Source organism: Bos indicus x Bos taurus, chromosome 23 (genome assembly GCF_003369695.1).
Source record: "Bos indicus x Bos taurus breed Angus x Brahman F1 hybrid chromosome 23, Bos_hybrid_MaternalHap_v2.0, whole genome shotgun sequence".
Taxonomy (NCBI): domain Eukaryota; kingdom Metazoa; phylum Chordata; class Mammalia; order Artiodactyla; family Bovidae; genus Bos; species Bos indicus x Bos taurus.
In genome coordinates, this window is record NC_040098.1 from 17,896,729 (window position 1) to 18,021,601 (window position 124,873).

General features: G+C 48.2%; 4 protein-coding genes, 2 long non-coding RNA genes, 1 other non-coding gene and 2 pseudogenes across 14 annotated transcripts; 4 read left to right on the plus strand and 5 right to left on the minus strand.

The window, feature by feature from the left end:
* The first annotated feature begins 4,074 nt into the window (after positions 1-4,074).
* Positions 4,075-45,950, plus strand: TTBK1 (tau tubulin kinase 1). 2 transcript variants are annotated; one of them, XM_027524402.1, is made up of 16 exons: positions 4,075-4,338; positions 7,279-7,436; positions 12,460-12,607; positions 12,846-12,919; positions 13,117-13,257; positions 14,201-14,305; positions 14,740-14,805; positions 15,225-15,317; positions 15,403-15,528; positions 16,846-17,000; positions 18,140-18,371; positions 18,609-18,787; positions 21,441-22,002; positions 27,632-27,901; positions 40,175-41,727; positions 42,609-45,950. In XM_027524402.1, the coding sequence occupies exons 2-16, from the start codon at positions 7,329-7,331 to the stop codon at positions 42,997-42,999; spliced, it is 4,203 nt and encodes a 1,400-aa protein (XP_027380203.1). In that variant the 5' UTR covers positions 4,075-4,338; positions 7,279-7,328; the 3' UTR covers positions 43,000-45,950. The 2 variants fall into 2 exon arrangements, with proteins under 2 accessions (XP_027380203.1, XP_027380204.1); XM_027524403.1 differs by lacking the exon at positions 27,632-27,901 and having other exon boundaries at positions 4,076-4,338; positions 7,275-7,436.
* LOC113881379 lies at positions 10,745-12,424 on the minus strand (annotated as a pseudogene).
* LOC113881380 lies at positions 26,957-27,823 on the minus strand. The gene is made up of 2 exons (XR_003508012.1): positions 27,743-27,823; positions 26,957-27,265 (listed from the first exon to the last, which is right to left on the minus strand). It is a non-coding gene; the product is annotated as an uncharacterized LOC113881380 (long non-coding RNA).
* A 3,751-nt stretch (positions 45,951-49,701) lies between the features above and the next one.
* SLC22A7 (solute carrier family 22 member 7) lies at positions 49,702-56,226 on the plus strand. 2 transcript variants are annotated; one of them, XM_027525242.1, is made up of 10 exons: positions 49,703-50,209; positions 50,859-50,962; positions 51,075-51,229; positions 51,353-51,521; positions 52,539-52,662; positions 52,991-53,100; positions 53,573-53,787; positions 53,969-54,077; positions 54,807-55,013; positions 55,410-56,226. In XM_027525242.1, exons 1-10 carry the CDS (start codon positions 49,814-49,816, stop codon positions 55,462-55,464), a joined length of 1,644 nt encoding a protein of 547 aa, XP_027381043.1. In that variant the 5' UTR covers positions 49,703-49,813; the 3' UTR covers positions 55,465-56,226. The 2 variants fall into 2 exon arrangements, with proteins under 2 accessions (XP_027381044.1, XP_027381043.1); XM_027525243.1 differs by lacking the exon at positions 54,807-55,013 and having other exon boundaries at positions 49,702-50,209.
* Positions 56,174-59,408, minus strand: CRIP3 (cysteine rich protein 3). Of its 3 annotated transcripts, XM_027525244.1 has the most exons (8): positions 58,978-59,408; positions 58,622-58,716; positions 58,143-58,200; positions 57,915-58,046; positions 57,063-57,134; positions 56,875-56,969; positions 56,730-56,787; positions 56,174-56,563 (listed from the first exon to the last, which is right to left on the minus strand). In XM_027525244.1, the coding sequence occupies exons 1-8, from the start codon at positions 59,018-59,020 to the stop codon at positions 56,502-56,504; spliced, it is 615 nt and encodes a 204-aa protein (XP_027381045.1). In that variant the 5' UTR covers positions 59,021-59,408; the 3' UTR covers positions 56,174-56,501. The 3 variants fall into 3 exon arrangements, with proteins under 3 accessions (XP_027381045.1, XP_027381046.1, XP_027381047.1); XM_027525245.1 differs by lacking the exon at positions 57,063-57,134; XM_027525246.1 differs by lacking the exon at positions 56,730-56,787.
* Positions 59,409-60,074: 666 nt separating this feature from the next.
* On the minus strand, positions 60,075-60,181 carry LOC113882344. The gene has a single exon (XR_003508353.1). It is a non-coding gene; the product is annotated as a U6 spliceosomal RNA (small nuclear RNA).
* A 7,661-nt stretch (positions 60,182-67,842) lies between these two features.
* On the minus strand, positions 67,843-111,676 carry ZNF318 (zinc finger protein 318). Of its 4 annotated transcripts, none has more exons than XR_003508277.1 (13): positions 111,141-111,676; positions 108,396-108,547; positions 102,324-102,963; positions 99,657-101,102; positions 97,924-98,023; positions 95,492-95,796; positions 90,812-91,012; positions 90,256-90,355; positions 89,210-89,328; positions 85,059-88,924; positions 80,049-80,194; positions 68,872-68,989; positions 67,843-68,133 (listed from the first exon to the last, which is right to left on the minus strand). XR_003508277.1 is itself a non-coding variant. In XM_027525241.1 (10 exons), the coding sequence occupies exons 1-10, from the start codon at positions 111,594-111,596 to the stop codon at positions 85,616-85,618; spliced, it is 6,828 nt and encodes a 2,275-aa protein (XP_027381042.1). In that variant the 5' UTR covers positions 111,597-111,676; the 3' UTR covers positions 84,525-85,615. The 4 variants fall into 4 exon arrangements, 1 of the variants encoding a protein (XP_027381042.1); XR_003508276.1 differs by having other exon boundaries at positions 68,872-68,984; positions 84,884-88,924; XR_003508275.1 differs by having other exon boundaries at positions 84,884-88,924.
* An 84-nt stretch (positions 111,677-111,760) lies between these two features.
* On the plus strand, positions 111,761-113,052 carry LOC113881514. The gene is made up of 2 exons (XR_003508048.1): positions 111,761-112,193; positions 112,335-113,052. It is a non-coding gene; the product is annotated as an uncharacterized LOC113881514 (long non-coding RNA).
* Positions 113,053-120,878: 7,826 nt separating this feature from the next.
* LOC113881418 lies at positions 120,879-121,532 on the plus strand (annotated as a pseudogene).
* Positions 121,533-124,873: the final 3,341 nt, after the last annotated feature.

Here is a 124,873-nt window from a genome sequence, read left to right on the forward strand (position 1 = left end):
TCTATTCAAATCCTCTGCCCACTTTTAAAAAATATTTTCAATTCAATTCAATTAAGTAATTAATTCGCTGCACTGGGTCTTCATTACTGTACACGGGCTTTCTTTAGTTGCGGGGCACTGGGGCTATTCTTCCTTGCAGGACAGGGGCTCCTTGCTGTGGCTTCTTTTGTTGCAGAGCAGAGGCTCTAGGGCACTTGGGCATAGTAGTTGTGGCACATGGGTTTAGCTGTCCCGCAGCATGTGGAATCTTCTGGGACCAGGGATCGAACCTGTGTACCCTGCATTGGCCGGTGGATTTTTAACCACTGGACCACCAGGAAAGTCTCCTCTACCCATTTTTAAATTGGACTTTTAAAAGTTGTATGAATTCTGTGTATTTTTTAGATATTAGCCCCCCATCAGATATATAATTTGCAATATTTTCTCTCACTTTGTAGACTGCTTTTCATCTTGTTGATGGTTTCCTTTGCAGTATGTTCAAAAGTGAAAGTGTTAGCTGCTCAGTTGTGTCTGACTCTTTGCAACCCCATGGACTTCTGTAGCCCAGCAGGCTCTTCTGTTCATGGTATTCTCCAGGCAAGAATACTGCAGTGGGTAGCCATTTCCTTCTCCAGGGGCTCTTCCTGACCCAGGGATCAAACCCTGGTCTCTCGCATTGCAGGCAAATTCTTTACCATCTGACCCATCAGTGAAGCAAGCCAAAAAAACCTGAGGGGATACATAAAACAACGATGTGAACATTGGCCACCAGGCAGCCTAGGACAGTGATTCCTGAAAGACGGAAACAAGCCAGGTGGAGGACTGCCTGCAAGGTTTCTAGGGACTGAACAAAGCTCAACAATATTTACTGAAGTGCAAAAATATCCAGGACCCCACAAGGTAAAATTAGCAATATTTGGCACCCCAAAAAATTATGGAATGAAAAGGATCAGAAAAATATGACCTATGGTGCAGAGAAACATCAACTGAAATGGATTCATAAATTTATCAGATAATAAATTCATACACAAGTACATTAAAAGAGTTATTATAACTATTCTATATGTTTAATAAGTTAGAAGGAAAATTAAACATGGGGAAAAAATTTAAAAGGCCCAGATGGAACTTCTAGAGATATAAACTACAGTTAAAAAAATACATTGGATGGGATTCAAACCAGATTAGATGCCGCAGAAGCACAGATTAAGAAACTTGAGTAAATAATGATGGAAGCTATCCAAAATGAAACACAGTGAGAAAAAAGACTGAGAAAAAGTGAACAAAGCATCAGTGAGCTGCAGGACAACTTCAAGCAGCCTAGTAGACAGGGTATTGCAGTCCCTGAAGGAAAGAAAAGAGCAGAAAAAATATTTGATGGCCAAAAATTTTCCAAACTTGATGAAAACTATAAATCCATATTTACAAGAAGCTCAACAAACTCCAAGTGCAAGAAACTACACCAAGGTACATCATCAAATAGCTTAAAACCAGTGATCAAGAGAAACTTGTACAAGTAGCCAGGGTAGAAAACATTACACACAGAACAGCAAAGATAAGGACAGCTGCAGATCTTTTATCAGAAGCAGTGCAAGCTAGAAGACAGCACAGCAACACTTCTAAAATACTAATAAAGCTCGGACTTCCCTGGTGGCCCAGTGATTAAGACTTCACACCCCCACTGCAGGGGCCACAGGTTCGATCCCTGGGCAGGGAACTAAGATCTTACATGCAGTGCAGCAAAAAAAAAAAAAAAAAACATTTATAAAAAATTTAAAAACCTTAAAAAGAAAAAAATGTCAACCTAGAGTTCTAACCTAATACTCTGATCAAACTGTGTCTTATTTCTGCTTAAAATTCTTCAGTGATTTCTTCTCAAAAGGTCTGGGTCTCCTGGACACTGAGTCTGGGACAGGGATGCTCATGCAGCAGGCTTATGGGAAGTGCTCTGAGATCAACATCTGAGGAGGGGTGAAGGAAGAAGAACTGGACAGAGGAGACGCTGAGCTTTGATGCAGCCTCAGCAGATGCCTTGCCTCATCCTATGGGGGGTTTATAAATGGGATGTCCCTTCAGAGCTGCCCTGAGGTGGGGTGACGGGGCCAGGCCTTTGTACTCACAGCTCTATCATTGACTGGCTATGGGATGTCCCCCAGAAGGGCACGTGATCTTGGGCATGGCAACTCTCTTGGTCAAGGGCAGTTCTAAAGAGGGAGTGAGCTGTGAGAGATGGTCTTCAGCATCCCAGGCAGCCAGGGAAGTGAGTCCCTGGATTCTGAAGGGGGATCTGGATGGCTCATCACATTATCCAGCTTTCAAAAACTAAATGTAGAGGAAGCAATCTCCTTAGCCCAGCACACAAAGCCCTTCATTCATGACCTGGCACAAGGTCACCCCCAGCTCACCACATACTGTCTTCTCAGCCTGGAAGTCCCTCCCACCCTTTGCCCTGGCCCCATTCATCAATTGAAAAATTCCTACATATTCTTCAAATTACAGTTGAGTGCATCTCCTCCAAGAAGCCTCCTATGACTACTCTTGCAGATTCAGTGACCCTTCTTCCCAGCATGGAGGTTAGGAGCACAGACCCTGTGACCAGGGTTTGAATTTCAGCTCTGCCACTTGTTAGCTATGTGTGTGTAACTTAAGGCAAATTACTCCACCTCTCCGCATCTTAGTTTCCTCATCTATAAAATGGGCATAATGACACAGACCTAGAGAACACAGGTGGGAAAGGATGAACTGGGAGGTTGAAATTGACACATATACACCATTGACACTATGTATAAAATAATTAACTCGTGAGAACCTACTGTACAACACAGGAAATTCTACTCAGTGCTCTGTGGTGACCTAAGTGGGAAGGAAATCCAGAAAAGAGACCATATGTGTGTATATTAAGCTGATTCACTTTGCTATACAGAAGAAACTAACACATTATAAAGCAACTATACTCCAATAAAAAGTAATTTAAGGACTGCCCTAATGATCCTGTGGTGAAGAATCCTCCTGCCAATGTAGGGGACACTGGTTCAATCCCTAGTCAGGGAAGATTCCACATGCTAGGGAGCAACTAAATTCATGTGCCACAATTACTGAAGCCTGCTTGCTTTCGAGCCCATGCTCTGCAAACAAGAGAAGCCAGCAGTGAGAAGCCGGCATATCGCAACTAGAGAGTAGCCCCTGCTTGCTGCAACTAGAAAAAGCCCATGTAGCAACAAAGACCCAACACAGCCAAATTAATTAATTAAAGCTAATATGTAAAATAACATGGATATAACAATAGTATGCTACCTCAAAGGGTTGTTATGAAGGTTAAATGAATTAACACGTGAAAATTCAGGACAGTGTCTGGCACGAGTAAATCGTTACTGTTATTATTGTTGTCATCACGATTGTTGAAATTAGTGTGCATTTGTTGAGGACAAGAGGGATGGAAGGAAGAGAACTGAGAGAAACAAAATGCAAAGTATGTTCAGGGAATGTTGAGTAATCCAATATGTCCAGAAGGGTATTAATAGCTCCTCTGGGCTCATATTGAGAAGAATGTTTTATGTCACAGTAAGGAGTGTTCATCCCATTTGGTGAGAAAAACAAAGAGAGTTTGTCAACAGATAGGAGAAAGGGCCAAAGAAAGAAAGGTTCAGGCTGAGCCTGGGTAGGGAGGTGAGAGTTATAGTGAGGGATGGTGTTAGAAGAAAAGGGGAGGGGACTTATGAGAGAATGGGTACAGGTGAAGGGGAATGAATTTAGAGGAAAGGAATATGAATGTATGGAAGGTGTTGTGGGAGAATCAGTTGAGGCTGATGGAAACAAGTGAGGAGTGATAGGGACACTCTGGGAGTGGAGAAGATAAAGGGTGATGGAGACAGGTGAGGTTTGTGGGGACAGGTAAGGAGTGACAGGGCACTACTGGGGGATGGAGGTCAAGTGAATGCCAGAGACCAGTGAGAAGAACCTTAGGAGCCGGAGCAGTTCGATCCGAGAGAGAGTCGTAGAGTCGAAGTAGTGGAGAAAGGAGCAGAGTGGTATGTGATGTCAGAGCAAGGACGATGATGTAAGAGCCCGGGGCGGTGAGGAGGTGATGTCAGGGCTGGTGCTGATGCTGGCGGCGCAGTGCATTGTGGGCAGCTCCCCGCTCTGCTGCTGCCGCCGCTGTCGCCTGAGAAGGATCGGGGCCGGGCCGGACCGGGCCGGGATGGTCCCGGTCGGGAGGCCGCCGCCACCGCCGCCCGAGGGAGCGGGCCACCCAGCGCCGCACTGAGCCGCCCCCGTCCCCGCTCCGCCCCGGCCCCGGGGGATGCGCCGCCCCGAGCCGCTGCCTCCGCCGCCGCAGCCGCAGCCGCAGCGGGCACAGAGCAGGTGAGGCGAGGCGAGGCCAGGCGGGGCGGGGCGCGGCCGGCGGGCCGGGCGGGGGTCGGGGAGGGGGTTCCTTCTAGGGACCCATCGGGCCTCGGCCTGGCTCAGCTCCCAGTGCAGCCTTCTCCAGCTCCCCCTCCCTGTGCCGGCTCTGTCTCTGTCTCCACCCGAGCTGGGACGCTGGCCTACACAGCCTGGGCCGCATCCCGAGGCCTGGAACGGCGCCCCACCGCCCGCACTTACCCACACTCTCCAGCCTGTCCTCCCGGGGTGCTGCTCCCCGCCGCTGCGCCAGTCCCGGTCCCTGTGGCTTCACTCTCCTGGCATCCCTGACAGTCCTCTCCGCTGTCTCCATAACCCCTCTCCCTTGTCCTCAGTCCCTCCATTCCTCCCAGCAGCCTCCTTACCTACTTCCTCACCCCTCAACTGTGCCCAGGAGCACCTCTCCTGGTGCTCTCCCCTCCTCACCTGTCATGCTTCTCCTTCACCTGTCTCTATCCGATGTACCCCCTCCTTTGATCCTGTCTCCCCTTGTCCCTTCCGTTACCCTCTGCCCCCTTCCACACCTCTCTTCACCTGTTCCCATTACTCCTCACCGCTCTCCCACACTTTTCTTTACCTGGGCTCCCACATTCCTATACACACCTGGCTTACACCTTGCACAGGTGCACATCAACACCTATATGTGCATATGCCATGATGAGCTCCCAACCACCTGGGTACACCCCCCACCACACACACACACACATCATTGGTCCCACTCTCTCATACACACACAGTCGCTGACAGATACTCATAAAACCTCCTCCACAAGCCCGCTCTCACAACACACTTATGCCTCTACACACCAAAGGGTCCTGAGCGGGCGATCATGGGGCAGGCAAGTTCCTTATGTTGTGTCATCCCACCTTAGCCTGGGCTGAGTGCAGTTCTCTGAGGCAGAGCAGGGAGGCTGACGGGCAGGGAGAGGCAGGGAACCCTCATTTATCCACTTGCCTCCACTCCACCTTTCCCCACTTCACCTGTTCCTTCTTTGCTTGCCCATCTATAGAATGGGATCAGGACTCACATCGTCCTCTTCAGTCTGTAGAATCCACCATCACAGGACTCGGAGGGCCCACCAGAGGTCACCCTGCTTAATTCCTTAAGGCTCCCTTCCTCCTGGTTCAATTGCTTCTTCAATCTTGTCCTCTACCTGTCTCCTCCACCTTTATTCCAGATTGCCCCATCCCTCCCCCTCCTGCCATTGCCCCCATTGCCCTCTGAATACCTGATGCCCCATTTGCCACTTGGCAGAAGGAAGGCAGAAGCCTATTTGATATCCCCACAGTCCTGACACTCTGAAGTTGCGTGGATTGGAGGAAACAGTCAGCTGAGTCATTTGGCAGAAAAAGAGTGGCAATGTTCCTCCCGCTGTAGATCCCTCATGGCACACCATGACCTGTTGAAGGTGGTTTCCCCGCCTTCACTATCCCACGCTGCCTGGATGGCCAGACACAGGAGCCCTGGGCAATGAGTCCATCCCAAGTAAACTGAGACTCATGGAGTTCCTGCCCCGTCCATAGGTATTCTAGGCACTTTCCTCCTCTCCACATCCCCCACCATTCCCAGCCTGAGGAACTTCCTTCCATCTGTGACTGTCCAGGGTCACTGGGAGGGCAGAGCCATGTGCTTATAAAAAGTGTAGAGGGAAAGAAGAGAGGAAAAGATCCATTCCTGTACTGGGTTGGCAGAGATCTCAAAAAGCCATCTCTTTTGGCCCCTGTCTACACAGAGGCACCTCACCCACTGGCAGACACAAAAGCACATATAAGCACACATGGATACAGATGTACACAAAGACACATAGACACACACACACAGAAGGACACACAAAGACATAAACACGCTCACACAGAAGGTACACACACAGACACACGCATGCACACCAGTGACATTTCCCTGGGTAACACTGGCGGGCTTTCCCAGCCCTCACACTCCTCCTGATAACCAACTTCTACCTATCCAAAGGTAACAAGAGCTGTGTTCCTTCCTGAGCTGATACAGAAAAGCGTGGGCAGAGGCTCTCTCGTCCACTGTCCATCCAGACCCCCTGCCGCCCAGCATTTCTCCTGCCTTCTCTTAGACTGCTTCCACTTCCCCACTCTCCTCACTTCCCCCCCAGTTTAGCTCCCTCTCTCCCTCTGAGTGACCACAGGGCTGCCTTACCTCTAAAACCCACATCTTGAATCCATCGCCTGATGTCCACCCCATCGCTCACATCCTTGCTTCTCACCCCCCGTGGCCATGGCCGTGGTTTGGGCTCAGCTCTGAGAGTGGTGGCAGCCTCCTCACTCAGCACCATCCTCAAGGGCTGTTGGGTAGCACCTCATTTTCAGATGATCACTTCTCCCACGGTCGATTAGAGCGCCCTGTCATTGTGGGGTGGGTCTTCCCTGGGTCATCAAGTCTCCCCTTTCAAGGAGCCTCAGATGCACAGTTTCCCGGGCACTGCGTGGCATGGAAAATGTCTGGGTGTGGGGATCACAGACCGGATCCCCATGCTGGTCCTTCTTGGCCCCGGTCTCCCTGCTTAAGCACCCATCCGTCTTGTGTCCCCAGTTAGCAAGTCTTCCCCACATTCGTCAGCATCTGTCTCTGGGAAACGCTTTCCCTACAGCCTATTCACACACCATTTTCCTCTCCTTTTTCCAACGCATGTGTCCCCATTGCTGGCTTTCACATCTCCAGTTTACAGTTTGCATCTCTTTCCCCTTGAACGGCATTTGTGGATTTCTACCTGGGTTTTTACACAATGCTTCCCCCAGTGACCCCTGGAGCATCTACCCAGTGGGCCAGGGAAGGATGCCAGCCAGGAGAACGGAAGTCGCCTCTTCCATATCTGCAAGTGGGTCCCGGGTCCTAGCCCGCCTCCCTCACAGTCCCTCCCCACTCCCCAGGTAGATGGCCCCCTCAGGGCAGGCCCTGCGGACACCCCTCCCTCCGGCTGGCGAATGCAGTGCCTAGCGGCCGCTCTTAAGGACGAAACCAACATGAGTGGGGGAGGGGAGCAGGCCGACATCCTGCCGGCCAACTACGTGGTCAAGGATCGCTGGAAGGTGGTGAGTGAGTGACCCGGCGAGACAGCGGGAGGGGAGCGGGGAGGATGGAAAGGGAGGGCTTGGAGTCCTGTTAAAACAGGTGCCTGCGGCGGCCCTACCCTAAGAGGGAGGTGCCCCTAAGCTCATTTGCACAGGGCTTGCAGGTAGTTCTTTTGCCTACACTTGTGGACCATCGCTTTCTCCCGGTGCCCCCTCTCCAACCCCGCCGTCTCTCACCCCTTTCCCCGCTAGGTCATGTTGGTTGAAACAACTCTTGGTTGGATGTCGGAGCGGGAGCTGCAGAGCTCAGGGAGGGGAGGAGGGCGGGGGTGGGGGAGGGGGCTCTTTCTCTGTTGGACCTTGGAGAAGGGCAGCGAGTGAGCCCCTCCTCTTCCGCAGAGGACAGAAAAGCCTGGGTTCGGGGAAAGAGGCCCTGCAGGCGGCTCCCACCGCATCCGCACTCCATCTTCTCCATCCACCCTCCTCCCCTCACGGCTTTCTGCGGCAGGTGCAACATGCCGAGACTCCATCTCCCAGCGTGCCTTGCTCCTCCAGCCCAGGCCTTCAGGCTGCTCGGCCTGCTGGGAATTGTAGTCCGAGACTCCTCAGGGCTTTGGGCCTCGGATGGGAGGGAGAGGCGTGAGGGTCGAGGCAAAGGCAGTGCAGTGTATGCTGAACGAGACCTACTGTAGAAATACTGATTTGTTGGTGGTGGTGGTAACGCGGGAATCTTAGTTCCCCAACGAGGGATCGAACCTTGGTCCCGGGCAGTGGAAGCACAGTCCTAACCACTGGACAGACGGTGGGGGCTCAACTCACCAGAGGTGCACGGTTCAAAGGAGAGTGGGGCGGCCCGATTGCCCTGCAGGTTACCATGGCAACAACCACCCCGTGGGCTGGTTTGCCAGTGGCCCAGGGAGAGGGGCAAAAGCCACAACCATTTGTTAGAGATGTCCCTGGGACTGGGAGCAGGGGGCGAGAAAGGAGCTGGAGAAGCCAGAGAGCAAGGGAATGGGCTGTCTGTGTCCCAGACGGGGCTTCTTGAGAGGCAAAGGGAAAGAGAAATCAGGAGAGGAGGATCCAGGGCAGAAATCAAAGGAATGAGGGTCTGGCAAAGTGAGGAGTGTTCCTCCAAGGCCCCACCCCCACCAGGTCCTGCTCAGGGCAGTTTCTGGCAGATTGGGGGCAGGAGGACTTTTGCACTGAAGAGGTGAGAAAAAGAGGGTGTTCACCAGCATAATGAGTTTGGGTTAGAACTTTCCTGTGCTTTTTGAGGGAGGGGGTGGGAGATGAGTGGGGAGAGAAGTGGTAGAGGTCAGGTCGGGGGACAGGGAGCAAGCCCTTAGTCTTTGCCAGGGTGAACTCTCTTTCCCCTCACTCTCTCCCTGGATCCTGGAGAAATAGAGGGTGGGGTGCCAGATGCACCCCCGTCAGCCAGTCTCCACAAGGGCCAGGAGTGAGGCACAGCTCAGGAACCAAGAACAAGCCGCCCAGATGGTCTATGCCAGGAGAAAAGGAGGGTCCGTGGCACTAGATGGAGTATTTAAAAATGACAGCTTTCTTCTTGAGGGGTGCCTCTCAGAATCAGAATAAACAACTATAATAACAATAAAAACTTAGCATTTATTTTGAGCATGTACTGTGGCCAGGCAATGTGTAAAGTCCCTTACATGCCTGACCTCAACAACCTATGGGATAAATACCATTATTATTCCCATTTCACAGGTATGGAAACTGAGACACAAAGATGAGCTAACTTGCCAGGTTCCCATGACTGGCTGGTGAAACCAGGTCTATCTGATTGCTGGTGCAACAGTCACAGAGCTCTGCCATTCATTTCCCAAGAATTAGCCTCTCCAAGAATCAAGATCACAGAGCCAAGGGAGAATTGTGACCTATTGTAGTCCCACTCATTTTACAGAAGGAGAAAAGCAGAAACTCATCCTGGGTCACCCAGAGCTGGCCCAAGAAAACAGCTTTCCTTTTTCCTAAGTGAATGCTGGTCCTACTGTGTCCTATTGTATCGAGGTCCTTCAGCAGTGGAGGGGCTCCTGAAAAAATGTAGGAGGGAAGGAACAGGGTCTAGTTATGAGGATGTTCCTGTTACTGGGCGTGGGCAAAGCTGTTCTGTGACTTTTGTGGGGCTTGAGCAGTCAGTTTTGCCTCCACTGGCCTCTTCAAAAATAATAAAGTACTAAAAATTGCAATTGTGTGATTGCACTGCTATAATAAGGAATAAATTAATATTATATAATAAAAATTTTATCTAAAAGTTTATTTATTCCCTTCTGACTTTAAAAGAAATTAGAACATTTTCATGGCCTTCTAAAAGTATTATTAGGGAACTAGCCTCTGTGCCCGGTGTACTTTTCTGCCCCCAGAGGTTCTGTAATGGGTGGGTAGGGGTGAGTAGGTAACTAAGAGAGGAGAAACACTGTTTGGAAGTGGAGGTGGTAGAGAAATACCCTTTGGTGTCCTGGGAAATTCGGGAGTAGATGTCAGAAATGTCTTGGGTGCCCCAAGCCCTCCTTACCATCTCTAGCAAGGATTTTGGAACCTGGCAAATCTGGGCTTGAATCTCAGCACTCATACTGTTAATGCCAGTATGGTCAACAGTTCCTACAAAATTGCAGTTAAGAGCATGGGTTCTGCATTAGATTGCCTGTGCTAAGTCACTTCAGACGTGTCTAACTCTTAGTGATCCTATGGACTGTAGCCCGCCAGGCTCCTCTGTTCATGGGATTCTCCAGGCAAGAATACTGGAGTGGGTTGCCATGTCCTCCTCCATGGGACCTTCCCGACCCAGGGATCAAACCCGGGTCTCTTGCACTGGCAAGCGAGTTCCTTACCATTGCCTGGATTTAAATGAAACCTGGCTTTGCTACTTACTAGCAGTGTGAACTGGGGCAAGGTACTTAACTCTCTGCGCCTTAGTTTTCCTTTTGTGCAAAATGACAACTCCTGTGAGTTGTCGAGAGCCTCTGGGGATGAGCTGAGATGAAATCTGTGAGTCTGGAGCAGACAGAACCGAAGGGTGGTGGTTGTACCCTCTCCCTTGCCCTTTTCTCCATATTGCCACAAAGAAAACCATAAAGGTATCTAGAAGATACTAGAATCTCCCCTGAGTTTAATGTTCCCCAAAAGAAGACCTGCCATGGGTTCCCTTGAGCCTGCCTCTGTCTCCTCCTGTTCAAAATTCTTCTAGAAGCCTGACCTTACCTTTTATCTCAAGCAGAGAGGGACCCTGGTGTCTCCCTATTCTTCCTCCACCCTCTTTCTTGGGCACAAGAACCCAACCAGCCTTGTCTTCTCCATCTTGTCTTCTCCATCTTCCAGGCATCCTCCTCTCTCTTTCTAGAGCGTTTACCACTGTGACCCGCTGGGAACTCCCAGTCCTCAGCTCTGCCCTGCCCCCTTTCCTCCGCTGTTCCTATGTTTCAACCACCATTAAACATTTATTGGGCGTGTGAGTGCTGAGTAAATGCTACAGGAAGGGTTCGGAGATGCGCGAGGCTCAGAGTCAGGAAGCCCAGCTGCGGCTGGTGTGTTACAAGCCAGTTACAAGCCAACAGGACAGGAGTAAGGGCTCAGGAAGAGAGCAGGCTATTCATGATGGATGGGCTTCCTTGGGAGGTGAGAATGGAACTGTACAGCTTTCTTTCTTTCTTTTTTTTTTCCTAGTGAGGCATTTTATTTGCCCTGATTTGTTACAACCCTAGAAAAAGAATCTCAGGATTTTCCCTCCTGTGTTTTTTTGTCTTGCTTCCTCACATTTCATGATGCCAGCTGGGGCTATCAGTACAATGAAACCACGCTGACGGAGCGGGAACAGGTTATTCTGCCATTTTTCTAGATCTTTGAGTTGCTCCTCAAATCTGGGGCTGATCCCCTTACATTTGTCTAACCTACCTATGATGTTCACAACAATTTTGCCAGCTCTGTGAGCACTGATGATTTCAAGCTCACCAATGTAACCATGCTTCACCATCACAGTTAGAAACTGGATGGTGACTCTAGAGCATAGCCTGATAAGAACCTGGCATTTGCTTCTCTTTTTGTCATTGTTGATGCTCTTGAGAGCATCAGCCAGAACCTTCATGCACATTATTTTGGTGGAAAGATGGCAGAAACGTGTGTGCATCTTTCTTACACCAAAGAAGTCCCCACTTAGAACTCAGCACCTTCTCCCCTGTCCCCCCATCTTTGCCAGCAGCACCCTCACTCTCCAAGAGCCCTGGGCCCCTGACTTGAAATGACTTTTAATCCTGTCCTCTAACTCAGCTCTGCTCATCTCCCCTGGCCAATTCTTCCTCTCTCACAGTTCTCCCCTCTGTCTTTTCTCACTCCTTGCCTGAGGATGCTGGAGGAGGGGGGCCCAGAGGGTCAGAGATCCACTGCAGTGCTCCCTGGGAACACAGATTTTTCTCCAAACTTCCATCCCCTCCATGTTCCCTGGGATAGGAGACTCACCCTGGTTTTGGGCATCTGATCTCAGGCCTCAGGAGTGACGTGGGCAGAGAACACCCTTTGTTGAGTACCCGCCCCCCACCCCACAGACACTCTCCTCGAGATGCTCTCTGCCCCTGGTGTCATCTTTCAGGAGACTGCCAACCCCAGAAAGGGCCGGCCTCCCTGGGGGACCCACCTGAAACTGCGAGGTTCTGGAAATTAGTTTTGCTTCTGGATGGAGGCTGCTCAGTCTAGGTGGGGGATGGGGGAAGTGTGGTATTTATGTCCTTTAAATGGCTCACAACAGCCCATTATCTCTTCAGAACCCTGCATGGGTTTGTCTCCATGTCTCTGTGGAGTCTCAGGTCTCATAACTTCCCCCTCTGCCCACGTGACGTGTGGCCCTGTGTGTATGTTGGTGGGGGGGGGCGGTTGCTGAGCTGTCTCTAGCACTAGGAGAGGAGGTGGGAGCACTGGTGGGTGGGGGATCCTCTTCTCCAAGGACACTGAAGGATGTGAGCCAGCAGTGGGTTGGGTGGAGAGCTACTCAGCCTGATCCCCGTGCCCCCTCTTCCCCTCTCCCCTGTCTCTGTAGCTCAAAAAGATCGGGGGCGGGGGCTTTGGTGAGATCTACGAGGCCATGGACCTGCTGACCAGGGAGAATGTGGCTCTCAAGGTGGAGTCGGCCCAGCAACCCAAGCAGGTCCTCAAGATGGAGGTGGCTGTGCTCAAAAAGCTGCAAGGTATGGGTCCAGGGCAGGAGGGGAGGGGAAGGGTGATGGAGCCCAGGGCCGGTAGGTGATGGGTGAGGGGCTATGGTACCAAGAACCACGATCGGCTTAAGGTGGAGGGGGCGGTGGGAGAAGTGGCCAGGGCCCAGGGCTGGGGGACCAGGGATCAAGAGCACCCCAGGAGCCCACCTTAGGGCTGGAAGTAGGAAGAAGGAGTGGGAGTTGGGAGACCCCTGTCTGTGCCCCTCAGGGAAAGACCACGTGTGCAGGTTCATTGGCTGTGGCCGGAACGAGAAGTTCAACTACGTGGTGATGCAGCTCCAGGTGAGCCCCCACAGCCCACCCTCCCTCTCTCTCCCCCAAGAGATCTGGTGGGGACACCTGGGGTAGGATGTAGACTGTGGACTCCGGAGGAGCGGGGAGTGGGCATGAGTCTTGGCGGGGTGGCGAGGCTGGGCCAAGCGTCACGGTGGCGGTGGACTGCTGGACGGCAGCTGAGCAGGGCCCCACCCGCACTGCAGGGCCGGAACCTGGCTGACCTGCGCCGCAGTCAGCCGCGGGGCACCTTCACGCTGAGCACCACGCTGCGGCTGGGCAAGCAGATCCTGGAGTCCATCGAGGCCATCCACTCCGTGGGCTTCCTGCACCGCGACATCAAGCCGGTGAGGGTGGTCCCCTCCTCTGAAGCTCTCCCCACCTTCTCCCCTTCCCTGGGCCCCCTGTTTCTTCTCCAGAGCAGGGGTTGGGGTGGGGACAGCTTCTTCTGCCTGTCCCCTCCTCCTGCTCTCCCTCTCCAGCACCGCCTCCTCCTCCCTGCTGCCTCCCAGGAGCACCTCTGCCCACCCTGGCCATGCCCATGGCCTCCCTTATCTTCTGTCCTCTTCCCTTTTCTCACCCCTGACCTGAATAGTCCTTGAACCTGGAAAGGTGAAGGGGCTGGGGAAAGATGGAGGGATGGAGGAAGAGGACCTAGGGGCTGCGGTTTGGGAAGAGATTCTAAGTAGCTAATTTTGTGACATCTTGGGTCTTGGTGTTGGGGAAAAACCTCCGATTTAGAGTGGTGAGGAACTTGCCTGGTGGTCCAGTGGCTAAGACTCTCCACTCCCAATTCAGGGGGCCCGGGTTTGATCCCTGGGCAGGGAACTAGATTCCACATGCTGCAGCTAAGGCCCAAATAAATAAGTAACAAATTAAAAAAAAAAAAAAAGTGAAAACAGGCCCAGAAAGTTGGTTGAAGGGCCCAAAGTCACACAGCAAGGACAATGCTGGCCGCCTGGTGCCACAGAGCAGGACAGCTACACTGGGCCACGTGGTCCTGCCGGGAGTCCCGGGGATTCCGAGCCAGGCGGGCCCGGCTGGGTCACCTCCTGCTGTGTGATCTGGGAGAAGCCCCCAGCTGGCCTTCAGTTTCCTCCCCTCTGAAATGAGGATAAGCACACCTGCCCCTCAGACTAGGGTCCGTGTCCTGCTCACACGATGTTTTTCTCTCATGTGAATGTGAGGAGGGGTGGAGGGGCCCTCACCAGAGCTGTTTGTCTCCTGAGGTGGGCCAGGTGGGCTTGGAGCCCACAGGCGGCCTCCCTCACAGCTGCTGTCTTCCCCCAGTCAAACTTTGCCATGGGCAGGCTGCCCTCTACCTACCGAAAGTGCTACATGTTGGATTTCGGGCTGGCCCGGCAGTATACCAACACCACGGGGGACGTCCGGCCTGTGAGTACCGCCGCTCACCGGAATCCTGGCGTCCTCACCTCAGCCCCTGACCTGGGGAGCCTTCACCAGCCTTTGCTGAAGCTGCCTAGACGGGCCTGGCCTCAGTGTCACTCAGCGCTGAAGCCACATACAGCCCGTTCCCTCTCCCCCGTGGCCTGAGTGCAGGCCATTTCCACGCCCTGTGGTCTGTCTGCCCACTCCAGTCAAGGGCAGATGAGCAGGGGAATCAAGCAGGGGCAGGAGGCAGGTTTAAGGCTGGGCTTGTGGGTCAGGCTGCTCTTGACCCATGTGATCCGGAGCGGGCGTGGGGTTGGGGGCGGAGTGGGAGGCTGGCAGGGCTAGGGTAGGCTGAGGAGGCTTGGTAAGCAGGGTTGAGATGTGGCCCTGGTCAGGGGCGGCGGGTGACATTCCTGTTGGTGTCCTCCCCTCTGCAGCCTCGGAATGTGGCCGGGTTCCGGGGGACTGTACGCTATGCCTCGGTCAATGCCCACAAGAACCGGGTGAGTGGCTGGGCCGGGACTGGGGAAGGTAAGACAGTACGGGCACAGGTCAGGGGTGGGGTGTGCGGCTGTTGGTGGGGTGGAGAGGAGCCCAAGGCAGGGGCTGGAAGCTGCCCCTCCAGAGACCCTGGATGAGGGCTCCCCTGGTGTGTCCCCTTGACGTCACCTTCTTCCTTACTTGGAGGATCCCCTCCTCTCTGTGCCCACTACGAATCTCTGGAGGATGAGAAAACTCACACAGAACTTTTGACTGAGGGATCCTGTGTGTTGGTGGGTCAGGAGTGGAGCCATAGCTTCAGGGAGACCCTAGCTCTGCCTACAGGCACCCTGACTGGGGTCCCTCAGTGAAGGGTCAGCCCCCACTCCCAGGGAAGGACCTGAGAGCTGTGGGTGACCCCCCTCCGCACCCCCACCCCCAGGAGATGGGCCGCCACGATGACCTGTGGTCCCTTTTCTACATGCTGGTGGAGTTTGCAGTGGGTCAGCTGCCTTGGAGAAAGATCAAGGACAAGGTAAGGCCAGTACAGCTGGACCTGGGGGTGGCGAGGGCATGGAGGGCAGCCGGGGCTCCATCTCCCGGTGCCCTCCTGCCTCCAGGAGCAGGTAGGGATGATCAAGGAGAAGTATGAGCACCGAATGCTGCTGAAGCACATGCCCTCCGAGTTCCACCTCTTCCTGGACCACATTGCCAGCCTCGACTACTTCACGAAGCCCGATTACCAGGTGGGAGCCTGCCGCCCGCTCCTGCACCCCCTTCTCTGTGGGTTGCCGTCTCCAGCACCATCTCTCCTGCTGAGGCCCCACGCCCCTGCCGGCTTGGTCCTGAGCACCTCTCCTGCTCTTCCAACTGCACGAAAGAAACTGTTCTCTGCTGTTGTAAACACCAGTCGCAGCTCTGATTTATCAAGAGCTCACCCTGCTCTCAGCGCTTTTCCTCACTTAATTCATTTAAGCTTTAAAACAAGCCTTTGGTGATATTGCGTGTTCTTCATGTTATTATTCCAGCACTTAATCATTAATGAAACCAAGTGCTTTCAAGGACTTTACATCGAAACTCTGTAGGAGACCAAGTGGGATGATTGTCCCCATTTCACAGATGAGGAAACTGAGGCCTGGTAGCCTGGTGAGGAGCAGGGCAGGGCTCGGGCACACTTGCCTCCAAGTCCAGGGCTCTTTCCAAGGTGCCCTCACCACACTCCTATGGGACCTGCTGACCCTGATCAAAGAATGGGGAATACAGTGTTCTGCCAGGACCTGCTGTGTGCCAGGCATGGCCACACCCCTCGGGAACACGGATAGTGTCAGGCCCACAGTGGGCCCACAGTAAAGGCGGTCCCGCTAGCAGAGAGAACTGTCTGGAGAGAGAGCTAAGTCAAAGTGGGAACGTCTGGGGGACTGCCACCTCCTAAACCCAGAGACCCGGTTGTTGGCAGAGATCCCTTACTTGGGTAGTCAGGAGACCATGCCCCTTAGTCCTAACTGAGCCTCATGGGGTTCCCCCAGACCACACAGCTTCCAGCACACCCTGTACTGAGCCCTGTGGCTGGCTGCTAGAAATGTAGAGGCGGCAGGTAGGCCTGTGAACAGTTCAAACTGAGGCTGTGTGGGCGAGGGAATCAGGGAAGGCTTCAGATGGGAGAGAACGGTGGGCTGGGCACTGCAGGCAGACGAAGCATTCTGTGCAGAGGTATGACCCCAGGTGGCTGGTTGGGGAAACTGCTGCTGCTGCGGCGTCCGCTGCGCCGGTGGCGATGGCAGAGGAGGCTGGGGACAGGGATGAGCGGGACACATCTCCAAGGGCTTGTGTCCAGCCAGGGGGGGAGCTGAAGTCCAGACAATAATTTGCATGCTGATTTGCATATTGTGTGCATGTTTTCATTTAAAATCAATGTGCCCTTCTCCTTCCAATGCCCCCTCTTGGCCCCTCCCTGTCCTGGAAGGCCCCTGTCTTCCCCTCTGCGACCCCAGCACCTGCCCACCCCCTCCTGGCTAGCCCCCGGGGTCACCGCTCTGTCCTCCCGCCACCCCCGCCCCCTGCAGTTGATCATGTCAGTGTTTGAGAACAGCATGAAGGAGCGGGGCATTGCCGAGAACGAGGCCTTTGACTGGGAGAAGGCGGGCAATGACGCCCTCCTGTCCACGAGCACCTCCACCCCGCCCCAGCAGAACACCCGGCAGACGGCAGCCATGTTTGGGTGAGTCTCAGGAGGGGCGATGGCCCTGTCGGGGGGCAGACGACCCCTGCCCTGCGGTGTCACCTGGGAAGCCAACCCTCTCCTCCTCTTCCTACCCGGACGCCACCTGACTGTCTCTCCTGTTCTCGATGCTCAGAAGCGGGGCTCTTGAATCCCAGGAAGTCCTACCATGTCTCCACCTTCAATCTGGGGCTGCAATGGACATCCTTATTTGGAGTTCTTGACCTTTCTGGGGAGCAGGGATCCCTGAGTGAGGGTCCCCCGGGGCCCACAGTTTGGTGATCACACATGGCCAGGTCTTGAGCCCCAGCTCTGGGCCCTGTAGGGCTCAGAGAAGAAATTTAATAGCCCCTGACCTCAAAATGCTCTCAGTTGAGTGGAGGATGTTTATAATCGATGAGTCGGCGAACTCAGATCCAAGTGAAAAGCACAAAACTGAGTGGCCCAGGGAGGGGCCAGAGTGAGGAGGTCTCCCCCTGCTCCACCGTCCCAGGAGTGAGTCAGGGGACCCGCTGGGGAGACTCAGCAGGACTTGGCGGCACACGTGCTGCCAGTTCTGTGATGACATTGCTTGAGGAACTCCAAAGTGATTCTTTCTTTAGACCCATTTCCTAATCCCCAGGGCTTCCCAGGTGGTGCTAGTGGTAAAGAAACTCGCCTGCCCGCGGGTTTTATCCCTGGGTTGGGAAGATTCCCCTGGAGAAGGAAATGGCAACCCACTCCAGTATTCTTGCCTGGAGAATCCCATGGACAGAGGAGCCTGGCAGGCTACAGTCCATGGGGTCGTATGGAGTCAGACATGACTGACGCGCCTTAGCAGGCATGTACGCCTAGTCTCGAGGAATCAGGACAGCAAACTGCAGTAGGGAGCTGGCAGGGCCACGAAGCAGCGAATCTCCTAAATAAACAGAGCCAGGTGGTGCTGTAGCCCGCCTCCAAGCCTCTGCCCACCGGACCCACCTGAGGGTACTGTGGTCCCAGAGCGTCTACGAACCAGAGATGGAGCTGGGCCTATGGACGCCCCCAACCTGCCGGACCTCTCCTGTGCCCCCGCCCAAGGGTGATGGGTGGTCTCCAGGGCTAGAGGAGAGGGCAGCCCCCCACCAGCCTTGCCCACGGCCCCCTCCTGGCCTCCACAGGGTGGTCAACGTGACGCCAGTGCCCGGTGACCTGCTCCGGGAGAACACCGAGGACGTGTTGCAGGGCGAGCACCTGAGCGACCAGGAGAATGCACCCCCGATCCTGCCTGGTCGGCCCCCCGAGGGACTGGGTCCCAGCCCCCACCTTGTCCCCCACCCTGGGGGTCCTGAGGCTGAAGTCTGGGAGGAGACGGATGTCAACCGGAACAAACTCCGGATCAACATTGGAAAAGTAACTGCAGCCAGGGAGGGCGACATGGGTGGCCTTCTCCCCCTGCCCCCTTGCTCCCCACCCATGGGTCCCTCTCCCCAGCCACCTGCCTGGTCGCCCTGCCTCCTTGGCCTGACGCCCTCCTGGGATCACTGGCACCCAGTGCTCAGACCTCCTGCTCCCTCCTTTGCCCTGAGAAAACCACAGCCCCACAGCCGCCCCATCAGCCCCAGCTCATGGGACTCCCCTCTCCTGCAGACCCCCGCTGTGGTGGAGGAGGAGCAGACCCGTGGTGTGGGGGTCCCCAGCTCCCCGGTGCGGGCTCCCCCAGACTCACCGACAACCCCAGTTCGTTCTCTGCGCTACCGGAGGGTCAACAGCCCTGAGTCCGAGAGGCTGTCCACGGCAGACGGGCGGGTGGAGCTGCATGACAGGAGGTGGGTCTGGAGCCAGGGGTGTGGTCCAGGGCCCCTGGTCCCCCCCCCACCCCATCAGCTTCTCACAGCTGGTCTGGAGGAAGGGCAGTTTCCAGGCAGAGGTGGGGGACCCTGGAAGGGTTATGAGATTTACGCTTGGGACTGGGGACTCGGTTAGAATCACTGACCAGCCCTGGAGAGGGTGTGGGAGTGAAGAGGGCCCAGCTTAGGCCACGAAGGGGTGTGGGGTGGGGGTCAGGCATAGGAGGAGGTGAAGGCTGAGATGGTAGGTGGGTGTGCTTCCAGAACCTCTTTCCCTAGGGACTAATTACAGAGGCCTCAGAGCAACTGGGGAAGCTTCCTCCAGCTCCAGCGGAGGGCCTGGAGAAGATTCAACGGGTGTTGGGCGTGTTTGAGGAGGAGACAGACCAAGCTTTGGGGATCAGGGCTTGGGAGTCTGAATGTCAGGGAGAGAGGAGGGACCTGGTTGATGTGAGGGAGTGTTGGGAGAGTTGAGAGCCAAGGTGAGCCTTTAGGATGTGGGATGAGAGTGGCTGGTGGAGCTTGGTGCCCCATGGCTGCCAGGGACCAGGGCCGGATCCTCATCTGGTGGGTGGGACCACCTCGGGTGGAGAGAATACCCCACGTCCCTTGGTTTGGGGTGGGGCTTTACAGCAAGGTGGGGGCCTTCTCTGCACCAGGAAAGGAGTTGCTGCCCAAGGCCCAGCCCCGGGATAGGGGGTCTTGTCCACACCCCTGTCCCCTCCTGCCCCGCCTCAGCCACCATCCCCGCTCTGGATTCTGCCCCAAACTGCACTCCACCTCCGGGACTGGCACAGTGCCCCTCTGGGGTGCTCAAGACAGGGCAGCCCTGTGCCAGTCCCTCTGGTGACCCCAGGACGGAGGGATGCAGGCCCTGTCCTGAGGGAGCCGTCAGCCCTTACACACACACTCATATCCACAGATACTCACACTCTCACAGGTTGAATCCCAGGGACAGAAGACCACATTTTCCTCCCAGTCGCCCAGAGGGTTCAGGAAACAGGGAGGAGTGAGGAAGGGCAGTTTGGAAGGGAGATGAGTGGAAGAGGGAGGTGGGAAATGCCCTGAGCAAAGACAGTCCTGGAGAACACCTTGGTCTGGCTCAGAGTGAACGCTTGTTTAAGCGGAGGAGAGGGTCAAGGGGAGATTTTCTGGAAGGGAAGGGCCAGGATCTCAAGCAGGCTGGAGGGCTGGGGGGCTCTGGGGCACGAGGGAGCAGGAGAGTGTATGAAGCAGATGGGATCAGGGTGTGCCCCTCCCTGCTTGCTTCAACCACCCCCCACCCCATCTTCAGCCTCTCTCTCCTTCATGTCCATCAAAACAAGCCATGATCTTGGGAAAGCAAGTGACGTCAGCCACTTAAATGGGAGTGTGAATGTAAGACCCGGTGACCTTTCTTTGTTTTTTTTTTATGTTTATGAACAAATCGATAAAAATGCTGTGCAGATTAGTGTTGGCAGAACCCACATAGGCCAGGGTGGGAGGAGGCTGAGAAAGGCCGACAGGAGGCTTTGATCTGTACCACTCCCCTCACAGGCTCGATGCTAGGGGGAGGATGGCAGTCAGCCCCCTGCCCACAGCCTGAGTGTGAGTTCTCCGCGGTTCTCAGCAGGGCACCCTGGAATGTTGGGGAGGACAGTTCTTCCTTGTGTAGCATTCCTGAAGAATATCCTCACCTTGGGGCCGGTAAACCCCAGTTGAGAACCTCAGCAAGCCATGTGAGATTCACAGCACAGGTTAAGATAACAACAAAAGAGATGTCCCCAGGTAGAATCAGTGTCCCAGAGGCAAAAGTCAGAGGGGACCCAGCCCCTGTCTGGCAGAAGTCATCGCCTCCTGGGGCGGCAGACTCATAAACACACACATGCTCTGACGTGAGGGGACCGAGGCAGCCCTGGGAAGGCAAACTAGCCCCCCATCATGCAAGAGGGAACAGCTCCCTATAGGAGTTGACACCGAGCTGGGGTGGACAGCCCAAGGTGGAAGGGCAGGCCGTGTAGGGGGAGGTGCATTTATAAAGGCACAGAGGAAAAAGCAGGTGACTTTGAGATGGGTCTGGCTAGGGGAAATGGGAAACAGGGCCTCTGTCTGGCTGCCAGGCGCCTTGAATGCCAGACTAAAGCATGTGGACTTTGTCCTGGGCTGGTAGGGGGGCTGTCACTGGAGTTTATTGGAGGAGGTGAAACCAGCCAGGTAGGCCTGAAGGGTGGTGGTAGAAGAGGCCAGAAAACCATCAGCACACTCGAGGGCAGGTGGGTGTGTTTATCTTGGGCACATCGGGCGCAAGCCTGGGTCAGGTGGAAGCCCTGGTGGGGCAAGCATCAAGTTATCTTTAGGAAGATCCAAATTTCTGGGAGTGCTCTGGAGGGCAGTGTTCCTTGAGCCCAAGAATTTTACTTACTGCTTGTTTAGATTCCTGGAACATAGTAAGCATTCGAAAATGTGTGTTGAATGAATGCATGAGTTCTTTGCAAGGACTGAGGTTGGAGGGTGGCAACCCAGGAGGTGGCTGAGCCTGGCCCGGGGTGGGAGAAGGGCAGAGTCAGGAGGTCCCAGGCATAGGGCTCCACCTTGGGGTCCTTGGGGATCCAGAGAGGCCGGGCACTGAGCTCCACGTGGGGTGGCTTTGCAGGTCACGGATGGATCTGCCTGGCTCACCCTCGCGGCAAGCCTGCTCCTCGCAGCCAGCCCAGATGCTGTCAGTGGACACAGGCCACGCCGACCGGCAGGCCAGCGGCCGCATGGACGTGTCAGCCTCTGTGGAGCAGGAGGCCCTGAGCAATGCCTTCCGCTCGGTGCCACTGGCCGAGGAGGAGGATTTCGACAGCAAGGAGTGGGTCATCATCGACAAGGAGACGGAGCTGAAGGACTTCCCCCCGGGGGCTGAGCCTAGCACATCGGGCACCACGGACGAGGAGCCCGAGGAGCTGCGGCCGCTGCCCGAGGAGGCCGAGGAGCGGCGGCGGCCAGGGCCAGAGCCCGCCGTCCGGCCCCGGGGACGCGGCATGCACACGCTGGCCGAGGAGGACCTGCGGCTGACGCCTTCCCAGCCCCCGCCACCCCAGCTGAGCCAGGCCGATGGCCGGTCAGAGACATCACAGCCCCCGACGCCTGGCAGCCCTTCCCACTCGCCCCTGCACTCTGGACCCCGCCCCCGACGGAGAGAGTCGGATCCCACTGGCCCGCAGAGACAGGTAAGGCTGGGCTTGCACCCCACTCCCCACCCCTGATGCCCACAGTCCTGGCGTGCAGCTGAGAGTGCTCCCGTATGCTCCCTGGGGGCTGCCGGCTAGCACCCAATGGTTGCAGCCGTGATGAAGGGAGGCAGCTTTAAGGGTCTCCAAGCATGATTGTGGGGGGCAGGGTTCTGAGTTGAGTCTCGCCTTCGGGGCAGTGTCAGCCAGGTGACAAAATAGGAGAAAGACCTCCCAGAGCATGGGGACAGGGTGTGCAAAGGCCCAGAGGCGGCAATCAGAAACACTGATCGGCGGGTTGCAGCAGACGAGGCTGCGAGCTGGGTCCCAGGGCCCCGTCCAGGAGGGCCTTGGCCTTGGTGCTGGATTCTGAAGGCTTGGTGAGCCACTGAGAGGACAGAGGAGCCTGGCAGGCTGCAGTTCATGGCGTCGCACAGAGTTGAACACAGTGGAAGCGACTTAGCACGGCACGGCGTGGCAGGCTTTTAAGCAGGGGTGCGACATGATGCCATTGATACTTTTGAAGGGTCCCTCTGGCTACTGTGTGGAAAATGGATTGAAGGGGCACAAACCTATCAGTAGGAAGGCCACAGGGCAGACGCCAGCAGGAGAGCGCCCTGGGGGCGTGGAGCAGGGAGGGGACTCTGGATGTGGGGCAGGGTGGATGGAGTCTGGGGGTCTTGGGGAGAGGACCAAGGGAGTCGCTGCTGACACCGGGCGTTCTGGGTGGGCAGCGGAGCTGTCGCTGAATGGTTTCAAAGGGAGCATCAACTCAGATTTGGACGCAGTGACCTCATGGTACCTGGGGGATGTCCACTGTGGAGGCACTGGGGTTCAGGAGAGAGATCTCAGTGAGAGATATGAATCTGGGGATCTCGTAGTCCACAGGAGTGGGTGGTGTCACTCAAAAGAGGACTATGTGGAGTGGGGAGAGCCCAGGGTGAAGGCAAAGCTGGGATTCACACCTTGAAAAAGAGTGAGACGAAGGGGCGAGAACACCCAGGAAGAGGGCTCCCTGAGTCGAGAAGGAGCTTGCTGAAGAGGGGCGAGGGCAGCGGGGGGTGTGCTGGGTCAGAGCAGGCACTGTGCCGAGGGTGAGCTCTGAGAGCCAGGATGTTGGACAGTGATGGGGAGGGAAGGAGCCAGGGCAGGGGGGGACCGTAAACTGGACACAGGGGCCGGCATGTTGGCAGCCCTGGGAGGACCCGGTCAGGTTGCCGTGGTGCCTTCTCGTGTGGGAGGCCTAAGGGACGAGACAGGATGGGCACAGAGAGGCCTGGTGGTGGCTGCATCATAAATGCTGGGGTGAGGGGCTGCAGCCCGTCTCATGGTATTCTGGGGGTTTTTTTTGGCAAATATGGGGTGTCCGAACAGGCAGAAGGTCCCTGGCCTGCTTGGGTTTCCCTGTGTGGTGCAGAGACTGACTTCTGACCCAGGAAGTGGCTCCACCACTCACCCTGGGTGCTGACTGGGGTCCATGTCCCCTCAGAGGACTGGGGAGAGCCAAGGAAGTGATGCTAGAGAGCTCAGGGCCCACGTGCGTTCCCCTCGACTGTCCCGTGTGGGGGCCTGCACACGGGAGACTCTGGGAGATGCCGGGTGCAGGGCCGGTTCCACTGAGTGCTCAGGTCGGGAGGCCTGGCCAGGAGACCCCGGTGCCCCGGAGGAGGCGGCTCCAGACAGGACTGTCTTCAGGCCCCATCCCGGTGTGTAGAAGAGACAGTTTCTAACCTGAGATCCTGAGACTGTACATCCTGGCCTTGTCCTGGGCACTGGAAAACTGGAGGCTCAAAAAATGGGGACCATGAGCCCCCACCCTGAGAGGTCCTAGCCAGCCTGAGTTGGAGGCTCAGCCAGGGCAGGGCTTGGGCAGCATGGCTATGTTGCTGACCCGGGCTCTGTTCCCATCAGAACCAGCACTGGGTAAGCAGGAGGTGGAGCAGAATCCGTCTGGGCTCCCTTGATCCCCTCTCATTCATTCATCACCTCATCATTCCACACCTACTGCGCCTCTGTGTCAGAGACCAGAGGCATCAGAGATCAGACACACAACAGGCTGGGCCCTCGGGAGGTGCAGGGTCTAGGAAGGGGGACAGATGGTGGTGGTGCATGTGGGGTGGACAGAAAGCCCAGAATTAAAGTCAGGAGGCCGAGTACAGGACCTGGGCCCTTCTAGTCTCTTCCTGGTGCACTACTCTAGTCTCAGAGTTGTGCAGCTGAGCCATCTGGGAGGCTTTTCTCACCTTCAGATACCCCCCTGGTCCTGGGAGTCAGCCTCACTTTGGGGAATTCCAGCCAAGGGGGTGAGATTTGGAGGAGCAGACACAGGCCTGCTGTACAGTCAGTCTTGGGCTCAGGTCCTGCTGATGACAAGGATGGGTACTGCCCGTCTCAGCAAGCAATGGGGTCGTGTGAGTCTGGCCGGGGTGTTAGGTTGTGCAGGCCTTGGTTTCCCCACAGTGCACAGAAGTGAGCTTGGGCAGCATTTTACAGCCGCGTGTGTGCTCTTCTGTGTCAGTTTACCCAAGAGTGTGCAGTGGTGTGTGGGTGTGTCCATGTGTCCGCGCACACACATGTGGGTGCACTTTCAGAGTGTGTAGAGCATGTGGTGTGTGGAGAACCCCGGACATCTACAGTGTCCCCACTGGCGGGGTAGTCGCCACAGAGATGGTTCTAATGAGAATAAAGAGCAGCGCTGCTTACCTGAGCTTCTGTATTCTTCCCACGTAACCCTCACAGCGACACAGTGCAGAGGCCACCCCTGCTTACAGGGTGAGGAAGCTGAGGCTCAGAGGAGCTAAGTATGTAGCCCTGGGTCACCAGCTGCTAAGGGGTAGAAGTGGGATTTGAATCCAGCCAGCTGGCTCCAGGGCTGTGCTCGGAGCCACACAGTCTGAGGGCTGTGTGTTTAAGAGAGGATCAGGGGCTTCCCTGGCGGTCCAGTGGTTAGGCATGTTCACTGCCAAGGATGCAAGTTCGATCCCTGGTCGGGGAACTAAGATCCCACAAGCCATGCAGTGCAGACAAAAAAAAAAAAAAAACAAGGCTGAATCTGGGACTTCCCAGGTGGTCTAGTGGTTAAGACTCTGTGCTCCCACTTCAGGGGGCACTGTCTCTGATTGGGGAACTAAGAACCCACAAGCCACAGGACAAAAAAAGAAAGAGAGAGAGAGGAACAAACAGACCAGAGACAGCAGATGGTTTGTGCAGGGTCAAAAAGAGCCTTTGTGGTGTGTGGTGTCTGTGTTGCGTGTGCACACGTGTGTGCCTGCTGGCTGGGCCATGGCAGCAGGTGTGCCTGTGGGCATGTCGGTATCTCTGTGTGTGTCTGGGTGTGAGCACGTGGGGCAGGACATGTGTTTTCCAGGGTTTCAGTGCAGCAGAGTGAAGCCTAGCCCTTCCTTCGCCGAGGGCAGGGGAAGAGGGAGGGGTGGACTGGCATATTTTTTTCCTTCTTTTGGTCTGGAGAGAGTCTTGAGCCTGGGTGAGGTCTCCACACCTGACTGCACCTGGAATCACAGTTTGTGGACCTCCCTGCATCCTGTAACACAACTAGATTAAGTGGCTCAGGGCAGGCAGGAAGTCCCTGCAGGGACCCCACCCTACAACCTTTGTGCAAGGAAGCCCCTCCGAGTCCCAGCTCCGTCTGCTCGGGGTCTGATGTATGAACTTCCTCCTAAAAGCAACCTTTAAAGATAGGGACACTTGCACGTCTCCATGGGGAGTAAGGACAAGGACAGTGTGGAACCAGGCAGTCTTAGAGCATCTGTTGTTCTTTGGTGTGCGTACCATGACCCTTGAATGTTTTTTTTCTTACACACACCTTCATTTCTCCTCTCTGGAATTCACCGTGCAAATCAGAAGTGGCCGGGAAAGCTAGGCCAGAGGGGAGGGCAGTGGACAGAGTGTGGGGTCTAGGGGAGGGATGTTTACCCTCCTTCACCAGTTGTCTCTGGCTGATAACCCAGCGGGTCAACATTTCCTGAGGACATGGACATTTGTTTGGCAGCCCCTAGAGCATTTCCCTGCCACGTGTGCAAGAGGCTGGCGGACAAAGATGAATCAGGCTCACAGGCAAGGGGGTAGGGCGAGGATGCAAAGGTGGAGACGGTGTTTACACTCAAGGGGCTACAGGGACATAACGGCAGACTCTTGTCTGCTCGGAATGGAGCCAGCCTGCCAGGAAAGCTGGGGTGGCTTCACAGGTGTGACACTTCAGCTGGGCATGGAGGACAGGGAGGTGGCCACAAGTGGTGCCTGGCCTGAAAGGGCAGGACATGCTGGAACTAAGTCCCTTTGGCAGCTGACCAAACTCTGCCTGAGGTGCTGAACTGGAGCCGCCAACATGTGCTTTGAGAAGGGTGTGAACAATGGTGGGTGCCGCTGGCCCTTGGTATGGCCACGTGGGCCGATGGACACGTAACCCTCAGTGCAGACAGGACTAGCTCAGAAGGATACTAGACTTGGCCACAAAGAAGCAGGAGGGGAAACCATGGTGAGGCCAGTGAGTGTAAGGCAACCCACAGCATATCCTTTCTCCCCCTTTCCACGCCAGGCCCCTGGATACCCCCACTCAGTGGCCACGGGGCGCCCTCCTCCTCAGCCCTTTAGCAGCTGGCCCAGCCAGTCCTCACTGCGCCACCTAAAGCTTTGTAAACTGGCCTCGGTCCCAGGAAGAGCTTGGGGTCAGGATGGGCAAGGTCAGATGACAGCAAGTCATTGTTCCTGTCCCCACATGCCTGGGACAGAGCCCATTTTCTCTTTTCCCTCTGAGGGCATGAGAGCAGCGGGGCATGGGGTGGCCAGGTGAGGTGGCCAAGCCCTGCCGTGTCTCTCAACTTTAGACAGGGAAAAGCTGCCTGGGAGAAATGACTTCAACTGGCTCCTCCACCCCCCAATCCTCTAAACTCTTTCTTCATTCTTGAGAGTGATAAACAGCTCACATGACACAGCATTTACACCATGGCCAGTACCATTCTAAGGGCTTTGCATATTATAACACCTAATCCTCATAAGAAGAGTCTTAGGAAACCGTAGTTACTCCCATTTTACAGATGAGAAAGCTGAGGCATGAAGTAAAGTAACTTGCTTGAGGTCACCCAGGTATTAAGTGGTGGAGTTGGAATTCAAACATGTAGTTGGACTTCAGAGTCCTTCCCTTCTGCCACCTCGTCACTGAGACTCTGAGCATGGGGGCAGGGCTGTCATCGCAGAGGGCACTTAGCTGGTGTTCTCTCGACCTCATGAAGGGCGCAGAGTCCAGCTGGGGAGACAGATGGTGCACAAATGCCGATACATTTTAGAACGGTCTTTCCAGGGGGAGGGGGCAGGATTTCCCCAGCCCAGAGGGAACTCCAAACTATATAGAGCTAAGCCAGGAAGGCTTCCTGAAGAAGGTGAGTGAGCAAGGTCTCCGGGAGGAGACCATGGTGTGAGGAGGAGGCGGGGGAAGGGCGTTGGAGGCCGGAGCCTAGGTGGTGAGGCAGAACGGGAGGGTCCGGACCCTGCCCACCTGCCCGCGACGCCGGCGCCGCAGGGGCTGTCAGCGGTGGGTGGCCCCCGAGACGGAGCTGTCGATCGAGTCTGTGCCTGACACCTCTTTTCCCTCCACTCTTTTGGTCTCTTTCAGTTGGAGGAGGACAGACTCTCGGGGCACTCCCTCCCGCGGTACAGCCCCCTGCGACGACTGGCGTCCTCCGTGTTCTCCTCCTCCACGCTGGAGACCGAGCATTACCCTCACCCCGGCGGCGGCAGCTCCTCCGGTTCCCTCATTCAGCGCAGCCGCTCGGCGGAGAGCAGCCCCGTGCGGGCGCCCCACCGGCGCCACGCGCCCCTGGCCGCCGGCAACCACAGACTCGTGCCCTCGGTGCTCCGCATCTCGCGGTCACAGCTGCAGCAGGTGTGGGCCCGCTTCACCCACAAGACCTAGGCTGGGCCCCCCCCCTCCTGGAGGGGGCAGGTGGGGGGGGTCGGTGGGGAGCAGGCAGAGACGTGGTTCCTTCCCAGGACGCAATAATCACACACTCACACACCCCGACCCTCCCTGTCATGCAATACAGCCCCTATAACGTTGGCCCAAGGTACTGTAACCCCCCACCCCTCACCCCCTCCATCGACTCCCTCTGCTTGGTGCCAGCCAAATGGTGCAGGGAGGGGTGGGGCTGTTGGTGCAGTTTCTGGGACAGGACAGGGGCTCTGGGCTGGAGCCACCAGTGGGTCCAGAGTCCGGTGGAAACTAAGGTGTCAGGGAGAGGCGTGCTGGGTCAGAGTCAGTCTGGGAGGGCGCTTATTCTGTTTAATCTGTGATCTCTTGGCATGGCTGGGCATGGTCCACTCTTGGGGAGGGGATGCCGGGAGACGGTCCCTTTTGGTGCGCTGTGTGTCTGTCTCTCTGGGCAGGGCGAGGTGTGTGGCCCAGTGTATGGCCAGCCAGCTTTGGGGTTTGGTGGGAAAGTGCCTCTGTACTCAGTGACGTGGGAGGAAGTGGCCCTGTGACTCAGTGAGCCCTTCCCAGGCCACGGTCACGGAGGACAATGCCCTGCCCTCCTGCATCTCAACCCAGGAGTCCTGGAGCTCAGCCCACTGTAGGCTGCCCCTCCCCTGGGGCATATGTTGCCTGGCCCAGCTCCTTAGGAGCTGGGGAGGGACGCACAGGGAGGGGTCTGGGGTCTGCCCCTCAAAGCAAGCTGGGGCCTCGGGGTGATGGGCCCTGCCTAGTAGTAGTGGCAGAGAGGGTGGTTGTTAAGGATGTGAGAACTGTGAGCTCAGAACAAATTCCAGACAGCAGCAGTCCCACCAATGCCCCTCTTAGAGGGTGACTCCTTCCAGTGGGTGCTCAGCCAAGCTTTTTGGTCCCTAGGGGCTTTGGTGAAGACTGAACACTGGGTAGGCTGATCAGAGGGGGATCAGGAGATGGGAGGGGGATCAGGATGCCAGATTGCGCTTTCTGCCTGTTTCTCAGCACCCAGCCTGTCACTGCAGGGACCCCAAGGTCCTCTGTCTTCACTCCGGCTCATGTCATCCAGCACCTCTGTTCCCCTGGGGAGTGGGGCAGTGGTGAAGATGGATCTAGGAAGGGCAGGGCCAGTACAGGAAGGGAAGGAGAGGAGGAGGCCTGAAGGCCTGCAAAGTGTTTATTGCAGTAAGGTTGCCTCTGTGTGTGTGCTTTGTGCTGGTACACTTATGAGCATGAGTGTGGTTATGTATGAGAATGTGTGCATGTGGCAGGGTTGCCATGGATAGATGCTCAGGCTGTGCACTGCACAATTCTAGGGAGTGCCAGTTTCATAGCCCCTGATGTGAATGGCACCCACTGAAGTTGCCCAGTGCTGCAGTTCTGTGCAGGTGGGTGTGTATGAGTGTGAGTGTGTGTGTGTCTCTTAGGGAATCAGAAAGATGTTTGTGTAATCCTTGGTAGTTCCCTATGTACCTACTATCATCCTGGCTCCTGTTTCTCCTTCCTTCTTCACTTGATGTCTGCTTTCCTCCCAACTCATCTCCCTTCATCTCCTGTCTCTGGTTCCAGCAGAGGCCTCAGGGCCCCTGCCTCAACCTAAGGGTGCCACAGTCAGTGAACAGTGCCCTGAGCCAAACTGTTATCATAGGTGGCTCACCCATGTGAGCCAAGCCCATACCCACCTCACTCCTTTCTCCAAAAGGATAGCTTAAGGGTAGCTGGGCCACGAGCACCCTCCCCGTTTGGGAATGGAAGCCAAACTGGGACCCACCGCCATCCTGACTGCTCATTTTTGAACCTCCTCAGGTCCAAGACTCTGTTGCCCTCTGGGCTGTTTTGGGTGGCTCTGCGCCCTGTGATGGCAGAAGGCAGAGGAGGGGTCAGGGTAGACCCTTCAAGAAAAGAGAAAAATCAAAGCACAAAGTTGGGGGGTGGGATGGCCAGTAGCCCTACTCCCAGCCTTCTGGCACTGCCTGCCTCCCTCCTCGCTCTCCTCTGGCCCTCTTTCCATGCTCTCTTGCGGGCGGCAAGCAGCAGGGGCTAAAATGAAGGGGAGTCTGTCCACCAGCCACTCCACAATCAGCAGCAGTTGGGGGCAGGGCCCCCGCTGTCTGGGATGAGATGAAACCAAGCCCTCTGTTATCCGGCATTTCCTTCCAGAGGGTTCTACTACCTGACCCTGAGCACAGCTCCCACACCATGACCAGAGCCCTGCGGTACTCTAAGATCCCAAAGTGCCTTGTGACCTATCAAAGATGACGGCACTAGCTTCAGCCTTGATTTAGCATCAGACATGTATTAGGGCTTCCCTGGTGGCTCAGCTGGTAAAGAATCCGCCTGCAATGCAGGAGACCTAGGTTCAATCCCTGGGTTGGGAAGATCCCCTGGCGAAGGGAAAGGCTACCCACTCCAGTATTCTGGCTTGGAGAATTCCATGGACTGTACAGTCCATGGGGGCACAAAGAGTCGGACACAACTGAGCGACTTTCACTTTCACTTCTTCAGTGTTTCCAAAGGTTTTGGAGGTGGGGAATCCTGTTTAGCATTCCCAAAGTAGCTGAATTTTTCAAACACACACACCCCAGAACTGACTATTGTGGGAAAGAGTGTGTCCTTTAAAGATCATGACTCAAAACATTTTGTCCTCTGCGGGACATCTTTTTATATGCCCTCCGTAGTGGAGGAGAAACTGTCTTATAAGCCATAAAGCTCTGAGCTAACCAGAAGTGGTCTTAAGACCAGGAAGTGGTCTTGATATTATTACCTTTTGAGGGTAGCTCTGACTTTTGGAACATCTAAGGCTATTTGAAGCCACGTGTGCTGAAGTAAGTTCATGTGAAGCTCAGCAGACCCCCATGTGGTTTGGAATCCAGTTGCTTGTCTCTGGGTCCTGGGCTGGGCAGGGAAGCTGTGAGCCCAGAGTGTTGTCAAGCTTTTTTCTTAAGGGTTTCCCAAGGAAGATGCCAGAGTGTTTCAAGAAAAGATATCCTGCCTGGGGCAAACGCATAGCCTCCCTGAGGTCAGCTTTGAAAAGGAACAGCACTCTTTACGTATTAGAAGATGCTATTTTTGTACTTTAAAGCCACACCCTGCATGTAGTGGTGGCTTCCAATTATTAATTAATTTATTTTATTTAACAGTCACTGGCACACAGAGCTTATCATGTGCCAGGCAGTGATCTAAGCACTTTACAAAAATAACTCATTTAATCCTAATAGCCTAGGAAGTAGATCCCAGTATTATCTGCATTAAATGGATTAATCAGAATATCTAATTTACAAAAGCATATTAAAACCCCCCGCCAATGCCGAATAACTGAGGACTTGTTTGATAGGAGTTTTAAAGTGTTTCAGTCTGTGTTATGGTCTGTTTATTATTTACTGTCCTTACTGGTTGGCCCCTCCTTGCTCTATTGAGGAAGAAGGAAGTTATCTATGAATCAGACTCTCCTTCCTTCTCCATCCCACTGGGCATGGGATGGAGTTGGGGGTGGATGGGTGGTCACTCCAGAGTTCTGGGGTTGGTTGAAATGGCTGGACCCTGTCTCTCCAGAGACCCCCCAACCTCTCAGTCCCACATGGCCCCAAGCATGCCCATAGCAGCTCTGGGGATTAGGTGGGTGGAGTAAGAGTTCCAGCGAGAAAGCAGGTGCTTAAAACCCTGTCCTCAGTGGCATCGGTGGGATCCCTAGGGTCAAGCTCACAGGCAGGGCAGATACTGGCATCCATACCACTGACCATGGAGATTTGAGATGAGTGTCACCAACTCATCTCAACTCACATCAATAGGAGCCAAGCAGTGTCAGGGAGAGGGCACTTGTGGAGACTGTGGTAAACAAAGGGACCCCCACCATCCTCAGCTCAACCAACTGTTGCCAGTATCTTCCACCTTTAATGTGAAATCTATTTTTAAATATTGGCATCTAATTTTTTAAAAAACAACTTTTTAAAGAAAAACCACTGTGTGAACTAAACAAAATTGGTTTACAAGCAGAGACCCTGAACTCAGTTTGCAACCTCTCTGAGCAAACTCTCTGAGCCTGAGGATCCCCCTACCCCCGTCTATCCAAAACTGTAAGCATTCAAATGGGGACAGTGTTCTTCCCCAGGAACACAAACTGGGTGGCCTTCTTAAGAACAGGCAGCTCACGACCAGTGGGGATGTGTGGTGTGTGCTGTGTGTACATGTCAGTGAGCTCTTGGTGTGTATGCCTAAGTGTGTGTGTGGGCCAGTGGGTTTGTTCATGTTAAGTGGGGTCCTCCTCAAAGGACCAGTATTTTCTCTGTAAGACAGGATCCTAGGATCCTGTCACTGGAAAAATGCACTAGTAAATTCCCGGTAATGAATAGACACCCCCACCCACTTAAGGCAGCTTGGGTCACAGCAATAACCAGTCAATACTCACCACAACCTCTAGCATCCCAATCCCAGCCATCTCCTTTGCAATTCCAGTTGTGGGGAAAAAAGGAATGGCCCTGCCCAGCATAAGGAGGAAATGGTGGAATCTCTGAGCCATGCTGGTACATTAACCCTTGCTCCCCCAGCCAGGAGGGGCAGGTCCCTTCAATCCCAGGAAAACCTGTGTTCCTCTTTGTGGGGAGTCCCAGGACCCTCCTTTGCTATTTCTCCTCTGCCCTCTTTAGGTCCCCTTTTCTGGGGAGGGGTGGTGCTGTCTTCCCAGGCAGTGGTTGGGAGGTCTGGGCCACTGGGTGAGCAGAGGAGCCGTGGCAGTGTGTCTAATTGGGTGATCAGAGAGGACCATGCATAGGTAGGCTCTGGGGGTCACTGGCTATGGAAGCATAGAGAATGCGATATCCCCTGCTCGGGTTGATTTGGTACCTGAGGATGGAGGCATAGACCTCTAAGGAAAGCCTGAACACCACCCCACCCAACTCCCAAATTCCACTGGATTCCACCCCATAGGGCAGGAATCAGCCCACCCCCATGGGCAGTCCTTGGTAACAAGGAGCGTGGCAGATCACTCTCCTTAAGTTGGGGGGCATGTCCCCAAAGTTTGCATTATTCCTATTAGGGACAGAGGTGACCCCAGGACTGGTGGGGTCAGCCTCTGAAAATTTTAAAGCATCCTTCTCCCTAAGGGAGAGGCTCCTAGACTGAGGACAACAACCCTCAAACATCCCCAATGGTTTCCCCCACCACCCAGTGGGCTTCCCAGTTTAGGGAGCCCCTGGGCCTGAACGGCGACCCCAGCCCTCAAGGGAAGAGTTGAGAAGCCGTGGGGAGGAGGGTCAGTGAAGCCCAAAGGACTATGGAAACCTTCCGAGACCTCCGCTTCCACTTGGTTCCGCCGTGCGTCCCACCACCTACTCTCCCTTTTACCCGCACAGGCTGTCAGGGTGCGGGGTCTGGGGTTCACCTTGCCACGACTAACAGGCTCTCTCTCTGCTACACACACACACCCCCTACACACACACACACCCCCTACACATGAAGTAGCTGCGCGCACACTTCATGCACTCTCCGGACAGCAGACTAGCGGCCCGGCCCGGGAGAGCGCGAGGATCGTGTTTCCGGGCCCCTCTGGCAGGTTTATCACTGTATTGGGACCCCCATCCCCTACATTCCCTTTTGTCCCCGCCCCCGCGGCCGTTGCACCACGAATGTACGTTCCAGTCTTTTTAACTAGCTGCTACGCGGCGTCAACAGGCGACCGCCCGGCCTCCGAGTCCCCCAGCTCGAGCCACGCCGCTCACGTCGCCAGAGTAATCCTCCTGGGCGCCCCCGGGCGTCAGCCTCTGCTTCCCCTCCCCGCCGAGCTGCCTGCTGCTAAAGTCCTTCCCGGGTTCTCGCCCCACAGCCGCCCGCCGCCTCCCGCCCCGCCGCGCGCTAAGGTTGAGTTGGCTCCCCTCCGCCGGCTCTGGGCCGCCGGGTCCCCGGCCCGGGGTGGAGCGGGACGGGTGTGAAGGCTCGCCCTTCCGTGCTCCAGGGCAGGGTGCTGACTAGGGCTGGGAGAGGGAGCTGGCCAATTCCGGGCTTCAAAAGCCCGGGTCGCCCACACCGGATTCCTGTTACCTCACCGCCTACAGGGCTGCCCCTACCCCTCCCTGCCCCAAATAAATTGGCCTTGCAATTGGATGCCAAAGAGCCCAGAGTTGAGGGGGAGCCAAGCTTTGAGCCTAGGTCTCTCAGAGCCACCCAACACCCCCCCCCTTTTGGCCCCAGCCCCAGCCTCCGTGTCTCCTGCCCCACCCAACTTACACCACAGAGGGCCCTGGGGGTCCCCAAACATGCCCCCACTTCCAGCTCTTCTCTCTCCCCATCCCCGCAAATAAAACTCAGGGACCAACATCTGCTTCCTTTGCACTTGCTCCGTCGACTCCTTCCCCACCCCCACCCCCAGCCACTTGGAGGGGCTTCGGTGGGAGAGGAGTGGGGTTCTGGGCCCTTGTGGCCATCAGTATTGAATGAGGAGAGGGCTGGCCCCTGCCCCGCTGGGAGGTTTGTCTGGTGGGATGGGGAAGCTCGCCGAGGGCCCAGCGCAGCCTTTTCCCTCCAGGGGCCCGAGGAGCCCCCTCCCGGCATCGGGAGGCAGGGATGGGAAGGGGGTTGGCGAGAGGATCCTCCTGGAGGTCCCGAATCCCAGCCTGTTTATTCCTGGGCCTCCCCATCCCATCATAACTCCCCGCCCCCCATTTTGTACTGCAATAATACTGTACTATAAGCTTGCACTATTTCCCGACCCTGGCCAGCCATAAGCATGCACGAAAAACTTCAAAACCACACACGCGCGAAGATGGGACGCTTTTTTTTTTTCCTTTCTCTCTCTCCGGGGTGTGTCCTCAGTGTACAGAGTGGCGTCAGGGCCCCCCCACCCTCCAGGGCCCAGGTAGAAGAGCATGCACTGAGCCCCTGCCCCTAGACTGCGAGTACTGTACAAATCCAACACTTGAAACCGACACGCACACGCGCGGCGCCGCCGGGGTTGGGGGGAGGGGGTAGGACACGGACTCTGCACCCCCGCGCACACGGCCACGCAGGGCGGGGGTGGGGGGCGCCCCGCCGTCAGGTGTCGCTGTGCAAGGGATCTTGTGCCTTTTAAAGTCCCTGTATGTTAATGCAGACAATCCGGAGAGCTTGTGTACTACCAAATTCTGATTAAAGACGCCTTCCAGGAACCTGCGCCTCGCCTGCTTTCTTTCCTCCTCCTCCTTTCTAACCCACCACTTCTGGGGTCGCAGGACTGCGCAGAGGCCAGGGGCTAGTCTTTTGCTGAATCAGAGATGGGGTGGTGGATGGGGGATGGCAAATTTCAGATCAGTGGATCCAGCCCCACTCCTACGTTAGCCAGCAGCTAAGACAGGCCAAAGTGGGGAGAGGGAGGGGACCCTAGGAAGTTTCAACCTAGTTGGACTTGAGCAACACTTAACTGCTGTGGCTGGCTGGCGGTCTTCTTTCATCCCGAGGAGGGCTTTGCGGGTGGACTCTGGTCTCTGGCCTGACTGGAAATGGCCAGCTTGCTGGAGGGGGGATGGGGAGCCGGAAGGTGATAATCAGTTGTCGGTGGATCAGACAATTATGGCCAAGTGTGCGGTGGGGGTGGGAAGCCAGAATAGCAGAGAATCCTGTGAGGAGACCTCAGGGAGCCTTCTCCTGCTCCCTGTCCCCTGCCCTGATGGCGGGATCTGAAGGAACCCCGGCCTGGGGGAGAATGGTCTGTTGAGGGGAATCAGTGAGAGATTGGATTGTGCAGAACCCAGGGAACTCAGGGCTAGAATGCCTGTTGAGGGAGAACTAGGTCAAGGAGAGGGTGGACCCAAAGAAGAGGGTCGCAGAGACTGTAGAGATTGCAGAGAGAGGGAGTCAAAGGGGAAGGGGGCTCACCGTCTCACTGTCCCCCACCCCACCCCCACAGGCCTGCAGCCATAGCGCCAAAAGAGGAAGATACTAATATGTTTCCCCTTGGGGCCTAAAGCAAGTGTGGTGGTGAGAAAGGGCAAGCTACAGCTGCGTTTTTTGACCCCCCAGGGCACTGAGAGGTCTTTGCCCTGGGGCAGCCGGGGCGGGCACTGAGATCTGGGGTCAAGTGTATGAGGATCTGTAGAGACTTAGGGTAGCAGCTGTCTTCCCAGGTCATCTTACCCCTTTCACCCAGATGACTGCCATGGGCCAGGGTGCCAGGTGTGGGTGGCACCCCTGGATGGGGGGTGAAGAGCAGAGGGAGGGCTCTTGGCCTGGCAGATGTGGTTTGAGTGTAGAGACCCAGAGAGATGGGCAAAGACTCTGGGAAAGGTAGAGTCCAGCAGAGGAGGTACCCTGCTGACCTCTCATCTCTGTCAGTCTAGGCGGTTATGGCAATGGGAGTGGGGGTTCCTGTGGCGGGGGCGAGGAGGTATGTGCTGGGCAGCTGCTCTGGGGCTGGGGGGCACTGCTGTGAGAGGCACAAAGCCCTCCCCACTGGGCAGTGGCGGGGGTGTCGGAGCTCATAGTCCTCTTGTCCCCGGGCAGCCCGCCTTCTTTGACCTTGGGACTGTGGACTGATGAGTCTGGGCTTGGCCTGGGTCCAGGTCAGAGAGTTGCTCAATGGGTGCTGTGTGCGGATGGGGGTGTGGGGAGTAACCTGTCTCCAGTGTCAATAGTAGGGGAGTCAAGGCTGAGGAGAGCCTGGTTTTGCTGGCGGCAGGGTCAGTTTGGAGTCTGGTCCGTCTGCCTCTGTTCACTTTTCCGGCTGACTGGAGTAAACATGGACTTGGGCTGAGCTCTGAAGCTGACAAGGCCACATGCCTCTGCTCGGGGCTCAGCGGACAAAGGGGGAGGGCTGAGGCTTTCATTCTCTGCCTCCCCTCCTCCCACACCCTCACCACATCTGCCTTTGGCCCAACTCCATCCGAGTCACCAGGGAGCTGTGAAACAGATTTCTGGGCCTATCTCTGACCTAGCAGAATCTGCGGAGTAGGACTTAGGGCTCTGTATTTTTAAAAAGCATCCCCAAATACCGCTATGCCAAGCAGGCTGGAGAACCATAGAAAGCAAATTGAAGTCATACCATGTTCCTGCCCTGAGAAGGGAGCAGGAAGGTGTGGGCTGCCCCGGACGCTGGCTTCCCCTTGCTGACAGCCAGCACTGTCTCTTCCCTCTGAGGCAGAACAGGGGAGTGTCGCTGCTGTGCCCCTCCCGTGGTGTCCTCAGGCCTGGAGGGCCAAGCACACAGGGGCTGCCCAGGGATCGCTGGCTGATTGAAAGGGCACAGGATCACCCGGGTGAACAGGTGAATACTCACTGGACTTAGGCATCCAGGAGAGGCCAGAAAGGGTGAGGGAGGGCTTCCTGCTCTCGAGGAGGAGGAGGGGTGCCTCCAGGCCTGGTGCTCCCCAAGTTGGAGCCAGATGGGAAGGGGCTCTGAAACAGAAAACCAAGCATGCCCAGGCCAGGGTGACCCTTAGGGTAAATCTGTGTCTTCTCTGAGGTTCACGGCTCTGCTGAAGGGCAGAGGGTCCTGAGTTTCGCCACTTGGGATGGTGAGAGGCCACTAAGGCAGTGGAAAGAATTCTGAGTTCTGGGCTGGCCTGACTGGTGTGCCTCTGTGACTCAGGCCTATTGATGCCTCTCTCTAGGCCTCAGTTTCCTAGTCTGATATTATCAGTGATGCCTGATTTCCAGTGGGGATCCCTCATCCCTCCCATGTAATGGAAGGGGAGGGCTTTGAGACGGAAGGGGAGAGGATTCCACCTATGAGCATCTAACGTGGGCACTGTGAGCAGAGGATCCATCCTTTGGATGGGGCTTTTCCAGAGAGATCCAAGAACTGGCCAGATGGCAGGGGCAAAGATCGTTCTAACAGGGATGCCCAAAGAGTCAGAGATGGGCAGGAAAATAGGCTGAGATTCTGCTGAGAAAGAGTGGTTTGGTGGGGTTGAAGGGTACCCCTGCTGAGTAGGATGTATCTGATACTGGGTGGGTGGGTTCTGAGCCAGACAGGAGAAACACATAATCAGAACACACTCTGGAGTGTGCTGGGGTCCTGTCTGATGTCTGACACTATCTTGTCTTGCACGAGGAAGGTTATGACAGTTAAGGAGGGGAGAAGTCACAGCCTTGAGCAAAATCTTGGCCTTGTGGATTCCTTCTCCTCCACCTGCCTATGGGTTGAGCAAAGAGACCTCAGCTGGAGAGCCTCTTCTTTCCCTGCCTCCATAGGTATGGCATCCAGGAGTTTCTGGGATTGAGGAGGGAGGTAATGATCTTCAAACTAGGGTAAGCCAGAGCAGGGGGTAGGAGGCGGCGGTGGGATGGGGTTGAGAGGGAGCTAACATTTATCAATCCACTGCTATAAGCCAGATCCACTGCTTATATGACCTTGTTTCTGGTCACAGCCTTTGTGGAGTATGTATTATCCCCATCTCACTTCCTAATCTAGAGACTGCACACTCCATGAAAACAAGGACCAGGTCTGTCTTGTTGATCCACAAATTTACAGCCTCTAACACAGTGACCAAGACAATAGACATTCAAGGACTTTACACATGTATGCATGAATGCAAAACCCTTAGGAGGCTCACCATTTATCAGGAGAGAGAACCATGTAAAGGTGTGCCTGTGAAATAGAGGGTGGAAAGTTCTGTGAAGGAGGGATGTGGGAAAATAAGGAGAGTGGTGAAGTCTGCTTGGTGGGTGGACAAAAGGATTTTGGGCAAATGAGCTGTTTGAGCTGGGTGCTGGAAGAAGACGAGGAATTTGTTATGTCAGTAGAGAGAGAGGGATGGACCCCTGGGCAGAGGAAGCTGCCTAGGGAAGGATCAGAAGTACGAGAAAACTGCATTTTGAGAGCTGCTGGAATGTAAGCAGGGGAGCAAAGTGAGGTTGGAGCAGAAGGTAGGAGCCAGATCATGGGCTGGGCTGGGGTGGGGTGAGGTAGGGAGAGGTGGGGAGGAGTGAGGATGCTCATATGCCAAGCCAAGGATTGGGACTATCTCCAGAGGGCTGTGGGGCCCACCATAGGTTTCTGCAGGTTTGAAACAAGGGGAAATGAGATCCGATTTAAGTTTCAGGAAGATCACTTGGGCAGCTGTAGGAAGAACGGATGAGCAATGTAGAATGGAAAAAAAAAAAAAAATCAGGCCCGTGGCTGGGGAACCACCAGGCAGGACAGGGCTGTGCCCATGGGGATAGGACAGCAGACACAGATGTTCAAGAGGAATGCCTGGCAGGACTCCCTGAGAGTCTGGATGGCCCCTGAAGGTGTTGGAGCCCATCCAGGGCTTTGGGTCTGCAAGGGCTGTGTTTCAGAAAACAGAAGCCCTGTGTGTTCAAAAGGCTAACAATGTCAGTACCATCCCCCCAGGAACAAAGCCATGTCAGCCCTGATGGGGCCTGGTGCTGTGTGGGTGCCCAGGGATGTGTGTGATTGACAAGGGTGGAGCTAGAGAAGACATAGCAGTGGAGGCCCTGGTAAGATGCTCAGGTCTTTTGAGTCTGGAAGGAAGAAGGCTCAGGGGAGATGTGGTAAGAGTCTAGAAAACCAAGAACATGCCATCGCATGGCCAAGGACTCTGCCCAAAACTTCCAAGGGACACAAGTAATCAAGTGAAAAGGAACTGTCTTTCATAGGCTGGCTGTGACTTTCTGGAGAAGTGTAGACTCAAAATGCACCTACAGAGGGCTGAAAACTTCCTGGCTGACAGGCAGGTGGGAACAGAGCTGGAGCTCCAGGGACCCAGCCTGTACTTCACAGGGTGGAGGATGGCCCAAACTTTGCCCGGACAGGTTCTGGTGGCCCTGCAGCCAACTCCCTGGCTACAGAGGAACTATACTCTGTGAGGAGGCAGTGAGGGCAACCCAGACATTTGCTGCTCCTCTCTGGACTTAAGGAAGGGTTGATCTATATGGTGGCTATGATAGCTTGCAGTTGTCATTTTCTTCTGTTGACTTAACTACAGTTGGCTCTGGGTTTCAGGGTACACGTAGGATACAGGAGAGGAGTAGGGGTAAAGGGGAGACTGGGAGATGGAAAAGCCACCGGGATAAAGGCCTGGGACTTCCAGGGGACCTGGAGCATGGAAACAATCATCAGAGATTTATTGAGCAGCTACTAGGTCCCAGGGACCAGCCTAGGCTCCGGGGATGGAACAATGAACAAAACAAGCCTCCGTGCCTGCTCTAGTGGAACTCACACTCTGGTGGGCCTCCAAGACTGGGGGTGCAGTCAGGCCCAGGAGCAGGGCAGTGACCTCAGTGGGTCCCTGTGTATGCCCCTTGCAGGTATTCTCTGTGGCACCCCCGTTTGAGGTGAACGGTCTCCCACGAGCTGTGCCCCTGAGCCTGCCCTACCAGGACTTCAAGAAGGATCTCTCCGATTACCGAGAACGGGCTCGGCTGCTCAACAGGGTCCGGAGGGTGGGCTTCTCGCACATGCTACTCACACCCCCCCAGGTCCCACTGGCTCCTGCTCAGCCTCAAACAAATGGGAAGGAGGAAGAGGAGGAGGAGGAGGAGGAGGAAGAGGAAGAAGAGGAGGAAGAGGAGGAGGAAGAAGAGGATGAGGAGGAGGAAGATGAGGAGGAGGAGGAGGAGGAGGAGGAGGAGGCAGTGGCCCTGGGGGAGGTTCTGGGGCCACACAGCGGCTCCAGCAGTGAGGGCAGCGAGAGGAGCACAGACCGGAGCCAGGAGGGTGCGCCTTCCACGCTGCTGGCTGACGACCAGAAAGAGTCCAGGGGCCGGGCCTCGATGGCTGACGGGGACCTAGAGCCTGAGGAGGGCTCCAAAACGCTGGTGCTCGTCTCCCCTGGTGACATGAAGAAGTCGCCCGTCACTGCCGACCTGGCCCCCGACCCCGACCTGGGCACTATGGCCGTCCTCACCCCACAGCAGGAGCGGCCCCAGCCCACTGGCAGCCAGCTGGATGTGTCAGAGCCAGGCACCCTGTCCTCCGTCCTCAAGTCCGAGCCCAAGCCCCCCGGGCCTGGGGCAGGGCCAGGGACAGGAGCAGTGGCCATGGGGGCAGGGGGAGCGGCAGTCACCTCCTCACCCTTCACCAAAGTTGAGAGGACCTTTGTGCACATTGCGGAGAAAACCCACCTCAATGTCATGTCTTCCGGTGGACAAGCCTCCCGGTCTGAGGAGCTCAGCTCTGGGGGTGAGCTGGGCCTGGAGGTGACCTCTGATGGGAGGGTGGCGGAGGAAGGGGCCTCCGCACACCTAGAGAACGGCATTGCCCTGTCAGGGCTGGAGAGCTGTGTCCCGTCAGCACCCCCGGGGAGTGGCCCCTTGGAGGTGACCGCAGACTCACTGCCCAACGGCCCAGCCCTGGCTGATGGGCCTGCCCCCGTGTCCCTGCTGGAGCCAGGCCCCGAAAAACTGGCCACCATCTCTCCTAGTCGCCACGCTGTGCCAGGCCCTCGCCCCAGGAGCCGAATCCCTGTCCTGCTGTCTGAGGAGGACACAGGCTCGGAGCCCTCCGGCTCACTGTCGGCCAAAGAGCGGTGGGGCAAGAGGGCCCGACCGCAGCAAGACCTGGCGCGGCTGGTGATGGAAAAGAGGCAGGGCCGCCTGCTACTGCGCCTGGCCTCTGGGGCCTCGTCTTCTTCCAGCGAGGAGCAACGCCGTGCCTCTGAGACTCTCTCAGGCACAGGCTCCGAGGAGGACACGCCTGCCTCCGAGCCTGCAGTGCCCAAGAAAGCCGGGCGGGCAGCTGCCACCCGGAGCCGGATCCCCCGCCCCATTAGCGTCCGCATGCCCACGCCTGCCACAGCCCAGCAGCCCCCCGACAGACCCCAAGATGCGGCCCCAGCATCTGACACAGCCATCACCAGCAGGTGAGAAACCGCTGCCAGTCCCCGGGGCGGGGGTGGGGGGGGTGGAGGGCGGTGGGGGGGGTGGAGGGCGGTGGGGGGGGTGGAGGGCGGTGGGGGGGTGGAGGGCGGTGGGGGGGGTGGAGGGCGGTGGGGGGGGTGGAGGGCGGTGGGGGGGGGTGGGGGGGTGGAGGGCGGTGGGGGGGGTGGGGGGGTGGAGGGCGGTGGGGGGGGGTGGGGGGTGGAGGGCGGTGGGGGGGGGGTGGGGGGGTGGAGGGCGGTGGGGGGGGTGGGGGGTGGAGGGCGGTGGGGGGGTGGGGGGTGGCAGAGGCTTTCTCCAGGGGAGGCTTTTCTGGAGGCAAGGGATACTGATAATTCAGCGACACCTCCCCAACCAAGTCTCTCTTCTGACTTGGGTCCCAGCCCTGGCACTGGGCTCAAAGGAGTGTCTGGAGGGATGTCAAGGAGGCAGGCTTGGGAAAGGTTGATGGGGGATATTGGGGTCCACATACAGTCTCTGGTGTGCCACCGGGCATTTGAGGCTCAAAGATAAAGGCTAGAATAGTTGGGAGAAAACATGACCCGTATTAATATAAGCACGAGTATATAATACAGTAGAATGTAAAGATGAAACATCAGAGAAAGCATGCAGCAAGCTCTTTTGTTAGCAGCCCGGGTCGGGGGTGGGGGGGATGGGGTGGGGGAGGGTGACCCTTAGAGGCCCCGTCCTGGAGGACGGGGCACCACGCCTCAGTTTGTTTGCCTCGGTTTGATCGTCTTTGCTAAGGTCTCATCCTCAGGCTCATCCACCTCTGAGGATGCACGACTCCGGGGCTCAGTGCCCAGGGAGATTCTGAAACTGTCTCTCCTTTTGTTTCTTTGCCCTCCTCTCGCATCTTCCACAGGCTCCAGCTGCAGAAGCCCCCAGGGACGGCCATTGCTGCTGACCTCCGTCCCAAACAGCCCTCCGGCCGAGGCCCGGGCCCCGGGCGAGCCCCAGCCGGCACCAGGCCCCCAGCTCCGCGTAGTCCGGGCCTCCCTGCCTCCTCCGCGCACCATCCCAGCGCGTCCCCACGGAGCCGGTCCTTGTCCCGAAAAGAGAGCCCCTCCCCTTCGCACCAGGCCCGCCCTGGGCCCGCCCCACTCCGGGGCGCCCCGCAGGCCCGGGCGCAGCCTGAAGGCACCCCCTCCCCTTTGGGGGGCCCCAAGAAAGGACCCAGAGGGAAAGTCCAGACTCAGCGCGCAGCAACCAAAGGCCGGGCGGGGGTCGCGGAGAGTCGGGCGGGGGCCAGATAATGATGCGCGCGGCTCTCTGCGGCCCCCCACCCTCACCCCGGCCCCCCACCCGCAGCCGGCCACACTGAAACAGCTCCCAGCACAGCCTTAGGCGCCTCACGCGCGCCACCCGTGCACCCAGCTTCCCGCCTGCACCCGCGAGGACGCGCGCCAGCACACGCAGCGACCACCCGCCAGCCCTGCCAATCGGGGCACCGGGCCCGGGGGAGCGCCCGCCTCCCCATCCTTCCCCTTCTCCGCCTCTCCTCCTGCTGCCCTTCAGGTGGGACAGGCTCACCCTCCGCCCCGGGGAAGGCTCAGCGACTTTTCACCAAGGACTCCACTAATGGGGACCCCTGCTCACCCACCAGGCCTCTGCTGTCCCCCATGCCCCACTAGGGAACTCTGCTTACACATCCTGCGGCGTCTTTCCCTCCTCCTGACCCTCTTCCAGCCAAAGTCCCCCCTCCTACTGCCCCCCTTTTTGGAAAGGCAGCCTCAAATTCCAGAAATGGAGGCTCCAGCCTCCCACTAGGGGCTAATCCCACCATCCCCTGGGAGCTCAGGTGGTTGGAAAGACCTCTTCTCAGCTGCCAGACTGGAGTTGGAGAGGTGAGACCTAGGAGCCATTGGTCTACTCAGGTGTGAGGGGGCAGATCTGACCTGCCCCAGAGTCAGCACTGTCCTTGACACCCCTGTGGGAAGTAGTGGGCAGGTGATGGGAGAAGGGTGCTCCCTCGCACCTCTAGGGTACAATGACCCCCTTCCCCTAAGTTTGTGTGGGAACCATCAAGTGTGCGGGGGCTGCTTTCCTGGGCAAGTGTTTCCCAGTGGGAAGTTGCGGGGTGGGGCAGGGGGAGCAGGGCTTTAAAAAATGTTTCACCCCTTCCCGTGGTCCCCTGATCTAGTGCTCAGGACCCCTCACCATCAGGAATTCCTTCTTGCCATCTAACCTCAATCTTGCCTACTGCAGTTTCAGCCAACTTCTCTCTCTCCTGAATTCAATGGGGGTGGAGAATGACTGGTTATCATCTTCTCTGCCCTGGCCCTTTGGAGATTCAGGAACCCAGTTCTGGCTGCATCACCCTCTCTGTCCTCCTGGCTCTGGAGAGTGGACTGGATCAGACCATCATCTCCCCCGCCGGAGAGAGAGCAGAAATAGGCAGACAGACTGACAGCTGGCCCCTGGACTCGAGGCAGAAAGGCCCTTCTCACTTCTGGACTGTACGTTTCTATGATGGGTCCAGCCCCAGTGCCCTCCACCTCCAGCTCACCCTTCAGCCTGTCCCCTCTTATCCTAATCCAGCCCATGCAGCTGAGCAGTCCCTGCAGAGGGCGAGGCCTACGCTGCTCCATGAATGGATATGGGGCCTCCTCCTGGGTCTGGCTCCTGCATAGCTCATCCCCACTCATCATCAGCCTCAACTGCCTACATATGGGCCAAGGGGCTGCAGAGGGGATAGTCAACCCTGCCCATTTGGGACAGGTCCCCTGCGTTCTTCCTCCATCCTCGGCACCCACAGCTTCTGTCCTCTGGCATGGCCCCTCTGTTCTTCCCTGGGTCACAGAGAGCAGGGCAAGACAACCCGGGGAAGAGGAATAAAGGCCCCAGCCTGCCCTAGTGGTCTGGCAGCATCCAGCCTCCATCACTTAGAAGGATGCCCGTGAGGAAATCGGCCCCGAGAGAAGCCTGGTGGCACCAGCTGAAGCCCCTGATGGAGTGTTGGCAGGCTTGGGCTGCTGCTTCTATGCCAAGGTGGTGGCTTCTCTGCAGACCAGCCCAGGGGAGGACTCCAGGGTGAATGGCCTTCAAGGTTCACCCTTCACTGACGCAGAAGCTCCCAGAACACTCAGGAAACCTCTCCAGACAGAGCCCTCTTTGTCAACCCGAGACCCATCCCAAGGCCTCTACTGCCCTCTGGGTCCAGCAGAGGGGGTGGAGGAGGGGCCACGCCTTCCCACCTAGAGCTTCTTCGAATGACAATCAGCTCGTGCCAGGTGGGGACCAGGGCATGACCCCTGGTGCCCAGGTCCTGGGCCTGCTCCTTGCCACCAACCGAACCGTGAATGTAGGGCCCCCCAGCCTCACCCCTGCCCCAGGACCAACAACACCCTGGTTTGGTGTTGGGAGGAAAAAGGGGGCGGCCTGAGAGAGCCCCAAACCCATCCCACACTCTAGCTTCACCCAGCACTCGAGCTGGGCAGAGACACAAAACCCTGTCTGCCCTTGGGATTCCGGACCTCCCTAGGGCTCCCAACTGACCTCAGGCCTCTGCGTCATTGAATGTCACCGAGGTAGGGGAGGAGGGGATGGGGCAAGTGTGTGGGGGAGCTAGGGTACTGACTCTGCCCCTCCCCGCCCCCCTCGGAAGGGTCTAGGGCAGAGGAAAACACACCTTCCAGTGCCCCCACCTCCCACTGCAGTCTCCTCCCGCTTGGGCACCCATTCCTGCCCACCAAGCCCTCCCAGTCCTGAGCCCCTTCTCTATAAAAGAGTGTCACACCACCACCACACCCTCCAGCATTTCCCCATCGCCACAGCCTGTGTCACTGGCTCAGATGCAGGTCTGCTCACCCCAGAACATGCCTCCCCTCCCCAGCGCACTGTGCACGAAGAGGGTGCAGGTGAGGAGCTGTGCCCCCAATATGTGGGCTGCCCCCTTCCCAGCTCCTCGCAGGGGCCTGGCTTGCACAGTCTTCTCAGCTGGGGTGGGGTCAGGGGGAATCAGCCCTGGTGAGCATGGGGTGAGGGGCAGGGAGTTGCCCTTCCCCTCCCTGGGGAAGCTACTGAAGAATGTTTACATGCCAAACAGAATGTAACACCCTCTCCACCCCTCCTAGTCACTGCATGGCCTCTGCCCACCTTGCACCTGTCCATCCCCACCCCAGCACCCTGGAAGCCGCTGTCATGATTAGATCGGGTCTCGGAAGGGAAGTAGCCATCACACCATTAAAAAGCCTGTGGACCTTTCTTTCTGTTGGCTTGGACTCTTTTTCCTTTGGGGGATAGGACAAAGCCCAGGCCTTGGGGCTGGGAGTAGGCAGAGGGGAGAGAGCAGACTGGTGGGAATGTGAGGAGGGACTGTCCTGGAGGTTGGTTGTCTACAGAAGAGGACACGGAAGCTCAGGGTGCATACAGGTGATTTGGGCAGGGTCACACGGGTGGAAGGGAATGGCCCTGCTGTCTCTGATAGCAAAGCTCGGGCTCTCTCTGCTCCCCTGGCTCCAAGAGACTTTTAAGTCTAGCTTTGTGCAGAGAGGGAGGGGGGAAGAATTTTCATTGCCCCCAAGTTAACAGACAAAAGCACAAGTGTTTGGAAAACCAGAAAGTACAGCAGCTTATAGGCAAAGAAGAATAATGGTCATTATTCTAGCAAAATCTATGAAAATCACAAATGAACAGAGCCTCTGACCCAGCATCTCCACTCCTATAAATGTATCTTTAAGGATATACCTGTAAACTCACAAAATTATATATATGTCCTAAGTAATTCATGGCAGCATCCTTTGAGCTCCACAAAGCCTCATCTGCAATTCCAAAAGCCAGAAAGTTCTGAAAACTGACATCCCATTAGATCAGCATCAACTCATTTGATATAGAAACCTGATAAGACCATTTATAGTCTTTATTAATTCCACTTTACCATACATATTTGCAGTGAAGTATTAATGTGTTTGATTATGGGATGCAGCTTTAGGTCCTATTGGGGTGTTTCCCAACATATGGACTATACATTGAGTTGCCTTTCTAACTCTAAATGTATTCTGAATTCTAAAAGATTTTCAATTGTTTGGATCAGAGACTGTAAACCTGTAAAAAGCAAGCGCTGAGAAACAATCTAAATGTCCCTTTTATTGGGGCCTGTTAGTAGAGCGTGATGTCATGGGGTGCTGTGAAGCTCTGCCATGAATGAGGGGGCTTTTTGTATCTAGTAAAAGGACTGTGTGTGTAATGTCCACCTATTTAGATGAGTTACAGGCCTCTGGTTGCTTTGGGAGGCCAGGGGGGTGGGGGGAGGGAGGCTGCAGTGGAGTGTACTTGCTATATTTTCTGCATTTTGGACCCGAGGTTCAGTATGTGTGAATCTTTCACCTAGACAATACATAAACAACTTCTGTCCCAGGGCAGACTCCCAGCACTGCCTGGGATCCGAGGGAAAAGGACGCAGGCTTTGATGTCCTGCTCTCCCTCTGAGAAGACCACCCCACCACAGCTCTGACATCCCAGAGCCTGTGTAACCATCTCCTGTTTCTTTCTTTTGACATGATCTAAGGGAGCTCTAGGGCCTGATTCACCCCCACATGCTTTTACCTTCCTTCTTGTTCAAAAATGTCAAAAGCAGGTCATGTTTGTAATAAACAGGCAAGTGCTAAAAGCACGTAAAATAAAACACAAAAGGCTCCCATCCACAAACATGACCATCTAGAGGCAATCCTTGTGAATCCCTTGGTGTGTACCATCTCAGACCTTCTAGGTTTATAATAACAGCACTCTTTCCATATGTATTTCTTATAAATGGAGGAGTATATTATACCTACTATTCTGAAACACGATTTTTACACCCAACATCTTAAAACACAGATCTTCCTTGTTTTTAGTATATCATAGAATTGCACAACCAGTCATCACAATCAAAGTTAGAATATTTCCATCAGCCCCAGAAAGAAACGCCATACTTCTCAACAGTCACTCCCATTTCTCCCCAGCCCCTCAAGCCCGAGGCAACCACTAGTCTATCTTCTGTGTCTGTATCATTTGCCTATTTTGGACATTGCATATCATTGGAATTTCACCATATGTGGCTCTTTGTGACTGCCTTCCTTACACAGCACATTTCCAGGGTTCTCACCCGTGTTTAGATCTTATCAGTACTTCATTCCTTTTTAAGGCTGAATGATAGTCTGTTGTAGGGATAGACCACATTTTGTTTATCCATTCATCAACTGATACACTTTGGGCTGCCTCTACCTTTTGGCTACTGTGATTATTTCCTTAATATTTGTTTATTTATTTATGTCAGGTCTTAGTTGTAACACACAGGATCTTTAAGCTGTGGCGTGTGAGCCCTTAGTTGCATGTTGTGGGATCTTAGCTGTAGCATATGGAATCTAGTTCCCTGACCAGGGATCAAACTCGGACTCCCTTCATTGGGAACATGGAGTCTTAGCCATTGGACCACCAGGGAAGTCTCTGATAAAGGGTTTTAAACAGACATTACCCTGTCCGATCTGTGTTTTAAAATGTTCATTCCAGTGGGTGTGTCGGGGCAGGGGAGGGGGTGGGTTGGGGTAGGGGGTGGGGGCGGTTTGAGAGGGGTGAGACTGGAGCCAGTGGGAGGGGCTTGTATCACTTGTTTTAACCCTCCTGCCAGATTGCATGTTCACTGAGGGCAGGGACTGTGGCAGAGGCATCTTTCTACCTTACAAAATGCTGAGGTTGCATTAGAGACTCAACAGCTCTTGTTAATACTACTATCACTTCCCATCATCACCACCAAATCACTCCCAAGTCTACTAGCATCACCAGTAACACACACCATATCAACAATGTACCTCTTTCCCCAGAGCTTTCTCAGGAAGTCCAGCCTAGCTCAGACTGGACCATTTCCAGCTCAGCAGCTTGGGTTAAAGACTGGGGCCAGAGTCAGGGGTCCAGGTCTTCTCTCTGCTGCTGAGTCAGTGGCTGGTGACCCCAGCCAGAGGTGTTCTCAGCCTCCCAAATTGTTTTCCCTATCTATTCAAAGTGGGGGCTAGATTAAATGAAAGATTTAAAAAAAAATTTTTTTTAGCTTAAGCCCTTGAGAAGCTTATTTGCTTAGAAATCTAGAGCCCTTGGAATATGATGCGACAATCTCCCAGCTTTGCCAACCTGGTAGAATCTGATCAGAATGAGTCTGACATTGCTGGCTTCCACTGTGCTTTCGTGGCAAGGGCCATGAATGAGAACTGAGTGGGGAGATCAGACAAATTCTGAGTCTTAGGCATTCACTGCAGGCAACTATGCTAGGACCCTGGCAAACTCCTTCCTTCCCTACCACCACGGGGTAATCTGGGAAGCTCCTGAAATAGAGTCAGAGGGCAGGCAGATGGGACGGTGTGTATGGGAAGAGACCCTGAGTGAAAAAATGAAAGGGTGATGGGTCTGGGATCCCCAGGTCAGCCAGACTGTCTGGTGCGGTTTCAGGTGTGTTTCTGCCTGGGACATACTCTCCAGGTAGGAGTACAGGAAGGCCTTGTGTTCCCTTCCTGTGTACAGGAAAGGTTCTCAGCCGGAAGAACCCTTCACCTGGTTAGGACCTAGATCTCGGTCTTGCATCCCGAGCTGCCGGCCAGGCTGTGGCTACAAATAGACACAGATGAACTAAGGCTTCATAGGACAAAGGGCATCCAGGGAGAGCTGGCACTGTGCTCCAGGGGACTTCTCCTTTTAGTGACCCTTGGAAGCACTGCTCACCAAGGGGCTAGGGCCTCATCTCCCACACACCCAGCTACCCCCTGGCAGCTCAAGGTTACCCCACTTGGTCCTTGAGCACCAATATGTAAGTCACAGAGCCACAATGTCAGTGACTTCTGAGTGGATGGCAGCCCCTCCCGCCTCTTCCCCTCCTCCCCCGGGGAACTAAGCCAGACAGGCAGGGATCCCTGGAGACCTGGGTGGCCTGGGAGGGCCCCATCCTGGGCCAGCCCCTGAGGGCTGGATTCTGACTGAAGGCTCTCTGCTCATCAGTCTGTCTCTCCCGCCTCCAGAGTCCAAGGGTTCAAGTGGTGGGTGGTTTGAGCTGTGCTGGGCACTGTAGAGGGAGTCGGCGCAGGAGAAGGTTGGTGGGTAAGCAGCATGGGATTCGAGGAGCTGCTAGACAAGGTGGGCGGCTTTGGGCCCTTCCAGCTGCGGAATGTGGCCCTGCTGGCCCTGCCCCGGGTGCTGCTGCCCATGCACTTCCTCCTGCCCATCTTCCTGGCTGCTGTGCCGGCCCACCGCTGTGCCCTGCCTGGGGTCCCGGACAACTTCAGCAACGAGGATGCATGGCTGGAGGCCCACCTGCCCCGGGAGCCTGATGGCAGGCTCAGCGCCTGCCTCCGCTTCACCCATCCGCAGGCCCTCCCCAACAGCACGTTGTGGGGAGAGGGGCAGAACTCTGGGGAGCAACCAGAGGGCGAGCCCTCCACAGTGCCCTGTCCTCAGGGCTGGGAGTACAACCACTCGGAATTCTCCTCCACCATTGCAACCGAGGTACCCGAGCTGGGAGGTTGGGGGACATGTGAGTGAATGGGTCTGCCATTGCCTTGGGTGATTACCATGTGGGCATTAGATACATTACTTTACCTTTGAGAGTCTCCGTTTACCAATCTGTAGATGGGGTCTATAACTTTAAAGCACTGAGTTTAGTTCCTGGCTTGTGGTAAAGGCCCTGTGTGAGAACTGCTATTACCACTTGGGAAGTGATTAGGGTAAGGGAGGGGTAAGTTGGCTCCAGGGAGCTGGGGCAGAGATTTGAGAAGGGTTTTTCTGTTCTAAAAGGTGGAAAAACAATAGAAGACTCCTTCTCTCCCTTTTTTTTTCCAGGCCCCAGGTCTAGGATTTATATAATTCATCTGGAGGATGGAGGAGGTGGGGGACAGTCTGTCTGGGAAGGAGCAGAACTCTTGTCGTCATAGTCAAGGCCTTCCATGGGAAAAAACTGAGGTTGCAGGACTGCAGTGGGGGGCAAAGCTTTCCACCCCCAAGCTGGAGGGAATAGTTGGGGACTTATTATCTTACATGGAGGTACCAGGATGGCACAGTTGACCTCAGAAAGCGCCAGGGTCTGGGAGAAGAGGGATTGGTACCAGCTGGAAGGGGCCTATGCCCATAGGAGGCCCCTCCCTGCCTATTCCTGCAGTGGGACCTTGTGTGTGAGCAGAAAGGCCTGAACAAAGCCATTTCCACCTTCTTCTTCGCCGGTGTGCTGGTGGGGGCCGTGGTCTATGGATACCTGTCTGACAGGTGGGGTGAGGTAGAGGGGCCAATACAGAGTGGGGTGGGGAACCCTCTTCCACTAACTGTGGTATGGGACTTCCCGTCTACAGGGTGCTGACCCTGCGTGACCCCTGTGCAGGTTTGGGCGGCGCCGCCTGCTGCTGGTGGCCTACGTGAGCTCCCTGGCACTGGGCCTGGCGTCTGCAGCCTCGGTCAGCTACATCATGTTTGCCATCACTCGAACCCTCACTGGCATGGCTTTGGCTGGCTTCACCATCATTGTGATGCCACTGGGTAAGGCACGCAAAGAATGGATAGGACCTAGAGGACAGGAAGGAAGCAGCAGTCAAAGGTGAGACTGAGCCCATCTGGCCCTTGCTAACTGTCTTCCTGCCTCCAACCCCTGCCCTGGCCCAGAACTGGAGTGGCTGGACGTGAGACACCGGACTGTGGCAGGTGTCCTGAGCAGCACCTTCTGGACAGGGGGTGTGATGCTGTTGGCACTGATCGGCTACCTGATACGGGATTGGCGGTGGCTCCTGCTGACTGTCACCCTGCCTTGTGTCCCAGGCATCCTTACCCTCTGGTGAGACTTGTGGGCAGTTGGGGAGTGGGAGATACAGAAGCCAGAGACAGAATGAATCACTTCCCAGGTGTCTCAGAGGTAAAGAATCTGCCTGCCAATGCAGGAGACACGGGTTTGCTCCCTGGGTCAGGAAGATTCCCTGGAGGAGGAAATGGCAGCCCACTCCAGTATTCTTGCCTGGAGAATCCCATGTACAGAGGAGCCTGGTGGGCTACAGTCCATGGGGTTGCAAAGAGTCAGACACAGCCGAGCGACTAAACACACACGCATGGACGAGATTTGAAAGAGAAACTGAGAGATGAAGAGAAATAGTCAGTGACCAAGAGAGAGAAAGAGAGACAAACATCGGTATAAAGAGGATGGCATCAGGCATGTTAAGCAGAGAAAGAGAGAACAAAATATAGATAGAGATGGAATGACAGGGGCAGAACCACTGAGAGATAGTGAGACCAGGACTGAAAGGCAGATTCAGAGGCACAGACAGAGCGACAGGGGGGATGGGGATGGAGAGATAGAGTGAAGCACAAACAGGCTGGTGCCCGGGACGAGTGGGGCTGGGGGCAAAGCCAGCACAGGAGTCCAGACAGGAGGGTGAGAGGCTGGATGAGGTGGCCATTTCACTGCCTCCCCCAAATGAACTGGTTTTGGATGATCCCTCTGGGTATGTCTGTGTATCTGTCTCTCTTTCATCCTATGCCCTCCTGGTCACCTGTGGGAGAAGTGATAGCTAGTGCTGGGGGCTGAGGTTTTGGGAGTGAGACCAATTCATTTGAGCAGAGCAGGGAATTCCAGGCTGTGGGGTACTTAGACCTGGGCAAAGAAGAGTGCGCAGAGGTGGCTATGAAATTGGGCCTTAACGGATGAATAGTTCATCAGATGAGGAGGGCTTGGGAAGGGAACATGTTCCAGGCTGAGGGTACTGTGTGGGGAAGAGCCTGGAGGCGGACAGGTGTGCCCAGGAGGGAGATGTGGCTTAGGGCGGTGACTCTGACTGAAGGGCCTCCTCCTGTCCCCCAGGTGGGTGCCTGAATCTGCCCGCTGGCTTCTGACCCAGGGCCGTGTGGAAGAGGCCCACAGGTACCTGCTCCGCTGTGCCAGGCTCAATGGGCCGCCTGTGGGTGAGGACAGCCTGAGCCGGGAGGTGAGAGTGAATGCATGATGTGCTTGTGTGCAAGTGCATGTTTGTGTGTGAGCGTGGGGGTCAGCAGGTTGTGTCAAGGGTCCCCTTCCTGGGGTCCACACTGTGCAAGAAAAGCTCCTGGACCCCCGTAGAACATCCCAAACTCTTCAGGATGTCCTACTGGCCCTGGTGGGCCACACCCTTTGCTCAGGGCCCACCCTACTCAGCTCCCACCGGCATCCCCTCCCCACCTACTGCAGCAGAGGACAGAGATCCAGGGAGAACAAGGTACCTTGCTCAGGCCTCACAGCCAACTCTGGCATCACAAACCCTCCTCCTCTCCCACCAGGCCCTGAACAAAGTAGCTGCCGCGGAGCGGATGGTCCGAAGACCCTCGTATTTAGACCTGTTCCGGACACCACGGCTGCGATACATCTCACTGTGCTGCATGGTGGTGTGGTGAGGGAGCCTGACCTGGGCCAGGCGGGGTGGGGGAGGGGCGGGCTCCAGCTGGTGCTGAGTGTGAGAGGACACGGGACAAGTGAAACTGTAACTGCGGGTGTCGGGAGGGTCAGCTTCTGGAGGGATTGGACTCTGGAAGGTCAGGATGGAGCCGGCGTCAGAGATATGCGGGTCAAATGCAAGCTCTGCTGCTTCCTTACTGTAAGCCCTTGGACAGGTAGGTCACTTAGCACCCTGAGCCTCAGTGCTTCTGCTGTACGACAGGACGCTATTAGTTCCTATCTCACGGGGTTGTTGTGAAGATTAGGTAAAGGCGTTTGGGCCACCAGAAGAGATTATGGGGACTGGGAAGGTCATGGGCAGTGGGCTCCGAAGGTGGGGAGAGATGGTCCCTCTGAAAGGCCTAAGGCTCCTGAGAGGACAATGGGGCGCGAAGGAGGACCCCTGAGCGGCATCGCGACCCCCTCAGGTTTGGAGTGAACTTCTCTTACTACGGCGTGAGCCTGGACTTGTCAGGACTAGGCCTGAACGTGTACCTGACACAGCTGGTGTTCGGGGCCGTGGAGCTGCCCTCCAAGCTGCTGGTCTATCTGTCGGTGCGCCACGCGGGACGCCGCCTCACGATGGCGGGAACGCTGCTTGGCGCCGCGCTCGCCGTGGGCCTCAGGATACTGGTGTCCCCCGGTGAGCCCCGCCCATTCCCGTAGGCCCCGCCCCCTGGCCGAGAACCCGCCCCATCCCATCCCGGAAGCCCCGACTCAAGGCCAGTTAAGTCCCGCCCTCTCCCGAGACTGCACCTCCTATCCTGGGAGAACCTCGGTTATCCGGCAAGGCCGGCTCACTGCCTGAACCCCTTTCCCTCCAGAGATGAAGTCCTGGAGCACTGCCCTGGCGGTGATGGGGAAAGCTTTTTCTGAAGCTGCCTTCACCACTGCCTACCTGTTCACGTCGGAGTTGTACCCTACCGTCCTCAGGTGAGGGGTCCCAGACAAGCCACCTGGAGGGAGGGCTTGTTAGTCACATCTCTTACTAACATCCTAGACACGTACACTGTACCCCGGTCCCTGTCATCCATTCCTTACAGACCTAATCTGAACCGTCTGAGTTTGTCTAAATCTGGGAAGAGGTGGGGCATTTAATCTTTACAAAGTGAACCTGAGCAAAGTCAGACAACTTCTCTGGGGCTCCTTTAAAAGAAAACAGTCGCAGAAGGCCCCATCTGTCCAACCCATCCCATCCTACTCACCACAGCCTAAGCAGAGCTGCCCTTGGGGGGTTGTCTCTGGACATAAGGCTCTTCTTTCAGGTAGCTATTGACAGGTGGAGAGGAGGTGGGCAGACAGCTGGGCATGTTCAGAAAGCCCTCTGTCTTCTCTAGCACAGCAGTCTGTTCCAGCTGCTGACCTCTTCCTTTCACACCATCCTCTCCCCATCCTCTTTCTAATGACTTCTTTATTTTCCTTCTGCAGTACCTGATTGGTACTATCAGAACAGGAGCCCATCCTCCTGTGGGTGCTGGCTTGGGGGCCCCTGGGCTTGGGCGGGTGGTGGGTGGGAAGACCACCTGAAAGAATCCCCAGTATTCGTAGCTGTCTGGGGAGAAGGGGGCAACAGGGCCTGCCAGCCCAGAAGGGGAGCCCCGTGAGGCATGACTGCAAGTAATTTCAGGTACCAGCCCTCTCCTCCGTCCTTTTTCTGAACAGACAGACGGGGATGGGGTTGACTGCACTGGTGGGCCGGCTAGGGGGGTCTTTGGCCCCACTGGCAGCCTTGCTGGATGGAGTATGGCTGTCATTGCCCAAGCTCGCTTATGGGGGGATCGCCCTGCTGGCTGCCTGCACTGCCCTCCTGCTACCAGAGACAAAGCAGGCACAGTTGCCAGAGACCATCCAAGATGTGGAGAGGAAGAGGTGTGTGCACAGGACTGTCTCTGTGTGAGCACGTGCATGTGGGTATGGGTGCCCAGGTCCCTGACATCTTAGATAAGATTCAGAGAGGGAGCCATGTCAGCACATGTGTATCCAGTCATGTATGCGAGTGTGCATGGGAGCATGACCTGAGGTGTGTATAAAAGTGTCCATGAGTCCATACCTGTGTGTGTGTCCAGGAAGAAGAGGATGTGTACACACACTCAGGTACGCCTACATGTCAGGGATGTGTCAGGCATGTGTGGGAGTCACTTGTGGGAGTGCATGTGTTTGCATGTCAAGAGCTGGGGGGAGCCCCAGGCCAGCCCTCAGGGGCAGGCTGGGGTGGTTGGCTGAGAGGCTAAACCCCACCATTGCTCATGACTCCTTCCTCCCCAGTGCCCCATCCAGTCTTCAGGAGGAAGAGATGCCCATGAAGCAGGTCCAGGACTGAGTGGTATTGAGGGCAGGCCCTCTACAGAAGTTCTGCAGCAGGGGCTAAGAGAACAGAAGGGCAGGCCCTGGGACTGGGGCTGGGGACAGCGAGCCCCCTGCCTGGGGCTGCAGTTGCTCTCTCTGTTCTCATCCAGCCTGACTATTTGGCCTCCAGTAACACAGCAGCTTCCCAGAATGCAGTGGGCTGCTGGAGAAGTCTAGTGCCCCTCTCATGGCTGGGAGGATTTTGTAAATACAGGTGCCCCTGGAGCTGTGGGATAAGCTCTGGATGAAAAGCCACTGAGTCTGGCCCTGGGTTCTGGTCCCAGCTTTGTTACTGACTTCTGGGTGACCTTGGGCTTGTGACTTTCCCTTTCTGGTCATCTCTCAAATGGATAATGAAGCCTCTTAGCAGACCTCACCACAGGATCTATCTCCTCTCATGCTCAAATGAGATGCTAAGGTGCTTCTTCTAGACATGGTGCTAAAGAAATAACTGTCCTATGATACTTCTGGTACCAGTAGGGCTGGTGGGCATGCTGTCCACTGTGTGGGGCTGGGGCTGCCTGGTGCCAGAGCCAGGGAGCCAGGAGAACAGAGCCCTTTGTTCCTGTGGCTGACTTTGCTACCTCCCAGGCACTCTGCAGGCTAATGCACCCCCTCACCCCTACACTCCCCACCCTGCAACCCACTGTCTAGGCCTCATGTCTAAAGAAGAATTGAAGGCATGGGAGCCAACATTTTATTGGAGAAGCAAAAATAAACACATGTTTTATGAGTACCTTGAAGTTACAGAATTTGCTGGGTCAAGCGATTGGAAAGACCAAGAGGCTACCCTTAAAGTGAGGTGGCCTGTGTCCTCTGACCAGATAGGAATGGAAGAAGGAGGAGTTGGCAGAGAAAGTCTAGACTCTGGTCTACCATGGAGCCTAGGCCCAGGCCGCCAGAATCCCACCTTCTCCCACTCTCATGGGACTAGAAAATTCTGTAGCTTCCATTGGACCATGGAGGGGTTGATGGAAGACCCGGGTTAGTGTGACCTCTCCTGTGAGTATTTCATTTAGATTTTATCTCCACGGGGTCATAGATGTAGCAGCCCACATCACCAATGTTCACACCTGAAGGAGAGAACCCCATCACCAAGGGCCTTGGGGTTGGGGGTTGCTGGGCTGAAGGCTGGAGGGAACTGGGAGGGGCCTGCAGTGTGTTTGACCACAGGGGAAATTGTCCACACAGACCCACATGCCATACTTCAGGCCCAGTGTCTGGGGTGGGGCTGCCCACCTTTGGGGCCAAACAGGTAGCCATAGCAGGGAATGTGGCAGTAGGGGGCGCCGTCATGCTGGGACACAGAGAAAAAGAGAGACGTCTCAGCTTGGCTCTTTTTCAGCCTCCCTCCAGCATAGTCACCCACCCCTGCCCTGCTCACCTCAGCGTGACTCCCAGCAGTTAGGGTCTTCCGGCACCGCTGGCACCTCAGACAGGGTCGGTGCCAATTTCTGCCCAAAGACATCACCGTCTCAGCTGGTGGAGGAGAGGTGGTAGTTCCAGGGACAGAACAGGAAGACCCACTTGCCTGGCACCACCGCCTTCCCCTAGCTTTCTGTTGTCACTTACCAAAATAGACGGGTTCCTCACAGCCTGGGCACAACGAGGTCTCCCCAGTGAATGTCTTCATGTGGGGAGGGCCTTTAAGAGGAAGAGGCCCCCAGCTAGGGCTAAGGTGGGAGCCAAGCCTAATCAGGGCCCATCAGCCCTGGCTTGTATATGGCACTGTCCTCTTCCAAAAGCCAGGCTCATCCCACAGCCTCCCACCCACATGGACATGAGCCTGCTTTTCTCAGGCAGAGCTGAGTCCCCTCTGACTCCATCTCCTGCCTCATCCCTGTCTGCAAGAGGGACCACCTGCTTCCTTCTCATCCTCCCAGGGCCTCAGGTGCCCACCAGCCCAACTCTGTCAGCAACCCAATCCTCAGGAAACCTGAGCTGATACAGGAGCTGGCCAGGGCAGGGGTGTCAGGTGTTGGGGAGCACAGTGTCACTGTCCACTCAGGGGATGAAGGAACAGGGAGAGAGAGAAATGAAAGAATGTGAGGGGCCGACCCATCTCAGTGACCCTTCACACTAGGTTATTCCTTCCATGGCCCTGAACTGGGAGAGGCCTGAGTTCTAGGCCAGCTTTGCCTCTGATTAGCTGTGTGACTGCACAAGTTCACTTGCCCTCTACAGACCATAGTTTCCTCACCTGTAAAGTGGGGGTGATAATGCCATCTGCCCAGTTTACCTCTTACTCAGCAGCTGACATGAGGAAATATCAGAAAAGGAGCCACGGAGAAGACTTTGCCGTGAACAAGTTGTAGGCATGTGAAGCGGAGGACTAGGTGGAATACTGCCACCTGGTCCCACCTCCTGTTCCATCCTGGGGAAGGGTCAGGAGGAGTTCCTTGGCTGGGGCCCAATCTCACTTACTTTTCTTGCCCTGAGGGAGGCCAGTCCTGGGCCTGGGGGGGCTGAAGCTGCTGGGGCTAAGGTGAGTGATGCTGGCAGGTGTGGGAGTGGGAGGTTTGTAGAGGTAGGAGCCCACACCACCAATGTTCACCCCTGCAGAGAGAAGAGGGGAGGTCAAGCTTGAGTCTCCAGCTCCCAGCCACACAGAGGGTTCTGCTATTCCCTGGCCCTTTCCAAACTGGTACTTACCTCTGGGTCCAAAGAGAGCCCCATAGCATGGTTTGTGGCAATACGGCCTTCCGTTGTGCTAGGTACAAGCAGAGGGAAGAGGACTGCTTAGGGCCCAACAGGACCTCTCCTGTGCCCCACAGGCTTTCCCCCAAGACAGCTGCCAGGTGTGGCTGTCTACTGGCCTGGACTGGAGGGAATGGGAGGAGTGAGGGGTAAGCTGGCATGCCAGAATTGCCACAGTGGCCAGGGAAAAAGGGAAAGAGCAGGTCAGGAAGCACAGCTGCTTCCCTCCCCTACCCCATAAAAGCCACAGGATCTATCAGGACAATTCAGGCTCCCCACATCCTGGCTCATATGGTGCCTATTGAGTAGGTGATCTTGGGAGTTGGCTACTGAGGCTGCCTTTGGTGGGCAGATGGGACTGAAACGGGGCAGGGGGGCTGGTATCTCAGGGATAATGAACAGATACAGAGCTGTGTGCACTAGCCAGGCCTCACCTCTGCATGCCCTCCTGGGGACAGGACGCTGTGGCAGTGCTCACATTTCAGGCAGAATGGGTGCCAGTTCTTGCCCAGGGAGCTCACTTTCTCTGCTGTGGAGGACAAGGTGGAATCGGGCAGAGGGGAGCCAGGCCAAGCTGAAGGCGCCCTCCTTTCCCCTCTTCTTCCCGCCCACCCTGGCTCCTAGAGGCGAGGGGGAGTGTCTCCGGGAGGCCAGCTCCATCCCGCCCGAGTGCCCTGCGCCCCACAGGTGGAAAGAGGGTCCGGAACTGGTCGCCAGCTCCTTGCATCCTCAGGGAACCCAGTAGCTCTCACTTGCCCCGTCTTCTCCCCTTTCTCCACCCAGGCCTCACCAAAGAAAACGGGTTGCTGACAACGCGGGCAGGTCCAGCTCATGGCTCCGCTCTGAGCTGCAGGGGCCGTACAGTGTAGAGGCGAGTCAGCCTTGGCTCAGTTCCCGCCCCCTCTGCTGGCCCCGCCCACGGCTTGGCCCCGAGCCTCTTAGGGCGGAATCTGCTGCTTCTTGGTTCCAATCGGCCGGCAGAAATTTAGACCACTCCACCTGGGGAACGCAGGAGACTTTTACTTCCAACTACTGTCTAGGACCAGTGGACAGGAGAGAAGGCCCTGAGGCTAGACTGGGAGGGGACGGAGTAATGAGGACGCCTGGAAAGGTGGCGATAGTTTCTGGTTGGTAAAGAGGGGAAAACTGTTCACAGTGTTGCTGCTGCTACTGCTGCTAAGTCGCTTCAGTCGTGTCCGACTCTGTGCGACCCCATAGACGGCAGCCCACCAGGCTCCCCCGTCCCTGGGATTCTCCAGGCAAGAATACTGGAGTGGGTTGCCATCTCCTTCTCCAATGCATGAAAGTGAAAAGTAAAAGTGAAGTCGCTCAGTTGTGTCCGATTCTTAGCGACCCCATGGATTGCAGCCCACCAGGCTCCTCCGACCATGGGATTTTCCAGGCAAGAGTACTGGAGTGGGCTGCCATTGCCTTCTCAGTGTAGAGGCCAGGAAAACACTATTATTGCCCCGAAGTTAGGCATTCTTTGAAATGGTTTAATTTCGCCTCTCTAGTAGCAGATGGTTGAGAACGGAATCCGGAGCTCATCTCTGTTGAGCAAATTACTCAACTTACTTAACTTTCCTTCAGGCAAATTACTTAACTTTCCTCTGCCTCCATTCTTTTTTTTTTTTTTAACTGGAAGATAATTGCTATACAATATTGTGTTGGTTGCTGCCATAAATCACTATGAATCAGCCGTAGGGTAGGTATACACATGCCCCCTCCCTCTTGAACCTCCCCCCACAACCTCCCACCCCCATCCCATACCTCTGAGCTATCACGGAGCACCGGATCTGAATCCCTGCCTCATCCAGCAAATTTCCACTGGCTATCTAAGTTTACATACAGTAATATAAATGTTTCAATGCTACTCTTTCAATTTGTAAAAATATGGAATGGTTCTCCAATTTGCGTGTCATCCTTGCACAGGGGCCATACTAATCTTCTCTGTATCGTTCCAATTTTAGTGTTTGTGCTGCCAAAGTGAGCACCTGCCTCCATTCTTATCTGTACAATGAGTAGTGAAATAAATTTCTCCCTCATAGGATTGTGGTGAGAATTACATAAGTTAATACGTGCAAAGTCCTCAAACAGCACCTGGCACCTAAATGCTATTAAGTGATAACTATCATTATGATAGATCCCATAATGAATTCAAAACTCTTAGTTTGGAAGCCCCAAGACATGGTTTGCTCAGAAAATTATAATGCTTATTAAATTTAAAAGTATATTTCAAACAACAATTACATATTCCTAATTTACTTTAACATGTTTTAATATTTGTTAAAAGTAGTCCAGCAATGCTTCAAAGGACATTTCAAAAAAATATAAACCCATAAAATGAGAGAAAGTATTTGCAAACATATATCTGATAAGGATCTTGTAATCAGAAAAAAAGGACTTTTATGACCTAACAGACTGGTTCCAAATAGGAAAAGGAGTACGTAAAGGCTGTATATTGTCACCCTGCTTATTTAACTTATATGCAGAGTGCATCATGAGAAATACTGGGCTGGAAGAAGCACACACTGGAGTCAAGATTGCCAGGAGAAATATCAATAACCTCAGCTATGCAGATGATACCACCCTTATGGCAGAAAGTGAAGAGAACTAAAAAGCCTCTTGATGAAAGTGAAAGAGGAGAGTGAAAAAGTTGGCTTAAAGCTCAACATTCAGAAAACGAAGATCATGGCATCTGGTCCCATCACTTCATGGTTTTTATAGATGGGGAAACAGTGGAAATAGTGGCAGACTTTATTTTGGGGGGCTCCAAAATCACTGCAGATGTTGATTGCAGTCATGAAATTAAAAGACACTTACTCCTTGGAAGGAAAGTTATGACCAACCTAGACAGCATATTCAAAAACAGAGACATTACTTTGCCAACAAAGGTCCATCTAGTCAAGGCTATGGTTTTTCCAGTGGTCATGTATGGATGTGAGAGTTGGACTGTGAAGAAAGCTGAGCACCGAAGAATTGATGCTTTTGAACTGTGGTGTTAGAGAAGACTCTTGAGAGTCCCTTGGACTCCAACCAGTCCATTCTGAAGATCAGCCCTGGGATTTCTTTGGAAGGACTGATGCTAAAGCTGACACTCCAGTACTTTGGCCACCTTATGGGAAGAGTTGACTCACTGGAAAAGACTCTGATGCTGGGAGGGATTGGGGGTGGGAGGATGACAGAGGATGAGATGGCTGGATGGCATCACTGACTCAATGGACGTGAGTCTGAGTGAACTCCGGGAGTTTGTGATGGACAGGGAGGCCTGGAGTGCTGCAATTCACGGGGTCGCAAAGAGTGGGACATGACTGAGCGACTGAACTGAACTGATGACCTAACAGTAAAAAGACAACCCAATTAAAAACTGGGAAAAGAATTTGCATAGACATTTTTTCCAAAGAAGATATACAAAGGTTAACAACATATGAAATGACACTCTACAGCGTTTGTCATTAGGGAAATGAAAATCAGTACCACAAGGAGATATTATTTTAGACCTACTAAATGGCTATCGTTAAAAAAAATGAGTGTTAGTGAGGATGTGGCAAAAATTGGACTTCTCATACAATGTTGATGGGAATGTAAAATGTGTAGCCCTTTGAAAAATAGGCAATTCTTCAAAAAGTTAAACTCAGAGTTACCATATGACCCAGCAATTGCAGCCCTAGGGGCAACTGACTACACAAACGCAAAAAGCATTTGTCCACACAAAAACTTGAACATGAATATTCATAGTACTAGACTAACTGCTGTTCACAATAGCCAAAAGGTAGAAAAACCCAAAGTCCATCAACTGATGAATGGATAAACAAAATACACTCTATGATAGACTATCTGTGATAGACTATTCTTTGGCCATAAAAAGAAATGAAGTACTAATTCAAGCTACAACATGAGTGAACCATAAAAACACTGTTAAGAAGCTGGACACATAACACCATGTATTGTATGATTTCATTTATATGAAACATCCAGAATAGGAAAATCCATAAAGACAGAAAATAGATTAGTTGTTCCCAGGGGTTTAGGGGAGGGACAGTTGGAAGTATCTATTAGTGAGGAACCAGGTCCTCACTTACAGGGAAATGAAAATGATCTGGCATTAGACAGTGGTGATATCTTGTGAATATACTAAAGATCATAGGTTTGTACACTTTAAAAGGGTGACATTTATGGTATGTGGATAATGCCTTAATAATAATAATGCCTGAAGGGAACTACTTTAAAAAAATATTAGTTCAGCAAATGAGGGGCAGAAGAGAGATTACTTTGCACCAGGGCCCCAGCTGAGGAGACAGTCTAATGAAATATCATTTAGAGTTTTGGGGAGTAAATGCTTCTGTTTTGTCAAGTCAGTTCAGAAAAGGCTGAAGGGGGCATGTGTGCTAAACCCATCACTGGGCTGCAACTGCCCTGTTGGGGGAAAAGGAGTCCTATTTGTGTCTTAGGAGTTGGAGAATGTCTCTGAACTTCAGTCCCCTCATCTGGGCAATGGGGATACGACTGGTGTCTCAACTTCTATTCAACACTCCTGTTTCCTCACTTGTCTCTGTGAGTATTTTCCGCTTCTAACAACACTTGTTTTATCCTCCTTAATGACTTCTAAAGGTGGAAGGCTTACACAATGTGAAATAAACTTTTCTATGCTTTCTCATCATTTCTTGTTTGGGGGAATAGTCAAGATCCTTAGTTTTGTAAATGTTTCTTGAAAGGATTCTTCAATAAACTTGAAAAATTACTCTCCACTGATATTTTACTGTCATGTTTCTGCCTCTTTCATGTGTTTCTTCTTCAAAAAGGCAGTTTGAGGTTCACTGCCTTTTGCACTCTATGGCTCTCTGAAGAAAGTCCCACATTAGGAGTTTGGGAGGACTTCATTGTTTTATTCCTGGAGATGCTGCCTCCTTTAGGAAGGCTAACTTCATCAGTCCAAGGATCTGTCCTCAGAATTTCCAGGGCACATCAAATAATCCTTTTCTAAGGTTCCCTACCTCTTCCTGCATTGGGTCACCTTGTGCCCATGCCTCAGGCTCCTGGTTGGGTTTTCTTTATCCTGGCATCCAGTATAGGGCTCCACACAAAGAAACAAGCATTGAACTGTGACTACCATGCTGCTTTCACACAACTTGCAAGGAGTCAGTGGGCAGGTCCTTTACTGCTCCCCATCTTCTGTGGCCTTCCTATACTGAATGGCCACAACAAACATAATATGCCTCATCTTTTCTATTTCAGTGCTTATGAAAGACTAGCCAAGTCTAGTCTTTCAAATACTTTCAAATATTCCTTTCCAAGTATTTGCCATCCATGTACAGGTACAGCAAATCACAGTATTCCACTCTTCTTCCTTGCCTGGCTTCCATTATTCTGACTCTAACCCAAGAGTCTTTGTAAAGAATATTAACAGGGAAAATTAACATCTCTTGTAAGAATGCATTTGCAGTTACTGACGGTGGTTGTTTTGAATACTTTGTGTGACTAAAGCCTCTAAAATATTTTAACAAATACCACAAATAAGTCCAGTTGAGTGTTTAAGTATTACCTACTCAACTGAGAGGGTATAGTTTATACCATCTAAGGGCAGGTTTTATCAAGATGACTATTTCCCTAATTGCCCCCTGCTTTTTCCTGCACATTCCTGTCATAGTATCTGTAATATTGTTTTATACTTGTTTACTTTTCTAACTTTCTTCAGTTGACAGGTTGAGACTTACTTATGAGTATCTATAGTACCAAGTTTAGTGGGGGTGTTCAGCAAATGATAGTTATTATTACTAGTACACTACTACTAGGAGAGTGAAAACGCTAGCTTAAAACTCAACGTTTAAAAAACAAAGATCATGGCATCTGGTCCTATCACTTCATGGCATAGATGAGGAAACAATGGAAACAGTGACAGACTTTCTTAGGCTCCAAAATCACTGTGGACGGTGACTGCCGCCATGAAATTAAAAGACACTTGCTCCTTGGAAGAAAAGCTATGACCAACCTAGACAGCATATTAAAAAGCAGAGACATTACTTTGCCAACAAAGGTCCATACAGTCAAAGCTATGGTTTTTCCAGTAGTCATGTATAGATGTGAGAGTTGGAACACAAAGAAGGCTGAGTGCTGAAGAACTGATGCTTTTGAACTGTGGCACTGGATAAAACTCTTGAGAGTCCCTTGGACTGCAAGGTGCTCAAACCAGTCAATCCTAAAGGAAATCAATCTTGCATATTCATTGGAAGGACTGATGCTGAAGCTGAAAGTCCAATACTTTGGCCACCTGATGGGAAGGGCCGACTCACTGGAAAAGACCTTGATGCTGGGAAAGATTGAAGGCAAGAGAAGGGGACGACAGAGGATGAGATGGTTGGATGGCATCACTGACTCAATGGAACATCAGTTTGAGCAAACTCCAGGAAATAGTGAAGGACAGGGAAGCCTAGCATGCTGCAGTCCATGGGATCACAGAGTGTCGGACATGACTAAGCAACTGAACAACTACTCAGTCAGTCAGTCAGTTCAGTCGCTCAGTCATGTCTGACTCTTTGCGACCCCATGAATTGCAGCACACCAGGACTCCATGTCCATTACCAACTCCGGGAGTTTACTCAAACTCATGTCCATCGAGTTGGTGATGCCATCCAGCCATCTCATCCTCTGTCATCCCCTTCTCCTCCTGCCCCCAATCCCTCCCAGCATCAGGATCTTTTCCAATGAGTCAACTCTTCGCATGAGGTGGCCAAAGTACTGGAGTTTCAGCCTCAGCATCATTCCTTCCAAAGAACACCCAGGACTGATCTCCTTTAGGATGGACTGGTTGGATCTCCTTGCAGTCCAAGGGACTCTCAAGAGTCTTCTCCAATAGCACAGTTCAAAAGCATCAATTCTTCAGTGCTCAGCTTTCTTCACAGTCCAACTCTCACATCCATACATGACCACTGGAAAAACCATAACTTTGACTAGATGGACCTTTGTTATCAAAGTAATGTCTCTGCTTTTTAATATGCTATCCAGATTGGTCATAACTTTCCTTCCAAGGAGTAAGCTAAGATTAAAATCTCCCATTAACATTTTGTGTTGTATTGTTAGGTATATGCTGCTGCTGCTAAGTCGCTTCAGTCATGTCCGACTCTGTGCGACCCCAGAGACGGCAGCCCAACAGGCTCCCCCATCCCTGGGATTCTCCAGGCAAGAACACTGGAGTGGGTTGCCATTTCCTTCTCCAATGCATGAAAGTGAAAAGGGAAAGTGAAGTCGCTCAGTCGTGTCCGACTCTTAGCGACCACATGGACTGCAGCCCACCAGGCTCCTCCATCCATGGGATTTTCCAGGCAAGAGTACTGGATTGGGGTCCCATTGCCTTCTCCATGTTAGGTATATATATGTTGTATAATTGTTGTTTTCTTGATTAATTGACCCTTTTATTGTTGTTGTTAGGTGAAGAAACAAGCTTTTCAACTCTAGGTGAGTGGTAAATGGAGATAATGACCTCTAGCACCTGGAGGACTGTCACAGGGGAGAGGTGTAACTGCTACTGAGGCCCCTGAACAGAAGTCATAGGGAAGCAGATGTGGATTCAGTCCAAGAAAAGAACCTGCTAATAGAGCCAAACATGGAGTGGCTGCTTCAGACAGTAGTGAGCTTCCTGTCTTTGGATGTTACAAGTAATGCTGGAGAACAAACCAACTGTTCATCAATGTTGCAGAAAGAATCCAAGCATCATATACAGATATCTTTAAGGTTTCTTCACAATTTGATGATATATTATTTTGTGATTCCATTCCCCAAGAGGGTTTGAAATTTGTGTTAGCAAGGGAGCATTGCTAAAATAGTGGCAGCTAACACCTATGGAATGGCAATCACAGGCACTGTATTTGTTATTTCTGATCTAACAATGTGGTGATGGATTTCAATGTTACATTACCAACTGTACAGAAAAGGAAAGTGGCTTGGAGAGGTTAAGAAATGTGTTCAACATTATACATTACAGACCTTCAAGCATTCTGACTCTTGAGTTCATACTTTTCCTACCTGATGCTCCTAAGTATGGTTTCTGCCAAGCTATCCATGTGTTTCAGTCTGAAAGGATACTACACTTGTCTGCATAGCATCTCTGTACCTGAAGATAAGAGGGATTATCCAGGTAACTAATGGGTTGAGATACAAGAGGCAGGGAAATGTCATTAAAACTTTTCCGTGGCTTCTTAGCACCTTCAAGATAAAGTATTGTTTTAATTAATGTATGTTTTGGCAGTATTGGGTCTCTGTTGCTATGTGCAGGGCTTCTGTAGTTGTGGCGTTGGGAGAGAATCTTCATTGTGGTGCACAGGCTTTTCATTGTGGTGGCTTCTCCTGTTGCACAGCACAGGCTCTAGGCATGCTGGCTTCAGTAGTTGTGGTGCGTGGGCTCAGCTGCCCTGCAGTACGTGGGATCTTCCTAGACCAGGGATCAAACTTGTATCCCCTGCACTGACAGGCAGATTCTCAACCACTGGACCACCTGGGAAGTCCCTCAAGATAAAATTTTCAACTTGGTTCTAGGATTCTCCACCTTTCCAGTCTTCTAAGCCATTTCTCCTGTTGCCTCAATTTCTGTAATTATACTAAATGAGCTTCTTAATCTGCCAAGTTCTTTCCTGCATTAGGGCCTTTGCAGATGCTACCTCTTTTCTGGGAACTTGCTTCTCCAATATCTTCACCTCACTAATTCCTGCCTAACCTCAGCTCTCCCTCTCACCTATTTAGTACCAGGCTATTCACCCCAGGCACCCCCTCCTACAGCATCCTGTGCTGGGGGTAAAGGGAGTGCAACCTATGATAGCTATGTTTTCCCTTCCTAAGTGCTGAATCAAATGAGGAAAAATAGGTCTGCCAACTTCCTGCCCACCTCTCCTGCCACAATCTAGGCTCTGTCTACCCCAGTAGTCTGTGACCCTCGGAAGGCAGGACCCAGGACTATGTATGCTTCCAGTGTCTTGCTCAATTTCTGGCACATGGTGCTCAATAAATATTTTTTGGTGAATGAATGTTAAATGTTGCACACAAGTATCCCTCTAGTGTGAGTAGATGAGGACCACTGGGAGATATGTACAGTTATCAGTGGACTGGTAGGGGTTGAAAGTTTTGTTATAACAAAAGCCCTGGAGCAAGAGGAGTTCAGCTGTCAAGGAGTGAGAATCAGTAGTTGTTTCTTAATATACATAAGGATCAGCATGTATGATGCAAGATGGAATACGATTTAAACTGATCCTAATTATAAATATTAGGTAACTAATAAAGTAAAAAGAGAACTGAAAATTTGCTTGGGCAGTAAATCAGTCCCTCTAATTACAGTTATTCACAAGAACTTACTAATTAAGTCAAATTAGCAGGTAGCACAATTATGCCATCATTAAATATATGGCAAAAGAGAGACTGCAGGAAAGTGTTATATAAACTGTAAAGCACCTTACTGATATGGTTGTTATCATGTGTCAGGTTAGTGCTGCAATGAGTTTTAATTACAACTATAAATCACTCATTTTATACTATTGTAGACTTGTTCAAGTACATGGTCATATGCTTGTGACTTTTAAGGCATTATCAAAATTTGTATCTACAATGACTCCTTTAAAAGGTTTCACTCAGTTCTGTATATTATTGAAAAATCAGTCTTATCTCTTTATCATTGTGTTTTTCAACCTTTATTACCCATAACCCTTGTGCTTTCTCACTCCATGTTTTGAATATCCCCTCCCAACTAGAAAGCTGTACTTTTAATAAACAAAAAGTGAAAACAAACAAAAAAAACCCCACAAAAATAGAAACATACACACAAAACTGAAATACTTTCTTACAATACACTAATCCTCCCACTTGTAGATAATTGCTGCTGCATAATCAACATTATTTATGAAGCTGTCAAGAGTCTGTCCAATTTTTCCTTTGTTTCCCAGCATCAACTTGCCATCAGATGAACCTGTTGAGAGCACTGTGTATTAGCTACTTGTGGTTAGCTGCTTAGGGCAACTGAGAGAACTACATTTTGTGACTCAGTGGCATCAGTTGGACTAATTCAGAATCAAGACTGTCAGAAAGGACTTCCTGACCCTTCACCATGGCTGCCTTCAAACATATGCTTGTGGACTGTAACCCACCAGGCTCCTCTGCCCAAGGGAATTCCCAGGCAAGAATACTGGAGTGGGTTGCCATACCCTCCTCTAGGGGGTCTTCCCAACCCAGGGATCGAACTCATGTCTCCTGCATCTCCTGCATCACAGGTGGATTCTTTACCACTGGGCCACCAGGGAAGCCCAAAACATACGCTTGTGAAGAAATCAATAACAGCTTTAAATGATGGTTTTCCATGCAAAGATGGATTTGGCTTCTCAAGTATTACTTGGGAATGTGCATTTCATCTGAAAGTGTATATTTAAAAATGACCTCCAAATAATCAGCAGCATGAAAAATGTATCCATATGCTGGAAACAGAGAAGAGGAGTAAAACTTGGTGGTCAGCTTACTTACAAATCTGATAGATGGTGACAGTGCTCCTTGGTGGAAACTATCTGCAACTTCCTCATCTTCTCGCTAAGGTCTGGGGGTAAATTTTTTTTTATATATATAATACACAAGAATAGTCTTTTCAGGTCATGAGACTTTGTGATAAGACTAAAACAGTTTAATCTTATGAATTTCAATAAATGCAAATGCTTACCTTTTTATAGAGAAGTCTTTCAGTTCCTCTATGAAGTTCAAGTTCACAGAATCAGGAGCCAAGTTCTACCCTCTTCCCAACTCCAAAATGATTGGGTTCTTTCTCCTCTTCTCCTGAGCTTTTGGAACACGTAGAGCTATAAGGTCTTTATGTCTAATCTCTTATACCCCACACCTCACCACCAAAAAAACGGCAGCAATTACTAGTATCTTAGTGGAGATAAAAACCTGAGCACCCATCTTTTGATAAAAAGCCACAAAGAAGAAGGCTACAAACAAAGAAGGTACTAAATGAACGTTTTATTTTCTACTTAGAAGCATTTCTTTTGGAGAATCTCATTTTCCTTAGTGCACATTAATTCAACTTAGTCTAGACTCCTCAGTAAGGTAGACCCTGCCTTCCCAGGGTGAGCTAATGACCGGGGCTTGGTCTGGATACTTCATCCACTTGGCCACAGTAGTTGTTTAAAGATAGAAATGTAGCCCAATTCACATGAATCAACATCCTCCCTGAGATTTTTTTTTTGGAGCTATAAGGAAAGATACAGTCTCATTTCCTACTTAGAAGCCTGTAAAAACAATTGCAACTTGAGACTGCAGGGCTTAACTTGCCCCTTAGTGAAGAGAAAATGAGAAGTTAAGCAGAGGGGAGGAAATGGGGAACAAAGAGGCCCAATGACACCTCTGACATCCTGGATCTAACTCTGACTTGGTTTCCCAGTTACCAAACCACAAATTACCACCTATTCATTTTTTTTTTTTTTTCTCTCTTAAGCGGTGTGAGTTCAGTTTCTGTTACAAGCAAAACAGTCCTAATTAAGGATTTGGACAGTTCTTCAAAGAAGATACACAAATGGCTGATAAGCACATAAAGAGATGCTTGGCATCATTAGTCATTAAAGAAATGCAAATCTAAACAATAAGGATACCACTTCATACTCACTAGAATGGCTATAATTAAAAAAGAAAAACAGAAAGTAACAAGTGTTGGAGGTCCAATGGTTAAGAATCCTCCTGCCAATGCAAGGAACAAGGGTTTGATCCCTGGTCTGGGAAGATTCCACGTGCCATGAGGTAACTAAGCCCATGTGCCACAACTAATGAAGCCTGTGTGCCTTACAGCCAACGCTCTGTAAAAGAGAAGCTACTGCAATGAGAAGCCCACACATCATGACTAGAGAATAGCTCCCACTTGTCACAACTAGAGAAAGCCCATGCACAGCAATGAAGGCCCAGCACAGCCAAAAATAAATAGATTAAAAAAATTTTTTAATATATATATATATTTTAAAAGTGTTGGAAAGATGTGGAAAAAAAATTAAACCTCACATTTCTGGTAGGAATGTAAAGTGGTACAGCTGCTGTGGAAAACAGATTGACAGTTTCTCAAAAAGTAATATACTGTAACTTCACAGAAATGGCAGAGCAGAGAGCTCCAAGAATCAGCTCCTCCACTGAAGTTATCATTAAGCTGGCAAAAACTGACAGAATCAACTTCTTGAGAACTTTGGAATCTAATAAAAATTTTACAATGGAGTCCAACCAGTGGTGTGCTTAATGAAAAAAGTAGCTGCAAAATTTCAGTAAAAAAGCATTGCAAAAAAAAAAAAAAGCATTGCAGCATTTTTGCTTACCTATCTAACATGTCTCATTCCACAGCCTGGAGGTGGCTATTGGGATAGCAGTCCACATTTCTGGTATAGCTTGCTAGTGCCAGGAGAAAGCAATATGGCAATATGCACCTTGTTCTCAAAAGATCGTAGCTGTGAATTCTGCCTTGTTTGGTGGTTCCCTGAAGGATCTGTGCTAAGGCTGACCCTGTTGTGCTTCCCTCAAGCTGGAGCAGCTTTCAAAACATTCACTGAAACCATTTAAAGACATATATTACCAGCGGCTGCCTAGATAAAGAAACAATGAATCGAACAACCAGGAGGCAAATCTAAAAGTCTGGAAAGGAGAAGACTGAGGAGGAAGACACACAGGGAAATAAGAACTCTAGATGGCTACCAGGTGTATGGGGAAATTCAGCATGAAAAATACATGCCCAAGGACAGATAAAGGTTCAGAAAAGACCTGAGAGGACCTTAGGCTTGCATGTTCAGCTAAACTTTGGGCTTCATGCAGCCAGAAGGTGAAGGTTAAGGCAGAGTTCTAGGAAAATTGGCTTAGCACTGAAGTATTGCCCCCCAGGTCAGTGTCTGCAAAGACCAGGAGAGGTGGGGTTTTAGTCTGTTTTTATCTGATTTTCCACTCCAGGCATTTAAAGAAATCTCCATCAGGTCACTGACTGCTGTGATAATGGAACAGAGATTTAAGGATCACACACAAACATACAGTCTTAACAAAAACAGTTTGGAAAATTCAATAAACAAATGATGGCTACAGACTTCAATAATCAACAGCAAACCCTGGTAAGGGGATCTGATTCCCAGGGTGACAAGTTATAATAGTCAAAACGTCCAGTTTTAAACCAAAAAATCACAAGGTATAAAAAGAATAAAGAAAATATGGTTCATTCATAGGGAAAAAAGAAATTTATAGAAACCATCACCAAGGAAACCCAGACACTGGACTTACTAGGCAAATATTTTCAATCAACTGTCTTGGATATGCTCAAAGAGCTAAAGAAATTAATGGACAAAAAAACCCCAGGAGAATGAACAAATATCAATATAAGGATATAAAAAGAACCAAATAAAACTCTAGAACTGAAAAGTACAGTGGCTGAAATGAAAAACTCACTATGGGGGTTCAACAGCTTTAGATTCAAGTTGGCAGGAGAGAAATGAGTAAACTGGGAGAGAGAACTACTGAAATTATGTGAGTATCAGAAAGGAAAAAGGGTTCAGTTCAGTTGCTCAGTCGTGTCCGACTCTTTGAGACCCCATGAATCGCAGCACGCCAGGCCTCCCTGTCTATCACCAACTCCCGGAGTTCACTCAGACTCACATCCATTGAGTCAGTGATGCCATCCAGCCATCCCATCCTCTGTTGTCCCCTTCTCCTCCTGCCCCCAATCCCTCCCAGCATCAGAGTCTTTTCCAATGAGTCAACTCTTCGCATGAGGTGGCCAAAGTACTGGGGTTTCAGCTTTAGCATCATTCCTTCCAAAGAAATCCCAGGGCTGATCTCCTTCAGAATGGACTGGTTGGATATCCTTGCAGTCCAAGGGACTCTCAAGAGTCTTCTCTAACACCACAGTTCAAAAGCATCAGTTCTTCAGCGCTCAGCCTTCTTTACAGTCCAACTCTCACATCCATACATGACCACAGGAAAAACCATAGCCTTGACTAGATGGACCTTTGTTGGCAAAGTAATGTCTCTGTTTTTGAATATGCTATCTAGGTTAGACATAACTTTCCTTCCAAGGAGTAAGCATCTTTTAATTTCATGGCTGCAGTCACCATCTGCAGTGATTTTGGAGCCCAGAAAAATAAAGTCTGACACTGTTTCCCCATCTATTTCTCACGAAGTGAAGGGACCGGATGCCATGATCTTCGTTTTCTGAATGTTGAGCTTTAAGCTAACTTTTTCACTCTCCTCTTTCACTTTCATCAAGAGGCTTTTGAGTTCCTCTTCACTTTCTGCCATAAGGGTGGTATCATCTGCATATCTGAGGTTATTGATTTTTCTCCTGGCAATCTTGATTCCAGCTTGTGTTTCTTCCAGTCCAGCGTTTCTCATGATGCACTCTGCATATAAGTTAAATAAGCAGGGTGACAATATACAGCCTTGACGTACTCCTTTTCTTTTTTGGAACTAGTCTGTTGTTCCATATCCAGTTCTAACTGTTGCTTCCTGACCTACATACAGATTTCTCAAGAGGCAGGTCAGGTGGTCTGGTATCCCCATCTCTTGAAGAATTTTCCACAGTTTATTGTGATCCACACAGTCAAAGGCTTTGGCATAGTCAATAAAGCAGAAATAGATGTTTTTCTGGAACTCTCTTGCTTTTTCCATGATCCAGCAGATGTTGGCAATTTGATCTCTGGTTCCTCTGCCTTTTCTAAAACCAGCTTGAACATCTGGAAGTTCACAGTTCACATATTGCTGAAGCCTGACTTGGAGAATTTTGAGCATTATTTTACTAGCATGTGAGATGAGTGCAATTGTGCCGTAGTTTGAGCATTCTTTGGCATTGCCTTTCTTTGGGATTGGAGTGAAAACTGACCTTTTCTAGTCCTGTGGCCACTGCTGAGTTTTCCAAATTTGCTGGCATATTGAGTGCAGCACTTTCACAGCATCATCTTTCAGGATTTGAAATAGCTCAACTGGAATTCCATCACCTCCACTAGCTTTGTTCGTAGTGATGCTTTCTAAGGCCCACTTGACTTCACATTCCAGGATGTCTGGCTCTAGGTCAGTGATCACACCATCGTGATTATCTAGGATGTGAAGATCTTTTTTGTACAGTTCTTCTGTGTATTCTTGCCACCTCTTCTTGATATCTTCTGCTTCTGTTAGGTCCATACCATTTCTGTCCTTTATTGAGCCCATCTTTGCATGAAATGTTCCCTTGGTATCTCTAATTTTCTTGAAGAGATCTCTAGTCTTCCCCATTCTGTTGTTTTCCTCTATTTCTTTGCATTGATCACTGAGGAAGGCTTTCTTATCTCTTCTTGCTATTCTTTGGAACTCTGCATTCAGATGCTTATATCTTTCCTTTTCTCCTTTGCTTTTCGCTTCTCTTCTTTTCACAGCTACTTGTAAGGCCTCCCCAGACAGCCATTTTGCTTTTTTGCATTTCTTTTCCATGGGGATGGTCTTGATCCCTGTCTCCTGCACAATGTCACGAACCTCATTCCATAGTTCATCAGGTACTCTATCTAACAGATCTAGGCCCTTAAATCTATTTCTCACTTCCACTGTATAATCATAAGGGATTTGATTTAGGTCATACCTGAATGGTCTAGTGGTTTTCCCTACTTTCTTCAATTTAAGTCTGAATTTGGTAATAAGGAGTTCATGATCTGAGCCACAGTCAGCTCCTGGTCTTGTTTTTGTTGACTGTATAGAGCTTCTCCATCTTTGGCTGCAAAGAATATAATCAATCTGATTTTGGTGTTGACCATCTGGTGATACAGAGCCTAAAGAATGCATAGAACACCAACAAACAGACCAACATATGCATTATGGGAGTTACAGAAAGAGAAGAGAGTGAAAAGAGGCAAAAAATAATGGTTGAAAACTCTCCAAATTCATCAAAAGACATGAATCTACATATCCAAGAAGTAGGACAAATTCCAAACAGACCAAACTCAAAGAGATTCAGACCAAGTCACTTTACAATCAAAGTGGCAAAAGACAAAGAGAGAATACTGAAAGCAGCACAAGATAAGTGACTCATCATGTACAAGGGATCTCCAATAAGATTAACAGCTGATTTCTCATCAAAAGTCATGAAGGTCAGAAGACTGGGGTGGCATAAAATGCTAAAAGAAGAAACTCTCAACCAAGAATCTGTATCCAACAAAACTATCCTTCACAACAAAGAGGAAATTAAAACCTTAAGCCGTCCTAGAGAGTGAAAGCTGAGGGAGTTTATCACCACTAGACAATGCCAGGCTACAAGAAATGCTAAAGGGAAGTCTTTAGGTTGAAATCAAAGGACAACAGACAGTAACTCAATAACTCAAAGCCATACAAAGAGAGAAAGAAATCTGGGAAAGGTAACATAGGTAAATATAAAAGCCAGTATTATTTGGTTTGTGACCACTCTCCTTGTTTCCTATATGATTTAAAAGACACAGGCTGATTCATGTCAATGTATGGCAAAAACCACTACAATATTGTAAAGTAAATAGCCTCCAATTAAAATAAATTAATTAATTTAAAAAAGACAAACAAACAAAAAAAGACAAACACACAAAACAATAATTATGAAACTAGTTAATCAACACATAATATATAAAGATGTAATCTGTGACAAAACATAAGGAGAGAGATGGAGCTATATAGGAGCAGAATAAGAATTTTTTGTACAGTATTGAAGCTAAGTTGGTATCAATTCAAATGAGACTGTTATAAAATTTAAGATGTTAATTATAATCCTTATGGTAACCACTGAGGAAATCTAAAATATATATAGGAAAGGAAATAATGAGAGGATCAAAACAATACATTGGGAATAAATTAAACAAAATGCAGTATTGAAGGAACTGAGAAACAAAAAAGAGACAAGATAAGACATAAGACAGAAGAAAATAAATAGCAAGATATCATTAAGTACTTTCTTACCAATAATCACCTTAAATATAAAGAAATTAAACCCGTCAATTAAAAGACAGGAACTGGCAGATGGATGAAAAAAAATCCAACTACATGCTGTCTACAAGAGACTCACTTTAAACTCACTTTAGATCCTAACACACATATAAGTTGAAAGGATGGAAGAAGATATTCCATGCAAATAGTAACCAAAAGAGAGCTGAGGTAGCCATGTTAAAATTAAAACTTTAAATAAAAATAAAAAGTAGACTTTAAATAAAAAAATTAAAAACTGTTAAAGGGCAAAGAAAGTCATCATACATTGACAGAGTCAGCTCATTAAGATGATATAGAAACTATAAATGCGTACGTGTCAAACAGAAACCCAAAATATATGAATCAAATATTGACACAATTGAAGGGAGAAACAGTTCTACAACAATAGTGGGAGACTGGGAGATTCCAATACTCTAATAATGAACAGAACATCTAGACAGAAGTTCACTAAGGAAATAGAGGACTTGAACAATACTAAATTAACTAGATCTTACAGATACACACAGAATACACAGAATACCCAAAAACAGCAGAATACACAATCTTCTCAAGCTCACATAAAACATTTTCCAGGATAGATTATATGTTAGGTCACAAAACAAGTCTCAGTACATTTAAAAAGATTAAAATTATACAAAGTGTCTTCTCCAACCACAATGGAATAAAGCTAAAAATCAGTAATAGGAGGAAAACTCACAAAATGTGGAAATTACACAGCACACTCTTAAAGAAGCAACAGTTCAAAGAAGGACTCACAAGAGAAATTATAAAATACTTTGAGATGAGTGAAAATAAAAGCACAACATATCAAAATGTATGGAGTACAGTGAAAACAGTGCTCAAAGGGAAACTATAGCTGTGAATATTTTTTTTAAGTCTTTATTGAACTTGTTACAATATTGCTTCTGGTTTATGTTTTGGGATTTCTGCCACAGGCATGTGGGATCTTAGCTCCCTAATGAGGAATCAAACCCACACCCCCTGCACTGGAAGGTAAAGTCTTGGACTGCCACCCAAGTCCAGTAAACATTTTTAAAAAGAAGATTTCAAATCAACAACCTCACTCTTACACCTAGAGGGACTAGGAAAAAAAGAGCCAACAAAACCAAGTGAAAAGACAACTTACAGATTGGGAGAAAATATATTCAAATCATGTATCTGATAAAGGTCTAGTATCCAGAATATATTAAAAATTCTCAGAATTCTACAATAAAAAGCAAATAATACTATTTAAAAATGGAAAAGAACTTTATTAGACATTTCTCCAAAAAAGATATATAAATGGCCAAAAAGCACAAAGAGACGATCAATATCATTAGTCATCAAGAAATACAAAGCAAAACCACAATAAAATATTGGGATGGTTATAATACATGAAAAAGGAATTTAACCAGTGCTATGAATATGGAGGGACTTCCCAGGTGGCACGGTGGTAAAGAATCTGCCTGCTAGTGCCGGAGCCAAAGGAGACACCAGTTTGACTCCTAGGTCAGGAAGATCCCTGAAGGAGGAAATGGCAACCCACTCCAGTATTCTTGCGCTGGGATAATCCCATGGACGGAGACTTGGGGACTACAGACCATGGGGTCACAAAGAGTTGGACACACCTGAGTGATTAAGCATGCATGCACACATGAATATGGAGAAACTGGATTGTTGGAAGGGACGTAAAATGATTCAGGTGCTGGGAAAACAGTTTGGTGGTTCCTAAAAAGGCTAAATATATAACATATGACCCAGCAATTCCACTTCTGAGTACATACTGAAAATAACTGAAAACAGGTACTCAAAACAAGTACTTATGCATAAATGTTCATAACAGTAATATGCACAGTAGCCAAAAGGTGGAAACAACCTAAATGTCTTTCAACGGATGAATGTATCAATAAATTGTGGTATACACGGACAATGGAATATTGTTCAGTCATAAAAAAGTAATGGAACATTGATACATGGTATATCCATGAACCTCAGAAACACTATTACAAGTGAAAGAAAACAGAAAAATCACTGTGTGACTCCATGTATATGAAATATCCAGAATATGTAAATCCAGAAAGACAGAAAGAAAACTGGTGATTGCCAGGGGAGGCAGGAATGGGAACTAACTGTATAATGGTTTTATTCTGTGGTAGTGAAAATGTTTTAGAACTGGACAGAGGTTTTGGATGTACAACATTGGGAATGTACTAAACGCCACTGACTTGCTCACTTTAAAGTGGCTAACTTTATGTTATGTGAATTTCACCTCCATAAAACAAAAACAAAACCCACTTGAGATAGCAGTTACATTCAGGAAAGTAGTGACTGCCAAGAGAACATGAGAGAGACTTCAGGGGTGCTGGTCACATTCCATTTTTTGATTTGGGTGTTGGTCACCCAAAGCATTACACAAAGTGTTACACTTTGTGAAAAGTACTGAGCTTAACACTTGTGATGTGTGTGCTTGTTTTTTGTATGCACTTTATACTTTAATAAAAATTGTATTTTTTAAAAGCAGTTGCCAGTACATATCCAAGAGAACTGAAAAATACATCCACACAAATACCTGTACACAAATGTTCACAGAAGCATAATAGCCAAAAAGTGGAAGTAATCCAAATGTCTACCAACTAATGGACAAACAAAATGTGGCATATCTATACAGGGGAATATTATTCAACAGCAACCCACTCCAGTATTCTTGCCTGGAGAATGCCATGGACAGAGGAGACTGTCGGGCTGCAGTTCATGGAGTTGCAAGGAGTCAGACATGACTGAGAAGCTAACACTTACACTTATAAAATACTAATGAATTACTGATACATAGCACAACATGGATGAACCTTGAAAATATTAAGTGAAACAAATCAAATACAAAAGACCACATATTATATGACTCTATTTATAATGAATTGTCCAGAATAGGTAAATTCATAAAGACACAAAGCAGATTGATGATTGCTGGTGGCTTTGGGGCAGGGGATAATTGGGAATGTCTGCTAATTGGGATGTGTTTTTAAGAGAGTGATGGAAATATTCTGGAATTAGACAATGGGGGTTACTGCACAACCTTCAAGATACTAAAAACCACTGGACCGTACACTTTAAAATGATGAATCATGTTATGTGAAATTTAATGTTATAGAAATATTTCAATTAAAAAGGTTTATTATTAATCAATAATTAATAATTATTACTCATTAATAACATGTGAACTCTAGCATATCAAATTTTAAAAGGGAAAATCTTTTTCCAAATGGAAAAATACTATTCTAAAAAGTGTTTGCTTTCCCTTTCACATTTTAGAATGAAAGCTGTGACCCATACCACTGATTGTCCCTGAGCAGAGGAATGTGGTAGCTGATGAAAAACACATTTTGAGCTGGAGCAAGGGATAGAAAGTAGTGGTGACAAAGTGTTGGCAGCCCTGGCACCAGGCTGCTTTCCACTGCTTCATCCACAGGATCACGCCTGAGGAATGAGTAGTCCTTAATGAATATAAGTTCAGCAAAAAGAGGCCCTGTGAGATTTTTTTCACTCCTTACTTCTTTCTTCTTCTATTGATGGCTTTGGTTGTACATTATGAAGTTCTTTATAGTGTTATGAGTAGTCCTCAAAGTTATCCAAACTACAGATTTATTTGGGCAGTGGACCTCAATGGCTCTAAAAGTACCAGGTTTACAAATCATAAACAAAACTAGGCTAACAGTTTTAAAGGTAAATCTGGAGTTGGGGCAGCTCAGATTTAAATAAATCTTAAGAGTTTGAAGGACCTAAAAGTCAAGTTCTCATCCTGTGTTCCTGAGTCCAGTTTCAAAGCACAGAAGGGAGTAAAAGAAGCACCTACAGGCATTTTAGATGCACAGAGAACAAGGTGTTTCCTTGGTATTTTGAAATGCTTGCTTCTTTCTGTATACCAAAAGTTTCACTGTGTGTAGAAGACAAGTAAGACTGAATGGAAACTGCTAATAGTAGTCTTGAAGTCCGAAATCCCAGGATTTTTCAAACATATCCTCTGTGATCGTTCCCCCTTTCTTAAGACTCCTTTGTCTATTTATATCCCACTCCTCCAAGGACGGGCTTCCTTGGTGGCTCAGCCAGCCTGCAATGAGGGAGACCTGAGTTCAATTCCTGGGTCAGGAAGGTCCCCTGGAGAAGGAAATGGCAACCCACTCCAGTATTCTTGCCTGGAAAATTCCAAGGATAGAGGAGCCTGGCGGGCTACAGTTCATGGGTCTCAAAGAGTCAGACACGACTGAGTGACTAACACTTTCCAATCCTCCAAGGATTTTTGTATGGACCAGTAACGAAGGCTAAAACTGAGATGGGAGATGTTCTATTAGCTAGGAACATTGGGCCCAGGGCCTAGGATGGATAAGAAGGTCTGAACCCACAGCTGTAACATAAGTATCAGGGCATAAAATGAGACATAAACGAGGGTTTCCCTGCTGGCTCAGTGGAAAAGAATCTGTCTGCCAATGCAGGGGACACGGGTTTGATCCCTGGTCTGGGAAGATTTCACATGTCATGGGGCATCTAAGCTTGTGTACCACAACTACTGAAGCCCACTCACGCTAGAGTCCATGCTCCACAGGAGCAGACACCACAATAAGAAGCCCACACACTACTAAAGAGTAGCCTCGGCTTGACACAACTAGACAAAGCCTGCATGCAGCAACGAACACCCAGCGCAACCATAAATAAATTAAAAAAAATCTCAAAATGAGAGAGAGAAGTTAGGAGATAATTCGAGATGAGGAGTGGTAAGTTTAAAATATATGCTTTCTGTTCCTATCCTCATCTTGCTCCTCCTCTACTGGTACAAAGATACAGACATAAATAACATTTTGCTCACCCAACTCACCATTTCCTGGCAGCGAAAATAACAGGACCTTCTCCACAACCCATTCCTGCTCCAGCAATCATACGCACCTTCTGGAAGTCAGACCTAGAGGTGACGCTGCCCACTGGCCCCAGGGGTACTCATTGTTCCTGTGGCTTCTGTCCCTGCCTCCCTTGAACAAAAATGTCTTCTGCAGTCCTTCCTTCTAGAAATCTTTAGACTTCTGCAATTGCTCCTGAAAAAAAAGGAAGATAAGTGGGTTAGAGTCGGTAAATGTCATCATAATCATCCTTATGTAGGCAGGCTATGGAGGGTTGGATAGAACTTTAGCAGGGGCAAAGTATCGGAGAGAAGACGCAAGAAAACAGTACCTCAACATGGTCGATTTTTTTGCTACCTTCCTCTACCATAATGTAACTGTCTTTTTTTTGATGGGTTGGGAGTGGGGGCGGCCCACACTGTGCAGCACTCAGGATCCTAGTTCTCCAACTAGGGATTGAACCTGTGCCCCAGGCAGTGGAAGCACAGAGTCCTAACCACTGAATACCCAGGGAAGTCCCTCTGTCTCTATTTTTACTCTGCTCATTCGCTTCTCTTAAACATGCTAATTTCCCTTGTTTACTACAAAACACTTTTCTTGCCTGATCCTTTATGAGTGGAAGGAACAAAAGCCTGTAAAGCTTTTAATCAACACATCTAGATACGTTATCTTGTGTCCCTTTGAATGCAACAAAGACTTTGTGGTATCTTTTGTATACCTGCATTAAAGTAAGCTTTGTGAAGACAGGTATCTTGATTTATATAATTTAATGTCTAAGTGCCCATACAGCATGAATGGAAATGCATAACCTGTTCCACAGAGGTAGGAACTACAGCTAGGTTAGAGGAAGAGAAGAGTGGTATTCTTCAATGTATATTGCCCCACCTTGACGGAAATAGAGGAATTTAGAAGTCTTAAGGGAAAAGCACCAAGACCTATTTGTAATAACGGAAAACTGATGACCGTGAAGACAGGAATGCCCTGAGTGATAACTTTTTTTAAAAATTAATTTTTTTTCATACATAAAAATATACAGAAGGGGAAAAAAAATTTGGTCTACAATTCTCAGCACCAGATAAGTCTCACTGACATAAAAATTCCGTGTGTGTGTACATATTTTATATGGGTACATATTTTATATGGGTATAAAATATTTGTATTTTATATAAAATGCATTTTCATGGTCAGAATGTTCAAACTAAAAATATACAAAATAAAAAGTGAAAGCACCACTCCTTCCTTTTCCAAAGGCAACTCTTTTGGTTGTCTCCTTCCAGAAATAAAATTGACAGCTTGTTTTATAATTTTGACGAAGTGACAACAGGATGCTGGGCTGTGAAAGGTTGAATTATTCCTTTGGCTAAATCAGAAGGATTTGGGGCTTAATTTACTTCAACATGCCTATAAAATCTGGCTGAAAGGAGAAAGGGAGCCATCTGAAAATCAGAGTTTCAGAGTCTTTTATTGTGAACTCCAGTCAATGCACTGCCCCCTTCCCATCCTGTTTTTCTTGCAGGAGCTTCAGGGGCAGTGTCCCAATCCTTATTCTGGAATGCTGTTGAAATGATGGCAGCCTTGATATTCACTCACTGCTAAAGGCAGTACCTTGTAGATAAAGATCCAGGACAGAAGCAAGAGGACAGTCAGCTTCTGAAGTATTAAGCACCCAGCAAATACAATCAGCAATTTACAGCTTTTACTCACTTATAAATTGCGAAGTATTCAGTTAATTAAAAAAAAATAGCTACTACTACCAAATTAATTCTTCTACTGAATTTTTATCAAGCACTCTTATATGTGCCAGGCAACTGTGTACTGTGAATACAAAGATAAAAAACAGTAAGCAAAGACAGACTTCCTGCTCTCAAGAATTTATAGTCTAGTTGGGGGAAGGGAGTGGGAAAGAGGCACATATTAATCAAAGAAACACATAAATATAAAAGTACAACCACAATAAGTGCTACAATGTAAATGCACATGGTCTTGCAAAGTGTTAAGGGTTGAGGGCAAATCTGGGTGATGATATTTTTCAAGGGTAGGTTTTCATTGTAAATTCAGGTGCTCAGCATATCAATGAATACTGTTATTATATAGGTAATCTTTGGTTAAAAATTACAGACATTATTGTAAAATTAAGGGTAAATAAAGAAGAAATGTGCTCACAATCTCAAGTTATTTTTATTTGTCCATCTTCTCACAGAATTGTTAATGAAGAACTTGCTTAGGTTCTTTGTAGGTTAGAACAAAGGTAAGCTTTGTGGAAATTAAAACCAGGGCTTGGGAATATGTATTTTTACAAAATCCCACCTTACTGTCTCCTCCTCGATCCCCTGCCATTTTTGTTTTTTTAAAATAAAACACTTAATGTCCCTACTGGACACCTGCATTCTGTATGTCCAAACTCCCCAGCCCCACCTCCCCATTCTTCCTCAGTCTCTTAACCTGGCAGTCTGATAAATGGGTATACACTCTAGTGTGTTTACTACCAAAACATTAGCTAACATGTTGACATTTTTCAGAGATGGAGTGGCATAGCGTCAAACAGGTATACTTAGCAGAAGGGTTATTAAGAATATTATGTGCCCTGAAGCTAGCTGCAAAGAAAGAGGTTTACAAAGCAAAGGCCTCCATTCACAAAGCCAAGGGGAAGTTTTAGGGGGTTATTTACACAACCTAGGTAAAATTTGGTGTTTGCCAAAATTTAAAACCCAACTGCTGATCATCTGTTCTCATAATTGAGGGAGTCAAATAAAAACTGTCTCTGATGTTTGATATTTAAAAGTTATGTGACACCATAAGCCACATGTAAAGATTAGGGTCCACTCTTTTCATGTGCCTGTCTCCTAAGATGAAAATTTACTCAGTACTGTGATAGTACTGAATAAAAAGAAACAGGCCCTGACTCTAGGTGCTAGCAACTGGATTCAAGTTCTGCCCTTCCTTTCAAATGGCTTCTCTAGATAAGCTCCAAAACCTTACCCCACTGATCAAAGAGGAAGCTACCAACACTTTCCACCCAAACTACAGCATCCTAAAAGCTCTCCTTCTGCTGGTTTAAAGCAGATATGAAGAACACATTGCTTCAGCTCTTAAAAGTGGGCATTATTCTAGAAAAAGCCTAAGATTGGTAGGGGCCCTTTATCAAGAGGAGTTTCGCAAAGTACTCCAGCCCCAGTTACTTAAATTAGTTCACGCATGCATGCTAAATCGCTTCAGTCGTGTCCGACTCTTTGGGCCCCAAGGACTGTAGCCCACAAGGCTCCTCTGTCCATGGGATTCTCCAGACAAGAATACTGGAGTGGGTTGCCATGCCCTTCTCCAGGGGACCTTCCTGACCCTAAATTAGTTCTGCCCTTCCTAAATTTTGTCTTTTCCCTTCCCCATCCTTCTCAATTGGCCTGCTTCTAACCAGAGAGTAAGATTTTGACTCCAAGAGTTTAGCACTGGGATCTGTATGGCATTAACCCCTCTCCATGCTTACCCTAAACTCACCCATCTCTCCCCAAAGGGAGGTGGAACTTACTAAGTGAACAGTCCTGAAAATCAGTAACAACTGGCATTTTAAACTCTTATGTTCTCCAAATTCCTGTAAATAAACTCCTAGAATGGAGAGGGAGCAGCAGTTCTTTGGAGAAACAAATCTATCTCCGAAGCTTACCTTGGTTTATGTTTTGTTAAAGGGAACCTTCTGAATCTGCTTATGGTTTCCAGGCCAAAAAGATGCACTGAACTCAGGTTTCAGCCTAAAAAGCAGACTTTGGAAGACAGTTCAGGATGGCTGACCTTGTACACATCTGGTGTGAGATGGAGATAATGATCCTCCGTATTAAAGAAAAAAATCCCTATGGCACAGGGTGGCAAAGTAACTCGTCTGAAACCACAGTAAGGCAAATGGCCCAGGATCATCCAAGGACCTAACTACTCCAAATCTGTGCCCCTTCCACAAGATGAAGAAGGGAGGCCAGGACAACTTCTAAATTTCTAAATCAGTGAAGAAAAATAGCCTTCATAAACTTAACTCAGGGATTCTGCAGCTCTGCACACAAGGAACAGGAAAAACAAGAATTCTTAGGAAAAAAGATCGGCAACTTTGCATTATTTTTGAGGCATGTGGGAAAATAAGACATCAAAGCCTCTATTGAGCCAGGTTACAGTGTCAAGAGGAAACTGGGACAGATATTAGAAAATCTAAGGACCAAGCTCCCTGTTGCCCAAGAACACCCTCAGCAAGAACCTGAGTATTTTGGGGAGCTCAGTTCCCAGAGGAGCACTGGGAGAGTCAACATAAAAGTATATAGAAAGCTGCATAACAGAAAGATGCCAAAACCAGACCTCTGCTGCCTACTCACTACCCATCCAGGAAGCACTGGGGCACAGACAATATCAGAACAGAAGTAGCCCTAACAACTGGGGAAAGAAGGTTGGGAGGGGGAGACAGACAATAGGGCAGAGGAAGTTCATTGTTCTAGCTTTCCTATAAAATTCAAATGTGTGTGGTTGCAAAACAAAAATCCAGAAAGAAACATGAGATTAATGCATTTATTCCAAGTAATTAACACAATAAAAATAAAGTTAAACTTGTCCAAGTCAACTCATAAATCTTTAATCTTTTGAACAAATGTACAACCCAAAACATCACACTATGGAGGAAAAAATGGGAAAGGGAGAGGTAGAGGGAGGAATACATATAAGTGTGGAACAGAGAAGGAGTACAATCCCAAAACAAGCTTCAGATCCTCTACCTCTTCAGAACAGAAAATGGCTGCTAAATAATTTGCACAAAGTGTCAGTGGATCACAGTACAATGAACAAAGGCCATTTCAAAAACAAAAGGGACCCCAAAAGCATATCTGCTCCTGGCACTAAGCCATGAATAAGCCTTACCGATTTGTTGTCTTCCAAAAGTGAGCCTGGTAGATTTTCTTCTATGTTTACTGAGGTCATTTCCAAATAGGTTTGTGGATTAGCAGGACCAGCTCAAGAAAGGGCAACAGAATGAAGGAAGTGTGGGGACTGACATTCCACAAGGAAATAAACAGTAAACAAAAGGGCTACTCACACTGCATTTCAAACAATGTTAAGGCAGGCCCATCCAAATGGAAAGCCTAAGAGATGAACAATCCTTCCTTCATCAGTAGTTTTCCATTTCAGCAGGCTTTCTTGTCTTTCTCCCAGAGATCCATCAGCTGCCCAAGAAATTGGGTGGGAATACAACACAGCAATTGGAGAAGTCAGCTCTGTCTCCCTCCTCCCCCAGAAATGGCAGAGTCAAAGCCAAATACAATCAAAGCACACTAGGTGGTGAGCCAGATAGACATTTGATTTTAATGACAAAGTTGGAGAAAATAAATTGGCAAAAAAAAAAATAATAATAATAATTAACAGAAAATACTTTTTTTACAGATATGTATAGAAATTATGATTGATTTGTCTGGTTTCTTAAGGAAAAAAGGAACGGAGGTAAATTTTTTAGCTTCCATGAACATTTACTCTAAGATGCTGACTGCATCTCTTAGTGTAGGTTCCAGATGAGATCCAACTAGTCCTGGGTCACCTGGGCACCTGATTTCTAGAAGCCAATAAGATTCATCCACAAGTAGCTCTGAACGTGCTTTCTCAGCTGTGAACACTGGATTCCGTGTGGTCCTGGAGCGCATCAACAGCAGCTTCTTGTGCAGCTATTTCCTGAGGGATCGTACTGCCTCCGGCTACCCGTTCCCTTGTATGGGACCCTGAAGCCACAGATTTTACCACATTCAAAGGGTTGTCACTATATTCATCTACTTGAGGAACTGCTACTTCCGTGATGGATGCATTCGGTATTTCTAGCTGCAGTAGTCCCATCTCCAGGGAACTACACTCAGGAGGGTCACCTGGCTCAGAGAGAGGAGAACATATCTTCTCTTTTTGAACTCCAGATGTCCGTGTGACAAAATCAACAAGGTCTGGAAGGCAAGGAGATGGCCCAAGGCATAAAGGATTAATTGTTTCTGATTCCAATCTGAGTGAATCTTGTTTCTCTAATTTAGATGTTTCTTCTATTTCCTCAGGCATCATTCCTCCTGCTAACAGGTCCAGGGCCTGGTGTGTTCCCTCTAGGTTCCCCAAGCCAAGGCCAACATTTTCTATAGGAAGTCCAGTTTTCAAAATGTTAGGAGCGATCCTCCCAGTTCTGGGATTAGATGAGTTTTGTTCACCCTCTGCTCCAAAGTTCAGCACCAGGGTTTTGGGAGAATCTAAGGGAAACTCAGAAAAGGATGGTATTGGTTCAAAGTCAGTGAGAGCGGAGGGATTACCTCCTAGAGGAGACACAGAATTTTCTTCACATACTTTCTGAGACAGGGCAACTGGGGATCTATGTGCTGGGTCTACCCGAGTATTGCAGAAATCAACACCAATATCCCCCAGGCTTCCCAGGGCAGCAAGCTCTTCTACTTTTAAATCTGTAACTTCAAAGTTTTCTAAGGCCTTGCTCTCTATTGTCACTGTTAGTTCTGGATGGACATCTCGAGGCTCCAGGGCTTCTGCTTTTGGTTTCTCTGGGCTCTCCCAGGTTTCTGGATTCTTGTTCTCATCCCAGTCAGTCAGTTTATAGGTCATTTTACCCTGCAAGTCTTTTGATCTTTCTCTCTTCAGTTTGAGGCTTCTGTACCTAGAAGTTCTGGAAGCTGATTCTGGTGCTGAATTTTCTAGCCACTCCTCACTACAAGCTGGGACTCCTTGCTTCTGTTCATGGTCTTTCAAGCACATATCTGATCTGTATGGGGACTGAAGAAGCAATTCTGGGGCAGAAATTTTCACATCTTGTGGGTTCTGGAGTAAAGACCTAACTTCTGATGGAAATGAATCTATTTTTGCCTTTGTGGAAGAGACAGTTTGTGTCTTCAATTCAGGTACTACTTTACCTTGAGTTTTACTTTCTGTTATCAATTTCCTGGACTGTTTAGCCTTTTTGTCAGTCCTATGCAAGTTGGGCTGTTCTACTTCTTCCTCCCACATGCATCTGTTCCCACTGTTCAAATTAGAGTCCTCTATGCTATTGGGCCCAACATTGATATCTGTTCCCTCTCTCACTGTCCTTTCAGAGAGTTTCACTCCTTCTTCTTTTAGTTCAGTGCTTGTCTCTACTTCACTTTTCCCACAGTCCTTAGGTTGGTGGAGCTCCTGGCTTTGCTGCTTACTAGATTCCCCAAGGTGGGTTTCTACCAACTTCTGAGATTGCATGGTATGACACTTTGTATCTGACAGCTCAGAGGCTGGCTCCACACCTGGTGGCCCAGGGTCTCCCAGGTCAAGTTCAATTTTCCTCACTGGAGCTACATCCTTATTAGCATCACTCTGGAAGGAACCAGAGGCCCACTTGGCCAAAGTCTCTGTCTTTGGGGTAATAGTTTCATAAGGCCTGTTTTGGCACAACCTTGTCAGAGGCTGCAGGAAGCCATAGCTGCTGCCTCTGTTTTTGGAATCTACATTTTCTACAGCTGACAATCTTCCTAGGGACACCAGAGGTTTTGAAATGGGCTTTTCAGAGCTGCTGACCATAGGAGCAGAGACCAAATTTCTACCTGAAGGCAACTCCTCTTGGGATGCACTGCTGTTCAAAGTAGAAGTGGAAGAGGCATCTGAATTTTCAGCTCTATTTTCCCCGTTGGCTAATGGACCACCACTCAGCTTAGTCTCAGGGGCTCCTTTTCCACCACTACTATAGAATATGTCATACAGATCCTTAGCATTGGCTGTGGCTAAGCATGAATTACGCTTTTCCAATTTTTTGGCTTGTTCACTGAACACACTTGAAAGGGGAGGTGGAGGACGCACCAACACAGAGAATAGGGTCTGGTCCCGGTCACTCTCACTCACCCCAGGAGCCGTCTCATCAGAAGGAATGGCAGTAGGCTGTGCTGAGGCCATGATGGCTACCGGTAATACTGGGTTCAAAATGTTAGGACCCAGGAAGCCAGGGATGACAGTGTGAGATACAGCTGGGTTTGATTTCACTGGAGCCAAAATAGCATTTGCTTGGGCAGGAGAGGGGGAAGCTGGATGAGGTATAACTGGAGGTGGTGGAGGTGGCGGTGGAGGTGGAGGTGGAGGAGGTGGTAGCATTTGTTCAGGTATATGTGATGGCTCATTCTTTTCAGCCAGCACCATTTTTTCCTCTGGAGACCCTTTCAAAATCACCTCTTCCCCTCCAAATGCTTTAGAGATGATGTCGGGAGGCAAGAGGAGATCAGCTGAAGACTCTTTAACCACTGGCAGAGGCTTAGCAGTGGTTCCAGAAGATTTGATGGATAGAAACGTGTTAAGCGGAGCTGGCTTGCTTACTGTGGCTGAACCTGATTTGCGGAGGACTGTGGATGGGATGGGCAGGTTGGGTCGGATCTTAGTCTGGGTTGAAGTTGTCACTACAGGCATCCAAGGACTAGTATGTGCAACAACAGTTTTCCCAGAGAGTTTGATTTTGATAGGCTTTGTCTTCCCAGGATCAGCTTTGCCATCCTCTTTGTCCTTACCACTTTCCACAATCTCTTCTTTGGGAATACTTGGGATCACTAAACTTTTTTCCTCCTCTTTTTCCGGCTTCTTCCAGCTGAATTTCCCAAAAGAGGAAGATATTGGTGGTTCTTTCTTTATTTCTTCTTTTAATTGGAGTTTGATGCTAGGCCTCTTTCTATTTTCAGCCTTTTCAGGGGAGTTTCTACCCTCAGAAAGCTGGTCCTCTAATTCCTCAGACACCCTGTCGTCCTCCTTTACTTCCTTCATAATCTTTGCCTGTTTTTCTTTCTTCTCTTCCTTTGGTCTCTCACTGAACTTGCGCTTCAGCTCACTCTGCCGCCGCCGTTCTGTCTCTAGGACCACGGCCAAGCCAGCCTGGCGGTCCAGATTCCGTCGTTCCTCATACAATGGGTTTTCAACCACATATTTCTAGGGAAGAGAAAAGATAAAGGCTCAATAACTGGGCAAAATACTTTAAGAGAGAAAATTTGGCCCTACCACTATTAGAACTCATTTAATGAAAATTCTGAGTCACCTTCCTCAAGGATAAATAAATGGTCCTCTAAGGTTAGCATTTCTTACTAGGATTGAGAACTTCCTTGTGGTTATACAGAATTTGAAGTGTTAAGGACTTTTTCTTGCTCTGAGCTTGACAACATCAAAAGGATTACTGTAGAAAGTAGGAAAACTCCATAGGCTACTACAAAGACCAACCTTGTATTTCTCATTGTGTTGATAACCCTTCACATGTTGCTCTCCAGAAATTGGATCCCCCAAAAATTCCTCACAGAGCTGGCAGTAATATCCAGTGATGGGAATCAGAAACTCAGAGCCTGCAAGAAGTAGAACAAAGTCAAGAAAGTAAGTCATTTCTACCCAAGATGACAGCAACCAAAGGAAATCCCACTTCCCTTTTGCAGTAAAATGATTAACAGTATAAAGGACTTTACTCACTTTCAAGTCAGAAGGAGCATTTAGAATCTCAATGGTGTTTTTCCAACTTAAAGCCTAAACTCAGGACCTCCATCCCTTCTACATTTTGGGAACACTAACTGGTTAATCCCCTAACTGGTTAATTCAGGAGTTTTCTGTGCCAGACTCATTTCTGTTGCTGATTCTCCTCAAATTCCAACTAGCACTAAGTATCTTAGGAGATTTAAAAATTATACTCCCCAAAAGCCCAGTACCATTTGTATGAGAATCTCTCATGTTGGTATTAATTACTTAGAAATTTATCTTCTACAGATATAAAGGATGTAGAAGCACTGACTACTTACAAAGGTAAGAAACTGAGAAGTTTAAAGACAAAGAAACTTTCTATTTCTCAACTTAGCCCCTAATAACAACTATTCAAAAATATTTTATAGTTCTTAGCTAAAAAGGCAGTTATTTTGCACCTCTTACTGTTCTTTTTCCCCTGGATTTCAAATAAGGTTTTAGTACATAAGTCAGTGGTGAAGAAAGTCATATTTTAGTCCATGTGCTGCCGAAGCGAGCACAAAGAAAGTTTTATTTTAGAGTGGTATGTGTGTGTTTAACATCTGTTAAGATTGTTGGCCATATGGGTAGAGATTGTTCCTGTCTTATAGCTCTCTTTATTTCTTTAGGACCTAGTTGTGCACCTGGAATACAATATTCCAGCTTTGCTAAAAGTATTGGTTATGTTTCACTCTATGCTGCTTCCTTGCACCTTAATTCAGGGATACCTCTTCCCTGACTGAATGTAAGGAAACCACAAAAATGGCAGGGAGGAAACTTACCTTTTGCAGGAACAGTTATCTTGTCAGTGCGCTTTACAGCATCTTGCTTGGCTTCATTCTGGGTCTTTGAAGCCCAAGGTCTGTTGTAGGGATCCAGTGTCTATTTGCAAGAGGCAGAGGCGCTCACACACAGCACTAAAATCTCAATGACCCACTTTTCTTTTTCTCCCCAACAACCAGGGGGGACCAGAAGCCCCCAGCTGCCCACCCCCACCCACTCTGCCAACTGTTTAAATGGAAATCACCTGTGGAAAAGGTAAACATATGTTAGAGCAAGTACTAGCAATGGATAAAATGAAACAAATAATCAGGTACTCAAGGAATCAAAAGAGGCAGCAGCCTCACTTACACTTGCCATGGTGTTTAGTTACAGGCAGGTCCCCTGGACTGAGCCCTGGGGATGATGTCTCCTTTGTTGGTACCTCTTGATTCTTCAGACTGGGGCTCCTGCCCACATGAGAATGTTGCATTTTCCAGCTTTGTAATACAGATGGGGGTATAGGAGTTTGAGGGGAAAGAGGGCAAGAACGGAAATAACAGAGGGCAAGATACCTACCTGTGTGTGCTTCTTATTGTGCATATGGGTGAAGAAGTCAAACATGGTCCCACAGATGGTGTTGCAGTCTTTGCACCAGTGATTGCCAGCATCATAATACTCATAGGCAGCAACAGGCTGATCAGACTGCTTAGCTGGCTGGGGGCTCTCAGCAGGCTTGGGGCTCTTAGTATGGGAATTCTCACTGTTTACCTTTGATTCCTAGAGGGGGAAAAACCTGTACTAAGGAGGAATTCAAGACAATCTAGATCTGTCTTCCCTCAGAAAAAGCAGGTAGCTACTGCAATAACGGAAATAGGACCGTATGATCATATTTCTGCTAAAACTGCCTAAAGCTGCACAAACTGGGAAAACCCCATGAGAAATCTGTCTGTAAGACTCAAAGAGAATTAATTTGATTCCAGTGTCATGTCATTATGAAGAATAAATCATAATGACATTATATTTACTTATATATCTGAAAATATCTAGAAGAATACTCAGGATTATGGAAACATTGGCTGCCTCTGGGGAGGAAGGTAGAGAACAAGAGTGGACAGGAATCTTCTATAGTACCACCTTTGGTAGACGTTAAATGTGTTACCTATACAACTAAATACATTAGTTAAGTTTATCAACCATGATGACAACTAGGAAGGGAAGAGGAAATGGAAAAGGTAATTGACAGATTAAGCAAGTGAAAAAAAAAACAAACCAGATGATAGTGAACTCTCTCATCACAGACACATCCAGTACAGAAAACTAGAGAACAAGGCTGGCATAGATAAAGGGGATAGTCATCTATTTAGGATAACTTACAGGAATCTGGGTAAAATGTTTCTAACTGCCTAAAATGTCACCATTAGAATTTAACATCTTTCAGTTAACATGAATCTTCTTTTAAAATATATCAACTCTCCAACATTAAGTGATCAATAATAAATAATATGAATTCATTTTTCAGCAAGCTGAGAACAAGGTATTCAGGAAATAAGAATTCTGGATAATACTGGGGACTGAGGCACATAAAAAAGATAATCCTGGAACACAGAGAAGGTGAGTATGAAGGAGGTTCCACAGTAGACACAATCAGGGAAGGGAGCACCTGGAATATTGGCTGGTGGGGAAAGGAAGACTAAATAGAGAAAGGGAAACAACTGAGATTTCAACAATAATCTTTCCCATTTACAGTCCTATTCAAGGGTCACTAAACAGATCATATCCAGCAGGTAAGGGATGGGCACATGCATACACTGCTGGTGAGTACTAACTGACACCACCTTTCCAGAAGACAATTGAGGAACACAAATTATATACCTCAAAATTCTTTATACCTTTGACCAAGCAATTCTATTCCATGATATTTATCCTCAGGAAATTAGGTCAAACTACAGGTGATTTAACTGGTTAAACTGTTATCCATACAACAATAAAAATAAGGTTGCTAAAATGGTATTATATAAGTCTATTTATTGACATGGAAAGACTGTCACGAAATACTACAAGAGTAAGTAACAAATACTTTCAGACTGTGGTGTTGGAGAAGACGCTTCAGAGTTTCCTGGACTGCAAGCAGATCAAACCAGTCAATTCTCAAGGAAATCAACCCTGAATATTCATTGAAAGGACTGATGATGAAGTTCCAATATTCTGGTCACATGATGCAAAGAGTTGACTCACTGGGAAAAAACCCCATTGCTGGGAAAGACCGAAGACAAAAGAAGTGGGCGGCAGAGGATGAGATGGTTAGATAGCATCACCAACTCAATGGACATGAATGTGAGCAACTATCGCCCACTAACTCTGGAGATAGTGGAAGACAAAAGAGCCTAGCATGCTGTAGTCCATGGTTGCAAAGCGTCAACATGACTTAGCAACTGAACAACGAAATAACAAAATACATTTGAATAGGACTTCCCTGGTGGTACAGTGGATAAGAATCTGCCTGCCAATACAGGGGACACCAGTTCAATCTCTGGTCTGGGAAGATTCCACATGCTGTGGAGCAACTAAACCCAAGCACCAAGCACTCCAGGGTCCATGAGCCACAACTACTGAGCCAGTGTGCCCTGGAGACCATGCTCCACAAGAGAAGCCACCATCATGGGAAGGCCATGCATTGGCAATGAAGAGTAGCCCCCACTTGCCACAACTAGAGAAAATCTGTGCACAACAACAAAGAGCCAGTGCAACCAATTAAAAAAAAAAAACAAACAACACAAATCTATTAAAAGATGTATTTGAATAATCAATACAGATATGTGACTAGGCACAGAATGTTAAATGTCACTTTATCCAAAAGACTTTCCCTAACTACTCCATATTCCTTAGCCTGTTTTCGACTGAACCACCACCACCACCACCACCAACTACATAGTTCCTTTTTATACTTCCCATATCTAAACACTGTCTGGCACTTTTTTGGAGACCAAGAAATATTTATTAAATGAATGAACAGAAGAAGGTAATTTGGAATAATACCAACTCATTAGTAACAACTGTGTCTAAGTGAATGGAACTATGGAAATGTGCATGTGTTTACTTTTATGAAATGAGCTATTTAAGAGAAAGAAAATCAAACTAACCACACATTTTAAAAAGAGGCAAAGAAAGAAGAAAGACCAAAGACAGGTAGAAAACAGAGCTTGCAGAGAGAACATTCCTTATTGCTGAAATGAAAATCAAATTGCAACATATTCTTGTTAACTTCAGAGAACATTCTCTCACTCAAGTCAAGATGATAGTTTATCATGGGGTTGGTGCCTAAGCGGAACCCCAAATAATGTATAAGTCAACTACAAGCTCTTCTCCCATCAAAGGCCCTGAACTCAGTGGTCCTGGTATAAGAAAATAGTCCTACCTGGTTGAGAAAGAGAACTCTCCCAGGAAGACATAAAAAAATTAAAGCTTGGCTGACAGAGAATACAGAGTATCTTCTTCTCTAACCCCAATATTAACTGACCATCTACTATGTACTAGACATACCGGATGTCATGGGAAAACACAAAAATAAGTTATACTCTGTTATTCTCAAGAAGCTCTCATTTAGTGCAAGAGACAGGCATGAGTTTAATCACGCTTTCAGTAAGACAGAATGAAATACATTTTATAAAGGAACAAAGTAATATATTATGGGAATGCTAAAAAAAGGTCTGACTCAATCACAGTGGAATTCAGGAATTCTGCACCGAGGAGGGGAGTATTCAAGTTGGGCCTTAGTGGATGAGTAGAGTTGGGAGAAAGATCATTCCAGGCTAAGAGGATTATTAATGATTTCCTGAGAGCTATCTATTTGCTATGTGGCAGGTACTGAACTGTGTACTGGGGACTATACTGGAGAATGAGACAGATATGGTCCCTGATCCCTTGAACCTTAAAATCTAATTGGGGAACACATGTAATAATATAATTACAAGGCCATAAATGCTAAGAAGGAAAATGAAGGTATGAGAGTGTATATGAGGCAAATTTAACAACCTGGAAAATCAAGAAAGGGAGTCAGGGAAATAATTTAAACTGAAATCTGAGGATGAATTTGAGTGAGAACACAGGGTAAGAAGAGTAGTAATTAGTAGGAGGAGAGGACACAAAGACATTAAAGATGATGAAACATTTATGGAATGAAAATGCCAGTAATGAAATTACAGAGAGCAAAGGAAAAGTAAGATTTGAAATGAGGCTGAAGAGGTAGGCAAAGTAGTATCATAACCACTGGCTGAATGTGGAGAAAGAATTAAGAGAGTAGCAGTACAAGCAAAAAAACTTGAAGGTGGCTTGAACTTGGATGGCAACAGAGATGATGAGATGAACGGAACTGAGATTTATTTTGGATGGAGAACTGGCAGACTCTGTAATCGTGTGGAGCAGTTAGGAAGGGGGAGCACTAAGAATGCTTTTCCACTTGTTGGCATAAAAACTGTTGGACAGTAATGTCATTCACTGAGACAGGTAACAAACAGCAGAGGAAGAAAGATTAGAGGGAGGCTGAGCACAATCTTAGTTTAATTTAGAATACATTGATTTTAAGGTGTTAGAGACAATCAAGTGGAAATAGTGAGTAGTCTGTTGGACACTCAGACTTGAACCTTATTAGAATCACCTGAGCTAAAATATAAAACTGAAAGTTGTCAATATGGTATTTCAGCAGAGGACTGAATGAAATGAATGAAATGAATGAAATGAAAAAGCAGAATTCTGGAGACCTGGGCTAGAACTGAGTCCTGAAGAACTAAAATATTCAAAGATCAGGAAATTAAGCACAGCAGCTAACATATAAGAAGGAAAAGAAATGTGATGGGAGCCAAAGGAAGAAAACAGTTTTTCGGAGACAGTGGTTCCTTGTATCAAATACTGATTTAAGAACTGAAATTTGAGGCTGTTCAACATGGTGGTGACCTTGTTGCTAAACATGAACCAAAAAGGATTTCAAGTTGTGAGAAGACTAGAAGCTAGACTGAAGTGAGTTAAGGTGTAAATGCTAGATCCAGAACATGGAGGGCCCAGAATTCTACTTTGGAGGCAATGGGGAACTGCTAAAATTCTGAAGGACAGTACCACGATCTAAACTATGTTTTACAAAAATAACTAGCAAGAGTAAGAACAGTTTGGAAAAGGAAGCTAAAAAAATGGTTAGTTAGAAGGCTGCTTTAGGAGTCCATGGAAATAAAAGATACAATAGAAATGGAAAAGTTGAGTCATTACCTTGCAATTGGAAGAGGAGTTTGAGGATGACGACACTTTTTCTGGGCTCTTGGATTTTTCTGCTTTCCCAGTCTTCTCTGTAGGCTCTCTACTGTCGCTTGAAGACTTCTGAGATTTATCAGAAATGTTAATTCCCAAGATCTGAGCCACTTTGTCCAGTTCAGACTGCTTTTTTTCTGCCTCTTCTGCCTCTTGTCGAAGATCTGCAATGTCCTTCATAATGTTATCCTGAAGCCGACTCACCTCTACTAGGAGTGGATCTTTGTGACCATCCTTCTCCCTTCGTTTCTTACGCAGCATTTCCCCTGAGTAGTCAAATGTCAACAGAAAGAAACACAGGAAAATTAACAAGCCATTTTTCAGTCATAAATACTAATTCTTAAGACTTTATGCTCATAAAATGTCTCTCCATGAAACATCCAAAAGCAGGTGAGACTTGCCCTCCACATGGGCCGGTTTAGGTGATGCTCCTATGGAAGTAAAGGTTGAGTGATTACATTATCTCTTAGGTAGGGGTTATTAGCTAAAGATCTACGGACAGGTTTCAAAGAGAGACTCCATGTATCCCTAAAAGGGTATATACAAGTTTATGTGCATGTGTCCTCCAAAAAGGTTAATATATGCTGTAACTGTAACACATGCATTCTGTGGCTGTTCTCTTCAGAGAACCAAATAATTATTCACATATTTGACTTTATCTGATTTAAGGACCCTTCACCAACACATCCATTGAGTTTTACATTTTACCGTAAGTTCATCTGATGTTATTTCTTATTTCAAACTTCAGATTCTCATGAATTAACCCTCACAGGATTAATAACTAAGCTTCTCATTCCTAAAAAGTCCAAAGCCAAACAAGAAATTACATCTTCTCCCACTCTCTGCTCTTCTGTTATCACCAAGTTGTCATATTCTATGTTCTTTCCTTAGTGTATATATGAAATCCTAAAAGCACTGGTGAAGAGGTATACTCAACAGAGGCATAATGGAACATCTTTTTGTGCCACAATGGAACATCTTTCTGTTGTGGGTGTATACAACATCTTTTTGTGCACACCCACAAATCAAAAAATGATAGGGATACATCAAAAGGACACAAGACATGTATAAACCTATGGCTCATTTGTGTTGATGTATGGCAGAAACCAATACAACACTGTATCATCCAATTAAAAATAACTTTTAAAAAAAGGACACAGGAGTCAACTTAAAGGGGCTCTCATTGGCCAAATTTGGGGCAGTTTGAGCATAAAGATAAATAATAATAGTAAAATATTATATAAATGGATAAATGGGGGAGGAGGGGTGGGTAGAAAGCACCTCCTCATAGTAGAAAGCTAACCAATTAAGGTAAATGGAATGATGAAATTAGAAAATTACTATGTAACAATCAATAACTGATTTGGACAAGAAATCATCAATGAATACTAAAACTAGTGGGCCAAAGTCTGAAGAGCAACTGAGTTATTTACACAGTCTCAAAGTATCCCCCCATAAGATACTTACTAATTGAAAAAGGTAAAATAGTAACCTTACAGTGGAGAAACTTGGCAGACATCATCTTAACCAAATGATCAAAGTTGACATCACCAGCATGGGACAAATCAACACCTGTTACGAACTTAGCATCATTTCTGTGATGTTCCTGTGCTAAAATGCACAACATGAATTTAATCATAAGGAAACATCAGACAAATCAAAATTAGAGGACATTCTACAAAACATGTGATCTCCTCTCAAGATTTGGGAACTGTTACAGATTAAAGGAGACTAAAAGAACATGACAACTGAATGCAATGCATAATCTTTAATTTTCTTTTGCTTCAGGACATCGTTGGAACAAGTGATAAAATATGAATAAGATTGGTAGACTGGTATATTACTGTTAATTTTCTAATTTGGTAAGTGTACTATGGTTATACAAGTGAATTCTTGTAGTCAGAAGACACACACTTGGGACCTTCCTGGCGGTCCAGGAGTTAGAACTTCCCACTTCCACTGCAGCGGACACAGTTGGGGAACTAAGACCCCAATCCCTGGTTGGGGAACTAAGACCCCACATGCTGCATAGTGCAGCCAAAAAATTTTAAAATCTTTACAAAAAGAAGAAGATACACATTTAAGTGTTTAGGATTAAAGGAGTATCGTTCTACAGCTTATTCTTAAATAGTTCAGGAAAAATTACACCCACACCCACACACACAATTGAAAGAGAAAAACGAATATAGCAAATATGGTAAAATGCTAATAATGGAAAACACCTGAGAATTCTTTACACTACTAATGCAACTTTTCTATAAGTCTAATTATATCAAAATTTTTTTGAAAGTGAAGCCTCAATGTCAATGAACCTGTTTGAGAGTCCCCAAGGCTCTTCATTTGGATCTCTTACTAAAGTTACAACAAAAGGGCAGCCTAGGAGTGTCTGATACCTTGCTGTTTATGAAGCCGCTCCAACTCAGTTCTAAGATAGTACATCTTCTTCTGGCGAGCTTCACGGTCACTTTTCAGCTTTTCCCTCTCTTCAATAACCTGCAAAATAAAAAATGGTAACAGACCCTTTAGCCTACAACATCCCCCCTTTTCTACTGTTCTTTTCCAGAAAGCATCATACTAGATAACATCTGAATGCAAGAGTACAAACACCTGCACGCAGAGGCTCTGACTTTATAACGAAGATGATTATTTCATTCCAATTCAAGTCCCAGAATAGAATTATCCTTTCCAGAACTGTATTGACTGGAAACTACTATTTTTGTAGAAGCACTACACTATTAGATAGTAGTTCTGAGTCCAAAAGGAACCATCAAGAAGGGAATGAATATGTGTTGTGGATGAAGCACTGTGTTAGTTGCATTGTATGTATCATCTTATTTAATCATGATATTATCTCTTTCACAGTAAGAAAACTGAGGTTGCAAAAGACTAAGTAACATACCAAAGATCATATAGTAAGATGATTTTAAATCCAGGTATACATGCCCTAAAGCCTCTGGTCTTTCAACTATACTACTATCACCTAACGGGAAAAACAAATATGGCTTGTCCATAAGGAACTCAAGTGAAAACCCTGTGTACTGTCAGCCCTGACTTTAGTACTAGGGTCTTAAAGGTAAAGGAAAGGAAAAGCACTAGTCTTCAGAGAGTATCTCTGCAGTCTTAGGTTTTGTTGTATGGAAGTTCTTCTCTTTCCCAAAAGACTTCAAAAAAACAAACAAACAAAAACCACAAAACACTGAAGTTCAGGGTACCCAAGTACAATGGAAAATTAAGAGGTGTTTTTGGTCTTCTCAAGGATTAGCTAAATTTCTTTTAAACTAGAAAAAAATCAGATTAGCCTTCCAATTTCACCTTTTCTATTTTTCTCCTCAGGTCTTAATTATTTTATTAGCAAACCAAATTAACACATATTACAATTTTATGGTCCTTAGGTCACTGTGTTTAACCAAGTGAGTTGTAAGCTATCAAGTACCTTTAAAATAAACAGTATATATTAATTTTTCTATTCAAAATTCTATTCTGTATTCCTCACCTCTATGTAATTTTTATCTACTGCTTTAAAACATCTAAATTATTATATCTTTACCCCAGCCACTGCTTGCTTTCTATAGTCAAGGAACCCAATGAACCTTGACAGTATAAAAACTAATTTAAAAAAGTGTCATAAAATATATTATTATTCCTGGACTCTAAGTTAAACCAGAACAAACAAAGCTTATTTCTTGGTTTAGTCACCAAGCAACAACTAGTCAACAGTTTTTAAACTCCATAATCACTACAGAAAAAAGATCTAAAATTCACTGGGATAAAACACAGATTCCTTGATTTCTATGGAAATCAGGAAAGGAACCCAATTTTGGTTCCTCACTCTCTGATGAGTCATACTGAAGACTTCAAGGCTCCCAGCTCCTACCCATAGTGTACTAAGGCTGGTAATTGAGATAGAGAAATAAACTTAGGAAAAAGAAGTCTAGCAATCACAGTGGGACCTAGGGCCATACTTTAGGCCAAATGAGAAAACAGTAAAAGAAAAAATTATGGTAATAACAGCAGTCTCTAAAGATTGCCTTGGACCTTGCAAATTTTTAGCTCCCTCTAAAAGACAAATACAAATTTATGTTAAAATAGAAGATGCAGGCACAGGAGGCCCAAAGCTAACACTCACCTTCTGTTTCTGGGAAGCACGGTTCTTCTCATCAGAAATCTTCTCTGGATTATATCTGATGAGTGATGGGATGGACACATGGACAGGCACTTGGGCAGTAGGAATTGAGCCCAGCACTGACTCCTCATGCTTGGGCTCATCAGGAGTCACAGTGGGGATCACACGGAGGTTGGGACGGCTGCGGGTAGCTTGTTTGCTAACTGGCACTGTCCTGTGTGAGTCTGGTAGAGGGTGATTTGAGGGTTGGGAGGCAGGGTACATGGGCCACCTTGAGGCTGCATATGCCATGTAGTGCCTATAGGCATCAAAGGAAGCAGGGGGAATGGCAGGTCCCTGGTAGTTTGGAGGTATCCGAGCTGCAGCAAACTGAGAGGCCCTTGGCACATGAAACTGAGATAAAGAAGCAGGGTGCGGAAGTCTAACTGGGGCAGATGGGGCTGATGGCAACATGCACCTGACTGCAACAGATGACTGAAACCCACTGCCAACCACCTCAGGTCCTACAATATGACCCATTGGATGGTCAGACTTTAAGAACGGGGGGCTGTTTTTTGTGAGCAAGTAAGGGTCCACAGGGGAGACCTGGTGTGGACGGGACACTTCTGGGGAGTGGGTATTGCTATGGTGCACCTCCACGCTCTCCAGTCTGTGAGGATCTGCAGAGCGCCGATCAGCTGAGAAACGGCGGTCAACGGAGGAACAGCGGTCTGCAGGAAAGTGCCGGTCAGCAGAGGAACGGCGGTCAGCAGAGGAACCTGACGGCTTTTTGCCATGAAGTCGTTCCTGTGTGCGTGCAGCCAGTTTACTAATCTCGGCTACCCCAATATCCAGCCCTATGGTCTTGAGCAAGTCATGAATCTTGGCATATTCTGGATTGGTCTCTTCTATTGATTCTAGCTTTACAGTTGGAGCTGAAGAGGGTAGGGAGCTTGCCTTCTGCCTCATAACTTCACTTTCAGAGCTCCCAAGGGGCTTTGGTGGAGATTCTGCTTTTAAATCCTCTTCTTCATCCCCATAGAGAAATTTCTCCTCATCCTCAATGTCAGGGAAGCTAAGTCGCCTTTTTTCCTGCGTACTGGTAGAATCTGCTAACATGCTCAGAATGCAGGAGAAACCACTGCCATCCTGGCTAGCTCTCTCGTGAGGAAGCAAGAAGTCTGTGTGTCGCTCTGGTCCCTCAGCCTTCATATCCAACTTTTCCTTGTGGCACAGAAAACTTCCAAACTTCTCTCTGAGGGGACTGTTGTCTTTGGGTATCCCAGGGAGGGGGCCCCATTGGTAGAGGTTGCCCTGAGATTCCTTCAGGGTAGTCTCTACCATAGTTCCCTTGTTGTTTTCAACCTCTGAGGCAAAAGCAGCAATAGCACCACTTAGTGGAAGAGATGAGTGTCCAGAGTAAAGAGGATGATCCTGGCTGGAGCTGGTACTGCTGGGAAAACTCTCAAGCTGCAAAGATAAACATAACTAAATTAGCCTCTACATAGAATCTCAGAAAACTAGTAACTGAGATTAAAATAAATACTTTGTGATTCTTGAATTAACAGGGCAAAGATACATGTGGATGCAAGGGAGGTCCTTAGCCAGGTTCAAGATATGGTTTCCCATTTCTCCAGATGGTTCTGCTGTAGTAAAGGGAAATAGAAAAGAAGGCAGATTGAATCTTAACTTTTGCCCATTTGTTGTAGTCTTTAACAAGGAATCTGAATTCAAAAGGACTTTACAGATGCCCTAGCTTACTTGCTTTCTCTTTTTATGAATCTTCAAAAAAAAAAATACAAGCAGAGCTACTTTGACGACTGAAGTACAGTCAGGAAACTCTGATCCCTAACTGATCAGTCTTCTCTTACTTTCCTAAGTGCCCTTAGGCACTTCAGAAACATTTAGCTCCTAGGAGAACAAGTAAAAACAAGTGCTCATGCCTGACCATCTTTCCGTAAGTGAGGAAAAAATATCAAGGTCCAGAATGGTTAAGTGACTTGTCTAAAAATCGCACAGCAAGTTGGTGATAGACATGGATCCAGAATTAGAATTATCTGATTTCTGCTCTAGTGTCCTACCACTCACACATTTTTTCCTCTCTTTAAAGAGATGAGGAAAATTCAATCAGCTCCTCCCTTTGCTTTCAAGCTTCATTTCCGAGAAACCTATATTCAAAGATCCTACAGGACTAGCCAACTTAGAGGAAAAAAAAAACTTTATATAATAGATACTCTCCAAAACGTCTGTCTAGAAAGCCTGTGTGCTTAGTCACTCAGTCATGTCTGACTCTTTGCAACCCTATGGACTGCAGCCCGCCAGGCTCCTCTGTCCATGTGATTCTCCAGGCAAGAATACTGGAGTGGGGTTTGCATTCCCTTCTCCAGGGGATCTTCATGACCCAGGTATTAAACTCAGGTCTCCTGCATTGCAGACAGATTCTTCCGTGGTCTGAGCCACCAGGGAGGCCCCTTAGGAAGCCTAATACATAACAACAGAAGCCCTCTATTACTGCATTATGAGGCCTACAATTCCCTTAAGAGTCCTAAAAGGTACAGCTCATAAGCATAACAATGTTACGCCAACATATATTCCAAAGATACCTTAGGGACACAGCCCCCAGGAAAGTAACTAGGCTTTAAAATATTGAGAGAAACAAGCAAGACACCCTAGAAGAAACACAGCATAGACCTGCAAGGAAGGCTCCATGTCCACCTCAATCCGCTTTTTCAGAATTGACTTCTTGGGCATCACAGATACTTCCTCAGGCCGATGTAAAGAATATCCTGGCTCCGATGCTGTTAGGACACCTGACAATCCAGGGATGGGACAACTAGTGCCGCCACTATCAACTCCCACCAGCTCCTGACTCAAGCTCCTACTTCGTTCCTCCTCTTCCTCTCGTTTTCGCCTGGCGAGGTCCAGCTCTCGAAACTCAGGGTCTAAAAACCTAGGGCTTGGGCTCCGTCTACGCTGTCGATAGTTGCGAGTCCCTGATGTAAAACTCGGGTGATCACTTCCCATGTTGTGCATCTTCTCTGTGTCATCATAGCGGGGCCGTTTGGCCTCCCGGCTACTTTCCTCAGGTCGTATAGAGTAGGAGCCTTTGAGTTTGTCTCTATTCCGTTCTGTTCCCCGCAACAGATCATCATGACAACTGATATGAGGACTATAATCAGATCGATGCAGGAAAGTTTCTCTTGCTCGGTAGTCCTCATCAAGTTGTCCCAAGAAGGGACTGAGAGGTGCCTCCTCCCGGGAAATATATCGTTCAAGACCTCGAGAGCATTGGGAGCTTCGAGTGAAGACAGAATCATCAGTCAGGTCATCCCTGAGGAAAGAGACAAGCATCACTGAATATAATGGACTTGGAAAGAGCAAGACCAGACAAGGCTAAGAGAGACTGACATCTGGCAAGAGGGCTGTAGAATGCTTAGAACAAAAGACAGTAATCATGAAGTCAGAACAAATCTACATATATACATGCAACATTTCTTCTCCCTTTTCCCAGAGCATATGCAGCTGCAGCCTCTAACCAATGGAAGAGATTGCTAATCTATCTGGACAGAATTCTTTCTTTGATTAGACTTTGGGGATGCAGAGTCTCATGCAAAGGTCTTAGAGATGTGAAAATACCACTACCAGACTACAAAGAGTCCTGGTCACACAACTTCACACTAGCTCTTTGCTACTAAAACTTTGGTCTGAATAAGCAACATCAGTATTTCCCAGGAACTTTTTTTAGAGATGCAGATTCTCAGGTACCACCCTGCATGCCGGGTATAGCCAAAAAAAAAATTTTAAGGTGTAAAACAAAAACTGTAAAAACAAAATTTGAGTTAGAGCAGGCCAACTTTACCTGTTTATATTGTCAAATTCTACAGAATATTTCATTTGGAAAAAAAAGAGTTTCACTGTGGGAAAAAAAATTGTTTTTAACCACTGATCTATCCAATTGGCACGATTTTCTTGTAAGTTTTAGAAGGTTCTGCAATTGCTTCATTTCACTGGATCATATATTAAAAACCACAAAACTCCCTCACAGTCTGTTTTGTTATACTCTTTCCTGCCTTGCCCGAATATCCATAAGCATTTTGTTAATCTTGAGCCCAGAAAAAAAGTATGTGAAGGTTATCTCACTATATATTTCTATTAGATTTATTATAGAAATAAAAAGGTCTTAGACTTTTAAGGCATGAAGGTAAAAATACAGGATGGAACATCTGTCCTTTCAGCTCAGATCTCTATACCACATACAGTATCCTAATCTTCTGGGGCATTATGGTCACAGAGCTTCTGTTTTTGCTGTTTAGTTGCTAAGTCCTGTCTGATTCTTTGAGACTCCATGGACTGCAGCCCTGTCAGACTCCTCTTTCCATGGAATTCTCCAGGCAAGAATACTGGAGTGGGTTGCTTTATCCTTCCCCAGGGGATCTGTCTGACCCAGGGATTGAATCTGCATTTACTGCATTGGCAGATGGATTCTTTACCACTGAGCCACCAGGTAAGCCCCAGGGAGCTTCTACTGCCCCCTAAAAGTTTCTGATTTAAATCACAGAAACAAAGATCCCCTAGCACTTCAAGCTTTTCTGGTGGCTCAGTGGTAAAGAATCCACCTGCAATGCAGGAGACTTGGGTTGGATCCCTAGGTTGGGAAGATCCCCTGGAGAAGGAAATAGCAACCCTCTCCAGTGTTCCTGTCTGGGAAATCCCATGGCAGAGGAGACTGACAGGCTGCAGTCTATGGGGTGACAAAGAGTTGGACACAACTGAGCAGCTAAACAAGAATGAAGCACTTTAAGCATACAACTTAGAAAAACTTACATGTCACTCACATTTCAGAGTGAATTACTATCTACAGGATGGTAATTATTCCTGTCTTCTACAGTTTCTAGGAGCTATTTCTGCTTTTTTGAAGTTTCGAAAAATGACTTTTGTTTTTTTATGACAGTTGTTTTCCTATTTCTGGGACTAAAGTTAGTAGAACATCAAAGAGCTGCTTTTTCTCATTCACTAGCACAGCCCTTGTTCAGTTTTACACTGAGGTTACAGCTATAAGTAACTTTATGAAAGACTATAAAGGATAAATTTTATCACCTCTTCTATAAGAATGTCATCTATGGGAATCGAGGTTCCTGTTACTCACCTCCTCCCCAAGTATTTAGGGAATTTTGTGGTCTCAATGTACTATGAAATAATAGGAAAGAATGAGAATGACCAAAGATGATCTCTGAAATCAAACATAAATAGAGTAAAATATTTTACTTTGCAGGTCTGCCAGCCATAAACACATCTTTTTTCAGGGAGGAATGTCCATGAGTTGAGTCACTCCACTGCCAAAACACCATCTATATACATAGTCTCTGATCACATTAGCATAGGGGAAAATTACAAGCTCCATGGCTAGTAGGCAAGTTCATCCATTGCTCCTATATTCAGCTTTCTCCACCAAGAGACATACTAGCCTCAAATCTAATCCAATATTAAACATCGAGAAGCTAGAAATAATGAAATGGCTCTCAGAAAGACTCAATCCAAACCTGCAATCTCCTGCAAAAGGAGGCAAAAACCAATAAAAGGAGGAATAGAAACAGTTAAAAGAATGCGCTAATGTGTAAATACAGGCAGAAATCAGGTTGCCTGTTAGAAGCTCATGTCCTCCTTCCCTAGTTTTCCCAAAGGATGAGAGAGAACTGACTGCAATAAAAGTGAGTCCTAAAAAGGGCCCCATCTCCTGCAGCTCAGAACAGTCCAGTGACAAACTCTCTCTGAAAGCTTTGGTCAAGTCCAACTCTTTTCTTAAAAAATTGACTGAATGATGTAGGTGATGGGTACCTAGAGGCTCACTGAACTATTCTACTTTTTCTGTGTTTACAAATTCCCTTAAGCAAGTTAAAAAAAACCAACACATATGTCCACAGAAGTTTGTACACCAATATTCACAGCAGCATTATTCATAACAGCCAAAAAGTAGAAACAACTAAAATGCTATCCATCCACTCAACACTGGTAACAGATAAACAAAATACATATACAATGAAATTATCAGCAATAAAAAAATTGAAGCACTGTTATATGTAAAAACATGAATGAACCTTGAAAACATTATGCTACGTGAAAGAAGCCAGTCACAAAAGACCACACATTGTATGATACTATTTATATGAAATGGCCAGAATGAATACAGAAGAAGGTTAGTGATAGGCTGGGGGGTGGGTAGGTGAGACTAAGGATAAGGCAAAAAGAAAAAATTTTTAATTGATCACAGTGGTATATGTACAACTCTATGAATATACTAAAAATCACTGAACTGTACACTCTAGATGGGTGAATTGCATGGTATATGAATTATGGCTAAATAAAAAAGCTGCTAAAAAATGTATATGGTAAGAAAAAAAAGGTTCTCCAGAGCTCAAACTTCCCATTATTTTCCTGTGCTGATTCCTCAAAATGCCTGAAGAAAGCTGTTGTGTTTCTGTCTTTTCCCTAAGGCAAGTAACAGGGAAAAATCCTACTCCCTACATCAAGGCAAGAAGGAGTCAGGAGATGAGACTACCATGAATGGAATGTATAATGTGCAGAATACTCTGATAAACAAGGGAAATCAACCTCACATCTACACTTATTCAGAAACTCAGAGTCTTCACACAACCTATTCACACAACCTATTCACACTTCCTTTTCAGAATAAGTTACAGTCCTGCACAGAGAACTGCTGTGGTGAGGAGACTGACAACCCTGGCAATCTGACTGTAACCCAAACCTGGTATAAAATTTAACAGATCGAATATGGGAAGAGAAAGAATACAGGGTCTCAGGAAAAAATAAACACACACCTACATACAAACGATGGAAATGGCCTGCTTCACTAGCTGAAGACTGGACTCACAGTCAGGAAGACACTTTGCGAATGTCAACGTTCGTATGGCCTGGTTTTAGCAGACAGTAATTATCGACACAAAGCAGATTGAGCAAGAGTGCTGAGGGCAAAAAAGTCTAAAGAATGGCCTGGAACCTCCTTTTAGAACCTTAATCTCACTTTCTCTAAAATAAATTTCTCTCTCTGAAATAGGATTCAAGGGAGAAAATTACTACCTTAAATACAGAGAGGAAATTTTTTAATTTTTATAACTTATAAACAGACAATCGTTTACCTGAAGCACGCATGCATAACAAAGTTTATGGAAAGGGGAGCTGACACCCTAGAACTAGCAAGAGGAAATGCTAGTCACACCAAAACCTGAGCTCCTAAGGAAGGAAGAGAATCACATCATGCACCACCTACTCGGACTGCCTGCCTACTCAATCATCTCCCAAAATAGAAGCAGCTAGAAGGGCATGGGCTGTTGCCTCAATTAAGTGATATAGTCACATACCTTGAAGCTCTATCTTCAGAAGCTTCAGTGTTATATGATTGTCCTGCCTTGCTTCACTGCATTGAATAGCCACTGAAGCTTTGAAGTAAATATTACCAAAGGGCAGCACTGGTCCTCACACTTCCTGCCCAGCTGTCCCCCACCTGCCTGCCTATATTCTGTGCACTACTTCACGGAGAGTCACAGTTTAAAAGAACATTATATTGATTTACTGCTACTGCTAAACATTTGTGAAAACTCCCAATATACTTGGCAGAAACCGTTAACAGACATGGTTCTCAGCTCTCAGAAAGAGTGCTTTCCCTGCACTCCCATTCTAGCTCTTTTACTTTTGCGAGGTGAAAAACATGTAATGCGTTATTTACTTCCCATACATAACTAAGTTCCTAGTACCTGAAATCTATATTTAACACCCTGTGGAGTATATTTGCCCTTCCTTAGCCCTCAGTGGTTGTAAAGTAATAACTGAAATTAAACATTTTTAAAGATCTCTAACTTTCTATTAATGCCTATATATGTGTGTGTGTGTGTGTGTGTGTGTGTATAATAAACATGAATTTATCTAAACCTTTTCTGAATCTATATATATTTCATCCTGGACAAGCTAAAAAATAACACCATTTAAACAAAGATTTCTAAGGACTTCCCTGGTGGTCCAGAGGTTAAGAATCTGCCAGTCAATACACGGGACACAGGTTTGATCCCTGGTCTGGGAGATTCCATATGCTGTGGGGCAACTAAGCCAGTGTACCCCAACTACTGAGTCCAAGCTCTAGAGCCTGTGCTGTGCAACAAGAGAAGCCACTGCAGTAAGAAGCCCGTGGGTTGCAACTAGAGTAGTCCCTACTCAATGCAACTAGAGAAAGCTCGATTGCATCAATGAAGACCCAGTGCAGCCATAAATAAGTAGATTTCCTAGATATCTTATTTTGTTCAGAACTTTCCTTTGCAGAAGGGACCCCCCTAGTTCCACTATTTTAGAATCTGTATCATCTCAACTGTTTTTAATTTGGGGGACTGTTTATATTCCCTCAACTTCCCCCTTTCCAGTTGGGGCCAGGATGACCATTTTTTTTTTGGCCATGCCATGCTGCACTCAGGATCGTAGTTCCCTGGCCAGGGATTGAACCCATGCCTCCTACAGTGGAAGCACAGAGTCTTAACCACTGGACCACTAGGGAAGTCTTAGATCTTTTAAAGTCTTTTTTTCTACATAATTGTTTCAGCAACAGAGTCTACCCCACTCTTTCCAATGTAATACTTTGTACTGGACATAGGGCATAAACTTCAGTGCTGGCACCACCCTTTCAAATACATCATTCAGAAAACAGCAACATTTCTACCTTCAAGTACTCATATGAAGTGCCCTGTCTCAGATGAAGCCTACCTGTCTGCATCCTCCAGATTTTCCACTGGTGACCCCAGTCGATCACTAAGCCGCCTCCGTTCTGGTATGCCAACACAGAAGTGGTCATTGCCAACTGTGATCCGTAAGCTCTGTTCCAAAGAAGAGTCAGATCTCAGACCAGGAGAGCGTCTCTACAAGAGTAAAAGATAGTAACAGTCAATAGGGTCAAGACATTCCTACACTCAAACTGTTCTCCTTTCTAAAGCTATAGTCCACAGGGTGAGAGATGATTATGGGAAGATACTACTCCAAAAATAAAGGATTTTAAAAAAATTATCAAGGACTTCACCAGTGGTCTAATGGCCTGGGTTCCACTTCTGGTTGGGGAACTAGATCCCACATGCCACAATTAAAGTATTCCCATGCTCCAACTAAGACCTTGTGCAGCCAAATAAACAAACATTTATATATATATATATATATACATATACATATACACACAGACACACACATACACATTTTAAATTATCAATTTCTTAGATGAAAGTCCATACTTCCAATCCTCCTAAATTCTTTAATTTCCTGGCACCAGGAATGGGGCCAGAGGAGTAAATTAAGTCTGCTACCAGAATCTTTACATTTCCACTAAAGGAGACAAGCCAAACACAGGTTAAGAAAAAAAAATATTTCTGATGGCACTGTGAAGTGTTATAAAGTCATTAAAACATGATAATATGAAAGACTGGGGAAAAGGAGCTACTTCAGATAAGATGATTAGAAAAGGCTTTCTGAGGTGATACCATTTAATCTGGAGCCTGAATGATGAGATATCAGTCTTGCAAAGAACAGATGGAAGATGTTTCAGGCCAAAAGAGCATGTTCTATAATGAACTTAGCATGTTTGGGGGAACAGAAATGTGGCCAGCATGACTGCAGTGAAGTGACACAAAACAGGCAGAAGCCACAGTTAGGAAATCTGGATTTTTATTCTTAGTTTAACAAGTCACAGAAGGGGTTCAAGCAGGGAGTGACATTACTACATACTTCCTCTAGATGCTCACTCTGTTCACATCCTCATCTTCAGGTCTTTATTAAGAAATCACCTTCCCAGAAGGCCTTCTCTGGCTACCTTACCAAAAATTGTAACTCCTTTCTGTTTTTTCTCTTAACACTTAATCATATTTAACATGCCAAGACATTTTACTTCTCTTATTATCCAACTCCCCCTGTCAGAATATAAGCTCTACTAGGGCAGGGTTTTTGACTGGTTTGTTCATTATTATATTCCCAGTGCCCAGAACAGCATGGTAAGGGTTCAATAAATATTTCTCAAATACATAAAATGGATGTCTTTAAAAATCATTTTTATTTCTAGGTATAGAAAAAAACTGGATGGTAACAAAAGTGGAGTGTAATGGAGCCTAATGCAATAAACTAAGCAAGAGATAATAAAGTTTAGATAAGAATGATGGCAGGAAGACAACAGTTTGGAGGATGTATTTTGGAGGTAGAGCTGATAGTTTGATAGATGAAGTTATCCCTACAGACTGGGAGAAGGGAGATGATCACTGTTTCTGGCTGAGCAGCGGGTGATGTCATTTACTGAGACAAAAGACTGGAGCAAATAGGTTGTGCATTGGAGAAGAAAGGGGAAGTTATGGAAACTCATTGTTTTTTGTTTTCCTTACTTTCTCTGTAGTGATTAACATTCAGACTATCATACTCAGCTATGAAAATCTTAAAATCTTAGTAAGTCAATTCACCTATGACCAGAGTACCCAAATACTGTTAGAGAGCCACTAAATAAAACAGAAACGTTGTCACCTTTTTTAAAGGATTGGTTAACTAATAATAAAAAAAAATACCAAAACACCAGATCCTGCCCAGAGGCTCTACTAACAGAGAGATGCATGAAAAGTCAGTATTACCTCTAAACTAACCTTCTTAACCTCATGCTCTGTCCCTTCAGCAGGGAAACTTAACAGTTAAATTCAGGGTATTGGGAATCAGGTAAAGAACTGAATCACACTCCACTTCTTACAGGCATCACCTTGATTAAGTTTCTTAAATCTCTGTGAGTTCCTCAGCTGTTAGATAAGGAGGAACCCTCCCCGCCCCCCGGGAAAGGGCGTGAATGTTCACAGAGACCGTGTAAAGTGAAGGGCTGAGCATCAATCCTGCCACACAACTAGGTTAAGTGGAGGCACCTATTACAACGACTGTAGATACCCATACTTCGATTTCGGAGAAGCAGCTCCAACACAGAGTACGAACAGGTTACATTCTCTCGGTGTACATTCTCTCGGTGTCTACCCTGGGAACTGTCTAAGCCACCCTAAGTCGCCACAAAGAGATTTCACCCTTTTCAGATCCAGGGCGCAGCTCAGTTCTAGCGGGACACACACAAAACCATCCAACTCTAAGGACACCAACTACTGAAAAAGTACCAGGCACACGGCGTGGAGGAGCTTCCCCTCGCCCGGCAAACTTTTTCACACCTCACACCGAGGGAGAGAACCAGCCTATTCCCAGGAAACGCAGCACGGCGTCCCAAGCCGGCGCCGGCCGCGTCCCGAATCCGTTATTGTGCAAATGAAGTTCCCGGGGCTGACCAGGAACCTCCTGGTTCGGGCGTCGCTGAGGGGGCCCATGGGGATGAAGGGCCTTCCATGTGGGGACCCCGGCCTGGAGGCCTCGGGTCGTCCGGGCGGCGGGCGTTTCTGAAAGCGGGAATCCCGGGCGAGGGGGCTAGAGCACAGAGTCCGGGTGAAGGGGTGGGATTACCCGGCTGCCGCTGTCGCCTGGATGGTCTCCGCGGCCGTCCCTGGCGAAGTCGGCGCGGGACTCCCCCCGGCTGCTCCCTCGGAAGCCGGCCGAGCCCGGCGGGAAGAGTCGTCTGCCCCGCGGCGGCGACGGGGAGCCGCGACGGGCCCGCGGCGGGGACGGGGAGCCGCGACGACCCCGTGGCGGGGACGGCGAGGCCCGGCGGCCGCGGGGCGGAGACGGGGAGGCGCGGCGACCCCGCGGAGGGGACGGAGAGGCCCGGCGGCCGCGGTGCCCTGAGGGAGAGCGGGGCCGGCGAGCCGGCGTCCGCGACGAGGAGGAGCAGGAGGACGGCGGTGAGGTGCGGCGAGCCGGGCCTGAGGAGGAGCCGGAGCTGCGGCCGGTGCGCGGGTCGCCCCCGCCGCTCTCTTTAGGCCGGTGTGAAGAGACGGAGGAGCGGGCGCCGCTGCGGTACATGGCTCTGGCAGCCGCGGCCACGGCGGCAGCGTCGACCTGGGGGCGCCCCGGACGCGGGCCCCCAGCGCGCCGCCGCAGCTGCAACCCCGGCCGCCACGGCCGCCGTGCGCCGCCCCCGCAGCCGGAGCAGCCCCCTCCCCTCAGCCCCGCGCCTCCCCTGGGGCCCGGTCGAGCGCGCCCCCGCGGCCGCGGCTGGCGGTTGGAGGGCGCGATCACGGGCCCGACACACCCCCCCGCCCTCCGGGGCTCCCCGTTCCTCCACTCAGGGAGCGGCCAAGGGAGCCAGAAGTGGGGAGGAGCACGGAGGGCGGTGCGAGGCTGAGCGAGGGGAGGGGAGGAGAAGCGCGCGACCTGCGCTCCTCACGCTCCGCCTCCAAGCCGGCAAGATGGCGGCCGCTGAGCCGCCCACTTCCCCTCCTCCGGCGAACACGTGACCCCGAGCGCTCTGCCCGGGGTGGGCCGAGCGGAAGGGAAAGGATTAGCAGGAGCGGAGTTGGCTCTTCCGGGGATTCTTGAGTCCTCGGGATGCTGGTGGCTTCGAGGGGTCCTTTTCCCTGCCCGCAATCCTGTTAATTTACGTGGTGACAAGAAATGGTTGTAAGTGATGGGAATATAAAAAACCTGCAAGGCGTTATGTGGGAGATTACGCACCTTGGCAAAAGCAACCGACGAAGTCCCGGCTCCCATAGAAGCCACACCATGGCCAACAATTTACTTTCTAGTTTGCCTCTTTTGCAGAAGTTGAAATTGAGGATGGGGAACTGCGGAATAGGGGCGATTCGGGAGCGAGAATCAAACCCAAAGCAGGCATCCGAGTAAAATTGTCGCCGTCTCAACCAGAACACTTATCGGGAACGTCGCTCACCGCTAGGGGTCCACATCGTGACAGCTAGGAGGCCTGGAGAGTTTTTGCAAGCGATTTGGAACCCTCCAGTGTGCGACCAGAATTTTCCTGGACACTTGGGTGCAGTGGTAGTCCCTGTATACTACTAAGTACAAAAGTTAAAAAATGAAGAAAAGCAATGGTCAAAATATGAAAGAAAAATGTTGACGCTAAATTGAACTCTTCAAAATAAAGTACTAATGGCTTGAAAGTTTTCCTCTATTAACTAGAAACACAAAGCCTGAAATTGGTATGAAAATCAGGTTTCTGTTTGCAAAGAAGAGGCAAGACAAAGAAAAAATTACTTACAAAAGATTTCCTTTTTTTTTTTTTTTTTTGATAGAGCTGTGGGGCTTGTGGGATCTAAATTTCCTGACCAGGGGTTGAACCCTGGCCTGGCAATGAAAGCGCTAAGCCCTAACCACTGGACTGCCAGGGCATTCCCTAAGATTCTCATTTTCTAATTTATATTTTTCATATTAAATTTAGAGTCTGTCCAATTTCACATATTTGTATAATGGCATTTGCTTACCTCATAGCTTAGTAAAATTAAAATAAATTTTTACTAATTGATTTCTCTCACACCCATCTTTCTTTACTCAACATTACTTGCTTGCTCCCTATGGCATTTGAATTTTCATTTGCTGACTTCGGATTTTGTGGCCTAAAGCGGCCTTTATCATGTCAAGATTCTTAATATATTCTTCCATATTTATTAACACTTTTAATGATTTTGTTTCCCATATTCAGTTTACATGGAATTTTATATATGAACCCTTGCATAGTCCATTAAATTAAATCTGAGATTATTTTTCACAGATGGGTAGCCGATTTTGTTTGAAACATAAGTTGGGATTATCTGTATACTGGGAAGTCATCATGAGGGAATGCTGCTGCTGCTGCTGCTAGGTCGCATCAGTCATGTCCGACTCTGTGCGACCCTATAGGTGGCAGACCACCAGTTCCCCCTTCCCTGGGATTCTCCAGGCAAGAACACTGGAGTGGGTTGCCATTTCCTTCTCCAATGTGTGAAAGTGAAAAGTGAAAGTGAAGTCGCTCAGTCGTGTCCGATTCTTAGCCACCCCATGGGCTGCAGGCTACCAGGCTCCTCTGTCCATGGGATTTTCCAGGCAAGAGTATGGGAGTGGGGTGCCATTGCCTTCTCTGTATGAGGGAATGAGTTATCAGCTAATGAATGAACGCTGTCAAATGCCAGTTATCCACATCTCAATCCAGTTCTGTTGTTTTCTTTTAACTGTGTAATGTGACAGTAAAGAGCTTTCTTTAATGTGATTTCTCTGTGAAAAGAAAACTACCAGGATTGATGGTAGTAAAAGAAGTAAAAATAAAGCAATCTGAGAAAGTGATGGCTCTTAGGCAGAAAATATGAGTTATGTACAAGGTTTCTGAGCAGTCTAAAAACATATTTCATAACATGTGCGACAGAGACCTGCAATCAAAGATTTAGATACACTAGCTCAGCAGGTAAAAGTCCTATCAGAGAAGGGTGATGGCCTCTGTAAGTGAGGCTGCCATGTAAAATGTCCTGGAAATTGGTGTTAGTCATCTGTGAATGGTAAAGAACCTGCCAATGCAGGAGATGCTGGAAACGCCAGTTTGATCCCTGTGTTGGGAAGATCCCCTGGAGGAGGAAATGGCAACTCACTCTAGTATATTCTTGCCCTACAGTTTGTTGGGTTGCAAACAGTCGGATGCAACTGGGTGACTGAGCACTCGTGCACCATATCTGGGGCTCCTCTCATGCTTAACACCAAAAAAAGAATGCTTCCTTCCCCATTTCAAAAACGGGAGTCATGACTATTTCTAGTCACTACAGCTGTGAATGCAAGCACCTTGTATCGCCTCTGGGAAATCAAGAAAGAGTAGTTATAAAATGCTTTTTCTTTCCTTGCTGTGGAACTGAAGAAGCTACGTGCTCCAGAAAGTACAGCCTGTCAGCCTGGGTCCTAAGTGACTGTGTGGAGCAGAGTACCAATTAAAACTCTGCCAGAGGTGTACACTCGGTCTTTACTATTCTGTGTATGAATTTTGGTTACCCATTGCTTTTGGTGTGATCTAAGCAAATATGAAGAAAATGTGAATAGGTGTTTATAGCTCATTGGAGTCGATATATGCTAAATCAGGGATAGGTACACTGTATCAACTTTTCCTCTTCAATCCTTCTCTAATATTGAATAATTATTTTTATCAGGGGAGCTGGCCCCCAGGGTTAATAATTGGAAAACTCCCTTGCCTCCTCTTCACACCTGCCCTAAATATAATTCAACTCTTAACTTCATTCGAGCTAAAGGTTTGCCCCTCCTCTAGCTTTTGCCTGCTTCACGTGTGAGTCTTGCTGTGTGCCAAGGTGTGCCAAGTTTCTCCACATTCCTGGGCTTTACTCGTCAGAGTTTACTCCTGTCTTGCTGGCCAACTGCTATTTCTGAACCCCTCCCCCAGGGTTTGGTATAAGAGGAGAAGAGCTTAGGGGAAAGGGCCACAGCTTTTCCCAATTGGGGCAGGATGCTGTTATCTTCAAAAGTTGGTTCTCTGTGGACTTGGAGGACTCACAAAAGTTGGCTCTTTCTCTCTTGTCTGTGTCACTGTTGTGGGCTTTTTTTTTAGCTCTCTTACTGGGACCTAGGCAATGTCTCTCCTCTGGTTAACTGCCTATGACTCCTCTCTCCCCGCCCCCAAGTTCATGGCCTTCTGCAGGTTCTGTAAAATATACTCTCCTGAAGTTCATTTCCTCTCAGAGCATCCTTCATGGGAAGGACCTTTTTAATGACTCCAAGTCATTTCCTTCTAGGTATACTTGTCCACAGGACAACTCATGCATCTTTGCCCTACTGGCAAGAGCAGTGCAGCTCACTCTCCATGCAACCCACCTTATTCACCATCCCAGGAAAGCTGGTCAGCCAGCATTTTGCATATGGACTTCCTCAGGTGGGAGTTAGGACGTGAGTCCCTGTGGACTTTCTAAATCCAGGAGATCTAAGCCAAACATTCTGCAAGGTGCTAGTGGAGGTCTCTATCTCACTTGGCTCTGTGTGTGTGTGTGTGTCTGTGTGTGTGTTAGTCGCTCAGTCATATCCAACTCTTTGTGACCCCGTGGGCCATAGCCCACTAGGCTCCTCTGTCCTTGGAATTCTCCAGGCAAGAATACTGGAGTGGGTACCCATTCCCTTCTCCATGGGATCTTCCCGACCCAGGGGTCAAACCCAGGTCTCCCACATTATGGGCAGATTCTTCACGGTCTGAGCCACCAGGGAAGTCCCCACTTGGATTTAGGCAAAAGGGAAAAACCCCCCTCTACCTCCCCACAATTCTAATTCCCTTATATTAATTCAGTGTGGATAATTATTAACAGTAATGCTGGCAGATGGGTTCACAGTCTCATCCCATCTCCCTTTGAAGTGGATGGGAGAAGAGGTTGCCTGGCATCTATTGTGTTGCTTTCTGCCTTTGAGACCTTTGCTGAAACTCCAGAGACAACAGGGAGCATCTAACTAACATCCTGTCACAACTCCTGTCTGTCGTCAATTCAAGAAACTCTTATTAGGACTTTCCTGATAGTCCAGAGTTCATCATGAGAAACGCTGGACTGGAAGAAACACAAGCTGGAATCAAGATTGCCGGGAGAAATATCAATAACCTCAGATATGCAGATGACACCACCCTTATGGCAGAAAGTGAAGAGGAACTAAAAAGCCTCTTGATGAAAATGAAAGTGGAGAGTGAAAAAGTTGGCTTAAAGCTCAACATTTAGAAAATGAAGATCATGGCATCCGGTCACATCACTTCATGGGAAATAGATGGGGAAACAGTGGAAATAGTGTCAGACTTTATTTTTGGGGGCTCCAAAATCACTGCAGATGGTGACTGCAGCCATGAAATTAAAAGACGCTTACTCCTTGGAAGGAAAGTTATGACCAACCTAGATAGCATATTCAAAAGCAGAGACATGACTTTGCCAACAAAGGTCTGTCTAGTCAAGGCTATGGTTTTTCCAGTGGTCATGTATGGATGTGAGAGTTGGACTGTGAAGAAGGCTGAGCACCGAAGAATTGATGCTTTTGAACTGTGGTGTTGGAGAAGACTCTTGAGAGTCCCTTGGACTGCAAGGACATCCAACCAGTCCATTCTGAAGGAGATCAGCTGTGGGATTTCTTTGGAAGGACTGATGCTAAAGCTGAAACTCCAGTACTTTGGCCACCTCATGCGAAGAGTTGACTCATTGGAAAAGACTGATGCTGGGAGGGATTGGGGGCAGGAGGAAAAGGGGACGACAGAGGATGAGATGGCTGGATGGCATCACTGATTCGATGCACGTGAGTCTGAGTGAACTCTTGGAGTTGGTGATGGACAGGGAGGCCTGGTGTGCTTCGATTCATGGGGTCGCAAAGAGTCGGACACAACTGAGCGACTGAACAGAACTGAACTAATGGTCCAGTGGTTAAGACTCTGCACTTCCAATGCAGGGGGCGCAGTTTCGATCCCTGGTTGGGAAACTAAGATCCACAAGTTGCATGGTGTGGCTAGAAAAAAAAAAAAGAGAGAAACTCTTTACTAAACTCTTATTAGACAGATGAAAACAGGTTACAGCTTTTACACACACACACACACACCCTGTAGCAGACATATAGCAATGATAGATAGAACTTGAAAAGAGTAAAGCGATCTAAGCTTTAAAACATCAACACCTCTGTGAATTTGCTAAAGCCATAGAGCCCATGGGCTCTGAAATAAGTCTGGAAGCAAGGGTAGCAGTCAGAGATTTGTGCCTCTCAGGAGGTGGGGGACCTGGGACGGATTTTCAGCTTGAAGCCAAGGACACCCTTGCAAGCTGAACAAAACTATTGTCAACCTTCTGCTTGGGGCTATAGCCTTATGAAAAGCTGTGTGCTGAGAGGATGGGACAAAAATGTTGACAGTCCTTAGATGAGAACTGAGCCTAGGCACTCCCTGTGAGTGGAATGGCAATAGTGTGATACCCTACATATCAGTAATAATGAAACAGAGCAGGACCCTACGGTCTTTGCCCCCCATGTCCTCTGCCTGCCTTTTGTCTGTGGAAAAACTTAGGCTAAGAGTAAGTTTAATCAGAGAAGTGAGTACATGCAGAAACAAAGGAAAGCAGTCAAAGAAGACCAAATAATAATAATGTACTAATTGAGCATAGTTAAGGACCTTTAGTTCCTCCTCAAGGGCTGTAGTGGAGAAGGCAATGGCAACCCACTCCAGTACTCTTGCCTGGAAAATCCCATGGACAGAGGAGCCTGGTAGGCTGCAGTCCATGGGGTCACTAAGAGTCGGACACGACTGAAGTGACTTAGCAGCAGTAGCAGCAGCAAGGGCTATAGATAATGCTCTGAGCCATATCTATATGGCTTATAGATGATCTGTCTTATAGATATTAAAACAAAAAACACCACAATATTGTAAAGTAATTAGCCTCCAATTAAAATAAATTAATTAATTAAAAAAAAAAAACGGCAAGTGGAAGAAGCTAACTGCATGATAATTAGGCTGTACCCGTGATATAAGCTGCTACAATTCCAAGAATTGGCTTCAAGAAATGGGAACAAATGAACCCTGGAACTGAAGATTAACTGTACCTAAAATAACCAAGATGATGCTGGTAAGACCACCAATGACCAATTTGAAGATGACTATCAGAGCTGACTGTGCTTTGTGTACGTAGCCCCCTCTCCCTGTCTGTAAAAGCTCTTACCCACTGCTTGTGATGGGGGGAGGGGGGCAGTTTGCCTTTGACAGACGTCTGCCCTTCCCCAACAGTTGCTGGCATCTGAAATAAAGCAAACTTTCCCTTCCACCAGCTTGGCCTGTTTATTGGTTTTTGAGTGGGGAGCAGCTAGACCCCACTTTTTGGTAATAATTGTAATTAGAAAGCATGATATTCTGTTAAATATGGTGGATTCAATTCATGCCTTTGTCACTATTAAGTCCCTAAACACCACTCAAGTGACTGTAAAGGATTTTGTTTCTTTTTTAAGATATAATCTCATATATGCAGTGTGGGAGTGTGAGAGATATTGCCCCGTGGGGTTGATTTTAGTCAATGGGAGACATAGTATTAGAAATGTAAACTGCTTGCTAACATACAAATAATACAACTTGAGCTTCAAATTTCATAAGATATAGTTTTGTCTTCTCTGTTTCTTTAGCCCTTTTTATTGTCTAAATGACCATATGAAAAGGTGCTAAACAGTTACCAGAGAAGTAAGAAAAGATACAAAACAAATTTCTAAAATAATTAAAACTTAATTAAAATTAAAACTTAAGGGGCATATAGCCATGGGAACTATCATACAGGGTTGATCGGCATGTAAGTTACTATTGCCACTTTGAAACATTGGCGATAATTTTTTCTTTATTTTTTTTTTTCTATCATGCTGGGTCTTCATTGCTGCATGGGTTTTCTCTAGTGGTGAATGGGGACTACTCTCTAGTTGCGGTGCATGGGTTTCTCATTGTGATGGCTTCTCTTGTTGCAGAGCATGGGCTCTGGGCTCTCAAGCTTCAGTAGTTGTGGCTCCTGGGCTCTAGAGCACAGGCTCAATAGCTGTGGCCCGTGGGAAAATGCAGCATGTGGGATCTTCCCGGATCAGGGATCAAACCTGTGTCTCCTGCATTGGCAGGTGTATTCTTTACCACTGAGCCACCAGGGAAGCCTGGCAATATTTTTTAAAGTTGAACATATACAGTGTGATCCAGCATTTCCTAAGTATATACCCATGAGAAATATCCACATATGTGCATCAAAAAGATAAGAAAAAGTTCTGGAAATGAATTGTGGTGATAGTTGTACAATATTGTGAATGTACTTAATGCCACTGGATTTTATATTTAAAAATGAATAAAAGGGGAAATATGTATGTTTTACCACAATAAAAATGACACACAAAAGTGTTCTCATGGAATTATTTATAGTAGTAAATATTTCAACTGTAGAATTTCAACTGTAGTAGATTCATACAATGGAATACCATATACCAGTGGAAAAGAAGACTATCACTAGGTGCAGCTATATGGATTTCACAGATACAGTGTTGTACTAAAGAAGGCCACACACACAAAAATACAAATTATATGGTTTTATTTTATTTATTTATTTTATTTCAAAAAGTAAACAAAATGAATTATGGTATTTGAAGTCCAGGTAGTGGTTACATGAGGGCAGTTTCTGGAACCTTTTCTATTTCTTGATTTAGATGTATTCATTTTGTGATAATTCATCAAGCTATACACTTAGGATTTTTGCAGTTTTCTGTATGTTCAGTTCAGTTCAGTCGCTCAGTCATGTCCAACTCTTTGCGACCCCATGAATCGAAGCACACCAGGCCTCCCTGTCCATCACCAACTCCCAGAGTTCACTCAGACTCACATCCATCGAATCAGTGATGCCATCCAGCCATCTCATCCTCTGTCGTCATCCCCTTCTCCTCCTGCCCCCAATCCCTCCCAGCATCAGAGTCTTTTCCAATGAGTCAACTCTTGGCATGAGGTGGCCAAAGTACTGGAGTTTCAGCTTTAGCATCATTCCTTCCAAAGAAATTCCACAGCTGATCTCCTTCAGAATGGACTGGCTGGATCTCCTTGCAGTCCAAGGGACTCTCAAGAGTCTTCTCCAACACCACAGTTCAAAAGCATCAATTCTTTGGTGCTCAGCTTTCTTCACAGTCCAATTCTCACATCCATACATGACCACTGGAAAAACCATAGCCTTGACTAGACAGACCTTTGTTGGCAAAGTCATGTCTCTGCTTCTCAATATGCTATCTAGGTTGGTCATAACTTTCCTTCCAAGGAGTAAGCATCTTTTAACTTCATGGCTGCAGTCACCATCTGCAGTGATTTTGGAGCCCAAAAAATAAAGTCTGACACTGTTTCCCCATCTATTTCCCATGAAACGATGGGACCGGAGGCCATGATCTTCGTTTTCTGAATGTTGAGCTTTAAGCCAACTTTTTCACTCTCCACTTTCACTTTCATCAAGAGGCTTTTTAGTTCCTCTTCACTTTCTGCCATAAGGGTGGTGTCATCTGCATATCTGAGGTTATTGATATTTCTCCCGGCAATCTTGATTACAGCTTGTGCTTCTTTCTGTATGTTAGGGAGAGGGATAGATTGGGTGTTTGAAGCTGATAGATGCAAACTGTTGTATTTAGAATGGATAAACAACAAGTCCTAATGTATAGCACAGGGAACTATATTCAATATTCTGTGATAAACCATGATAAAAAGAATATTAAATATGTATGTATATATATATATATTTTTTTTTTTAAAGCTGGAATCTCTGGAGTCCATCTACTCTGACTCCTTCAGAGCTTGATTGTATGTTGATCCAACCCTCTTAAAACTGGTCTTCCAAAATGCAAATGAACATTCCTGATACCATATTCTCCTTTGGTAGTATTTCAGCTAAGTATCGGAAAAATCCAACCAGGTTCACCATTCCTGTGACATATAAGGCTGGAGAAAACAATGAAACTGTCCTGCCCTCCCCCCTCAAGTTTACATATATGGAAAAGCACACAGATGAAGCTCCCCTCTAGGAAATATTCTCCCAGAAAAACCTAGAAATAAAGTTATTAGTTTTACAGGCAGAAGAAAGCTTTTCCATAGTATGATCTTTAGCAATAGTGGTCCAATAAAATTAAGTGAAATGGTAGATCAAATAGAAACCTGAAGACGAGAAGAAGAGCAGAAGCTGAAAAACAATTATTTTATGGTACTCCTATTACTATTCAAAATTTCTTAAGTTGAAAGGCCAAGTTTGATACAGAACTCTTGGAAATGTTTTTAAATGAATGAAAGTAAAGGAACAAGCAGGAAAAAGTAAATTAAGTGGGAAACAGCTGTTTGAAACAGATCATAATCCTGACACAGCTAATATCCAGTTCTTGGAGGATGCTGGATACAGCGTGGAGGTAGATGAGTCACTTGTCCAGAAATTAAATGACTTGGATCCAGAGGATAAGGAGGATGATCCAGACTACAATCCTGCTGACCAGAGAGTGATTTGACCAACTAGTAAACTATCCTCATCTTAAAGAGGCTTGACTGCCACAGCATCTGTGTCTATGCTGAGGGTGTGTATTGATTTTCTTTTCTTTTTTTCATAAGAAAAAATAATTTTTAGGAAAAAAGTCTTCTGACAGCTTTTATCATTGAGCTTAATAAACTGACCTTAAAATTTCAATCAATCAGTAAAAATAATAAACTCCAGGTAATGATATGCATGCTGAAGTCTTTAAGAGTGAAATGTGCTAATATCTGTCATTTCCTTCCCAGTGAATAAAAAATAAGACCCTTGAAATCAGTAGAAGAAAGGATGAATAAATGGAAAGTTGCACGATAAGGCAGATAAAGTAAAATCTTAACTGTAGAAATTAGGTGTTGAGCATTTGGGTATCACTGTACAATTCTTTCAACTTTTTAAGTGTGAACATTTTCAAAATTATGTAAAAGCCTCACCAGATTGTGAATCACCATATTGTACTTATATAATATTGTACATCAACTATACTTCAATAAATAATGAGTATAGAAACAATTCCTCTGTCCAAAACTTCATTAGATGCAGATAAAGTGATTTAGAGAGAAACATGTATAGCTCTAAATGTTTATATTACAAAAGAAAAGTTAAAAAAATTGCTCAGCTAAGTTTCCAGTTCAAAAAACTAAAGAAAAAAACAAACACAATAACCTTGAAGAAAGAGGAAGAGTGGCAGTAATAAAAATGAAGGCAGAAATTAATTGAATACAACAGAGATGGTAAAAAGACAAAAGATGTTTCTTTAATCGTCTATACCCCAATACAAAATAACAAGTTTAAAATTTTTAAAAAGACAGAAGAAAGTTCTTTGAAATAAACTAATAAAACAAGCAAAACTAGCAGAATTGATTGATCAAGAGAAAAAAGACAGAGGGCAAGAAAACAATCTTAGAAAAGAGGGATTAAAAAAATGGAAAGATTAGCTCAGTTCAGTTCAGTCTCTCAGTCGTGTCCAACTCCTTGCGAACCCATGGACTGTATAGCCTGTTAGGTTCCTCTCTGTCCATGGGATTTACCAGGCAAAAATACAGGAGTGGGTAGCCACTCCCTTCTCCAGGGGATCTCCTGCACCCAGGGATTGAACCCCAGTTTCCTGCATTGCAGGCAGATTCTTTATTGTCTGAGCCACCAAGGATGATGGATAAGTTATAGCCTGGCTATCACTAACTCTCACAGTGCCTTTGTGAGAATTAGGAAAAGGTTTCGCCTTCGGGGCTTCTCTGATAGTCAGTCAGTAAAGAATCCGCCTGCAATGCAGGGACCTGGGTTAGGAAGATCATAGGGTCGCAAAGAATCAGACACGACTGAGCAACTTCCACTTCGCCTGTGGGTGGCTGTAACCCTAACCTAGGGCTTGCCACTTGGAAAGCTGGATGCAGGCTGCTCCCACTCACTCCTTGTCCAGATAAGCTCGTGCAGAAAACCACCTACACAACCATATTGTCCGTAGTGGATCAGTTTGAAAAGCTATGAAGCAATATGAAGAACTTTGTGCCAATTAATCTGACAATTTACACAAATGATTAGTTCCCATTAAAAATGCAATTTACCCAATATATCAAGGAGACATAGACAACCTGAATAAACCTATAACCATTAAAGAAATTAAAGCAGTAGTTATAAGATCTGCTTATAAAAAGAGCTAAACTTTCCCCCCCTATATTCTAGCATAATTAAACATCACTGGAATCATCTCTTTGCTAAAAGATAGATGTGATGCAGCTGTGAAACCATCTGGTTTTGGCGCTCTCTTTAAGGTTAAATTTGTAACTATTGTCCTGATATCTTTGGTGATAACTTCTCTTTTCCTTTTCTGTTTCTTCATAGGTCAGTTTCAGTAACATTTTTTCTTTAAAATATCCATTTCCTCTAGTTGTTCACATTTGTTGCCATATAGTTGCAAGTAACTTTCAACCTCTTTTGTGTTTGTGAGTGTATCTCTTTTCTTATTCCTAACCTCCACATTTTTGCTCTCTTTTTTTTTCCCCCTAGCCAGCCTGGTGGGCTACAGTCCATGGGGTCACTAAGAGTCAGACACGATTGAGTGACTTCACTTTCACTTTTCACTTTCATGCATTGGAGAAGGAAATGGCAACCCACTCTAGTGTTCTTGCCTGGAGAATCCCAGGGACAGGGGAGCCTGGTGGGCTGCCGTCTATGGGGTCGCACAGAGTCAGACACGACTGAAGTGACTTAGCAGCAGCAGCAGCCTTTGACTGTGTGGATCACAATAAACTGTGGAAAATTCTGAAAGAGATGGGAATACCAGACCACCTGACCTGCCTCTTGAGAAACCTATATGCAGGTCAGGAAGCAACTGTTATAACTGGACATGGAACAACAGACTGGTTCCAAATAGGAAAAGGAGTATGTCAAGGCTGTATATTGTCACCCTGCTTATTTAACTTATATGCAGAGTACATCATGAGAAATGCTGGGCTGGAAGAAGCACAAGCTGGAATCAAGATTGCCGGGAGAAATATCAATAACCTCAGATATGCAGATGACACCACCCTTATGGCAGAAAGTGAAGAGGAACTAAAAAGCCTCTTGATGAAAGTGAAAGAGGAGAGTGAAAAAGTTGACTTAAAGCTCAACATTCAGAAAACTAAGATCATAGCATCCGGTCACATCACTTCATGGGAAATAGATGGGGAAACAGTGGAAACAGTGGCAGACTTTATTTTTTGGGCTCCAAAATCACTGCAGATGGTGACTGCAGCCATGAAATTAAAAGACACTTACTCTTTGGAAGGAAAGTTATGATCAACCTAGACAGCATATTCAAAAGCAGAGACATGACTTTGCCAACAAAGGTCTGTCTAGTCAAGGCTATGGTTTTTCCAGTAGTCATGTATGGATGTGAGAGCTGGACTGTGAAGAAAGCTGAGCACCAAAGAATTGATGCTTTTGAACTGTGGTGTTGGAGAAGACTCTTGAGAGTCCCTTGGACTGCAAGGAGATCCAACCAGTCCATTCTGAAGATCAGCCGTGGGTTTTCTCTGGAAGGACTGATGCTAAAGCTGAAACTCCAGTACTTTGGCCACCTCATTCAAAGAGTTGACTCATTGGAAGAGACTCTGATGCTGGGAGGGATTGGGGGCAGGAGGAGAAGGGGATGACAGAGGATGAGATGGCTGGCTGGCATCACCGACTCAATGGACATGAGTTTGGGTGAACTCCCGGAGTTGGTGATGGACAGGGAGGCCTGGCGTGCTGCGATTCATGGGGTCCCAAAGAGTCGGACACGATTGAGCAACTGAACTGAACTGAAAGTAATTAACTTGATTTGTATACACATGCACACAT

What these genes read in the sequence shown, in the direction of transcription:
- TTBK1 (XM_027524402.1), top strand. Translation starts at nt 7,329, where the DNA reads ATGCAGTGCCTAGCGGCCGCTCTTAAGGACGAAACCAACATGAGTGGG. An exon ending in ACGTGGTGATGCAGCTCCAG is followed by an intron (nt 12,920 to 13,116) that starts GTGAGCCCCCAC and finishes CCCGCACTGCAG; the next exon opens with GGCCGGAACCTGGCTGACCT. An exon ending in TCACGAAGCCCGATTACCAG is followed by an intron (nt 15,529 to 16,845) that starts GTGGGAGCCTGC and finishes CGCCCCCTGCAG; the next exon opens with TTGATCATGTCAGTGTTTGA.
- SLC22A7 (XM_027525242.1), top strand. Translation starts at nt 49,814, where the DNA reads ATGGGATTCGAGGAGCTGCTAGACAAGGTGGGCGGCTTTGGGCCCTTC. An exon ending in CATCATTGTGATGCCACTGG is followed by an intron (nt 51,230 to 51,352) that starts GTAAGGCACGCA and finishes GCCCTGGCCCAG; the next exon opens with AACTGGAGTGGCTGGACGTG. An exon ending in TTGTACCCTACCGTCCTCAG is followed by an intron (nt 54,078 to 54,806) that starts GTGAGGGGTCCC and finishes TTTTCTGAACAG; the next exon opens with ACAGACGGGGATGGGGTTGA.
- CRIP3 (XM_027525244.1), bottom strand. Translation starts at nt 59,020, where the DNA reads ATGAGCTGGACCTGCCCGCGTTGTCAGCAACCCGTTTTCTTTG. An exon ending in GGCTCTCTTTGGACCCAGAG is followed by an intron (nt 58,047 to 58,142) that starts GTAAGTACCAGT and finishes TTCTCTCTGCAG; the next exon opens with GGGTGAACATTGGTGGTGTG. An exon ending in CTGCTGGGAGTCACGCTGAG is followed by an intron (nt 56,788 to 56,874) that starts GTGAGCAGGGCA and finishes TCTGTGTCCCAG; the next exon opens with CATGACGGCGCCCCCTACTG.
- ZNF318 (XM_027525241.1), bottom strand. Translation starts at nt 111,596, where the DNA reads ATGTACCGCAGCGGCGCCCGCTCCTCCGTCTCTTCACACCGGCCTAAA. An exon ending in AATCTGGAGGATGCAGACAG is followed by an intron (nt 102,964 to 108,395) that starts GTAGGCTTCATC and finishes CTCTTTCCTCAG; the next exon opens with GGATGACCTGACTGATGATT. An exon ending in AACACAATGAGAAATACAAG is followed by an intron (nt 88,925 to 89,209) that starts GTTGGTCTTTGT and finishes TCTCTTCCCTAG; the next exon opens with AAATATGTGGTTGAAAACCC.